This window comes from Hesperophylax consimilis, chromosome 28, assembly GCF_061612785.1.
Source record: "Hesperophylax consimilis isolate HC1 chromosome 28, BYU_Hcon_1.0, whole genome shotgun sequence".
In the NCBI taxonomy this organism is placed as follows: domain Eukaryota; kingdom Metazoa; phylum Arthropoda; class Insecta; order Trichoptera; family Limnephilidae; genus Hesperophylax; species Hesperophylax consimilis.
In genome coordinates this window covers 15,304,467-15,448,645 of record NC_142863.1, presented here as the reverse complement: position 1 = coordinate 15,448,645, position 144,179 = coordinate 15,304,467, and the positions used below count along the sequence as shown (strand labels likewise).

Here is a 144,179-nt window from a genome sequence, read left to right as displayed (position 1 = left end):
TATTAAAAAAACTATAATAATTAAGCCAAAATGGTGAAAATATTTAATAAAACTCAATCGTTTGAAATAGAGCAAATATCTCTCGATAAAAGTTTTAGTTGCATTTAAAAATACAACGATTTTTTTCATGCCTATAACATATTGAATAAAAGAAGAAAACGTGTTTTTAATAATTTTCGGAGCGTACTTTGCGATTTTTTTCTATCGAGCGTTTTCATATAATTAACTTAACTTTTTATTCAAGATTCTAAACTCTAAATTCGACTGTTGCGAACTTCTGCAACTCATAAACTTACGAATATCTACAATAACAACATGACAAAATACACTATTCCACTGCAACACACATAAGCGCAATTACATTGCGAACTCCCCAATACAACGGTTTCACACTATGGGCAATAAAAAAATAAATAAATAGATTAATAAAATAAATAAAATAAATAAAACAAATAAAATAACAGATGTATTGATATTTTCATAAAAAAACATATATTCTTCGGAAACAAAAAACTTAAAGATTTAACGAGATACTTGTTATAAATCGGTAGAAATTGGGTATTCGGGGGCTTACGCAAGGGGCTGTAAGAATTGAGCCGAATATAAATTTTTGTGTTTTTTATTTTAAAAAAAATGATCTAGCTTATAATTGCCGGCAAAATATTGTTGTTGTCTAAATACATTTGGAGTAATTTTCAGAAAGCGGAGCGGAATGTATAAAGTGTTTTTTGGTGTTTTGAGATAAAGGGAGGAATGCTTTTAGGAGTTATTACATGGCAAGCTTCATCACCCGATAATAAACTATTTCGTTTTTAGGTTAGAAGACTACAAATAAAGTTTTAAATCGTTTTCATGCTCACTGAAGACATATGTAATAAATAGAAAAATATTATTTTAAAATAGTACCTACACACAAAAAAAACTAAGAAGTGAAAGCAATACCGTTTTTAACTGGATCAACAATAATTTTAAGATATTTGTAATAAATTAGCAATACTCATTTTTCTCGATATATATATATTTTAGTGATTTTGACCCTGAATTGGATTATCTTCCAAATCCTAATAGAATCTTTCAATTTAAAAAAAGTTTTTTCGATTTTCGTGAAAACATAGAAAATTGCTATTTTAACTTAACCTCTTAAAATTTGTGAAACCGACCATGGTCCTTTTAGAAGGTCATAGAATTAAGAAGATAAAAAATATCGTAATTGTTGAGAAATTTATGATTTGAACGAAGATTTAAGGCCGAGTGTAGTTTTTTATTAATTTAAAATAATGATAATATTATTAAGCAAATCGATAATGATAGTGTTTTCAACAAGTAAATTTTTTTTATACATTTTTTAAATTAACATTGGCTTAGTAATTATCAAAATAAAATCGAAAATATGAAAAAATACTATTAAAGGCTGAATATCGTCTAAAAATACATGAAGGGGTTTTCTTTAAACGTACGAAAAAAAAACTAAAAAATAAATAAAATAGGTTGGTAGTTTAATTTTTTCATAAACACTAATTGTACTTGTTTTTAAAATGCAGATTATAAAACTTTGGATACGTTTATTTAACAAAACTAAACGATAAATTATTGGTATTATATTTTTCCATTTTTAAAGTTAATTTAATATTTTTTATACTACAATTTAAGAAAGAACACTTAGATTTTTAAATAACTATTAAAATAGGCCGTCCGATGGCGCCTATTTGAAATTTTTAATACGGTAGAACATCGAACCAAAAGCTTCTTTTAAATATCCCAACAGATGGCGCTATCATGGTGGGAGTCTTGGTTATTGTTTATTTTTCAAACCGATTATATTATTAAGTTATTATTTATTAAATTATATGATTATTATTATAATTTTTTTTTTAAACTTCCGATTTTGTTGTCCGGGTTAAATCTTCCCCAAAGGAAAAACTTAACCCTTCCACACACTTTTCCACAAATGATCATCTAGTCAATCAACATTATGTAAGTGCATTATATAAGCAAAATAAATACAAAACAATACAAGAATAACACGTCAACTCACCATATTTTCATATCAGAGGGTTCGGCTCGGTAGAACTTCTAACAGGGCCTATAAATCCTACTGATCACTCAACATAAATATTTAAAAAATCTTTTGTTATCCTACATGTATTCAAAATGACCGACTTTTGCATCTTTATATATAAATTTTTTGATAGATCTAATACGCCTAAATTTTTAATTAGAGAGCTAGGTATAATGCCAGTAGCCGAAATAACGAATGGTAATATTTTTATAGTCTGAGAATGCCAAATTCTTTTTATTTCATTTCCTAAATCTGTGTATTTTCTTATTTTTTCACTAACAGATTTTTGAATATTACAGGAATTTGGAATAGCGATATCAATGATATAAGTTATTTTTTTAATTTTGTCATGTAAAACTATATCGGGTCTATTATGACTAATCGCTCGGTCTGTTAGTATAGTTTTATCATAATATATTTTATAAAATTCGTTTTCTAAAAATGAATTTGGTTCGTATTCATAATATGGTACTATATTACGGCAGTCAATCAAGTTATGTTTAATTACCAAATTTTGGTGAATTATTTTTAAAACTTGATTGTTCCTAAATGTATACTCGGACGGTGCTAATATAGAACATCCCGATATAATATGTTCTATAGTTTCCGGAAAAGCCAAACATTTTCTACACAAATCATCAATTTGATTTGTATCTTTGATTATATGCTTTCTATAATTTTTAGTATTAATGACTCTATCCTGAATTGCAAGCATAAATCCTTCTATTTCTGCGCTCAACTCTCCAATACTCAACCATTTGTTTGACGAAAATTTGTCAACATACGTTTGGTTGAGATAATTGAAGTGTTTTGCGTGTAAAATTTTATTTGACCAGGAATCTAATAACTCCTGGTTGGGATTTATAAAAATTTTGGCATTCTCATCGTATAAATTTAAAGGTGTAATATTTCTATCTGCCTTGCAAATTATTTTGTGCATTTCTGAGCTATGAGCTTTCCTATGGAAAAAAAGTTCTTAGCATTTCTACCTGATTATGTTTCAAAGAAGTCTTAGCATTTCTACCTGATTATGTTTCAAAGAAGTAAAATATTATTAAAATATATATATATATATATTTTTTCTTTTAATCTTTTAACTAAAATATGATTATTATTAAAATATTATTATTATTAAATTATATGATATTATACCATATTTAAAAAAATTAAATATTAATAATATGATAATATTTTGTAATCCTACATGTATTTACAATGACTGACTATATTATATATTTTTTCTTTTAATCTTTTAATTAAAATATTATTATTATTAAAATATTATTATTATTAAATTATATGATATTATAGCATATTTAAAAAAATTAAATATGTATTAATAATATGATAATATTTTGTAATCCTACATGTATTTACAATGACTGACTTTTGCATTTTTATATATAAATTTTTTGATATTTTTTGATTACAAATGGTAATATTTTTATAGTGAGAATGCCAAATTCTTTTGAACTCATTTCCTAAATCTGTGTATTTTCTTATTTTTTCAAAAACAGATTTTTCGATATTACAGGATTTTTTTTATATCAAAGTACTTAAATAAGTACAAAAAGAAAAAGAGAAAAAAAATCTAACCTATTAGGTATGTGAGTTTGTGTTAGCATGAGTTCGCTATCGACTCTTCCCATGTCCATAAGCCAATATTTTGGTCGAATACGTAATAACCGCGGTCTAGAGGCAGAGCGTTCGACACTCGTTATGCAGGACCCGGGTTCGAATCCCATATTTTTATAACTTTTAATTTTTTTTTATCACATGCTACTTATAAATTAATATGTGAATTTATAAGTAGCAATTTGGTAGTAATTTATTTTTACTTGTGTCATGACATTGTTTTAGTGACATCTTACGAATTTCAACAGAACTTTTTTAGTACAGAACTGTCTTTAAATGGCTAGTAAAACCTACTTCCTCCGCTGGGGGTTATTGTTGTAGTTTCGTTCTGAACAAGGTACCTATTACACTTGGCCTTAAGGTATGCGAGACTATCACCCTACACAGAGAAAACTTGCAGATATAAAATAATGCTAATTTATAAAAAAATCAAATTATTCATATTCCTGTTAAAGAATTAACAGGAATTATTCCTGTCGGTAAAATACGAACATTTTATTGGGATGTCGGAACACGTGTTCATAACGATTCTAATATTGTTGTATTTCGTCATTATCAATCAGGAAAAGTGCACTTGCTTGAAAACGTATTCCGATATGTTCTGAATGCACTAATATTTTATTAGGAAATGGATTGCAATCACGTTTTCAACAGTTTATTAATAAATCAGCCATGTTCATTTTTCTCCGTGTAACATAAATATATTTTTCTAATGTTTTCTATGTCCTAATTCTAATTGATATTTACTAAAGACCTGACAATTTTGAATTAAAATCTTAATAATTACATAATTTAGTATGCTAAACACCGAATTGTCTGTAATATCAACAATGATTTTATTTATTTTAACTAATTATTCATAAAAATTAAAAGCAATGTCAAGTCTACAGGTTTTGTAATTAGAATATTGAATCATCACCCCCCCCTCCATCGCTCCCCAAACCTCAATTTTTCCAGTGCAATAATATTATTCAATTAATTAATTATTACAAAGTTATCGGGTTTCATTTACTTTATATTCATTACCGAACATTACCGGTACATCAAACACATTACGTAACATTCTTTAGAAGGTCAAGAATATGCTTAATCAATTTCGCGAAACATATTGTGAATAACAAATTATTATTACAAAAGCACTGTGAAAGTTGGCCCGATCGAAGAAAGTTTTCAAAGCGGCAGAAGCAGAAATTAAACAATGCTACCCAATTTGGTGCAGGAAACTTATTCGTTTTCTGCATACAAATTTCGCGTTAATTTCCTGGTTGAGGCGTCGAGATTGTCGTGGAATTCACTCCGTTTTCGGTTGACATAATATATAAAGGACGTTATGTTGCGTAATAATATAATGCCGTTCTTATCGTTCGATCGATAACTTTCCCACTGTTAAATTTAGTTTTATGTAGTGGAATTAATATTATATTTAATGATTAAATTTTATTTTAATATAAGCGAGTCTCGAGCGAAAACAGAAAAATATTCCTTATATTCTAAATATTGCCTTCAATGATTGTATATTATGATTTGAGGTTTAGAGAAAGTCAATAGAAGTCACACATTAAATTGAAGAATTGCAACAAGATACTAACATGATTTCAAATTCATTCATACATAAAGAAAACTATCCGAAAAATTCACGGACAATATTGGCAGCTCTCAGTTGAAGTATGATGCAGTTAAAATATCGTTAAGTATGTGTGGTCGATTTTGTTAATATTTACTTCAATGATTAAAAATGAATTATTTTTTATTGAAGGTAAACATATGTTTATAAGACAAAGTTTTATGCAAAGCACAAAGGATAACAAATTATAATTGGCCTGAAACACAAATATAAATTGAAAAAATAAATTCCGTCGACGCGAATTGAACACACACCCTTCTGATTGGCTTATTTTTATCCGCCAAATATTTTTTTCTCTGAGGATTTTTCAATTTATATTTGTGTTTCAGACTAATAATTATTTATTATAATAATTTGTTATCTTTTGTGCTTTGCGTATAATCTTGTCTTGTAAACATATGTTTATCTTTAATAAAAAATAATAATATTTGACAAGTCAAAATATTTCACCATAAATAAAGACATGAAATATCTTGACGCCACCTAGTGAGAAATTAAGTATTTAACAATATCTTTTCAACAAATACAAAGTTGGTTGTTTTAAGGTGAAAAAAAATCAAAAAGCAATAATTGTTGAATGCTAGTATTTATTGAATTATTTGGCGGTTAAAAATAAGCCGACGTAGCACAGTGGTTCCGTGCATCTGACCAGTAATCAGAAGGTGCGGGTTCAATTCCCGTCAGCTGCATTTATTTTTTGCCGGAAATTTTTTTCAATTCATATTTATGTTTCAAGCTAATAATTGTTACTTCTAATAATTGATTAAAAAATAATTTTAGTATTCAGATATAACTACATGTTTAGTATGATAGTTTTTTTTTTGTTTTTTTCGGTTGATTGATGTAAATGTGCAATAAAAGATATTTATCGAAACGTTTCAGAAATTAAATCATGGAAATGGAAACCAATCTGGGATGCAATTTTGATAAATATTTGGGAATTACAGCTTATTATCATCTGCGATTCAATCTTAGATTGCGCATTGTATGTATTTATTTTATTGGTCATAAAAATACGTATAGCTTAAGTCATTAGTTAAAAGTCTTAGTTGTAAATCACTCGACATCAATCTTAGTTAAAGGCACTAGTTATAAGTCTCTATCTATGAAACTTAGTTATAAGCCAAAAGTAATCAGTTATAAGTCCAATGCATAAATAAAGATGTTAAGCGCCCTTGAGGTGATTTTCTCACGAAAACGGCGCTATATAAATAATCCAATTATTATTATATTGCTTCAGAATTTCAGGAGAATTTGGTCGCCATTGTAAAGTTTTTCTTCACCAACAATTTTTTGATATTTTGAACATTGATTGAAATTTCGTTGTTTTATTTTACAAGTATCTGACTTCCTTTCATTAAAACATTTTTACAATGGCAGGACCTTGCCAACTTCACCTGAATGAATGCCAATAAATCTACAATAGGTGTCACGACAATTGTGGAAATGTCAATTAAACCATTGAGACCAATTATGATCTCAAATTTTAAAATTGCCAACACAAATAACAAATAAATTAAAAACACGTTAAAACCAAAGAAACATCAACAATTTTTTTTCTTTATTCATTTATGTTTTATACAAAGTTTTTTCTATGCTTTTTGACTACCACACTATGCATATTGTACATACCCGTATTATGGTATTCGTAAATGTAATGATTTATCATATTACGGATTATTTCTTTTTGTAATTACATATTTGTAATACCTTACATTGATTTATTTTTGGGGTTATATGCCGTGTTGCGCTACCTCCTTCGTAAGCCAACGTTTCGAACAACATTACAGTGTCCACCACCAGGGCAGTTGTGATTATGATGGACACTGTAATGCTGTCCGAAACGCTGGCTAAAGAAGAGATAGCGTAAAGCGGCATAATACCCCAAAATAAATCAATAAAATTCTTTTGGCAGTGAAAATCTCAAATCATATGTAAAACCTGTTCATTTTTAAATATACAGTTTTGTTAAATACATTGTATTAGTATAATGAAGAAATCTATAATTGGTTTTCCTCACGCAGAAAACATTTGATGTGTTAAAACTCTGGTCAAATAAATCAGTTTCCTGTTAAAAACGAGACTAGAGCATATAAAAAATCATTTTACAAATTTCATAACAAACTATCAGTAAAGTACAAATATGTTACGAGGAAGTGGGAACACGTGTTCTTCAAAATAATAATATTTTCGCATCTCGTCCATTGTATTTATTCGGACAATGCCTCCTGCGTTGAACACGGGTTCAAATATATTCTGAATGTTCTAATTTTTTATTAGGAAATGGTCATGCAGTCACATTTTGAGCAGTATCTAAATAAAAAAAGCGATGCTCATTTTTGACGTAACATTATTTTAAACGGTTGATTTCCCTAAGTTATGATTATATAATCATTGAAGAAATGCATATAATTATTACATTTATTTAGAGGTTTTATGTTCGAGTCTCCGCTAAAATATATATATTTTTTAATTCTGTAGGTTTTTCTAAATTACGTGAAAATGACACTATCTAAGTTACAAACCAATTTCATTAAAAAAACTTGTTTCCGTTTAAAAAGGAAGATGCCAAAAATATGGGAAAAATTTGTTGCAAGATAATATTGTTAATTCTGAATTTGAAAAATGTGATTGACAAATATGACGCTTAATAAATAGGTCCTAATGGTCGAAGTTTAAGGCGAAGCTTAATGCTAAATCAATATTTTGATTAATCTTTTTAACGAATTGGTGTACATTATGAATACCAAAAATTATGCTTTAGATAACTTGAAGGTTTTCCTATCGTTTCCTTTAAGTAGAATACAAATAAAAATTAAATTACTCAATAAAAAATATAAATGTAAAACACTAAAAAATATATTTTTTTAATAAAAATGTATGAACTCGTAAAGGAAACAACTTAAAAAATACAGAATTATAGCTAAGATTATCTGTGACAGTTTCATTTGATTAACTTTTCTTTGCTTTCTTATAAAATTATTTACAAAAAATAAATAAAAACCAGTTTTGTGCTTGAAATCGAACATTTCTAGACTCCGTTTGCCAAGCGATTTTAATGCCTATTACCTACATTCGTGACAATATACCTAAGGCATACCAAGAATATACATATTTTTGGCTTGTAGCTTCCTCGTAAGACGCCTGTCCTGGAAAGACAAGAGATCCTGAGTTCGATTCCTAGTTGTGACCGTTATCTTTTTATTTTTCTGGTTCTTGTTCTGTTTAAATTTTTCTTTTAAATTTACTAGCGTTATCATCTTCTTCAATGATATACGTGAAAATTATTCCGATTCTTTAAACAATTACTGTGTGTGTACTAAAAACATTATATTTTATATGAACACGTGTATACATTATACAGACGTGTACTAACTTCTCGGAGCCAGTGGGGCTATATCCCCAAATATTTGTAGGTAGTGTAGAAAAAGACTGATTGTCCATCGCCGGGGTAAATCGTTATGAGTTGTGCATCTACCACTCGTGAACGATTAAACGAATAACATTCTGTGTAAGTATGGAAAATTAAGATATTATGAGGTTAGGAATACAATAATGTTTGAACAACCATACTTATATACATTAATAAAGTTAGAAATCGCATTGGAAACACTCGATAATTTAATATTAATATTCAGTGAACTGGGGAAATTCAGATTGTAGGGGAAAAACAACTTCGATTAGGCCGACCCGCTATCTGCTGATTATCAGATTGAGATGGAAAAACAAACGTCGATTGGACCGGCCTTGGCTATCCGAAATATTCACAGGAAATTTTTATTTTGTTAATAATAAATAAATTAATTCCTCTCTCGTGAAATGATGAGAGGGTGTTTTAAAATTTCTACTTGATTAAGCACTTACTTCAATTACTAGTTTAAAATAACGTCGAGATGTCGTCCAAATTGACCCTGGTAATAAATTACATCTTTGCGATTCTTTCAAGGATAAAGAAACCATCCTGTCACTTCGAATGCAATCAACAATGTTCTCAAAATTTGTTTTGACAGCATCGCCATTCCATTGTAAGCATATTATGTACTAAATACACAATTTGGCTGTCCTGAAACGGGAATCCTTCCCAGTTGGACAGACAAAGGTTCATTTTGTTTTGTATTGTTTGTAATTTATATATGTACATATAAAATGAAATAAATAAAAAATAAAATAAACTGCTCAAATACGTCTCGAGCCAATGTGACAATGGAATTCCCAAATGTAGTATGTTGTGAGGGTGTATGAAGTAGGGAGGGGAAGGGATAGGGAAGTGGCAGGTGGGAGAGTACCTGCCTATTTATATCTGGTCAAAAAAACACGGCTAAAGCCATTTAAAGCAGCGTTTCAATTCTGAATGGTGGTTTTACACCAGGGCGATACTGAGAGTGTCTTCCTCCCTTGAACGTGCCGTAAGTATACTATATATTATTTTAAATTATTAAATTAAAATTATTTGTTCACACCGGAATTTGAACCCGCGGCCTTCAGATTGCTATTCGATAGCCTTACCCTTCGACCTTGGTAATTTTGTTGTACTTTTCATCTGCTCACAATTTGAACTAAAGTTAAAATGGGTTGAGAAACGGCGTTTAACGGGGACCGTTCAAAAGTAAAATATTAAAAATGGCGCAGATTTTTGAAATGTGACGATGTCAAATGTTAGGGCCAGTAAAACAGGCTTATTTATGTTAAAAAGTAAACCAACGGTGCTGAAATGCGAAAAATGCGACAATATATTTTGTTTGTTGTAATAATAGATAAACATTATCTAAGTATTCTTAGATAAATACAGATTTACTGCTTTGTTTTTTATCAATAGATGTTTTATGTAAATATTTGCCGTCTTCTTTAAACTGACATTCGTCAATATTAGCACATATGTATAGCCTGTGCCCTTAGATAAGATAATGGACACAAGGCAGTTGGGCAATAATGTAGTATTAGTATGAAAACGCACGGTATGGTGTTGCTATGTAGAATAGCATAAGTTCTAACACAGTAGATAAAATATGTTTTTAAGGCCCCGTAGTAAGCGTTCCAAACGGCTTGAAAGGGAAATATGTAAATACGAATGTTAGAGGGAGCGCACTAATATTAAAAAAACGGTAATAATTAAGTGAAAATTGTATAAATATTTAATAAAAAACGACTCAATAGAAATAGAGCAAAAATCTCTCGAAAAATACTTGAGCTGCATTTATCGATCAACTGTGAATTTTTTCATGCCTATAACATATTAAATAACAAAACTAAACGTGTTTTCAATAATTTTCTCAACTTACTTTGTAATTTTTTTCTATTGAGGGAATTTCATATAATTAACGTTTCGACATAATAAACGTATAGATATTATCTAAAAAAATAAGATATATTTTTTGGAACATAAAAACTTAAGGCTTTAACGAAAAACTTGTTATAAATAGGTAGAGATTGAGTATGCGGGGGCTTAATTATTCATAACATTAAAAGATTTTGACATGTTAAGATTTTGAGATGTTAAGATTTTGACAAGTTAAGATTTTGAGATGTTAAGATTTTGAGATGTTAAGATTTTGAGATGTTAACTTTTGAGATGTTAAGATTTTGAGATGTTAAGATTTTGACAATTTAAGATTTTTTGATGTTAAGATTTTTTGATGTTAAGATTTTGACATGTTAAGATTTTGACATGTTAAGATTTTGAGATGTTAAGATTTTGACATGTTTAGATTTTGACATGTTAAGATTTTGACATGTTAAGATTTTGACATGTTAAGATTTTGATTTTGAAATAAGACATCTTATAATACAAATAGATGATTAATCTGTCGTATAATATTTTGAAAAAGTGTGTCAAACTGGAGTTATTACGTAGTTGAAACTAGACTGTAAAGTTCTTACGTCTTCAATTTCATATAACGCAATTACATCTGGTATGTGACTTTACGTGCTAGGAATGCACAATGTCCAATGTCTTCATGCTTTAGACGCAATAACCTAGGATGGTCTTCAACACCTCACAAGTGACAATGGGTCTGCATAAATTACAAGCAGTAATACAATATTTACTTAGTATCGGCGTCCTCACAGTCGTAAAGTAACGACAACATTATTTTACATTAGTTACTACAATGGTGACCACGAAGTGCTAATAAATAATAATAATAGTTTTCCGGGTCATCAATCGCATATCTCTTTTTTACTAACTTGATTCACCAGAATTGGTGCCATCTTAAGTCCCCGTAGTAAGCGTTCAAAGATGATTTTAAGAGGAAGCTACAAGCCAAAAATGTGTACATTCTTGGTATACCTTATACTGTAGATAATAGGCATTAAAATCGCTTAGCAAACGGAGTCTCGAAACGTTCGATTTCAAGCACAAAACTGGTTTTTATTTATTTTGTAAATAATTTTATAAGAAAGCAATAAAGTTAATCAAGTGAAACTATCACAGATAATCTTAGCTATAATACTATATTTTTAAAAAGTTTCTATTGAAAAAATGTTTTTTTTTAGTAGCTTACATTTATATTTTGTAAAAAGTAATTTTTTTAATTTTATTTGTATTCTGCTCAAGGTAAACGATAGAAAAACCTTCAATTTATCTAAAGCATATTTTTTGGTATTCAGAATGTACACCAATTCGTTATAAAGATTAATCAAAATAGTGATTTAGCATTAAGCTTCGCCTTAAAGGGAGATGTGTAAATACAAATGTTTAAGAGATCACGCTAATATTAAAAAAATCGAAAATAATTAAGCGAAATATGTGAAAATATTTCATAAAGCATAACTCTTTTGAAATAAAGCAAAAATATTTCGACGAATTCTTTAGTTGCATTTAAAGATACACTGTAATTTTTTTCATGCCTACAACACATTAAATAACAGAACAAAACGTGTTTTTAATAACTTAAAGAGCTTATTTTGCGATTTTTTTCTACGAGGGAATTTCGTATAATAAACGTTTCGTCATAATAAATTTATGGTTATTAACTTAAAATAAACTTTTTTGGAGCTTAAAAACTTAAAGAGTTAACGAGAAATTTATTATAAATCGGTAGAAATTGGGTATGCGTGGGGTTAACGACCCTAGCGACAAAATTAATGCATACAGTTTTGCGCAATCCAAGCTACAATTCGCAAATATATAACCCATGGTCTACCTAACCTAACCTAATGTAAATGCACTTATCCACCGAGTTTTTTAATGTGAACATGCACTAGAGAACTGCCCTCCTCTGGACTATGGCATCCACAACTATTGGGGTGTGTTGTGAGGTTAAAGCAAATAGGGAAGGGAAAGAGATAGGTCAGAGGAAGGTTGTACGAAGAAAAAAATAGTTTGGGTGATTTTTAAAAATTCTGTTAAAATTTGATGGCAAGCTACTTCCAAATAAAATATAGTACACCCATTTTAATATTAGAACATTCGGTTTAATAAATTTGTGTTATTTCAAAATTTATTCACTAAAATTAATATATTTAGAATATTTGTGGCACGATCCAGAGTGGAAGATACTTTCAGTATCGCGCTGGTGTTTGACGTATGACTACCATTCGGAATTGAAACGTTGCTTGAAATGGCTTTAGCCATGTTTGGTGACCAGATATGACAGAACCTTTAACCTCACAACATACCCCAATTGGGGATGCCATAATCTCACTAGCTCCAGACGGTTGGAAGCAGTTGGAACTCTTTGGCGGTATTCACATAGAAACAAAAAAACATTCAGAATATTTCGGAACACGTGTTAACGCAGCTGCGCTTTTCCTGATAAATATAATGACGAAATGCGACAATATTGGAATTTTTATGAACACGTGTTCTGATGTGGTCATAAAACATTCGTGTTTTACTGATAGTTTGTTAGGAAACCTATCAATTCATTTGTTTTAGGTCTGCAGTCTCGTTTGGAAAAGGAATATGAATAATTTCACCAGATTTTTAATAAATTAGCAATATTTTATCAGTAAGTTTTCTCCGTGTGGAGAGAACCTGGATTTCAGATCTGGTCACCCAACACGAATAAGCATATCCCCAGGGCGATATTGAGAATATTTACTACTCTGCGCCTATACTAATGGTGTTTATCGACTTGTACACAAGCTTATATCAAATGATAGAACAGACTCGATAAACTAACAACATTTTTGTCGACGTCAACTGTCAGATGTTGCGGTCGTGCTGGCAAGTGTCGACAAATTATTTTATTTATTTATTTAGGAAACTAACAGTTCTCTATACATATTTTATATAAAATTACTTGTTAACTGGGTTGCACAAACTAGTGACGTCTCCGCGAAAAATAGTTTAAAAATAGTTTATTGACAAAAAATAAACGTGTTTTTAATATATACCCAAATATATAAGGTACAATTTAACCATATAAAAATAGTACATAGGACACATAGGTACATTGTAAAACAATGTATAATTAGAAATAATACTTTAACATCACACAGGGAGTTCGTAATTAACCCTTTGATTGAAAATATCAGCGCCTGATATTATGTTTCTGTATTTTGTGAATGTTCTTTTGAAATATCAATGTTGTGAGTGTGTAATAATTACAGATGTTGTTGATAAAAACCTTTATCGTGTCAAAGTTGATAAATTTAAGGCATCGTTGCTTGTGCGATTTAGGCTCTACTAAGGATAAGGAATTTTATTTAACCTTAAAATTAAAGACTTAAAAAGAATCACAGTTAACGAAAAAGTAGTTCATTTTAAGGTTAAGGACAATTGTGCTGTCGTCTGAGAGAACTGGAATCGCAGTTACTGTAAAAGTCATTAGTAAATTTAAGGTCAGGGAAAATTCTGCGGAATTCGTTAGTAATTTTAAGGTTAAGGACAATTCTGCTGTCGTCCGGGAGAACTGGAATCGCAGTTACCGTACAAGTCGTTAATAAATTTAAAGTTAGGGACAATGCTGCTGAATTTGTTAGTAATTGGATAATTTATTACCTTTAAGTAGCACACGGAGAAAAAATATCCTGTTAGTGACAGCATGCTAACTTCCTGATAACATATTAGTCATTCAGTATATATCAAGAACACGTGTTCTTTTACTAATAGAAATCATTACGTAATGCTACAATATAAGTATGCCAGTATCAATATCAGTATTTGAATGAACACGTATTCCGCCGTTCTCACATAAGATTTTAACTGATACTGTGTTTGGAACTCTTTCAATTCATTCGTTATAGGCCCGCAGTCCCATTTTTATCGTGAAAACGAATAATTTGAACAGATTTTCAATAAATTAACAGTAATTCTAATCAATAAGTTTTCTCTGTGTAACAGAAATCTCCTCCCAAGTGTGTATGGTAAAATGATTCGACTAGTGTTTGAATTATGGTTGTACAATATTTATTATTGAGCGTTCCTTGATGAGACCTCATTTTGACGACATTAACTTTCACCTAGTACCCGGCCGAAAACCAGCGCCAAGTCTGCTGATACAATAAAATAACGGAAGTGATCTTTCACGGTCGAAATCGCTTTGTTCCGAGTACCATCACCTTCTGTGCATCTCCAAGGAAAAACGTGCTAGACATTGAGGGCATCTCGCAAATTATACGGCTGGTACCGAGAATACGAAGCCATTGCCGTTAACCTAATAAAAAATACATTAGATTGTAATCCATAAGACAATCACGCATTATGCAGACTTAATATTCGACATTTAAACTCAGTTAAGACCCATGGTTCATGGATACTCCTGTACATTAAAAATACAATCGTGTAAATAACTGAACATAATAAAGATAATTTAGTGCTCCTTCGGTTCTTCAAACCTTCACAAGTATTTGGTTCATGATCTTGGATTCTTAGGTAGGTATATTTATTTTTATTTGTAATAAGCATTAACTTTGTGGCTGGCCATAATTTACAATAAAAATAAGGAGTAAGAGAAACCGTTAGAGTGTAAAAAAAGAGTGTAGACTTTTAATATTCTCCTGACGAAGGAAGGTTGCTTGCCAAACCGGTAGAGTGTATTTAAAATTAAAGTGGTCTAAAACAAATTTATATATTTTTATTGTATATTTATTTTTATTTGATTTTTCACCCTGATGGGCTATTACCCAGATTTCAATAACAGAATGTATTGAAATGTTTTTAAAGCTGAATGCTACGTAAAACTGACAAATAAACTTTTTAAAGTAACAGCAACATAATATAAAATGGATACTAAAACATTATTATAGCACAAATCAGTAAAATGACCTAAGATTTTTTTAAATCAATAATATCGGCATTTAGTCGATACGTACCAGCACGATCGATGACATTTGACAGTTGACATCGACTAAAATATTTTTAGTTAATTGATCCCGTTCGTTCCCTTGATAAACTTGTCTATTAATTGATAAACTCTTTTTGAACTCTCGAGCAATCGCCTTGCATCGCAGTTGGAGGGATGCATTCATACGTCCGTCACTCCTGGACACACTTACCCCAGATTCTTACATAACCCTCCATACCTTTTCCCTTCCCAGAACTTTCTCTCCTTCCCTTTCTCTAAGACCCTCCACATAGCACTCCTAAAGATGATATAGGCCTCGAGGGAAATTATTTTATCAGAGCCTCCAGCGTGGAATTAATGTAAAAACAAAAAACATCAGAAAATGCATAAAGCAAATAGTAAATTCAGTTCTGCTAAACAAACTAAAACCAGTTTGAAGTTGACTTTTCAAAACGACAAAGATAATTGACTTCACTAATAAACGTGTTCTAAATTTTACATAACGATTTATATCTAAGCAATTTATAAAGTATGTTAGTGATTACATTGTAGGGCAAGTTTTTCCCCTGTAAATAATTATACATAGATTATTATCGATATATTAAGCAAAGTCGAGCGAAATTGAAAAAAGGAAGTTGTCGATGTTGCTGTACCACTGTTAATTTACATTTTGAAGTTAGTTTAATAAAATACAGTGGTACCTCGACATACGAGTGTAATTCGTTCCGCAACCTTGCTCGTATGTTGAATTACTCGTATATCGATGCAGATTTCCCCATACAAAACAATTAGACTACCTTTAATCCGTTCCAACCCCCAAAATGTCACCCCAGTTATCAGATGCACGACATATTGCAACTTTTTCTGGGTGTTTCTTTTCCACGAACTGTGAAACTCTCTTCCACATTCCTAAGATCTCCTTTATCTCACTTGTAGAAATAACTTCCTCCTCCTCTGACTCCTCGAAACCAATTTCTTGCATAACATCCGTATGCTGCTGTGACTGTAACTCTTGTATCTCCTCAGTCGTCAGTTCCTGGGTGTGCTCCTCAATGAGTTCGTTCACGTCTCTCTCTTCCACCTCTAGACCCATGGATTTCCCCAGAGACACAATCTCCTCCTCTACTGACATACCGGGTTCTAATTCTTCGTAGATCCTTTCAGCTACAGCTTCAGGCCACAGCTTTTTCCATGCAGAGGTCAAGGTCCTCGTTGTAACACCCAGCCAGGCCTGATCGATAATTTTTAGGCAAATCGCGATATTACTGCTAAACCGAACTCGTATCTCGAATTTCGCTCGTAACTCAAAGCAAAAAATCACTCGCTCACCGGCTCGTATCTCGAAAAACTCGTATGTTGGGGCACTCGTATGTGGAGGTACCACTGTATATAGTTTATTTGAATCTTCCCCAGATATCTCGCTTGCCTGTCTGAAGCATGACCTCTGTGGCTTCCCCCCCGGCTATGCCCGTGCCCTGTGAGGGCGAGGTGCGCATGCCCGAGGACCTGAGGGCCGTGGCGCTGGAGGAGCTGCGGGAGGACGACCTGGTGCGGGAGCAGGCTCTGCAACAGTTGAGGGACTGGATCTCCAAGCACCCCGCCATTAAGCGCTGCAGGACTGGTGAGAAAAACACTTTTCACTAAACGAAACCCCAGCAAAGATAGGCTGCATCTAAAACAGCAGTATGCGATAATTCGCTCTAAAGAATGTTACTTAAGAGGTCATTATGGCATAAAGTTTCCGTGGTAGATGGAACCGTGTTATTCAAACGTCTTTTGCCAAATTGGCAAACTGTCTCCACCTTGGAATAACAAGCTCCTCATTGTCATGCGATAGTGAGCTCTAGGAGGTTTTATTTTAAAGGTCATTATCGCATAAAATTGTTGTGGCATGGAACAATGTTTTGCAAACGTCTTTATTCAAACTCGCATACCTCTTAGAATAATAAGCTCCACCTAAAACAGAATTGACATGGGATAATGAGCTCCAGGTAATTTTTGAGGTCATTATTGCATAAAATTGGTGTGGCAGGAAGAACCATGTTATTCAAATGTACGAGTATTTTGTCAAATTGGAAAACTGACCGCCTCTAGGAATAATAAGCTCTATCTAAAACTGCAGCATAGTCATGAAATAATGAGCTTTGGTAAGAGTTATTTTAAAGGTCATTATCGCATGAAACTACTATGGCAGATGGTATTATGTTATTCTAAGGGGTAGATGACGAAGCATCCAAGCTCTTTGCCCTTTTGACCCTTTATGTCAAATTAGACTACCGACTACCCCTAGGAATAACAAGTTCCATCTAACACAGCATTTTTATGCGATAATGAGCTTTGGGGGAATTTATTTTAGAGGTCATTATCGTATAAAATTGGTGTGGCAGGAAGAGCCATGTTATTCAAACGTATTTTGTAAAATTGGAACACTGACCACCCCTAGGAATAATAAGTTCCATCTAAAACAGCATTGTTACGCGATAATCAGCTTTTCGGAGAGTTATTTTAGAGTTCATTATCGTATAAAATTGCTGTTTTGTGCTAGGTGTCGCTGATGAAGTACCAAGCGAAATATACCCCTAACGCTAAATAAAAAATCTCTACAAGTTTTGTGATCTATAGATACCATCGAAAATTGATATTTGACCATTTGATTATCTATCAGAAATATTTTTATTGCTATCATGACGGCCTCCGTTGAAGAGGGGTAAGGCTCTAGACTAGCAAGCCAAAGGTCGCGGGATCAAATCCCGGCGTCCGCAAGTAAATTTTAATTGATCAATTTGTGTTATTTCACATTTTATTTATTTTAAATAATATATAGTATACTTGTGGCATGTTCCAGAGTAAAGGATATTCTCAGTATCGCCCGTGTAAGACCACGGTTCAGAATTGAAAAGTTGTTTGAAATGGCTTTAGCCGTGTTTGGTGACTAGATCTAAATAGCTAGGAACTCTCCCATTTTACTCTTCTCCATCTCCTTCCCTTCCTCACTACCTTCAGCCTCGCAACAAACCCCGACGGTTGGGAGCAGTTGAAACTCTTGTGTGGTATACAAATTAAATACTATATTGATTGCTATTGAGAGGAAGCTACAAGCCAAAAATGTATATATTCTTGGTATACCTTATATTGTAGGTAATAGGCATTAAAATCGCTTGACAAACGGAGTCTAAAAACGTTTGATTTTAAGCAAAAAACAGGTTTTTATTTATTTTGTAAATAATTTTATAAGAAAGCAAAAAAGTTAATCAAGTGAAACTGTCACAGATAATCTTAGCTATAATACTGTATTTTTTAAACGTTGTTTCCTTTACGCGTTCATACATTTCTATTGGAAAAAATTTTTTTTTAGTAGTTTGCATTTATATTTTTTATTGAGTAATTTATTTTTTTATTCATATTCTACTCAAGCGAAGCGATAGGAAAACCTTTAATTTATCTAAAGCATATTTTTTGGTATTCACAATGCACACAAATTCGTTATAAAGATTAATCAAAATAGTGATTTGGCACTAAGCTTCGCCTTAACTAAATTGATCGCTATCAAAAGTGGCATTTCGTAACCAGAAATCACTTTTTCTATAACACCGAGTTACCAATTTCTGCGTACAGTGTACAGTACTGTACAGCGCCTGTCATTTTAATAACGTGGAAACTATAATTGACGCTAACCATGTCAAATTTACATTCTCGTGAACCTATTCGGGAACTATAAAAGGAAAATTTAATTCCATTTCAAGGTGAGTCTTTGTGAGAAATCTAACAAAATTAACGCTGTACATTCTTTGTTTTCGCGACATTGCTTGAACTCTTGACAGGTTTTCTTTAGCGACACAAGTTAAACTAAAAACAGATGCAGAAAGACGTATTCCTTATCATTATCATTTTGTTTTAATGTGCTGTGGAAACAGATCAATTGCTGCGAAGAAAGTACCTACATATTTGTCGAGCCTAATAAATAATCAATTTAACAATGGTAAGCCACAATGTAACTTAATCCATTGACAAGTTCTTCAGTCCCTCGTCATTCGTCTCCAATCCTTCCCGTTTTGCTCCAATCCTCTTCCACGCAGTCTATCCACCTCTTTCTTGGCCTGCCTTTGCGTCACTTCCATTGGGGCACCCACTCGATCATAATTTCTGGTTTCTTATGATCTGGCATTCTTTAAACATGTCCAGCCCATTGCGGTATTTGTGACCTACAGAATCTTACGATGGTCTCATGCTCTATTAGATTAACTGCATCTTACGATTATAAATTACAGTCTTTAAGATTGGTTGTCAATATCATTATCTTCACTTAGATCGTGATCCATCCATTGGATGAAGGCTATATAAACTTCTTTCACTTCTCTCGGTTTGCCCTTTAATTTATTTTTAGTGTTTTATGGTTTGGAAACAAATTAACACAATATAAAACCGGTTGGCTATTTTAATTGTACTATTTTCTTAATTGCATCGAATTGAGTTGTTGACTTGAATGATTCGAAGTTAAAAATCGCATTTCGATCAAAGAACCGAAGCTCACTCACTTTCCTGGCCTCTAAGTCAAAATTACAACATCGAACCCATCGTTTTTGGTAAGATTGATTCCGATTTTCATATTAATAATTGATTCGACCTCGTTGGGTCATGAGCAATTTCATTTAGCTTGTGCTTGCTATGAAATGGGTATATGGATTTAAATTGTTAAATAGGACGTGTTTCTCAATATAAATACTAAGGAACTTGGTTTAATGAACAACGGAACAACGATCTAAAGAAGTAATGGTTCGCATAATGGCCAAAAAACTCTGTTACTGTGTCATAAGTCTATTGTAGTTTTATTTTATTTTTGATTATCAATGTACACAATATAAAGTAATACACAATATAAATATAAGTCACGGGCAAGCCACCCAGTGAGGTCTACATTACTGGAAAACTTAAAATGTAAAAAATATTGTACCAAATAAAAAAATAAAAAAAGAGGGTTAAAAAATTGCAAAGAAACAACAAAGAATAAATACCAACCGTCCAAGAAATGAGATTCAAGAAATTTTGTTAAATTCTGGGGGAAATCGCTAAACATGTCCGGAATCTTGCCACTTGTTACAGTGGTTGTTACAAGGTCAGCACATTCGCACAAGAAATTGGGAGAAGGTTAAGTTGGTTCTTTGAAAAGGAATATGGAAAGTTTCGGGGTTTCTTAGTAGACAGTGGTTGATATTGATGTATATTGTGGCCTAAAGGAAAGATTATGCCTATTTATAAATTTTTAAAAGTAATTTTTAATTTTTTAAATTTTATTTTTTATTATTCTACAACAGAATATTTATTCCAATTACGGTACAATTTTACATAGTCATATCAGCATTAAGCTAGGTGACTCTTCAATAATTGTTTTAAGTCATTTAGAGAACAGTCACTTACATCCAAATTCTTTGCAAATTCGTTTAACAGCACCACTCCCCTCGTCATGCTATGATTTGCCAGGACGTCGGTTTTGCCTTTTGGTACTCTGAATAGGTCATGGTATCGACTTCGGCTGTAGTGGTCTGGTACACATAAATCATGGCATCCCAAGAGGAATGGGCTATCGATAAAATTGTTCCAAATTTTGAAAGACATAACTTGCTTTCCGCCTAGTTTCCAGACTCACAGAAATTTCCTCAAGTAAGTCGATATGGTGCATGCAACTAGGATAGATTATTTGATCTCTTTTTTGTCACAACCTTCATTGAATTTACATTTTAAGGTTGTTGAGTTTTAATAATGCTGGTTATGTGGAAAGAAAGTTAAATAGCGGAATACCTAAAGTCATAAATAAATGGGTAACCCAATTAAAGCGATCCGAAGGCAGAACAAGGAGAGGTGGATAGACTGTGTGGAAGAAGACATGATCAGGACGGGAAGGCCTGACTGGAGACAAATGACTAGGAATAGGATACAACGGATAATGCAATAATGATGTATTGTAGATTTTCTAAAACTGCGATGCAAACAAATAAAATAGCCAACCTACTTAAATTGTATTGATTTTCCTTTCATGTCCAAGAGTTCAAACACAATTTTGCTAACCATATTAGTATTTTACTAATGTTGTTTATGTATCCAGGGAAAGATGTTTTTATGGCTTTGCACCTCTTATGTATGTTAAATTTCCCACGTTGAGACTGAACTTGATAGATATCGTTCATATTTGTTCAACACCAACATCCTCTAGCAACAAACATAACTTATTTGTTTTGAATGTTTAAAAAAAATTAAATGCTTAATGTTTGTGCAAAATTATTTACGTTATTTTTTTTGTCAATGTTTGAAGCGCTGTTTGACCACCTACGTGACCAAGGGTACAGGAAATTCGACAAATAGAAAACAAATTGTTACAAGCAATAATTAGTCGCCTTATTTTAGGCGACTTCAATACAAATTAAAAATATCTCCCGAATAAAAATAAATGCCGCCAACGGGAATTGAACCCGTGCCTTCTGATGTCCCGTCAGGTGCTCTGAAAACACTGAGCTATGTTGGCTTATTTCCAACCAGCCAAATGATTCAATATGTACTAGTGCCTCAATCAACAATTACTGTTATTATATTTTTTCCACCTGTAAACAACCAACTTTATTTTTTGTAGGAAAGGCTTTGTTAGTGCTAAATTTCTCACTAGATAGCGTCGAGACATATAATATATTTTTGATTATTTGTTATCCTTTATGCTATGCATAAAACCTTATCTTATAAACATTAGTTTGTCATTAAAAAATAAAAATACTAATAATGAGGTTCGAATCCTGGCGTACCCATAAAATTTTATTGATGGTGAATTAACTTATTGAATAAAACCTCAAATTGTAATATTAAATCACTGAAGACAATATTAACCACTCTCAAACCAAACAATGTGAAATGTAAAGACGAAATGATTCCGTCTTGCCTTGGCATTACACTGATCAATGAGCAAGATACCACCAAATTTTATTCAGTCTTCTGTTTCAAATTTTTAATTTGAGAGTGTTTAGTATTGTCTTCAATGATTAAATTTTAGTTGATTGATGTGAGTTATTTGGCGAATAGTTATTTAATAAAGAAGGTACATTTCGGCATTTTTCAGAGTGGTAGACACTTTAAAGATTGGTTGTTACACAGAAATGAAACAATTCCTCAAATTTATAAGTTAATATTCCAGTTCCGTGAAAGTAGTAATCTAGTTATGTTATTATCCAAAACTGTGAAACGGTTGACCAATGATGAAATATTAGCAGAACTTTTACAGAATTTGAATTTTAACCTGGAAAATATATGGATATTGTTGAAATTTTGTGAAACAGCTCGTCCTAAGTATCATCCTGATAAAACCTCCATTAAGAACTTTCAAACCTTCCTCTCTAATATCTCCTTCCTCTCTAATATCTCCTTCCTCTCGTCACCCCCTTCAGCCTCACAATATACGACAATAATTAAGTCCACTTATTTTTATTATAAATGTTCACCTTATAACTTAAATACCGTTATTTTATACAATTGTCGATTTCATAGATTTTGAAACACCTGTCGTATCGCTTTGAAAATTATCAATGTTAACCTTTCACTCTTTACAAACGAAACAAAAAATTGACGTACTGTAGATATAAAAGATCGTGAACTGTCTTTTTGATTACATTATTGATTGAACACCTTATTTTACATACAACAATTCAAATCAAAATACGCCCAAAACTTAATTCTTACTCGGACGTATCTGCAAAACTTACAATTCCCTAAAAGAAATATTTTACACTGTACCCTTAATTTAAAAAAATCAAATTAACCTTTTTTCTTAAACCAAAACAATTCTTTTTATATTGTTCGTCTGGGCTTTTCGTAATTTTTTATAACTTTAAATCTTTACTTTCTTCCTTACCATAAAAACCATAAAAAAGGTTGTGAATGGAACGTAACTGGTTTATTTTATACTCAACATCTTAAATGCAAAAAATGTACTCAAATAAAAAAAATATTTGTTTTTAAGACATAATTTTTTTTTTCACTTAAGTCAAAAATAATATACAAGAAAATGTAACATTCGTTATTAAAGTTAAATATGTCAAGCTGCAGAAAAAATGTTGGTGTACTTTTCTAGTTTTCTTGGCTAAACTCTTGTATGCCTTCTCACAGAAGACAACAATATAAGGTACAATTGACACAGATCTTGCAATAGGTTATTGCTTTGCCATTCGTGCCGGCAAGCTAATATATAAAATCATCATTATTACATACTGTATCCATAAGTGGTGAATGATGTTTCCAGCAAATTGTATGCCTGCATGAAAGGATGTAATGTTGTATTTGACCGGAAAATCTTAATTTACTTTGATAGGCGACATAAAACTCTAATAACGGGGATTTGCTCGACGTTCACATTTTAATTATTTTTGATGAACGTATTACTAAAATGTCAAATGTTTCTTGAAGGATGCCTACGGATGTAAGTTATTTATATTTAAAATTAATAAAAACATCACCTTTCCTTTAAAATATTTTATATAAAACGGATTGAAATATTTATAAAACGTTTTTCAATTATAAAACTAGCGGTAAGCAAATGATTTTATTTTTCTAGACGATGAATCAGTAACTTCCCGAGGGATCCTTCTAGAAATATTAGAGATTTTAGTAATACCTACGTTTATCAGAAATAATTAAAATAAACTACACGGAAAGATATATTTTCTAGGCCTGCTAGGGTAAAGTCGACCGTAGGTGCGTCTATTACGCCGAATATTGTTTTATCATGGCTTCATCACTTATGTAGATAAGATTCCCACTTTATTTTAGAGATTTGATGGGGCAAATTCAACGAACGTCTGTCCAAAACACCAGATATCCAATAACTTCTTAACTTATGTCATTATGATTCTGGCTTATTTGAGGCTATTGTCTCGTCTTAATGTCTTGATTTTACGCATTTTGAAATAGTGCGTTCTTTCGTAATAATTGGCTATCAAATTCTGTTCATGCGAGATGAAAAATCCTAAGCCTAATGAGGTCAAATGTCGAACATAAAAAGGTAATAAATGTAAATGCATTTCATGGCTTTGTTTAGATTGTCCTTTTTATAAGTTAGATTAAAGTACAATGTGTAAGGTTAAAGAGATCTATTACGTTGATATTAGATAAGTACCTACCTACCTACAGGGCCGGCCCTGATCTAAACGGCTTGGCATAAGTAACTAACAATTAATAATCCGACGTAGCGCAATTGGTAGAGCACCTGACCAGTAATCAGAAGGCTGCGGGTTCGATTCCCGTCGACGGCAAGTATTTTTTCTCGAAAGATTTTTTCAATTTATATAGGTGTTTCAGGCTAATAATTACTGTTTAAAAATAATAGGTTACCCTTCGCGCCATACATAAAAAACCTTGTCTCTTAAACATTAGTTTTTTATTAAAATAATATTAATTAGTGTGTTTGATATGTCCCAGATGCGCCGTTCCTGCTGCGCTTCCTCCGAACCAAGAAGTTCTCCGTACCACAGGCGTGCGCAATGCTGGAGAAGTACCTGACCGTACGCCAGATGTACCCGCAGTGGTTCCAGAAGCTGGACATCAATGATCCCAGTATGGAGGCAATCATGGACAGCGGATACCTGGTTCCGCTGCTGAAGAGGGACGCCAACAACAGGCAGATCATTCTGTCCTGCGCAGGTAACGTTCAATGAATCCAACCTAACCTTACAAGTGGCAGATCATCCTGTCCTGTGAAGGTAACATTCTTCTAAGTTCCCGTCGTGACCCTCACTCCAATTGACCCGATGAATTAGGCTCTTACACCCTTCACGGCACTGCACCGCATGGAGATCTGTGAATACCGATGTTTCAACGTGCGCCTACCCCACTTGATCCATCAGATTTTATATGAGAAAAGTGAAAATATAGGTTTTTTTATCTCCATTTGATCTCCAACGTTCTAACTAAAACTACCAAATCCGGTCTCCACGCACCGCTTATTGCATTGTAGTAGTGGAATATGTTTTGACCAGATATTAGTACGGCGTACTAAGTACGCAATAGCGCCTCTAATTGTATAGCTCTATGCTCAGTTGGCGAGCAACGTACCCATTTTTTCTTTGGATGCGTTGATGGTCTCCGTGGTTGAGTGATAAGTCTCTCGCCTACCAAGCTGTAGGTCGCCTGTTCAAATCTGTGATAAAAAATTATGTTGTGTTATTTCAGAATTTATCATTTTTTTTTAGATGAACTCCACCCAGGAGGCCCTTAGGAAAATGATTTCCCTCAGGGCCTATGTCATCTCTGAGGATGCTGCGTAGTATGTCTTTTTGAGGAGAGGAAGGAACATGTTGTGGAGGGAGAAAACAGAGAAGACGCCAAATCGTTCCACAACCGAACTGTTGTCGCGTTTTCAAGTGTGGCCTGTAGAAAAGTATTCTGGGAGAACCAAGATATATTTTTGTGGATAATTTCCTAATATCGATATAATTGGGAAACCCCAATCCATTTTGGACATCCGGATCTAACTGATGGCTTTAGGTTGAAATTATTTCAAGGCATTCGGAAACGTGTGATCAGATTTAGAAAAATGTGCTAGCAACAAAGAAAACACCCAACAACTTACAATAGAGTAGCGGAAAACATGCCAGATGCTCTAAAAGACTTCCGAAAACAACGAAATTCACGACACAATCTTTTCATCTTGATTGCTTACTCGTATATCGTTTTGATAACTTCTGAAATTGATTAATGAATGTTATTATTTTGTTTCACAGGTCGTTTCGACCCTTATAAGTTCACCTCAGAGCAGATGGCAAGAGCTCACGGGCTGGTGTGCGAGGCTCTTATGGACGACCAGCTGAATCAGGTGTACGGGTATACCTACATCAACGATGAAAGTGGCCTGCTCATGGGACACGTCAGCCTGTGGTCGCTCACAGACATCAAGGCCATCATGGGATGCATCCAGGTGAGACATCTTTTAACTATTCCCTACCTCGACTTCAGCTTCCACATTAAATAGGTGCTGCTAAACAACACGTCTCTTGATATCTTCAACAAAATCCTTGAAGGATTCAAGGGACATTTGTTACTTATTTATTTAACGCCCAGAGGGATTTTACATATAGGTGGTACAATTTTGATGACAGACAATTTTGAAACATGAGAAAGAATTAATAAAAATAATTTACATAAAAAATAATATATGCAAGAAATAAAATTAAAAAGAACAAAAACATAAATTTAAAAATACAGCGATTTAACTGGTTTACAACAATACAACTTCCATTGAGGAATAGTGTTGAAATAAGTCTTTTACGTGATCCACAAAATTCGCAAAGTTAATATTAAGGCGATGCCATACGTAGTAATGCTAAATCAAGTGTTTTTGGTTTGAAAATTTGGTCACCTAGAAATGTTTCAGATGCTTTAATTAAATACTGAGAGTAGAATACATCTTGGCCTTTGAAACAATCGAGTATTGTTTAGATAAGTCTTTTTATAAGCCCAGAATAAATAATGTATAAGGCCTATGAAAACTGCTTTAAAGTTCAAAACTTCCTACTTACGAACCCATTTTCGGTTATAATTTTATTGTATAATGTGGAAAATTAAGTTATTTATAAAATGATCGAAAAAAAAAAAATTATGCCTGAACATCCACAAAATAAATAAATGCACTTTTTGGCCATTTTTTTTTCTTGCATAAATCAAAACAGGCGGATGGTGTTAAGCGGGAATTTAAACCTTATAGCAATCTACGTAAGGGTTATTATTGATAGTGGCTCAATTTAAAATATTACACGACGTAGTGCATCGCCTTAAATATATCGACATCACCTAAGTACTGGTTTCCCATACTGTGAAACCGATGTATTGGGGAGTTCACAATGTAATTGCGCTTATGTGTGTTGCAATGGAATAGTGTATTTTGTCGTGTCTATTTTTAGAGTATTTAATAAAAAATGATATTGTAAGTCTTCTAGTGGGATATTTAATTTAAAATTTATAAAACGTAGAATTTTTTTTCATGCAAATCAAGTAATTTTGTGTATTAGATAAATGCACGTTGTTATTGAATGTGTTCCGACATCTTCATAATATATTCGTAATTTACTAAAAGTTTTTCAGGAAAATGCATTCGTTGAAGGCCTGCAATCTAGTTTTTAACCAGATGACCAATAATTTGAAGAGATTCTTAATAAATTAGTAATTTTCGTTTTTCTCCGTATATTTTTTTTTTTTTTTTTTTTAAAAAGAAAGACAAACATTCCCAGGTTACGAATAACCCAACAATGTTTGAAAATCTCCTACTACCACCACAGAAAGCCGAAAGTGTTGCTTGTGTTGTGATGGAGGACTTAGCCAGCCGAGGAATCGAACACGCGACAATGTGTTTATTGAATTATCTTCTAGAGATCAATCATGTTCACAGATTCAATCCTTTAGCAAATACAATATTATTTTTTGAATTTGTACTAATTTTATAATTCAGAATTAAAATTACATTTTTCTTTCACTGCCACTGCACGAAATCAAATAATATGATTCCTGTTACATAGCTGCAAATGCGTACTTTATCGTGTCAAAAATACGACTGTCATAAAACGTTTGAATAATCGTAACACCATATTTATTATTAGGTATTTGTGGTTGAGATCGTAAAATTAACAATAAATTTAGTTGAGAAATAATAAATGTCGAAATTTATTGACAAAACCGAAATCGATAAAGGTATGGGTATACTTCAATCAAATTTGATCCATGAGTGAGATTCTGTACGATGTGCTTTGTTTGGTGCCTGTAATAACCGGCATCTCGGAAACAACATCATACCATTCTAAAACTTACACACTTTACGGTGAACAGCCGCTAGGCGGTCAGGCCGCTTTCCCTTTCTGTGTCAGCTGATTTGTGGTGATATAGGTACTTGATTACAAATAATATTGTAAAGCTTGACAAAGTTAACTTTGCAGGCAGCCAAAATAGTAAATAAAGATGTCATGTTTTCTGTTATTCAGTTGTCAAAATATGTTTGGATGGTCTCAGAGTTGTAGAAAGGCTACAATTCAGAAACTGAACGTTGGCGTTGCTTGAAATAGCATTAATCGTGTTTGGTGACAAATAACTGAACAGCCAGATACATCTAAACCTTCATCTTACCCTTCCACTCCCTACAGCATCTCAACATGCCCGCAAACGGAGATGCAATAGTTCCACTTGCTCTCGGCAGTTAGGACAAAATTTAAACAAATTTGGCTGACAAAATAATTAAAATTAACTAACTAACTAACCACCAGGGGAAGGCAGAGAGGAAATATCGCCAAAAAACTCGGTCTTTGTATACATCTCTTTCCTCATTCATATTCATATGCATCGTCTCATACATACTCTTCTGTTATTCTGACTCCTGACTTAGTATCTGGGTTACTTAATAGTACCATATCTTCTTCATTTGCGTCATATATTCTCCTTATACTTCTTCCTTCGTTCAATCGCTCTATAATGTCAATTATGTTTCTGAAAAGTTTTTTTACGCGTAACTATCTTTAATCTTGCGTTTCTTGGGCTTTAAACAGATTTTTTCAGAATCAGATGTAGACACTGACCTTGCTCTTGTTTTGAAGGCTAAGCGTGCAAAATTTCGCCAATCTTGAAATAAAACTGTAGATTTGTAAACAAATCAAATCCGCACAAAAGCCGCTCGCTTACGAAGCTTTATTCTCAAGTGTTCGGCATTCATGAACTCTACAAACTTTTTAAATATTAATTCCACACAGCTAGTTTTAAGTTGCGTTGTCAGCTTCGAATATAATATTTTATTATTAATTGTTCCAAATAATGCAGAAGTTCAAAGATTTATTTAGCACTGATAGGAGTCGTAAATATTGTATGCGAAACAGTTTGTGGTTGTATTGTGGACTGTAATCATAATTGACACAACTATTGAGTAGCTGTGGTTAACAGTTAGAATTAGAAACGGATTCTGACTTACCTCTGGTCTTTTTGATCTATATTATGGCATTGAGAAACAATGCTGGTTATCACATGCTTCCGTAATTTGCCCAAATTAAACGCATTGAAGGCATGTTTATTGCACAGGTTTTCTTAACAGACTGACAATGAATAATAAATTGTTGCAATGTCACTGATATAGGTACTCTACACTGTTAGACAGGGAGAGGTAATTGGGTGGAGGAATGCTGGAACATATAATGTTAAAGGGAGATGCATATAATTGCGTCAACACTGACGTCTCCATAATCTAGAGTGGTTCATCGACTGCAAAGTTAAATGTGTCGATCTGTAAATACAAAGTATTTTTGCCTAGCTGTGTCATGTCATCTTGAATTTTGAGTTAATGTTTCGGTTCAATAATAACATCTGTAAATACAAAAGTGAAAGGAGTGATGACGGATGCGAATCGTAAAAATCGCATGTCATGTTCACTCTCATTATTATAAAACTATCTGACGTGTTATCCTTAGAAGATAAACAAATACCGTCACTAACTTTGCTGTAGGACTTTTTAAGATATACAATTCCGTCGAAAATTATTTTAATGTATCTCATAAGGTTTAGCCAGCGTTAGCAATATAAAACGAAAATAATTTTTTTACGACTTGATTACAAAACATCGTCTTTTTTCTATTTTCTATAGGTATAATATGCATGTATTACATATATAAACCTTCGGGAAGAATTTTTTTAAATGATAATGAAAACCCTATCAAAATCCGTTGTTTAGTTTAGAAGAACTAAGCGCACAAACAGACAGACACGGATATATTATTGTATACTGTTTAGAGATGTCTTACCACAATTTTCCCCGGCTTTACACGTAAATTGGTTTAATTTATTAATGATAAATTTAAATAAATATATTTTCTTAACATTATTTCCACTTAAGGTCCTGAGAACAAATATTGTCCTTTAGAGTTTGTGTCATTTTTGGGGATGCTGTGTGGGGAATATTTTTAAGTAAAGTTTTTGGAAGGATATGAAGTATTAAGGGTGGGTAGGAATTTAGGGTGTCTAGAAGAGACGGGCGTATGAATCCATGCCTCTCACTGCGGTGGGCAGACGCATTCGCCGCCAAGTCCTGGATAAACATCACCCTTGAACCCGGGCACATCTGCTAAGCCACCAAAAGAAGCGAACCACTTGGGATATTAGCTAACTAAATTAATGGTTCCTGGGGAGGCGGTAGTACCCACACGGAGAAATACAAGGTACTGTGACTCCATGACCATTTTCTAATGAAATGTTAGTCATTCATAATATATTTGAACACGTGTTCACATAGGTGGCTTTGTCCGAATATATATAATGGACGAGATTCGAAAATATTATTATTTTTAAGAACACGTGTTCCGACTTCCTCATAATGTTTAAACATCTTCGTGCTTTACTGATGAAATTTGTCAATTCATTCGTTACTGGACTCCAGTCCCGCTTTTAACAGGAGAACGAATAATTTGACCAGATTTTTAATAAATTAACAATATTTCACTACAGTAAATTTTCACCCAGGTCCAAAATTGAAAAATTACTACATTATAATATTTTTCTTCAAAGTGATGTTTTTATTTCAACTGGACCAGTTCGAAGTGTTTTTAGAATCTAAAAAATAATAATAACCTCAGATAAACAACTTTACTATTTAGGTACATAGATCAAATGAGGCGTTATTGTTAACTCATTACAGATGTCGCGAGGTGTGAAAGTTTAGATATAAATTACCTACACACCAAACGCAACGTCCGTGCAGTTTGGTCGTAGATTGGCCTCAGTCGACATGCTTCAATGCCATATCTCCTTGTGAATCTGTTATCCATGTAACTGTATTGTAAGTGTACAGTCGAAAGTCTTCCGGTAACCGGCAGAATTAAACGATGTATAATTAAAATGCGTTTATTTAAGTGTAAAAAATAAACAGATAGCACGATTGTATAATAAACGAGAATATTATATAACCTGTCACGCTATATGTAAGTACATTATAATATGTGCCTACCTATCGTTATGCTATACTAACGAAGGGTTGTTTCTCAGAATTTGAACAATTCATCAGTGAAGGTTCTATCCAAGTTCTGTTACTATTTCAGTTTTGTGAAGCAACTGGTCAGTAATGATAAAATAAGCAGTCACCTAAGAAATAATCCCATTGAAGTTCGTTGTGGGCGTCTCTGTGCCTGGAACAGGCTCAATTTTTAAATACTTCTCGATATCCCATTGAGCTGAAACTAGGCAGAAATACTCGTTGTCGTTGACAATGCATTCTATCAACCTATTCAAAGATTTTACTGATGACAATATTTCATCATTTAGTTTATAATCAAATTTGATCGGGGTTTTGGAACGCGTATACGTAAGAGTGACAATTTTTTTAACATTAAGGCGATGCACTACGTCGTGTAATATTTTGTATCGAGCCGCCATCAATAACACTCCTTACGTAGATGGCGATAAGGCTTAAATTTCCGCTTAATACCATCTAGCTGTTTTGATTTAGGCAAGAAAAAAACATGGCCAAAAGGTATCTTTTATTTTATTTTGTTGATGTTCAGGCATAAATATTAAATTTTTTCCGATCATTTTATAAATAACTTAATTTGCCACATTATACAATAAAATTATAACCGAAAATGGGTTCTTAAGTAGGAGATTTTAAACTTTAAAGCAGTTTTCATAGGCCTTAAACATTATTTTTTCTGGGCTTATAAAAAGACTGATCTAAAAAATACTCGATTATTTCAAAGGCCAAGATGTATTCTACTCGCAGTATTTAATTAAAGCATCTGAAAAATTTCTAGGTGACCAAATTTTCAAACCAAAAACACATGATTTTGCATTACTACGTAGTGCATCGCCTTAAAGGAAATTTTATTCTCATCTGCCTATGAAGATATTGCGTCTAAATCAAATTGTAATTCAAAACAATCTTGAATGTCGCATATCATCCTGAGCAGTTTAAGATCGTCAGCAAAAAGTAACTAGTTATTCTCATATCCCCAGGAATACTTACATATCAACAGTGGCATGCATTGATCTGTGATGGCACAGTGTGGACTGGACACCACTGCCATTTGTAATCGAGACGTTGAATAAAAGAATTTAAAAATATGTGGATAGAATTATATATTTTAACCTTTTCATTGCGACACATTCTTTAAAAATCTTACATCGTCGTAATGTCACACCATTCTGGTCACAAACTGGTTTCCCACTTAATAATGCTTCAGTTTAACATAATATTATGTTAGAGTTGACTTGCTTTACATCTGATTTGCCTATAAAGTATGACAAGTAAAAATAGTTCGAAAGTAAAAGGGTGTAACCTTGGAGGAATAATGGCGTAACTTGCAAAAAAACACTATGGTCTAAGTCCGTATTTTTTTATATAATGTTTGAATGGTGTTAGTGCTACTTTTGGAAAGGAGATGATTGCTAACCTCACAAATCCGAATCTATTTTAATTTTATTATGATTTGAGATTTTCACATCCAAAAGTATTAATTTTTGGGGTATTATGCCGTGTTGAGCTACCTCCTTGTTTACCCAACGTTTTGGGCAGCATTCGTGTCCATTATGAGGCCAGATGTGTAATCGAAAATTGTGCATCAGCACACACCTTACCAAAATCTTTGATTACACATCTTCCCTCATTGTGGATACTGCAATGCTCCTAAATAAACCACGCACTAGATCGATATCTTCGGGCTTGTTGTATGAAACAAATTGGTCCTAAAAAAACATAGATATGCAAATATATAGACAGTAAAATATCATTATACCAAAATCTTTGATTACACATCTTCCCTCATGGTGGATACTGCAATGCTCCTAAATAAACCACTCACTAGATCGATATCTTCGGGCTTGTTGTATGAAACAAATTGGTCCTAAAAAAACATAGATATGCAAATATATAGACAGTAAAATATCATTACACCAAAATCTTTGATTACACATCTTCCCTCATGATGGATACTGCAATGCTCGTAAATAAACCACTCACTAGATCGATATCTTCGGGCTTGTTGTATGAAACAAATTGGTCCTAAAAAAACATAGATATGCCAATATATAGATAGTAAAATATCATTCGGAGCCTACTTATTATACTATACATCAATGAAAATCTCTGAAAGTTTATTCCATAGATTTTCAGAGTTTTTCATTGGTGGATATAGTTAGGCAACAATATGACTTCACAATATTCACGGTTACAATTTTCGATCGGAATTATACCCCCCTGTCCGAAATTTTGGCTAAATAAGGAAGCAATTTGTTCCAAAATCGGTGTTGCCAGTAGAGTAGAGAAAAAATGATCGAATTTATTATATTTCTACATTTATTTTGTCAAACTGTACGACATTTGTATTTAATGTTTCTTAATTATGCAACACGCAGGATCAAATAATAACGGTTATGAATAATTTGTGAAATTGGTTCGTGGCACAATGACATTCATATTGTCAGTTTCCAGTCTTCAGAGAAAGTTATCTGAGAAATTCAAACTCAACGATATACTTCTAATAAATTTATAATGGTAACGAGCACAAATGTTCTTTAAGGTGATGCACTACGTCGTGTAATATTTTAAATTGAGCCGCTATCAATAACAACCCTTACGTAGATGGCGATAAGGTTTAAATTCCCGCTTAACACATCCGCCGGTTTTGATTTATGCAAGAAACATGGCCAAAAAGTACCTTTTATTTAATTTTGTATATGTTCAGGCATAAATATTTATTTTTTTTCCGAGAATTTTATAAATAATAAAATCGTAACCGAAAATGGGTTCGTAAGTAGGAGATTTTGAACTTTAAAGCAATATTTATAGGCCTTACACATTATTTTTTTCTGGGCTTTTAAAAAGACTTATCTAAAAAATACTCGATTATTTCAAAGGCCAAGATGTATTCTACTAGCAGTATTTAATTAAAGCATCTGAAACATTTCTAGGCGACCAAATTTTCAAACCAAAAACACATGATTTTGCATTACTACGTATTGCATCGCCTTAAATTTAAAATAAAACTGCAGTTAGTGAACCTCCAGGCTAATTCCTCTCAGGGGTAAGCAGATAGGATGAAATGCCACACAACTCTGTAATGGTCTTTCACAAACTCTTCTGTTCCAACCGTCTGGAGCCAGTGAGACTATGGCATCCTCAATTAAGATAGTGAAGCTGAAGGTAGGCGGATAGGGAAAAGGAAGGTGGGGAAGTTCCTGGCTATTCAAATATGGTCACCAAACACGGCCAAAGCCATTTCAAGCAACGTTTCAATTCTGAATGGTGGTCTTACACCAGGTCGATACTGAGAGTATCTTCCACTTTGAAGCGTGTCGCAAATATACGATATATTATTTCAAAGGAGTAATTTGTGAAATAACACAACGCGCACGGCGGGATTTGAACCCGCGACATCGACACCATGGAGGCCGTCTAACCAATTGACTCCGATAATTTAATCGACATTATCCGTCTCAATTAATTCATTCTCTCGATTGAAGAATGTGTGCAGTATGTATTCATCCCTCCCACTGCGGTGCAAGGGGATGGGTCGAGTGAGTCCAGCTGGAGAGGTCAAAGGGTCTTCCTCAACCAATCTCACCCGATCTGGTTGCGACGCAGTTCGTGGGCGGAAGCATCCGCCACCAAGATCTGGACAAACCTCACCCCCATGAGCCCGGGCAACCCCGCTAAGTCGCCAAACGTAGCAAACCACCAGCCGTGAACTATGGCAGAGGTGTTGGAAATCTATGAATGATTCCAGGGGCGGCGGTACTAATACCCATTTCGAAAAGTATTGTATTGCACAGCCGCTAGATTAGATGACCGTGCAGTTTGGTCGTAGTTAGAGTAGGCACGCTTTCATGCCGTATCTCCCTTTTTTCAATTGTCTGTGAAAACTGTTCACTATATTAAAAACACGGTTATTGTCATGGACCTAAAAAGCCCTGGACGCATGATTGGCATTGAAGCTTTTATAATTTTATTTTTGTCTTGTCAACGCAGTTATAACGGCTTATAATTTGATTGGGTATTTGATGGGATAAGTCATTAAGTTTTTTTAATAGGTTTTGGCATTTTTTATACATCTCCCCCCTCACCCCGCGGCTTCAAATTGTTCTCGAATTGCTCCGTCCAGGGCTTTTTAGGTTAATGGTTATCGTCACCATAAAGATGTTTTCTATAATTATTCTACGTCGTTATTTTGTTGTTGCAATTCCCAAGGCAAGCTAAATTTTCCTCTCGTAGACTCACCGCTCCACTTTTGAAAGGCTGAATAAACCGCAAATTTCGAAATAAAGATGCCATTATTAAAAATACATTGTTATTTTTTAAAAATAATTATACAGTAAGAGTTTGTTGTAATTTTTAAGGTCTATGGCATAAATAAACCACTCACGTCTATGGGTTTTTCTCATGGTTAAGTTATAATGTGTCTGTTGTGAGTTGAAGTTGAGTGTTGAAATTTCGTTGATGTTTTTTGTCTATGGTGATGCAACGCTGTTTAAATTATTCAAAATTCGAACCAATGTGAATGATAATAATATTTGTTTTGAATAATAATGGAGTTCGGAAAGTATATCATCAAAATAACTAATTTCGGTGTGCGTGTGTAAATAAAGAAATAATGTGAAAATATCACACAAGAGTCCCAACTGTCCGAGGTCAGTGGGACTATGTCATACACATTTTTATTGTGGTACTAGCTGACGTGTATCCAGCGTTGCTGGGGGTTATCCTTATGAGATATACATATACCATATCGGACTTTTCTGTAGGTCTTTTTAATATATAAAATTCTGTAGTACATTATTTTCATGTGTCTCATAAGGTTTAGCCAGTGTTAGCAATGTAGTACCCGAAAAAATATTTTTACGACTTGATTATAAAACATCGACTTTTCTCTACTTTCTATAAATATAATATAAAGGGTGTATCGGCACGTACCCGACAAACTTTAACCAGCTATTCCTTAGCACATTTCGAGTAAAAAATGTTATGGGCACTTTGCTGTCCGGTAACATTTTTTTTAATAAAAAATGTATTATTCATATTTTCACCACATGTCACCAATGTTTTATCCTTTGTCAAAGTTTGAAAACCCGTCTGGCAATATTTTGTTCGAGTTTCGTTGAATAATGTACGTACGTATCTACGTTGGCGCGCTTTTATAATCACAACGAAATGGCACAGCACCATTCGTCTCATTTTTAACTATTATTATTTAGTGTGTACGAAAGAGCGAGGACACTTTGTGACACACTTGCTAATAACAGCTGTTGAACACGAGAAAAAATGCCAATGACAGAGACGTAGTGTAGATTTTTTATTATTTTTTGTTTTTAATGGAAAAAAAATGTTACCGGACAGCAAAGCGCCCATAACATTTTTTACTCCAAATGTGCTAAGGAATAGCTGGTTAAAGTTTGTCGGGTACTTGCCGATACACCCTGTATATGTATCTTATATGTAAACCTTCCGGAAGAAATTCTCTAAATGATAGTGAAAAACCTATCAAAATCCATTGTGTAATTTATAAGAACTAAGCGCACAAACATTCAGACGCAGATACCAACTTTATTTTATGCTATTTAGAGATGTTGTGAGGTTGAAGGTAGTTGGGAGGGGGTGGTTATGAACTCTTATGCTGCGTAGACCGAACAGTAGAGTGTACTGAAGAGCGAGCCGAGCCACGAATTATGGGAAAGGAACGAAGCAACTGTAAGCAGCGTGTCCGCATAGGTGCCGCCATAGAATCAAATAGTCTAAGACCATTCTTCCACGGATATACTTACAAGCAACTAGAGCTTCGTGCGCTTAGCATACGTGCTGGTCATGAGTATCCGCCATACTATTTTGCCAGCGTTCGTATGCTACGCGAGTTGTATTCGCACTTACCACTCGTTTGACAGTAATGACGTCCAAACATTATTTAAATTTGGAAAAACATAAATGTTCAAATAACCACAATTTACCGGAATACTTTAAAAGGATTTAGCAGAAAAGGCATGAATTGAGGTTGGAAACAAAAGTCCATTTGATACCATTCTCATGTACATTGTAGTTACTTGGCGGTGATAAATATATAATACAATTAAAATTTATTTCGTTGCATGAGAGAATCCAAAATCTTCCCTTACATCGTTTTTATGCTTCTAAATATAAAGAAGAACAATATTATTAACTTCGTCGCTAGAGCCACTTGACATTGTAATTATTCCGCGGCTTGCACGTGAAAATGTGATCTTGTGATCGTGAATTCGTACGGAATATAATTTGTGGACGGAAACCACCTTTAAAGAGTAGCATACCGGTAGGCTACTTGTAATTGCGTCACAGTCACATAGCTTGTAAATATCTCTGTGTAGGAAGGGCCTTAGGTTAGCATACAAAGATGTCGTAAAGTTATTAGCATGGATCTCATAAACAGATGATTAATTTATTTAAATAATTTGAAAATACGATAATTTTAAGAGAATATCACATTTGAAAGTGATTTAGCTCAAGGTCTTCAAACCATTCGCGTAGCCCCGTTAATTTTGTTGTTTTTAAAGCATAATAATAATTTTGAATTCGGTTTACGAAATGATTACACAACGCGTTAGAATTTACGTAATACACAATTATGACTGTGGCTAATGTTGGTGCCTGATTTAGTCTGGGTTAATCCAAGTCACCTAACATAATGGAAAATTTAAAATTATTAAGTCTGAGTCATTTTACTTTCCGATTTTATGTCAGGGTTAAATCTTCCCCATAGGAAAAACTAAACCCTTCCACACACTTTTCCACAAATGATCATCTAGTCAATCAACATTATGCAAGTGCATTATATAAGCAAAATAAATACAAAACAATACAAGAACAACACGTCAACTCACCAGAGATCAAATGGGAAAATAATTCACCGACTCCAGATATTTTCATATCAGAGAGTTCGGCTCGGTAGAACTCCTAACAGGGCCTATAAATCCTACTGATCCATCAACATAAATATTTAAAAAATCTTTCGTTATCCTACATGTATTTAAAATTACTGATTTTTGCATTTTTTTTTGATAGATCTAATACGCCTAAATTTTTAATGAGAGAGCTAGGTATAATGCTAGTAGCCGAAATAACGAATGGTTAATATTTTTATAGTCTGAGAATGCCAAAGATATTGTAAGTAATATTACAATAACGTTTTAAAAAAAATATTATTGATAAAAACTATTTTAAAAGACAAGCTCTGTCCCACTGGTTTTGGACAGTTTGAAATCTACAGTTTTATTCCGAGTTTGGTGAAATTTTGCACACAAGAGGAAGATAGCTCTCTACATGAGATTTATAAAAACCACCCCATCCTCTTTATCAATCCTTTAAGGCGATGCACTACGTCGTGTAATATTTTAAATTGAGCCGCTATCAATAACAACCCTTACGTAGATGGCGATAAGGTTTAAAATCCCGCTTAACACCATCCGCCTGTTTTGATTTATGCAAGAAAAAAACATGTCCAAAAAGTGCCTTTTATTTTATGTTGTGGATGTTCAGGCATAAAAATATAATTTTTTTCCGATCATTTTATAAATAACTTAATTTTCCACATTATACAATAAAATCATAACCGAAAATGGGTTCGTAAGGAGGAGATTTTGAATTTTAAAGCAGTTTTCACAGGCCTTATACATTATTTTTTTTCCTGCTTATAAAAAGACTTATCTAAAAAATACTCGATTATTTCAAAGGCCAAGATGTATTCTACTCGCAGTATTTAATTAAAGCATCTGAAACATTTCTAGGCGACCAAATTTTCAAACCAAAAACACATGATTTTGCATTACTACGTATGGCATCGCTTTAAACCAGAATTTTGATGCTTCTTTATGAATGTTCAAAATAAGAGGAATTAACTGTCTACTTCTGATTTGAAAAACTCTGTATAAGGCCCGGTCAACGTCGGGGACTAGTATTCACATGAAAAATAAATGTAACAGGGCATCAGCGAGATCTACTGCCACTTGTGTGCGAAATCAAACATTCTGCTCAATATAATTTTTCTTCTTTTAAATACCTTTAAAACTATGCAGGTGTACCAACGCCATTTTCATTAAGCGATGAATTAATTTATAGATTTTTTTATAACATTATAGATTGGGGTCTAATTCGTTATAATTGTACCGTTTATACAATGTATTTGCAATGCCAAAAACCCTGTAAGTGCGTTGTAGGACATGAAAAACATAGCGATCTTTTGATCAACTACATTTAGGAAGTACCGTGGCTCTCTCCACGGGTGAGTTCATGAACAAATTGGTACGATTAGCTCTACAGTAAAGGAGGTTATCGCGACGTCCTCGAGAGTGAGACTCTGGTACCAAGAAATTTATTTGAGCCAGAATCTCATTGTTAGATATGTAACCGTTAAAAAAATAATAATTAATCAGAATAATACCTCTACGTGTCTCTGAGGAGTGGTAATTGATCATGTCCAAGATATAAAAGATGTGTATAGCCAGAGGTAATAATATCCGTAGAAATAATAATAAAAAATTCTCTTGGACTCTTTCAATGCACAATATGTACGTCAGTTCGTTTGATTTAGGTATTATTATTGCGAGATATTAGAGATTATTATTGTTATTGCGCAAATATTCATCAATTTTAAAATTAAAGATGTATTTACTTCAATGAACAAATGTACCTACTCTTGATTGGATTCATTTTCAAATTGATTAAATGTTGAAATCCGAGCACCTATAGGTAATTCATTCAAACATACTAATTTCAGTTACGGCTCTGTCTGTGAGTGATAGTTTATAAAGTACCTACTTTTAATATGATATTTTAATAGAAAATTATTTTAATGGTAATTTTCAAAAGTGGAACTGATATTACGTCAAATACAGACAAGTGATAAAGTTTCTACCTATAAATTAGTACGTACATTTTTGTGCATATTTTTCATGATCATTTTGCAGCAATGATTGTTCTTGTTCATGTGTTCTATATACAAACTTGCAGCTTTAAAAATCCTGCAATATTATGATATCCCGTGATTTTTCACGGGTCTGCGCTACATAATAATATGATATTTATACAAAGGAATAGCAATATTCTGCGGACGCAAAAAAATCCGTCCATTCGAGAACGCCACCGGAAGATGCTAATGAATTGTAGATATACAGTGTTTTCCAATAAGAGGTGTTATTTTGAATAGCCTGCTATTTCGGTAGATGTTACTTTTGAAGCTGTCATTTTTTGACATTTGACAAGTAGAAACTACGCCATTAATAAAAATGGAACGATACACGCTTCAACAACGCGTTGAAATTATTAAAATTCACTTGAGTGAATCAAATGCAAATCATCTTGAGTGATGAGGCCCATTTCCACCTCGGTGGCTTCGTCAACAAGCAAAATTGTGGCATCTGGGCTCGGAAAACCCAAGAGTTATTGTTGAAAAGCCTCTCTATCCTCAACGTGTGACTGTTTGGTGCGGTTTATGGTCCGGCGGAGTCTTTGGACCTTACTTTTTCGAAAATGAGGCTGGATCAACAGTTACGGTGAATGGATTGCGCTATCGAGAGATGATTAATGATTTTTTTATGGCCGGAATTGGATGGTATTGATCTGGACAACGTTTACTTTCAACAAGACGGCGCTACGTGCCACACAAGCAACGAAACCATGGATCTTTTGCGATTGAATATCAAAATAACACCTCTTATTGGAAAACCCTGTATATCTTTTCCGTTTAGATTTCTTTCTTGTGTTACGTATAACATATAAGCGAGTCAAACTACCAAACTGAACCTTAACTTACGGGAAAGGAATGAAGCAACCGCAAATGGCGCGAAACGCCGCTTGCAGTTGCTTCATTCCTTTCTCGTAATTCGTGGCTCGGTTCGCAAATGTATACTTACCATTATGTTTATTGGTTTGTGAGTATTACGAACAGTTTATATAACACATTAGTTTATTATTATTATGGCAATAAACTCCAAGATTTGCAAACGTAATCCTATCGTAAAATTGAAATCAGAAAGAAATCGAAAGTTTACCGTTTTTTCTATTGATTTTTATTAACTGTTCGTTAGCCCAGAGGTGATTAGACGTTTGCGTAGCGATTTAAACACGTAATCAATCAATCGATTTTATTTTTATTTATTTATTTATTTATTAGATACAAATAATTACATCATATTAAGGAAGCTTTGGCTGTCCAACTAGGAAATTTACCCGTTTTAGGACAGCCAAATTGCCTGGTTTAGTTAACATTTGTACACGCTGCTGTTATGAATTATATTTCCATACTTTACATTAATAGTTAAGCTAGTAATATATAGTCTATATACATATATATTTTTCAAAGTAATCAAAATAAAAACTTTTTCAGACATATTTGTACACCCGAATATTAGTTTTTTTTTATGAAAACACCTGATAAATGTTATCAAGGTACATGTAATAATATGCACAATTAAGGAACACTGTATCAGGGTACATTATAACATATTGGATTAATTCAATTTATAGTTACAATATAAGAAAAATATTAGGTGGGTTTCTTAATTTGTTCGCTGTTACTATGCTGTGTATTAATTTACATAATCAAGGTTAAAACATATTTGTCATCATTTTGAAAAAGCTAGAAATGATTTATTATACACTGCGAATATAATCTGATACCTCGAAGATTAAGGGAAATTTATATTATCAATTTAATATTCACGTAAATTTATCAGCGTTAAAATTTTTTTTCTAGGTCAAAATAATTAAAAAAAAATTATTATAATCAACACCTCTGGGCTGGAAAAGCCAATGTTATTGATTTTCGATATTGGAAAATTTATTATCAAGTACACCTCTGGGTTGTTGGTTTGATGTTGGATTCATGTGAACGGGTCGTTTTTTCAACAGGTTTTTGTGGAAGTCGGCTCGTACGTGGAACGAGCTACCGACGTCTGTTTTTCCTCCTTTATACAAATCGGGAACAATTCTTCAAGACCCGCATTAATAAAATCTCTTCTTCCTACAGACCCCACCTTAACCCACCTCACAACGCTGCCCAACCGGGGAATTGATTATGCAATACGCAGCCAAAAAACAGAAAAAACCCACTTTCAATATTTTTATAGTGAAGACCGCATTTTGTAATATTTAAATATTACTGATTTTTAGATGAAAAAAAACAAAAGTCAGAAAAAATTTCAAGTCGCATCTAGAAATTGAACCCATAACCTCTTCTTTGCCAGGGAAGTGCTCTGAACCCTGAACTAATTTGACAACTTCGACTAAGAACTATCAACATTACCTTAATTTTGAACTTAAGATCTGTAAATCAGCCAGTTATTGGGTTTTGTAAATACACAGTTCAAAAGACTTGACCAACCTTGCAGTTATAAGGCTGCTTTACTTTAGCTTAGTGCGTAGTATTCTCGAGAGTGGATCTCAGGTATGGGGGCCAGAGGACACTGTCTGTGTACTAATGGTCGAGAAGATACTTCTACATGAGAGAGTTTGGTTATTACCCATGGCTGTTTCCAACAGCATTTATCTCGGGAATGCTGGGTGTATGCAGCCTTAGTTCCAGAAGGGATCTTGCATTACTCCTGATGGCGTATAAGCTTCTAAACGGTTAAGTATTAATACCAGACATTCTGGCTAAAATAGGATTATATGTCCCGGATATTTCTGCACGAGGCCGCCAACACAGGCTTTTGATTCTTCCTAGGTGCAGAACTAACTTACCAATGGTGATGCCCTTGGGAAGAATCACTAGGTTAATTAACTGTCTTGCAGGAAATGTGGATATTTTCCACATGTCCTACAATGTATTTAAACGTGAAATATTATTCAACATTGTAAACCTAAATTTGAAACATTTTTTTTTTGTCCCACTTGTAAATGTATTTGTTATTCACTTTTTTGTAATCTTTAATTACAGATATTGCAATGAACTGGTTTATACTGTTTTTGCAAATAAATAAACTCTTTTTTTTTGGCTGCTACCTTTATATACGATCGCAAGATTCTAGCCGATTTAAGACACTATCTATAGTCAGTATAACGGTCCGTATATTAGTGCCCAATAACCCATTGATAATAGAAACAAGGGAGATGGTTCATGAACCATTATTATTAATATGAAACTGGGCATACAACGCGTGTCACCAACAACGTTCACTCATAGTAGTCCAAGTTGCATCAACGCTTCGCTTTTATTTCTTTCTAGACACCAAATGCATAACTTTCATTGCATCGCTGTGTCATTTTGATAGTTCGTGCAGTTTGTTCGTAGCTCGGCGACTGAGCGGACAGTTTTGCATTTGGTCTGTTTGTACGTTCGATTTCCATTTCAAGATGGTGGCTGTTTTAATGGTTCAGTAAAGACTCTTTTTTTTCAAAAGTGAAATCGTTGTATTTTCAATATTACTATGGTACTTACCTGCCCGAAGAAAGTTTGAAAAAGGAATTGCCATTGAGATAGTTACGTTTCTTCGGCCAAATTGTATAATTCATTATTTGAAATAAATTTTTGTAAACTTAAAATATAACATAATATGTGTGGATTGTAGACAGGCATATTTGGGTAAAAGACAGGCATATCTGAGTGAGACAGCATGACCGAGACGTATAAAAAGGCATGTCTGTTGTAACTCCTCCTCTTTTTAATATCAAGCTCTTATATTGTTCACTTGGACTACGTAAATAAAAATGCATTGTAACGGAGTACCCACATTCTTTCATTAAGAAGAAATCTGGATGATCGGCACGGCAAATCACCACAATATGTTTTATAAATAAGTTGGTAGATGGGTCAGAACCTACTTATAAATATATAGTGATACTGATTTATAAATGTGGAAATTCTAACTAAACAATTGTAAATGTTCTCCAAAATGCCCTGGAAAGAATCTCAGACTTGTGATGTCCCGAAAGAAACCATTCATCTGTTCTGAATGCAATTACTAATGTTATTCAAATTTACCCTGGTAATATATTACATTTTTGCGATTCTTTCAAGGATAAAGAAACCATCCTGTCACTTCGAATGCAATCAATAATGTTCTCAAAATTTGTTTTGACAGCATCACCATTCCATTGTAAGCATATAATGTACTAAATACACAATTTGGCTGCCCTGAAACGGGAATACTTCCCAGTTGGACAGACAAAGATAATTTATAATTTCAGAGGAAATTTTGGTATTGATTTATAGACACGAGGTACACTGTGCACAGAATTACACTATCCATGTTATAATTTCTCTAAAATGTGAATAATAAAAAAAAATACAATTGTTTGTTTCAGAACTCCACTCCCATGCGACACAAGGAAACGCATTTTGTGAACATACCCTCCTACGCCAACCAGCTCGTGGTGTTTGCAGTCTCCGTGCTCAGTGACAAGCTCAAGAACAGAATCATGGTAAGCAAATCATATTCATCAACAACAAACCCTATCTGGCATTATAATGGTTTGCTAAATACTAACATGCTTAAAAATAAACATTTCATATTTATTTTACTAAATTCAACAATGTTACTAAATTTCATTTTGGTAATATGTACTTCATGGCCAATCTCCCTTGTTCTTATTTTATATGGTATAAATTCAGCACAATAAATAAATAATCTGATTATTGAATTTTCCAGCTTCACAAGACAGCCGACGAGATGAAGGAGAAGATTGACCCCTCCATCCTGCCCAAGGAGTACGGAGGCGAGGTACCCATGGCTGACATGATCGCCTCCCTGAAGAAGCGGCTCCGAGACTGCCGGGAGTCGGTGCTGGCCCTGGACGACATGTTCATCGACATTGACAGCACCATCAAGCTGGACAGCGACATGAAGGACGAGCTGGGCACCGGTGTCATCGGCAGCTTCAGGAAGCTGCAGGTGGATTAATTCAGATGCTGTTTCGAGGTTATGTTTAGTGGTAATGTTAATTATTTTATAAGAGTGGCCTCGTTTAACTGATTGTCTGCTCATCACCATTATGGCGCTACACATGTTAGAGTGGATTTGGACTCGTACACAAATATTCTATACTGTATGCGGTCAATCACCATTTACCTCCAATCGTTTGTCGTTTCTGTCTTCATCCAATCATCTTCCACATAGTCTATCCATTTCTTCCTCGGTCTGCCTCTGGGTCTCTTCTACTGGGGCATCTACACAGTCATCATTTTCGGCGTCCAAACATATGGCATCTTTTCCACATGTCCAGCCCATCCCAGTCTTTGGGATATACAGAACCTTGTAATGGTCTTATGATCCATTAGATTTTTTAGTTCATGATTCATCTTTATCCTGTAAGATCTTTTTTCTAGCGTAGGTCCAAATATCTTTTGTCTATTTTATGCTCAAAGATTGCTATTTTGGTTTCATCATTTGGTCTGCAATTTGTGACATTATCTTAGCTATCTTATCATCCTTTTATAGGCGTCTCTGTTTTGGGTTGGAAAACTATTGAACGTTGAGAATATGACATGTTTTCAATATTAACTAAAAAGCAGAAATGTTTGTTTTTCTGATGTTTTAAGCAACAAAAACAGTCAAATGGGGTTCTGAAATTTCAAACTGGAATTTCTAGGTAAATGCAATGTTATTTTCATTACAAGCATAACTGACACATGACTGTTGTTAAAAAAAAAACAGAGCGATACAGGGCCGGCAGATACGCTGAGCCAAAGGGCGCCTGGAGCAATTAAAATTTTGGCGCCCCTTGTCAAAACCATTTGACACCTCGGCCCCGTCGTGTAGTGCCATTATTATGGAAAATAATCTCAAGGGCGAAGTCTTTGGTGTTGGTATTATCAGCGCCTTGGCAATTCGCCCCCCGAAGCGGCCTGCTCCACTTGCGCTCGAATAGGGCCGGCCCTGGACCGATACCCGCTACCGATTTGAACTTGGGTTTATCACCATCTTAAATTGTTATGAAGCAAATATCAGAGGCCACTCTTACGTAAAAACTGGAAAATATTATTTAATATTTAAAAATTTAAATAATTATTATATAGCTAAATCTTGAAATATATAAGGAATACAAATTTGAAACATTTTTACTTTATGATTAAATTTCATATAGTGTGTATAAGGTAAAATTTCATAGAACATCTCATTTATTTAAAATTAGTTTTAATCATTACATGTAAATCTTTTTTTATATTGTAAAAGTTTTTATATTTTTATTATTTTAAACAGCACATTTAGTTTAAGAGCTAATCAAACCTAAAAACCAGCAAATGTCTGTTTGGATGTTATATCCTTTGGCCTATCTAAAACTGTAACAGGAATTAATTTTTTTAAATAATCTTTGCCATGAATTAATTCTATTTAATAGTTATCCGAATAAAAACCATTAATCAATTGCTACTAATTAGTATCACAGATCTATTGAATTTTATGTTTGGTACGTTCTAACCATAGATAATAGAGATAAGGGAGAAGGGCAATGCGTGCATCTAACATAGTTTAATACTACTACTTTAAATGGCATCTACACACAGCTTTGCTTCGCCTTTGTTTCTGTTACACACCAGATGCGTAACTTTCATTGTGTAACCGCTTTAATAATCCCTGCAGTTTAGATCAGCGATAGTCAGCACGCTACCATGTCAAATCTTCTTTTGTTTCTATTACCTACAGCACTAACTTATTAGGTCACAAGATTGATTAATTATTTCAGATTTCAAACTCAGGTATTTTACTCATTTGATATTTTATGACGTAAGACCCTGCACTTAGGTCTTGCAGCATTTGGTTTATGTCGATTGCTTTTATCGACCCGTGGTACGACAGACTAATAGAATTTATCCATTGGTGGAAAAGTGTTACCAAAAAACTAACTACATTAGCACTGTCCCATAAAAATCCATTAAAAATGAGGGTGAGCTGGAAAAGCAGAAAACTGCAAAATTTATTTTGTCTGAATTTTTGCAAAACCATTTTTGGATAAAACATCAATGGTTATATTTTTCAATCTTAGCACTCAAGCACACTAAAAAGCTACGAGTCTCCATTGTTGGGTACTAGGATTCAAAAGGTCTTAAATATACTACAAATTATTGACAATCTGTTTCTTTCAAATCAGCATTGATTGCACTTCTGACATTATTAGTTTTTCCTTGGCCATCCACATCATCAAACAAACCAATTACGGTTGTCTGTGCTGTGCGTTAGTCCAGCGTGAAATCTGGATTAATGAACTCAAATTAATTTTAATTTAAGAGTCATTTTCAAAATTGCAAATGATTGTGTGAAAAATAGGTACCTGCCTACAATTTAATATTTTTAGCACATTTTAAAAATTGAAATTGAATTGTCAAGATTTCAGACTCTTCCGTGATTTTTCACTGGTCTGCGCTAGAGCAGCGTTGTAATACAACTTAATTTTATTGCCCGTTTACCCCAGTTACTGCCAATAAAATTAGACCTAAATAAATACTACTATATACCATAGACAACTATATTTACACCAATTAGAGAAACAACTAATGAAATGCACTAATTAGTGCAGTCATTCATATTGACCGGTCTTTGATTTATCCGTAGTAATAATACATTATTTTTTACAATGCTCTCTTTTTTTACTAGGCAAGCTATTATCAGCAAATTTCATATCTGGTGAGAATTTTATTGCCAATATTTGATGCACTTGAATATAAACTATGTTTGCACTGAAGAGATAAGCCAGTAGAAGTGTGTTGAAAGCGTGTTTATGTCCCCGAAATAAGTTAAATTTTTCCTTACTTCTGGTGAAATTGATCGAATATCTTCAAATAACGAAATTTTTCAACTCATCACTGGCTTGTCAGCGACTTGGGAATCGAAAATCGTTATAAATAACACTTTTAAGGTTTATCTGATCAGTGAATGTGTTATGTATGTATACTATGTATTGTATGAGTTAGTTTTAATGATTATTATTTTGAGCCAATTCATAACAGTAATTTCTATGTGTCAAGACAATGTGATAATATGTGGAAGGACGAAGTGTTGTAAAAGGGATTACTTTTAGAATTAATAAAGATAAATATATTTATGAATGTGTTATTATTTCATTGAACCATTTTCACCATTCCCAACTGCTCTAAATACAGGGTTTTCCTATAACAGGTGTAATTTTGATATTCAATTGTAAAAGATCAATGGTTTCGTTGCTTGTGTGGCACGTAGCGCCGTCTTGTTGAAAGTAAACGTTGTCCAGATCAATACCATTCAATTCCGGCCATAAAAAAATCATTAATCATCTCTCGATAGCGCAATCCATTCACCGTAACTGTTGCTCCAGCCTCATTTTCGAAAAAGTAAGGTCCAATGACTCCGCCGGACCATAAAACGCACCAAACAGTCACACGTTGAAGATAGAGAGGCTTTTCAACAATAACTCTTGGGTTTTCCGAGCCCCAGATGCGACAAATTTGCTTGTTGACGAAGCCACCGAGGTGGAAATGGGCCTCATCACTCAAGATGATTTGAATTTGATTCACTCAAGTGAATTTTAATAATTTCAATGAAGACACTGAAGAGTGGACATGGGTCTTGTGATGAGACCTAAGTTGTAGGAGAGGGAAACACAAACGCCGCCAGTTGTTCCATGAAGAATGCATTGTAAAACAATCCAATCCAGTGTGGGAAATGTCAAACAAATAATGTAAGTATTTTGAGCTGTGCACCATGTCAAATGGATATTAATGATTCTAGTGATAATGTTCACATAATCTTCAATATTATGAACGTGTTTGATGTTCGGCAGCTACATATATGCAAAAACTATCCTAAATCATCTGAACACAAATATACATAATTACTACGAACAAAGTTCAAATACACAATGTACTCGAAGCAACAACAAAAACTTACTATGTACAAATACCGATAACGCATACTAGTTTTGGTCAACAAAACTTTAAATACTTTGCGACAAGACTCTACAACATTCTTCCAGACAATACCACGTCTCTGGTTAAGAAGTCAGGTCGAATACAATTCAACCATTTGGTTTCCTCATTTCAACTCTCATTGTTTACAAATTGAAAAAATTCAAAATAGATTTTTACGTTTTATTAATTTCAAAATTGGTATTCCTATTATTGAAATCAATTATGTCAATTTACGCAGTAAACTTAACTTATCGAAATTATCTGAAAGGCGAAATATATTTGATCTCCTTTTATTATATAAAATTGTTCATTCAAGGTTGGACTGCCCTGACACCAGAAATTTGCTATCTTTACATTTACCTTCAAAATATACTAGACGGAATATTTTATTCTACCACAATAACTTCGCTACGAATTCTGTGTTAGAAAGAATACATAGGTTGGGCAATGAACGAAGTGATGTCGCTGACATATTTAATTTAAACTTCAATACATTTAAAGCCAAATTAGTCCACCACTTTTTAAATGAATATAATATATGAGAATTTAATTTAATTTTAAAAAGAAAGACAAACATTCCCGGGTTACGAATAACCTGACAATATTTGAAAATCTCCTACTACCACCACAGTAAGCGGAAAATGTTGCTTGTGTTGTGATGGAGGACTTAGGAGGAATTGAACACACTACGCCTGGGTGGGACCCAATCGCGATGTCAACTCGGCCACCGACCGAAATCATTATATTTAATTTCGATTTTCTATTGTTTGTTTTATACTGTTGTTAAAAATGAAATTTGTAATTGTTATGTACTTAAAAGCCCAATAGGGCGTCAATAAATCAATAAATAAATATAAAACAATGCGATTCACAAAAAAATTTCAAAGATAATGTAACAACTTGGATCAAAAATAAGAATAGGGCCTTTACCGGTGCATTCACCCAAATTCGCAGTTATTGAAATAACCACATTACGAATACATACATCTTAATACAAGTATAGGTTTGTTCAAAGGTATTGGAAGTAACATGAAAAATTCTGCCTCAACACAGGCAGAATTCTGCCTCAACACAGTGAGGCGGTATTTGAGAAACCTCAACTAACTGTACTTTTATCTTCTTTTTTACCTTCATCATATTACTTTTGTATTTTTCTGTTAATTTTATAACCTTAAAAAAAAGTAGTTACAAAGCAATGTACAATATACATCATAATATATATTGGCATAGTCCGGCCGGCATAGTCCAGTGGTAACGCATTGGACTGCCATTCCGAAGGTCGCGGGTTTGCTATTTGATTAAGTTGTGTTATTTCAAAATTAATTAATTAAAATAATATATAGTATATTTGCGGCACGTTCCAGAGTGAAAGATACTACCAGTATCGCCCTGGTGTAAGACCACCATTTAGAATTGAAACGTTGCTCCAAATGGCTTTAACCGTGTTTAGTGACTAGATCTGAATAGCCAGGTACTTCCCCACCTTCCTCTTTCCCTTCCCCACTTACCTTCAGCCTCACAACATCCCCCAATTGGGGATGCCATAGTCTCACTGGCTCCAGACGGGAGTAGTTGGGACTCTTGTGAGGTCACTATAAAAAAAATATGGATTTTTAGTTATAATGTGCAAAACTTTCTTAAATAAAGATATATGTATATTATTATTATTATAACGTATCTTCAAATACAGCTTCCTACCTGACATGTTCCAAAGATTACAATGACTGGGGAATCTATCAAAAAGATTTCTCATTTATGCAGTCAATTGTTTTTCGATTTGAATACCAATAGAACAGTCACACAACTGAAATGATTTGAGATTTTCATGGCCAAAAGTATTATCGTGATATATTTTTGGGTTATTATGTTGCGCTTTCCCTTTCTTTACCCAACATTTTGAACATCGACGTTTATCAGTGTACATCTGCCCTGATGATGGACACCGTAATGCTGTACAAAACTCTGGGTAAAAGAGGAAGCGCAACGCAACAAAATAACCCAAAAAATAATCACAATAAGACTCCCAATTTTCCAGAATCAGTGGTACTATGACATCCCGAATTGGGATATGTTGTGAGACTGAAAAGAGTGAGGTTATGAAATATGTAGCTATACAGATCTGGTCACCAAACACAGCTAATGCTGTATTTAGCAATGTTTCGATTCTTAATGCTGGTCTTTCACCGGGGTAATACTGACAGTATCTACCACTCGGGAACATGCCGTAAATACACTATATATAAAGATGTCACTTTGTAATATCAATATGTAAAATCTCTAAATAGTATAAAATGAAGTCGCTTTCCACGACAGTCTATTTGTGCGCTTAGTTCTTCTAAACTATGCAACGGATAACAAATGATTATAAGCAATAGTTAGTCGCCCGAAATATCAATACAAATTGAAAATATCTCCAATAAGTCAAAAATATTTCACCAATAAATGAAGATATAATATGTCTCGACGCCATCTAGTGAGAAATTTAGCACTAACAAAGCCTTTCCTACAAAAATAAAGTTGGTTGTTTACAGGTGAAACATAATATAATAAGCAGTAATTAATGTTTGAGGTACTAGTACATATTGAATCATTTGGCGGGTTGGAAATAAGCCGACATAGCTCAGTGGTTTCAGAGCACCTGACCGGACATCAGAAGGTACGGGTTCAATTCCCATTGGCGGCATTTATTTTTACTCGGGAGTTATTTTTAATTTGTATTAATATTTTGGGCGACTAATTATTGATTAAATTATTTGTTATCCTTTGTGCTATGCATAAAACCTTGTCTTAACATTAGTTTATCATTAAAAAAATAATATGTAACGGAGTTTGATAGGGTTTTCACTATCATTCAGAGAATTTCTTCCAGAAGGTTTATATACACAGGGTGTATCGGCAAGTACCCGACAAACTTTAACCAGCTATTCCTCAGCACATTTGGAGTAAAAAATGTTATGGGCACTTTGCTGTCCGGTAACATTTTTTTTCCAATAAAAACAAAAAATAAATAAAAAATCCACACTCCGTCACTGTCATTTGCCTTGTTTCTCGCGTTCAACAGCTGTTATTAGCAAGTGCGAATTTAAATTATTTAAAAATCCACGTACGCTAGTAATGCTTTATTCCTCACTAGTCAGAAGTACACTGGAATATGCATCGCCTGTCTGGAATCCCAAATACACTTACTGTGTCAATAATATAGAGCGCATACAAATTAAATTCATTAGGTACCTAGGTTATAAATACAACAATAATTATATCTGCACTCTCCAATCCCTGAAATCCAGGTGAACGGTAGCTGACATGACATTTCTCCATAAAATAATACATAATGAAATAGACTGCTCAGAACTTCTATCCCAAATAAATTTTAACACCCCATCTAAAAGAACTCGACACACCAACATTTTTTACACAACTAGTAATAATATAAACGCTGCAGCCAATTCCCCTATTTCTCGCATCCTTCAAACATTAAACTCAATTCAAACAAGCACAAATACCGATATATTTTTTGATTCTCTCCCTCTATTTAAGAAAAACTTTTTTAGCACACTGAATTCGCCCACATAACACATACAACCACACACATGCACACGTATACACACACAAACACACCCTCACACCTCTCTCCTTCCCCAGCACACTAATTTAACTTAACTTAAAAATGTAACTTAACCGTAAAATGTATAATATACCTCATATGCATATATGTCAGCGACATGTCATTGGTACCAATTATTGTACTAACTTTTGTAACTATTGTCATCTATGTAATTATGTACTGTTTGTTTCTACAATAAACAAAAATAAAATAAAAATAAAATAAAATAAAAGTGCGTCAAAAAGTGTCCTCGCTCTTTCGTACACACTAAATAATAGTAGTTCAAAATGAGACGAATGGTGCCGTGCCATTTCGTTGTGATTGTAAAAGCGCGCCAATGTAGGTACGTACGTACATTATTCAACGAAACTCGAACAAAATATTGTCAGACGGGTTTTCAAACTTTGACAAAGGATAAAACATTGGTGACATGTGGTGTAAATATGAATAATAATTTTTTTATTAAAAAAAAATGTTACCGGACAGCAAAGTGCCCATAACATTTTTTACTCCAAATGTGCTAAGGAATACCTGGTTAAAGTTTGTCGGGTACGTGCCGATACACCCTTTATAATACATGCGTAATATATTTATAGAAAGTAGAGAAAAGTCGATGTTTTGTAATCAAGTCGTATAAAAAAATTTACAGGCACTACATTGCTAATGCTGGCTAAACCTTATGAGATACATCAAAATAATGTACTACGGAATTGTATATCCTAAAAAGGACCATAGAAAAGTCTGCTATGGCATATGTCTAACTCCTAAGGATAACCTCGAGCAATGAAGGGTAGACGTGAGCTAGTAACACAAAAATTAAATAACCGACAATGTTTCAATTGTGACCGGCAGGAAGAGGAGAGGAACATGTTTTGCAAGAGAAAGAAGATTGTTCAGCTAAATAATAAGTTTATTAATAGTATTTTGACAGTCGACATCATTTCTTAATTTATTCATACAATATATAAACACAAAAATAGAACAAAAATAATTTACACATTTGTAAGGCGCTCATTCTGTCACTTTATATTCAGACATGATTGGATTCAGTAATCACTATTTATTGTTATTGATAAATACTATGGAACTGACAAATTAACTGATTTTAATTAATCCACTTCCACAAATATATTTGCAGTATTTAGTTTGTGATAAAAAATAATTTTCACGATAATAACATTTCATCCATAGGCATCAAAATTAATAGACGAGCCAATCAGGGAAAGCAGAACAAACCAACTTGTCTATGACTACATCGGAATAAAACAAGTTTTTATACCATCAACCTAAAAGCACCCCGGAGACGATCGATGTCAATTGAAACACGATCGACGGAACTTCAATCAATCTGTCAAATATTTTCGCTCCAGTTGCTTTGTGGACGTCTGCAGAAACGGTACCTACAGTATGTAAATACAGTGACAAAGTTTTGATTTTCGTTTCAATAAAGCTGGACAATCGATATAATGCAACGGAGATGACTTTTTGAGACACTTTCTTCATTATAATTATTACTAATCTTATATTCCTTAGTTAAGATTAAGAACCGTTCTAATCCCAGGCGAAATTACTGACATTGTGCAGACCTACGCAGTAGGTACTTTAACAATGTATAATTTAATATACCTTATCACTTGTATCGTAATGCACTGCTTACGAACTTAATAAAGAAATTAATCTCGTTACGTGATGAAACTAAATTCCAAAGGGCTCGATAGATAGAGCAATTAAATAAACAATTGCCAATCGCACAGCGAAACAATCACTCCATTGCGTCAATGCGCTCAATCAAATCAAATGTCAATTACATTGATGACATAACTATTGATAATTGATATTGATTGTCCCTGGCGTGCTCAAGATTGTTGACTGAACAAGTCACATATCATAATACAACAGCTAGGTTTGAATGATTGCCAACTCGGTGTATATATATGCTAGGTCAGTTAGGCATATTTTGAGATAAATGAGATTTAACTGTGGGGGTTGCAGTAATTTGTACAATAACTTGAAAATATGCAGCATTAATTTGTTTGCCAATACATATTTCGAGAATAAAAAATCTTCACGAACTAACGGGAGTTCTTTTTTTACAAACAATGTTTAAAATATTTATGTGTATAAAACACATGCACGTGAAAACATTCCATAGTATTTGCATAAAATGAAAAATATTCACTTTTAACTTATAGAATAGAAGACACAACGTATGTATTTGTGATTCAATAAAATTAAATGAAAACAAAGTAATATAGGGGGACAGAAAGGATACTTATAATAGGGATAATAATGAATTTAATCATTATTGAGGAATCACCAAACACTTTTTAATCAGAAAGTCAATATAAGTATACCTTATGTTTATATAAATATTATAAAACGCGCCGCTCATTTGCTCTCACCATTCTCTCAGCCCAAACTCACCACAAGAATGATCACATTTCATAAAACATCCACTTCTGTGCAATGTCGTTGGTACCATTACGTTTCATCATTACCTACTTCAATAAAACACTCATTTTGAAAGGGCGCAAATAATGTCACACGCCCTAAAATCATTGTAACAATACTCGCTATTTGACGGCGGAAGAAAATAAGAATTCTGAACGATTAATGTTTTTTTTATTGAAGAAATTTTGTTTTTTCGGTAACTTGAAAACTGAAATAATTTTAAACTTCCAACCTTCTTTCGTTCCCTCAACACTTCCTCAAAACATGCTCCAAATTGGGGATGCCATAGTCCCATTGGCTTTGGGCATTTGTATCTTTTTGCGTTAAAAAAATAATTTAAAACAAAAGCAGTTTTTTCCTGTTACGTGAAGAGTTTCACAGTATGATCGCAAATTCCACGCAAAGGGACGGTTTCGCATTACCGATATTAATTTGCAAATAAAGATGTGATGAATATAAATCACACAAATGTCGACATTTTGTACATGTTAACGAGGTATTTTTTAACAATGGGATAAAACTAGCTTTTCTTACGTGAACACCGCACAAGAGTCCCAATTGTGAGATTGAAGGGAATGGGTAAGAGGAAGTACCTGACTATTCAGATTGATTGACTTAGGACATTGTTACCGAGATCGATACGCCCGTTTAAAAAATTAATGTTAAATTCAGAGAAAATTCCATTACTGAAGACTGATAAAAAAAATATTAAATTTTTTTAAGTAACAGATGTATGTTTTGTGAAATATAAACATTATTGTTGAACCATTCAGAGCTAGCATAATATGTATAAGTTATTCAACTATCGCAGGGATACTCACCTATCCGTTCCTGATCACTCTAATTCACATCGCCGAGTTCTTTTTATAAATCAAACACAGCGAAAATTTTCATTTTGACAAAAATTATACAGCCATAATTTACGAGTCCACACTAAATAGATTAGCACGGCGTAAACTCGGATATCCACTCATATCGAGATAATATCACCGATGATTGTAGCAATTTTTAAAAATATATATATAAGTACCACGGGACATATCAGAAGTATCAAAAGAAATAGATTTAAATTCGTAAAGTTGGTAAAAACGTTCTCAAATGTTTGATTTACTGACTTGCAAATATGAGAATGTTAACCTGACAAATACTGCCAATTACTTACCAAGTTCTTCGGATGAGAATATCCATTACATTAGCAGAAAAACTAAGAGTAAATTTTATGCGATAATTTTGTACATGTCAGGAGTTTAATATTCAACCATAATTCGATATTTCTACCGATTCGTATCGCATGATTATTAATTTCATGGACTTTGCCCGGTTATCATTCTCAATCTGAAAATCGTGAATTTATAAAATGTTACGTAAAAAAATAATGTGGATATTTTCGAAATCTGAAGAACATTATTCAAACAAATAGAGCATGTGTTGTTTTGGTTTAGTTCGTATTTTTGAAAGCAAAACATGCATCCTTTTAGTATAGTCATAGTTAGCGAGAAACCACAAGGAAAACATGAGTGGGATCATATTATTACGAGAAACCATCAGCAAAACATGATTTGGATCACATTCTCATGAGAAATCACCGGCAAAACACGAGTCAATCATATTATTACGAGAAATCACCAGCAAAACATGAGTTGAATCATATTATTACGAGAAATCATCATCAAAACATGAGTTGGATCATATTATTATGAGAAATCACCAGCAAAACATGAGTTAGATCATATTACTACGAGAAATCACCAGCAAAACATGAATTAGATCTTTCGTGAAAAACCACTGGCAAAAATGGGAGTCATTAAGAAAAATTCCTCGTCGGTTATCGGCGACACTGACTAGTAGTCCTAAAACAACCGAAAAATGTTACCATTAACTTTTTACTACTTCAATGCACTTTCCTTCCGTATGTAGCGTTGAAACGAGTCAAACGGAAAAATAACTAAACAACGTCATAACAGATCTTGAACTGGCGATTGTTCCCTTCAGATTGAGACAAATACTGGACTTTTCTTTCAACGTTTTTTGAAAAAAATTATTCCTTGTTTGGTGACAGCACCGTGTGATGACTGCGGAGTGGGAGTCATTACTCCTCGATATCCACCATCTGTCGTTTGCTGGGGGGGCCGCTTTCGAGGGCCTCTGACTCCGTTGAGTCCGTGAGACCGGGGAGCTGGATCTGTGTCTCGGAAGCTTCGGACGGCTGAAAATCAAACAATGTTATGTGTTAACGGGGTTTTGTAGTTTCAACAAATTCAATACAAATTCTACTAAATTTAATTTTTTAAAAATCCATAGTTTATAGGAAAAAAAACATAAAATATTTGGGGAGTTCAATACCATTTTATGGAAAATGGAGATAAACATGGCCAAACACCCAACGACAATTCTGGCGAATCTTAATACATAAAGGGACTGGATTGCTGTCTAGGAAAAATATGGGAGATATAGTACAGGCCTATATCCCGAGTGCTTATACATACTGTCTGCGTACCGTCTACACATACAATAAAAAAATTCACAGAAAGACTGCTGAATTAAAGGAATTTGCAGATAAATATGATTAGTTTAATTACTACATTCAAAACATTGCACAAATTTTAATTTCTATCTTTTATCACAAACATAATTTCATAAACATGTTTCCATGTTTGAATTGGTTTTAACGGACTATAGAATACTCTGCCGTTCATTCGATATTACCGTCAAATCGCCGCGAAAGATCAAACAATGTACACAGAATGATAAACAATACTGACCCAAAGCAACCAAATAATGTATAAAAATTGCAAGATAATTTATCATAATATGGTATTTAATTATTTCGTTATGTTGGCGGTATTGTTTATTCGTAGACGGGACATACACGACAGCTTAAAACAAAAATAAAAGAAAGAGATATATACACTCAATACCTGGGCGTCAATACTTCGTGACCTTTCCAAATGATGCTTGCAAGAGAACACACATACAAATTAATCACATTGTTACATACATGAAAAGTGGAACCATACAAGGAAATGAATGGTGTTTGGTGGACTAGGTTCAACCTGTACCAACTGTTTGAAGAGTCGTCAATAGTAATAGAAAATCTGGGACGGCTTCGTTGAGCAGGACGTGTGACTATGGTGGAAGATAGTCAAATACGTACGAAGATTCTTTATAATGAGCCTGCAAGAGTCCTCGGTCAATTGTGAACCACCTAAATATTTTAACTTGATCACTAACAATTGGGTTGCTTTGTTAAAAATATTCGATCGTCAGCACCCATGTCGCGTGATGGGTGCCGCTGTGGCAAGTGACAATAGACGTATGAATTTTTTAGACAGAGCATCTCGAATCTAACTCTCACGACAGACAAAGAGATGGTAGATATATAAAATAGGCTATCATTTTGGGTCTCGGGTAGGACAGGTACTTTCGACTTGAGGCAGGATCAAATCTGATTTATTTCGTAGAATCTACGAAATAGATGAGTGAGAACAGGCTTTTCTATGGAATAAAAACCTAAAGTTGAATCGGCTTCAAATTGAATTCTATAAATTGACCATAGATTGTCATAGAATAGATCAGGTGGAAACACAGCATTATAGCGGCTGGTAGTGCATCAATCTCTCTAATCTATGGCATTTTTTCCATGTTTGATTGACCCAGCTCTAACGCAGGATGAAGGAGTATTGGGAGACCCGAATGGAGTGAAGGTGAACACCGCATCGTTAAGAGGGATACAGCAGGAGACTGGCAGAGGTGAGGAGGTCAGAACCCTCTGAGGATTGCAGCACTGATCAACATTTGTTTCTTTCAAGGCAAAAATATCTATTAGGGTAGGTAGAGGTGGACTATGTTCTGGTACTAACTCCTTGCTCCACTTACATTTACGCATCATATATTTACTTACCAACAGTTGGACGGATGGAATTTAAATCTATGTACAAATACTAGTTTTGGCAAAAATAAACATTGTCCTGTGTCCACAATATTAATTAATTTAACCTCTGGGTTAAAAATCAAGGAGCTTACTGTTTTGTCATTCCCAAATTGGGGTATGTTGAGAGGCTGAAGCAGACGAAAGAAAATGTCATTTCAAGCAATATTGTCTAACCCTTGACCATTGGGGCCTGAGCCAGTCGTCAATTAGAGCAGTTTCTCGGTAATGAAAAGGAATAATAATTTGGTTATGGCATTACCATGACGTCAGTTCCATGGGGCCCCGTGCCCTCGGGCTTCTGTTTGGCTTTCCTCTTCCCTCGTGTGCTTTCTGACGCTTGCATCATGGCGTATGTGATGCCACTCTTCTTTGTCGCCTGGTACTGTGAAAATTACACACACAAACTGAATGTAGCAACATATATAAATAGTCGTCATCAGAAACAATCATTTATCATTTTCAATTTTCTGTGGAAATTTTCATTTAAGTCCGGAAACATCTAGTACTGGCGCTGCCAGTGGTAAAAGGGTGTAACTCTAAAGCACTACGGTTCAGGTGCATATTTTTCATGGGTACTATGTGTCTAAATTCAGAAATAAACAGTAGGTACCTACTTTCCGGAATAATATTATCACAGAAAAAGAGTTTTCTGTACTTATGAAATGTACATATCAAACAAGTTATTTATCAGGTGTCTAATTAAAATCTTAAGAGGAAGCTACAAGCCAAAAATATTTATATTCTTGGTATACCTTATATTGTAGGTAATAGGCATTAAAATCGCTTTACAAACGGAGTCTAGAAATGTTCGATTTCAAACACAAAACTGGTTTTTATTTATTTTGTAAATAATTTTACAAGACGGCAAAAAAGTTAATCGAGTGAAACTGTCACAGATTATCTTAGCTATAATACTGTATTTTTTAAAAGTTGTTCACATTTATATTTTTTATTGAGTAATTTATTTTTTTATTTGTATTCTACTCAAGCGAAATGATAGGAAAACCTTCAATTTATCTAAAGCATATTTTTTGGTATTCATAAATGTACACCAATTCGTTATAAAGATTAATCAAAATAGTGATTTAGCAAAGCTTAGCCTTAAGATGTTTAGTGAGAAGGAACATAACCAAAAAAACCATTATGAATTACGTATGGTATCATTCACAAAGTGTTAACATTTACGCTGATGGCGAGGTTGTGTATCTACAAGGCTACAAGACTAGATTAGACTACAGCAGATAGAATGAATGGAGGGAACGGACATTGACCTGCAGCTCGGGTGGCAGGAAGACACGCGTGTTGACAAAGTGCTCGGGCTGCTGGGAGAAGTACATGGAGGGGATCCGTGTCTCCGTCGGGAACTCCTTCATCTCGTAGTTGGTGGTCTTGGACCAGATGATGCTCATGGCCAGGTCGCATATCGCCCACATTTTCTGCAATCAAACAAACAAACAACCCAATTAGTTTAACATTATATTATATTCTGAAGAATGCCAAGCATTTTTATGAACATCCTAGGGTAGGATTTGGCTTCCTCACAAATGTTCTCCACTGACTGCGATCGGTCACCATTTGCCTCCCGTCTTCTCCAATTTGAGGTGATATTTGATATACAGGGTGTATCGGCACTAACCCGACAAACTTTAACCAGCTATTCCTTAGCACATTTGGAGTAAAAAATGTTATGGGCACTTTGCTGTCCGGTAGCATTTTTTTTTCAATTAAAAACAAAAAAATTTAAAATTTCCACACTACATCACTGTCATTGGCATTGCGTTTCGTGTTAAACAGCTGTTATAAGCAAGTATGTCAAAAAGCGTCTTCGCTCTTTCGCACACACTAAATAATAATAGTTAAAAATGAGACGAATGGTGCCGTGCTATTTCGATGTGACCATAAACGTGCGCCAATATAGGTACACACGTGCATTATTCAACGGAATTCGAATAAAATATTTGCCAGATGGGTTTTCAAACTTTGTCAAAGGATAAAACAGTGGTGACATGTGGTGAAAATATGAATAATAAATTTTTTATTAAAAAAAAACGTTACCGGACAGCAAAGTGCACATAAGATTTTTTACTCCAAATTTGCCAAGGAATAGCTGGTTAAAGTTTGTCGGGTACGTGCCGATACACCCTGTATATAAAATATTTTGACTGCTTTTTATTAAAACCTTCAGAAAAAATGTTGGGAGACATAAATCTAGGTGACTCAATGTCGTGGAGCCAAACGTGGAAGTAATAGGTAGTGATGGGTAGAATTTATTTTTTTTGGGAATGTTCCTGAATGACAAGGAAGGATAAAATTTGATCATTTGTGGGCCTCTGGATTATGAGCAAACTACAATATAATCTACTTACATAATTAGTAGAATCGTCATCTTCGCTGATTGCGTCCTTGTGATTTTTCATTCTGTCAATGAGATTTTTGTAGAAGCCGTAACAGTAGAAGTCGTTGCGCATTATAAGGGGCTCCAGCACAAACCATAAGCACTGCTTTACAATCTGCAATAAACAAACAACCATAAATTATGTAGTTTCTATATTGCCCTGAAGGGAACAACTTCTGAGAGAGTACAGTAGAACCTCGTTAATTCGAAATCCACGGGACATCAAAAATCAAATTTCGAATTAACGAATTCCCACGTAATTCGAAATTTTATGACGAAAAAAAAAAAAAAAAAAATGCCGAAAATCGATTTTCTCGGCCGCCTCTTCAAATCCAGGTGGAATTTTAGTTGTAAATTCGTATTAATACCAAATATTTCTTTATTTACGCGGCCGATTACCGTAGCGGCGGGCCCTTTAAATTCAGATATTCGCAATAAATTCGTAGAAATGCTATATATTTACACGAAAATCGAGATTTCGCTGCCGATTTCGGTCGCGGCCTACCCTTTAAATTGAGATATTCGTAAAAATACGATATATTTCCGCGTAAATCTAGATTTCGCGGTAATTTTCCGTCGCGGCCGGCCCTTTATTTCAAATATCCGCATTTAAATTGGTAAAAATACGACATATTTCCGCGTAAAACGAGAATTCGCGGCCATATTCCGTCGCGGCCGGCTCTTTAAATTCAGATATTCGAAATAAATTCGCAATAATACGATATATTTCCGTGTAAATCGAAAATGCGCGGCCGATTTCTGTCGCGGCCGACTTTTTAAATTCAGATATTTGATGTCAATTCGTAAAAATATGATATATTTCCGCGTAAATCCAATTTTATTGGCAGTTTTTCGTCGCGGCCGGCCTTTCAAGTTCAGATATTTGAAGTAAATTCGTAAAAATATGTCATATTTCGGCGTGAATCGAATTTTTTTGGCCGATTTCCGTCGCGCCGTATTTTTTAACTCGGATATTCGAAGTAAAGTTAGTAAAAATACGATATATTTCCGCGTAAATTGAAATTTCGCATCCGATTTCCGTCGCAACGGGTCCTTTAAAATTCAGATATTCGAAATAAATTCGTAAAAATACGATATATTTACGCGTAAATCGAGATTTCGCGGCCGATTTCCGTCGCAGCGGGCTATTTAAATTCAAATATTCGAAATAAATTAGTAAATATACGATACATTTACGCGTAAATCGAAATTTCGCGGCCGAGTTTCGTCGCAGCCGACCCTTTAAATTCAGATATTTGGTGTAAACTCGTAAAACTACGACATGTTTCCGCGTAAAACGTATTTTCTCGGCCCTTCAAACTCGGATATTCGAAATAAATTTGAAAAAGTATGACATTCCAGTGTAAATCGATTCAGATTTACAAGATAATAATACTAATTAGGACGATGTATAACCTCGTAAAAATACATTTTTCGGCGTTTTACCGCCACGGCTGACTTTTAGATTCAGATTTACGAAATATTATGATTTATTTTCGCAAAAATCAAATTTTTTCGAATTACACGAACAAATTTTCGTGCGCGGACAAAAACAAATTTCGAATTACGAATTAACGAATTTCGAATTAAAAAAATTTTTGTATGAAAAAATTTTTCTGCGGAAATTTTTTTGGCGAAAATTTCGAATTACGCGTTTTTTCGAATTATCGGGGTTCGAATTAACGGGGTTCTACTGTATTGTATTAACCCGTGACGCCGTCCAGAAAATACCCGTTGAGTGCGTCCAGTTTTCGACCAATCAAAGATATGTGTCAGTACTTACCTCCTACTCGGATTCGAGGGGCACACTTGCCACGGGTTAATATTGTAAACGGTAGCTTTGCGATGAAACTTTGTGTCGCCAATTAATTAACACGCTGTGATTTCGTAAATTTGTTTTACTGTCCCGCTGATGAAAGTGATTGTTCAATTTAACAATAATAATGACCAATTAATGAAAATACAATATGATTTTCATCAGTCCCAGCTGAAGGAAACATGTCAAAAGAGATCGGAAAATTTGACACTTCAGATATGTTTCCTACAAAAATTCGAATTGGATTTCAAATCAATTCAAGTACAATCATCCATTTATAGGGCCCAAATCCAATGCTATAATAAGGTAAAATTAATTTAGCGAAGTTAGGATACTTCAGCGGCCTCCATCTATTGGAGGCCCAACTTTGTCTTGGGTGTAATAAATGTAATGAATGAAGATTGAAGTTTGTTGGCACTTACTTTCAATTGATCTAAGTTGTCGAACCTCTCAAACAGCGGGTCGTGTGTGAGCACAGGTACTGAGAACACAAGCATGTAGTCGGGCAGGATGTGAGACAATTGGCTCATGGCTTTTTCCACTGAAAAATTATAATCACACATTACACATAACCACTGGGTAAGTAACAATCTTTTTGGCACCAGGCAGGTTCGAGCATGTCTTAAATAAACTACAACATCATTTGTACATTGATCGCCGGCAAGTGCACATCGATATAACCAGACCCTACACAGAAAAGTAAGGTAACGGTTTTAGCGAGGTCCATTGTGGGGCTTTTCTATGCAAGACCTGAATGTTTGTTTCTAAGCAGAACGTCAGGCATTCACTCAACTGTCATGTGTTAGTTAACTGCGTTGAGCAAATTATAAAATATAACACTAAATACTGTAGCAAAATTTCGATTTTGGAAACAAAGCTAATTTTTTTTCGCCTGATTTGGGATTCACAATTACGTTTATTAGGCCTCAGCAATTCGCACGCCTTTGAAAAAGAACTTGGATATGCCCATGTCACTTCCACTGCTCCGCGGAAGTTGGTATGTTCCCTCGCCCTTATGGGCAGCTCTTTCTCTGATTACCCCTATGGATACCACCAACCCTTCCCCTATTCGAGTACCCATTGCTCGGGCTGTCAGCGGTCTCCGTTCATAGCAGGCCCAGCTCATGGGGCAGCTCTCCACTCTTAAAGTCGGTCTTCTGGCACACTTGCTGCAGGTCCTAGCCACCTAATTTATGACTTTTCTGTGAAGAGAAGCAATGGTTGAACGCTAGGTATGAATATACATTGTTACCTTGCGTTCCCACGGTGATGGTCTTGATGTAGTCCCTCCTGCGGGTGACGTCGGCGATCATGAACTGGCGGATGATGTTGCGCAGCCGCTTGTCGGGCTCCTTGCCGGCCAGCGCGTACACGCCCATGAAGTCCAGCGGCAGGCACTTGTTGGGGATGCCCTTGGACAGGCCCTTGTGCAGCTTCGTGGCAAACACCTCACGTACCTGTGGCACTTCGTCCTAAACAACAAATAACATGCCATTAAACAACACAATAGCCAACTTACAGGTAACATCACAACGGTACAACCAAACTTAGTAGAAACAAGAGGGAGATATGCAGTGGATGCGTGGCGACTGTCACCAGACTATGACAAACTGCACAAACTATCATAGCGGCTGTGCAATGAAAGTTATGTGTTTTGTGCATAGGTAGACACAAAAGTAATTTGCAGTGGTGTGGGACAACGATGTTGGGGACTCAGGGGAGAGATGTAGCTACTTAAAGGGCCTAAGACTGACAGATTTCCCGGCCAAGGGCAATCATTAAATATCGGGGAACAATTAAAAATTATGTTCCTCAAAAAAAAAAAAGAAACTTCTAGATAAAAAGTGGAATTATTGTTAAGAATGCAATCAATGAGAATCAAATACTTAATGCCAAGACAGAGTTGTGGGGAGTTCCATTTAAACGACCTCTACTATAATTATGAGAACTTACCACCATGAGCTGTGACAGGTTATAGAACTGGTCAGCGGTGAACTGGTCTCCGACTCCCTTCTGTTCGCAGATCTTCAGCATGGCCACTCCGGCCGCTAACCGCAGGTGTGACATCTCTGCCCGGGACAGTTGGCCTTGCTGGAAACACACAATAACAAACTATATTGATTGAATCTTAACTATTAGACACCATGTTAACGGCCTGTGATACAAACGATTCGGTCAGTCTTTAGAAATGGGCAATGGAAGGCTGTGCCTTACAGACGATCGGTCTAATTTTACTATATGGAATATTATCTTCTATCATATATAATATTCTATTTTTTTTTTATTTTTTTTTTATTTTTTTTTTTTTTATTAACGACAAATATAATTACAAAGTTAAGTATATTATTCGCAGTCCTCCTCACTAGGTATTCCTGTTCCGAGGCGGACTGTAGGTTTTTGTATAGGTGTAGATCGTGATTTCCTTGTTAATTTCTACAAAAAAAATTTAAAAAATTGTCTTCACATTTGTTCAGTTCATAATTTTATTGAATTCCTCATCTTCATGTTTACTTAGCCATAATTTGATGTCGTTTTTAAATTTTTGTGTCTTCGTTGTGTTTTTGAGTTCAATTGGGAGGGCATTATATAGTTTTGTAGCATGGAAATGATGATTTTTCTGGCCAAAAGACGTATTTGATTTTGGGATGTTCAATAGTTTTGAGGATTTCTTCCTTGTAATATAGTTGTGTTGGTCAGCAGGGTACTCATATTTTTCTGTAAATTTGATTAGAGCATTTTTTGAGTATAGTTTTATTATACTGAACACTTTAAAAATTTTAAAAATATCTTTTGATGGAGTTCTTATGGGTACTTTAAGGATTATTTTTATTATTGCTTTTTGAGTTTAAATAAGCTGCTTCATGTGGATGTTTGAGGCAGATCCCCATCCAATAATCCCATATTCTATGCGTGATTGACAGAGAGCGTAGTATACCTTATATAAATCATTTATACTTAGTATATTGCGTATATTTCTAAAGTAGTATATAAGCTTTGTGAGTTTCTTTGTAATACTATTTATGTGGGAGTCCCATCAAAGATTTTCATCAATTTCAATGCCGAGATATTTTATACTTCTAGAGTGTATTATGGTGGGGCAGTGGCATGATTGCGTCAAGTTTTTTCCTTGACAATCATGTAATTTGAGAGCATAATCCTCAGCTGGTTGTCCTCTAGCCGTTATAGAAAACGTTAAATACAGTAGAACCCCGTTAATTCGAACCCCGATAATTCGAAAAAACGCGTAATTCGAAATTTTCGCCAAAAAAATTTCCGCAGAAAATTTTTTTCATACAAATTTTTTTTTAATTCGAAATTCGTTAATTCGTAATTCGAAATTTATATTTGTCCGCGCACGAAAATTTGTTCGTGTAATTCGAAAAAATTTGATTTTTGCGAAAATAAATCATAATATTTCGTAAATCTGAATCTAAAAGTCAGCCGTGGCGGTAAAACGCCGAAAAATGTATTTTTACGTGGCTATACATCGACCTAGATAGTATTATTATCTTGTAAATCTGAATCGATTTACACTGGAATGTCATACTTTTTCAAATTTATTTCGAATATCCGAGTTTGAAGGGCCGAGAAAATACGTTTTACGCGGAAACATGTCGTAGTTTTACGAGTTTACACCAAATATCTTAATTTAAAGGGTCGGCTGCGACGAAACTCGGCCGCGAAATTTCGATATACGCGTAAATGTATCGTATATTTACGAATTTATTTCGAATATTTGAATTTAAATAGCCCGCTGCGACGGAAATCGGCCGCGAAATCTCGATTTACGCGTAAATATATCGTATTTTTACGAATTTATTTCGAATATCTGAATTTTAAAGGACCCGCCGCGACGGAAATCGGACGCGAAATTTCAATTTACGCAATATATCGAAATATATCGTATTTTTACTAACTTTACTTCGAATATCCGAGTTAAAAAATACGGCGCGACGGAAATCGGCCGAAAAAATTCGATTCACGCCGAAATATGACATATTTTTACGAATTTACTTCAAATATCTGAACTTGAAAGGCCGGCCGCGACGAAAAACTGCCAATAAAATTGGATTTACGCGGAAATATATCATATTTTTACGAATTGACATCAAATATCTGAATTTAAAGGGTCGGCCGCGACAGAAATCGGCCGCGCATTTTCGATTTACACGGAAATATATCGTATTATTGCGAATTTATTTCGAATATCTGAATTTAAAGAGCCGGCCGCGACGGAATATGGCCGCGAATTCTCGTTTTACGCGGAAATATGTCGTATTTTTACCAATTTAAATGCGGATATTTGAAATAAAGGGCCGGCCGCGACGGAAAATTACCGCAAAATCTAGATTTACGCGGAAATATATCGTATTTTTACGAATATCTCAATTTAAAGGGTAGGCCGCGACCGAAATCGGCAGCGAAATCTCGATTTTCGCGTAAATATATAGCATTTCTACGAATTTATTGCGAATATCTGAATTTAAAGGGCCCGCCGCTACGGTAATCGGCCGCGAAAATAAAGAAATAATTGGTATTAATACGAATTTACAACTAAAATTCCACCTGGATTTGAAGAGGCGGCCGAGAAAATCGATTTTCGGCGTTTTTTTTTTTTTTTTTTCTTCATAAAATTTCGAATTACGTGGGAATTCGTTAATTCGAAATTTGATTTTTGATGTCCGGTGGATTTCGAATTAACGAGGTTCTACTGTATTTAGTTTTGTTAACATTAAGTGTGAGTGAGTTTTGCATAAGCCATTTTTGCAGAAGGATAAGCCCGTTTTCAGCTTCTTTGTAGGTGGTTATCCAATCACTTTCATTAAATAAAATGACAGTGTCGTCGGCAAAACTAATGATTTTTCCGTTGGTGTGTAAGTTGCAGATATCATTTATATATATCAGAAATAATAAAGGTCCTAGGACACTTCCTTGCGGTACACCGTAATTGATTGGGAGAGGTTTACTTTTACACTTATCAATTTTAACACACTGTGAACGTTCTGACATGTAACTTATCAGTAGATTTAGAGTTGTGTTTGACATCCCAATTGTTTTAAGTTTCTTGAAAAGGATTTTATGGTCTATCGTGTCAAAGGCCTTTTGAAGGTCTATAAAAATTGCCAAAGATTTATTTCCCTGGTCTAAGCTTTTCGTGATCGTATTTATGATATCGTCTATGGCGTCGGCAGTACTCAAGTTTTTTCTAAAACCGTACTGAGATTTCGATATTAGGTTATTATCTTCTAGGTACATCATAGTTTTTTTAGTACTTTTTCCAATATTTTAGAAAAGGTACTGAGAAGGCTTATTGGTCGATAGTTAGTGATATCATTTTTACATCCTTGTTTATAAATAGGTATAACAGTAGCTTCTTTAAGGGATGTGGGAAATACGCTTTTAGCTATAGATAGATTGATAAGGTGTGTCAGCGGGAAGGTAATTTCTTCACTGAGATGTTTTATTGCATTGGTTGAGATTACATCATCCCCTGATGACACATTTGGTTTTAGGGAAGTAATTATGTTTTTGATTTCGTCAGCGGTTATTTGTTTGAAATTAAGTTCTCTTTCCAGATTTCGAGCTTTATTTGGTTTGTCTGCATCATTTTACGCAATTGCTTGAGACAATCCAAATTTTTATGAACGAGTTCACCAAAACCCTTTCACATTTTTCATGTGAATACCGCACAAGAGGACCTAACTGCTCCCAACCGTCTAGGAGCCAGTGAGACTATGGCATCCCCAATTGGGGTATGTTGTGAGACTGAAGGGTAGTGGTGAAGGGAAGGAGATGGGGAAGAGGAAAGTGGTGAAGTACCGTCCTATTCAGATCTGGCAACAAAACACAGCTAAAGCCATTTCAAGCAACGATTCTATTCTGAAGGCTGGTCTTCCACCAGGACAATACTGAGAGTATCTTCCATTCTGGGAAGTGCCGCAAATATGGTACATATATATTATTTTAAATGATTAAATTGTGGAAAACCACAAATTTATCACATAAAATTTACATGTGCATGCCGGGATTTGAACCCGTGACCTCCAGATTGCTAGTGGAGAGCTTTACTCTTCGACCACGGAGGACATCAATTTCGTCATATTTGTTCTGATAGAGCCATGTAATTGAAAGGTCAAAGCCAAAGATATTAGAAGAACGAGATGTGCTATGCGCAGTTCGTACTGAGTGGAATTGTTTTGCCGAGTGTCGCCGGTTTTGTTCACCAATACTACTGCACACCTTCGCTTGCGCTAAGGTATCCGCACTAATACATAGAACAGATTTCTGTGCGTACACGTCCCGATACCGTTCAAAGTACCCTAATTAGGTAGTACTCCGGCTACGGTCCGGCGGCCAACATAGCATATCTCGTTCTTCTAATATCTTTGGTCAAAGCTGTAAATGATTACTCTAAGGCTATGAACAACTGGTCTAAGGCTATGAACTAATCGACAACACATATGGATACAATGATAAAGGTTGTGACTATGTATCTGTGTTAGAAGAAATCTTGAGCAAGTATGACAACTTATATACAGTAAACTCTTTCTGTCTCACTCCAACACTGCGCTCAAGTCAAATTAGCACTTTAATAATCCCACAGACCTGTAACAAGTCCCCCTTGTGAAGTATGAAAGCGTTGAGCATTCGGAAGGTCTTCTGTGCAGAGAGTTCGTCCCTCTTGAGCCCCAGCAGCCAGCGGGCCATGGTTTTCAATCCTTCCACCTTGCAGCGAGTCTCGAGGGGCAGCTCCGACTCGGGGCACCACTCTCCTTCCACATACTCCCGCGCCTCTGAAGACTCTTTTACCAGTAGTTCTTTCACTATCTGTAAGAGGGACAAATAACAATATTACATTCATGTATTTTTTATAGCTAGCCACGGATAAAAATGTTCAACAACCAATGGTGTAAAGTCCATAAAGGTCATTCTGTGAGCATAAATAAACCACTGACTAGATCAGGGGTTCCCAACCCCGTGCCCGCGGGCGCCATGGTGCCGATTGAACGATTCGTATGTGCCCGCCACTATTCGAAAGAGAAATAATTTTTTTTAATAAACATTAATTAAAAATGTGAATTATTTTTATTTATTTGTTAGAGTTTTAATTTTTTTGAGTGCCTAGGTTTATTAAATACGTTTGTATGTTTGCGATATTGTATGTATGAGTGGTTCCTTTGCTGACAGTACTTGTCGCAACCTGTCTAGCGGCGAGCCAGACTGCACTCCTCACGCTAGCCTGGAACGGAGAGTTCTATTTGCACATATGTAACTCCTTGTACACGCAGAAAACGCGAAGTGAACGAACGCCACGAACTGAGCCGATGAACGCCGAAGGCGCCAAAACACATGGCACATAACTCTGCCAGCTCTGTCTATCAGTGAAAGCAATAAGCATGGCCCCGACAGGAAACTGACAGTAGTCACATGCTCGTACCGTCCCGATCGGTTCGGCGATCATCGGCTCACTTCGGGTTTTCGGCGTGTACAAGGAGTGATGTGCAAATAGCATTCCCCGCCTGGAATCGCGTTTGTTGTCATTTTGATTGCGATTACTGCCCCGAGTTTGTCGATTAAAAATAGGTGGTGCCCGCCACCCTACCGATATAAAAAGGTTGGGAACCCCTGGACTAGATCGATATCTTCGGGCTTTTTGTATGAAACAAAATGGTCCTAAAAAACCAAAGATTTGCCAATACATAGACAGTACAATTCTCATTCTACACCTACTTATTATATTATACACCAATGAAAAACTCTGAAAGTTTATTCTATAGATTTTCATTGGTGGATATAGTTAGGCAATCATATGACGTCACAATATTTCGGTTCCAATTTTCGATCGAAGTTATGCCCCTTCTTGTCTGTGAGTGATTGTAACTCTGGTTCAATGAACTCAAACTTGTTTTTAAATTAAGTGTCATTTTCGAAATTGGAAATGATTGTGTTAAGAATTCAGACAAGCGATAAAGTACCTACTTATAATATAACATTTTAAATAAAATAATTTTAATTGTCATAATTAAAATTGGTACTGATGTCTCAAGAATTCAGACTAACCTGTGATTTTCCATGGGAATATTATTTATATTTACAAATGGTAAGGCACTTATTCAGTACTTATTATTAATTTATTCAGTTAATTTCTTTTGTTAAAATTTTTGACAGATGTCATAATTTTTCATGTTTACAAAAGTTGTTAATTCGAAAGGTAAATTTCTGATTTTCTTAAAAGGAAATGATATATATTTCCCGCGGCAAATATATTTTTTAAAAATACTTTCAGCTTCAGAAATACTACAATTTTATCACTCCATGGTTTTTCACAAGTCTGCGCTAGTACCTAATATTAAGTGAATATAATATGAAGTTATTTTTCAATAATAAAGAGGTGTGCATACCTTTCTGGAGACAATGTTCTTGATCTGTACAGGGTACTTGTCGGGTAGGTTGAAGGCGATGTGTCCAAGCGTGACGATGGCCGTACGGTAGTGCTCCGATGAGGGGGTCAGTGTGGACTTGAGCGTGTCCAGGATCTCCATGAAGATGGTCTCGTGCTGGTCGGCCATGTTCACGAAGATGCAGCGGACGGCGTTCTTGGCCTGCTTGGGGGTGCCCACCTCGGCGTAGGCTTTGCACAGCATGGTCAGACGGGGGAACAGGGCCGGGCAGGCTTCATCTAAAAATATCAATGAATACAGTGCTCCCTCATAAATCGGCCACCTCAAAAACCAGGGAATTGTCTAATTAGTGAAAGCGGCAGATTGTAATACGTATTATCATTACATTGTGCTTTTATCTTTCCTGCAAAGTCTTACCTACTACTAGAAAGAAGAATAAAAAAATAACATACTACCTACTCGGCTAGTGAGATGTAAAGGTATTTTCAATATTCATAATATTGTCTTTATCAATGGCAGTTCATTTTATCTTGTTACCTATAATCGGATCATTACTTTCGAAAATCGCCATTCGCTAAATTGACAGGTGAATTTTTTTTTAATTGCCGGCAACCCGGGCGTTTATTGCAATAACATAATCAAAATTACAAACATGAAAGTAACCCGCCTCACTAGAAGATTTCTGTTCTGAGGCGGGTAAATGCAAGTTTTATTGTGCTGATTGCCGTCCGCTGCCGAATTTGGAGATTAGCCTTGAGAATAAGGAATCGCTGCCAATCTCAATGTGAGTGATATATTTGGTGAGTTCTCTGTTTTTTTGTATTTGGTGGCTGGATGATAATTTGTTACGTTTCCTGCAGAGTGAATTTTGTAATCAACCCATTTTTTTCATAGGGAATTAATTATTCGCTGATGGTCTGTGTGGCTTACAATCCAGACCATCACCATAATTTTGGTAATTATATCCAGAAATTAAATGTTATTGTGTGGTGGAATTAAAAACTAAATTAAGAACATGTGGCGTGATCTTCACAAGAAATGAGCATCAATTAAAGATTTGGCTTTATTCTTTCTTTCCTCTCTAAATGCCTTTTTAACTCTAGGGGTGGGTTTTTTCATTTACCGTTACTTTTAGCTGTACAGTTTGCAGTTACTTTAGCAGTGCAGTTGACATTTACGGCAAAATGAGTTTTTTCACGACGCCAACTGCGAAAGTAAAGGTAAACAGGGATGACAGCATGATAACTAATCTAATTCCCACATTTTCGTATTGGGAACTGTTCATATATTTTTTCATGTGGCAACACACACACAACAAATGTCAACATTCCGTGAATTGCATTGTCTGTAGCCGCGTCGCTTGTGTTTTGTTTGTAAATTTTGCGATAATAATGAGTGTGGTTAGCGAAAAGTAAGTAAAAATTCAATTATATCAGTATTAATAGTTATTTTTCAATACATAACTAATGTATACATCTTTGCAGCGAACGTGGAAACAATTTTTCGGCGAGGGAGATAGACTTGCTAAAAAACTTAATTCAAAAATATGGATCCGTAATTTTGTGTAAAAGGACTGACGCATTGGGCTCACATGACAAGGAAAAAGCCTGGATCACGTTGACAAGTGAGTTTAATGCGTCAACAAACATATTACGGACAACAAAACAGTTGAAATATAAGTGGGAGTATATAAAGCGTGTTGCTAGAAAGGTATTACAATCACTAATCATTTGATATTATCACTCATTTATTCATGATGATTTCACTTGTTTATTATTGAAAAAATGTATGTTTTGTATATTTTAGGAAGCTGGAAAGCAAAGGCAGTCTCGGCAACAAACAGGCGGTGGACCTCCCCTTCCGCCAATGTCGGACACTTCGGAGTGGGTGTCTAGCATTATGAAGGAATCCATTGTGGGGATTTCTTCAAAATACGATGGAGATTGTAAGTTGTTATATTCCAAATGTATAGGTTGATGAAGTGGTGTGGGTACACTCATGTGTCAATTATCTCTTGCCACGGTGCGGTGGTGGTGATGAATACTGTTGTCTCATTATGTCATATATTGTTATACGGTTATTTTTATATAAAGTTTAACTTTCAACAAAAGTTATGTCTGAAAAAAATAAGCCGGTATGGTTTTTATATAAATATTAATTATCTTTTCAGCCACATCAAAGAACGTCAATACATTAAATCCAGAAAAGTTATTAATAGTACAGGAGCTCATGGGTTCAGGTAATACATTTTCTCATTTAGCCAGTAACAACTGTTCAGATGGTTTGACAGTATTATTCCTAAGGAGAGAAAGAAAGTCATTATCATTCTATTTACGTGATGTAATTTGAATAAATTGTTGTAAAAATGTTTGTAATTTCATTTTATTAACCATTACTTACATATCGGTGGGAGTACATATCATATCTGCGATTAATGTAGTTAAAAGTCGAGCAGTTTCCTTATTGACACGAAATCGGCAAATAAAATCATGATCTTCCATTAGATACATGTTCCGACGTATATTATGTCGCTTAACACGTCGCGTCATATTCATTACAACTTCATCATCAGAACTTGAAGAATTGTCACTTGTTGCAAACATTTTGTTAAGTAATATTGGTAATATATAATAGCAAATACCGCCAAATAGCTACAACAAAAAATAACCTCTAAACTCTTGAACTGTCACTTCGGCAATGGCAGCCATTTTTTACTTTACAATTAGCATTTACAGCACGGTTGCCTAGCTGTAAGATTGTAGGTAAAAGTAAACGGTAAATGTCAAATGAAAAAACTCATTTCTATGACTTTTACTGTTTACTTTTACAATTAGCATTGCATTTAGCATTCTCGGTAAATGAAAAAACCCACCCTAGATAACTAATCGCTCGTCGAGGCGACGACGCGGTACTCGGCGAAATTTGAAATCACCTACTTCTCCCCGCTCCCCGACCTTGACTCTTTCATTACCTTCCTAATTTGAGTAATCAGTGCAGGACGTGACGTGATTGCGGCCACACGCATACTAGGACGTGCCCTATGACCATCTCGTCGTCTGCTGGACGAAAGTTTAGTTATAACAACAATTTTTATTTTTAAGGTACGTACATTCATATATTTATTGTTAATGTTGGCGAATCTTCTACAATAGAAGCTCCGGTTCCATCTACGTCAAACGTGCCTAAAATTTGCTACCGGTGTCCATCCAAGGCCCGGAGATGACCAAACACCGTTGCACCAGATGTAGAAAGGCTATTTGTGGTCCACATAATGTTGACATGTGTGATCACTGTGTAGACTGATATTTTGATATCAATTTGTTCATTATAAACCTTACTTTTGTGTCATGTAACAAGTTGCTATCTTAATTAAATATTTTTGATTTATTTATAGTGTTTTATTGCGTAGTCCACTCGACGAAAGTGTAGTTACAGTGAAACAATGAAAACAGTTTAGTTATCTAGGGTTAATGTGATTGAATAAGTTTCAACAGTTGATTACAATTTACAGTCCATTTAGATACATTGTTTTTAAACTGCCACTCCTATGTGAACACTGCCATTATATTGATGTAATCAATCACAAGGATTCCTTCCGAATCCCTAGACCACAATATTCATGATCTTTCCAGCTAATTTAGCATAGCATTGTTGCAAGCAAACAAGGTGGTACTCACTGAGCGGCTTGTATTTCCCGAGGAAGGTAAGGACGGCCAGTATCTGCGGAGCCACATTCTCCTCCTCCATTTCCAGCATGGCCAGCAGCTGTAGCAGGATGTCCTCGTGCAGGAAGTGTGACGGGAATACAAACGAGAGCATCTGGCGGCACACAAAAACATAAAACACCGGATTAAGATTGCAATTTTGATTTAAATAAGAGCAATCGTCTTTAACTTCTTCAACATGATCTATTCCATCACGTGGCATGTGTTTTAGTGAAACTTCATGGATCACATATGCCTCAGCCGCACAGATAAGGTTAAGGTTTTCCTGATCGAGGAGAAGAATTGGATTGGCCGTATTTAGCAAACTTAGTCGTATCCCAAAAAACAAAGTTACCAGTTCGGAAAAAAGTCCGGAGCGTAAGCATGGACTCTAACCAAGAATGTTGTGCTGAAATTTGCTACCACAAATAAACATGTTATATTTGTCTTTATGGGCCTGGACATGTGACATAATTATCATTAAATTGTGTCCTTGATTGGGTTAAGGCGATAATATCAGTAATGCAAAATCATGTGTTTTTGGTTTGAAAATTTGGTCGCCTAGAAATGTTTCAGATGCTTTAATTGACCTTTGAAATAATCGAGTATTTTTTGTATAAGTAAGCCCAGAAAAAAATAATGTATAGGCCTATGAAAACTGAGTTCAAAATCTCCTACTTACCAACCCATTTTCGGTTATGATTTTATTGTATAATGTGGCAAATTAAGTTATTTATAAAATGATCGGAAAGAAATTAAATATTTATGCCTGAACATCCACAAAATAAAATAAAAGGAACTTTTTGGCCACGTTTTTTTCTTGCATAAATCAAAACAGACGGATGGTGTTAAGCGGGAATTTAAACCTTATCGCCATCTACGTAAGGGTTGTTACTGATAGCGGCTCAACTTAAAATATTTCACGACGTAATGCATCGCCATAAGTTAGGAGAGACAAACAGAGGTCGCCCACAGATGAAATGGACTGATGATTTGAAGACAACTGCAGATTTCAGATGAGTGAGAGTCACCAATAATAGACAAAACTCAAAATATTTTAGGAAGCTCTTTGTCCAAAGCTGGAAGCCACAAGGCTCATTAAACAGAAGATTGTCTTATTGTGATTAATTTTTGGGTTATTTGGGAGTGCTGTGCTTCCTCCTTCTTTAGCCGATGTGATGCCCTGATGATGAACACCGTAACGCCGTCTGAAACGATGGCTAAAGAAGGAGGTAGTGCAACACGGCATAATACCCCAACAATTAATCACAATAACACATTTGGCCGTGAAAATCTCAAATCATATCCAAGATGATTATCTCTTCAACAAAAATATTTTGCCATATTGTCCCAACAACTTCCAACCACCTGGAGCGAGTGGGACTATGGCAACCCCATTTAGGGTATATTGCAAGGCTGAAGATAATGGGGAGAAGGATAAGGAAAGAGGAAGGTGAGCACATGACTATTCAGATCTGAATAAGTTTCAATTCCAAATGGTGATCTTTCACCTGGGTGATACCGGGAGTATCTTCCAGAGTAGGATGGTTGTAGTTTACTCACCACCAGCAAGCGGAGTCCCCTCTCCCCGGCCGTGCTGGGGTTGAGCGACGCCTCGTCTATAATGTTGCCACCGCGAAGGCAGTCCTCCACGTAGGCGATGAGGATCTTTAGGGCCTCGTGGTCTATCATCACGGAGCTGACGCGCTCCAGGAGCATCTTCACCGTGTTGTAATACAGGTTGGTCATGATAGGCTGGCCCAGCTTCTTCAGAACGGACGCCTGGGGACACATATAAATATTTATATTATCAATAAATTCCATACATGACAGCAACAAATGGATGCGGATATGACTGTCGCTTAGCAGCTACCATACGGACAACCAAAGCGGCTATGCAATGAAAGTTTGCAGTAGTATGGGTGAACGCTGTTGGCGACACATGTTGTGCATGCAGTTTCATAGCAATAATAATGATTCGTGAAAAATCTCAGTTGTTCCTATTATCCAGGTAAATTTGCTCAGTACAAAGTGCGGGCCATAGAATCTGAGTAACATTTGGATGGGCTGGAGGGGAATTACGTGATCATATTTTTGGCACCACGAGGGTTCGCGAATTCTTTGAATAAACTACGACATCAGTTGTATGTTAACCACCGAAGAGTGCACATTGAAATAACCAGACCCTACGCAGAAAAGTAGAGTAAGGCAAAGGTTTGCAGTGTAGTAATTGTTAGACTTTTCTACGCAGGATCCGAATGTTCATTTTTAAACAAACCGCCTAGCGTAGCGACGCTAAAAATGAATGAGGAGGATGAATTATAATACAAGTGTCTTAACTAAATAGTGTAAGTAAATATTCAATTTTGGAAACAAGCCTGAACTTTTGTTTACCCGATATGGGATTTGTTGTTTTTTACGCAGCCAGCAATTTGTGCACCACTGTAAAAAGGACTAATAATTTATTGGCAGATTTTATTTTCGAGGACTGAATAGTGATATTAGAAGTTAGTTAGTATCGCAAGTAGCCTGATACTGTCAGATTGATCTTAAAATAGTATAAAAAAAAGTTGCTATTGGCGTCTGTCTGTTGGTGCACTTTGTTTTTTTAAACTACGCAACGGATTTTCACAATTTCAAAAGAGAATTTCTTCCGGAAGGTTTATATATATAAAACATGCATATTATATTATTAGCTAGTTTATTAATAAATCACAGAAAGAGAGACAGTCACCGATTGGCTTGTCTATCAATTTGAATGTCTATGGATATCTGATATATGATCTGCTGATCACAATTTGTTTAAAAGCTGAAACGGACTTAGAATCGGCATTTACAAAAAAATTACGGCAAATACTGTCCAAAAAACAAAATGGTGCCGAATGGCATATTTGATGGTAATGTTATATTTGAATTTCTGTGAAACAACCCGTTCTATGTAATAACCAGTGGAAGCAACCAAGAGGCAGATTAAGGAAGAAGTGGACAGAAAGCGTAGAGGAGGATTGAAACAGGACGGATGGCATTGATGGAGAAACTTTGACATTCGACTTTTCATTTATCGCTAACAGTATATTAAATAACTGAGAGGGTGGGTTTACCGTGGTCCTGACGCAGGTCTCGCAGCTTACGTCGGGGCTGACGATGGCCTCCATGCCGCGCAGCAGCTGCGAGTCGTGGCGCATGTGCGCGCTGAACTTGGTTAGGAACTCCTGCGCCTTGACGGGCTCTGGCAGGAACTTACTGCTGATCTGGTGCACGCGCGCTTGGATCTCCTTGAGCGTACCCGCCGTATTGGGGCGCTTGTGCAGCTCGATCCATTCCGCCACGCTGCGGCGGACACTGAACACAAACGTGAATAGGTCAAATTTAAAATCATTACTATTTAGAACATGAGGGAAAACTGTTAGTTCATTGATGGTGCTAATTAAATTAATTTAGGAAAAAACACTTTTTGTAGGTTAACCTTAATAATATTGTAAATATTCAATACATATATATATATATTTTTTTATTGTACGACAGACAGGTAAGTCCAATTATGGTACAATTTTATTAAAACTAACAATACATGTACATATTTTTTTTAAAACATGGTATAGTGATATTAAACACATCTATATCCGCTGGTAGGACATTTAGCAAGGTCATACCTCTTGTCATGCTATGTTGGGCAATGACATCTGTCCGACCCTGCGGTATACAGAATAGGTCGTGGCTACGATTTCGACAGTATTTATCAGGAACGAATAAGCCACAGCATGACAGGAGATATGGGCAATCGATAAGGTTTTTTAGTAACTTTAATTCAAATATCATGAGTCCGGCATTACGCTTAGTCTCCAGGCTTTGGTAATTTGTCTCCTTTAGCAGTTCCACGTGATGCATGAATTTCGGATATATTCCGTATGATCGCATGTAAACATACCTTAGGAATTTTTTTTGAATTTGTTCAATCATATTTATGTATTTAAGTTGATAAGGTATCCAGACAGTACTGGCGTACTCCAGCTTGCTTCTGACCACTCCGTTGAACATGGCGGTCATTGCTTCCATGTTATTGAATTGTTTGCAAGTTCTAATTACAAAACCAAGAGTTTTGGAGCAAGCCGAGGTAAGCTGGACTATGTGGTTTGAAAATGTCAGCTTGGGATCAAAGATCACCCCAAGGTCCTTGATGATGTTTACCCGTGTAAGTACTTCACCATAAGTCATAACAACGCATTTTTTAATATTGAAGTTAAGTTTATTTTCTACCGACCATATCATGATTGAATCGAGGTCGGCCCGCAGTTTCGAATAATCATAATCTGATTCGATTTCCTTCATCAGTTTCATGTCATCCGCGAATAGTAGATATGAGCTGTGACGTATGCAATCCTGAATGTCATCTATCAGAATACGGAATAACATGGGACCGAGATTCGATCCTTGAGGAATTCCTGACAGAGCTGCGAACTTATGGGAGTCGTATCCATTTATATTTACATACTGACTTCTATCTTTTAAATATGACGCAAAAAATGTCAGTAAGGGTTGATTAAAACCTATTTTATGCATCTTTTTTATTAGAATATCGTGATCTACTCGGTCAAATGCCTTTGCGAAGTCCGTGTAGATAACGTCCGTCTGATGCCTACAGTCTAGGCCTTGTGCTACCCGTCGAGAGAAAGAGAGTAAGTTGGTTACCGTTGATTTCTTCGGTAAGAAGCCATGTTGATTACCTCTTAAGAAAGGCGTGATTTGTGGACTGATTTTATCACAGATAATCATTTCAAAAATTTTAGGAATTGTTGACAGTACTGCAACTGGTCTATAATTTCTGACGTCAGTCTTTTCATCAGCTTTGTGAATGGGGCTGACCCTCGTTAGTTTCCAACACTGTGGAAATGTGGAAGACATGATGCAGAGATTAAATATGTACGCAAGGGGAACACAGATATTTGGAGATTTTTATAATTATTGAAGGAGGAATACCGTCCGGACCAGTAGCCTTATCAGGTCGGAGATTCCGGATACATTTTCTATTTTGTGTTTCTATTTCCTGGATGTTGGTCAACCCGAGTGAGATATCTCCAACGTTCCAGGGTGATTGATGAGTTTAGTTAGTCATACGCTACAGAAATATGAATAAATACTTTTGTCGGCATAAAAACTCAATTCTTTCAAGAGAGGCATAAAAATATAATATTGCATTGATGATTCAATCAAATACTGTATTTGTATGCATGTATAAAATTTTGTTTGCAAAAATGGTCGGTCATACGAAGTGTAATGGAACGAGTATAATAAATAAAATAATTACACCTCAGAGATTTAATTTCAACAGCATTCAATCTATTTTCATCCTTCCTCTGGTCATCTCCCCTGTTTCCAATAATAATAATGTTTGTTTATTTCAGCTGAACAGAGCGGTGAGTGTAATACTGTCTGCCATATAAATAAATTACATGATATTGATTTAGCACTTGTACTACAAATATTATGCCTGCGAAGGTAGGCATTTATAATGTAGAGTAAGACTTGCGGACGGGTTTACTCACGCAAGCTGATGTTTCTGCAGCTCAACGAAAGCCTTGGTGGCGTTCTCGTCAATGTTTCCAAGCAGGTAATATAGCTTCTTCATGCGGTCGGCTGGGGACAGCGTGTAGGGGACCAGCGAGGTGTTGAGGAGTCGCTCCACCAGCAAACGGTCCTCCATTGTGGTCATGTAGTATCCTGGAATGGACATCTTTGTTTCATTTGCATTGAAATAAAACAAACACCGTAATATGGGGAGACTTTTAAATCGGGGATCGCTTTGATCATTGCAGATATTCTCGCTACCACTCGTCATAATTTCTCTTACCGTGTAAAATCTTATCTTTAATCCACATGACGGCCTTCTTGGTGGCCTGGGGCACGTTGGGGTCCATCAGGTGCTTCTTGTAGATCATGGCCAGCCCCGCCATGGCCTCCTTGCGGATCTTAAACTTCTTGTCGAGTGTTCGCTCCTTCACAAAGTCCAGGAGATCGTCTGATTGCGAGACCACCTCAAAGTCGCGCTGGGCCGTTGTTACTATAGCCATCACTACCTCATATCTGGAATTAAAAAGTTAAGATATAACTATTTTTTTCTATGAAATTTATAGATGGCAGCACTTCCATTTGTAGCTAGCATGTGAAGCGAGTGGGTACAGTAAATGTGAGTGTATGAAAAGTATAGATGAAAAGGTGGTTAGTATTCTGACCTGACTTGCTCCTCCCCATCGTGCTGGCGCATCTTGAGAGTGTCAGTGATGTCCTTGCGCAGGTCAGGGTGGTGCACGAGGAAGTGCATGCAGTACTGCACGCACTTAATGCGGATCTGCACTGAGATGTCGTTGAAGCGGCCAAGGAAGGCGCGCCACAGGGCGGGGTACATGCGTGCCAGGTTAGAGTCCTTCTCCGAGAACATGCGCGCCAGCAGAGCCACCGCACCTATACAAATACCAGACATTAGCACTTCAAGAGACATAAAAATAAATACATTAATTCCTTACAGGAGGCCCTGAGGAAAATCATTTCCCTCAGAGCCTATATCATCTTCTGTAGAGGGTCTTTAGTGGAGGAAATGAAGGATTCAACCTTGGTCTTGAAGAGATCTGTTGAAAGAGGGAGGAAACACAGTGGCACAGCAGAGCTGTTGAACACAAGAGTGAATCATTTGTATGATTCATTCTAATGTGTACAAACGTTTGGCATGTATCCTAGCTATGCACCGGTGCCACAGGGATCAATGACGCTAGTTCTACAGAGCATCTTACATTGAAATACCAGAAGAGCAAGGACATCTGTTTGGTTTTGAAATGAGAATATGCTTAGTTCCTACTGGAATTTCATTTATCCAGTTCCTACCTATCCCTGACCATCACCTTGTTGGAATAGTATTTAAAATTGGGAACAATGGCAAGAAACACAGTGCAAATTCGAGTGCATTTGTTTTGAAAAAGGATTGAACTACTGGAAGCAAGCTGTTGGTGTTTTCGTGCACATAACCTCGTTAAAAAGTGAAAAGAAGGAAATTGACTAACTTGGAAGAGCTAAATATCGTTTAAGTGCTCATTCGTTTTGCTGTGACGATAACTACCTCGAGGTATCGCGGTGGAACTCAATATATTGTGTTTTGTGCTACGTCACAGAGATAGGAGTGAATGGGTCTTCATTTTTTCCTTCTTTCCATACATTGTTTATTCCTATACATACTATCACCCATTCATTTTGTCTCGTTTTAAATTATTTACTACTATTGTATAACGATATGGGGAAGGGAAGGAAGAATATGGTCACCAAACATGACAAAAAGCCAATGCTTCGATTCTGAACGGTGGACTTTCTTTCAGGGCGTTACTGAATTGTATTGACTAGATTGCCACGGTGCAGGCGGTACATAGGCAGAGGAAGGTACTCACAGAACCTCTCCACCTCGTGGGCGCTCTTCAGCTTGCACTCCAGCTGCGGCAGGACGGCCAGGAGGACGGAGGGGCTGCAGAGGTTCAGCTCGTAGATCAGTTCGTACACCTTGGCGCAAATAGGGAGTCCCATCTCCTCCTTGCCCAAGATTAGTACATGGTTGAAGAACTACAAACAGACAAATCAACAATAAAATTTTATATTAAAGTATTTTTATTAGCCAGTACATCAATAGACGGATTCATAAAAGTCATTCTATCTCATTTTGTATTACGTTGAGATATATGATTTAAACATCATTAGAAAGAGAGAAAACCACACTTTCTATTTGAATTCAAGAGTTAACTATACATGCTATCGAACAAATTGAAATAATTCTATGAAAAATTTTTTAGCATTTGAAAAATATTTTTTAGTTTTGCCAATTTTTTATTATAAAACAAATGAAGTGACAAATTTTAATACTCCTTTGTCTACTTAAAGATGTTTTTAGTTTTGTGGTAATTATTACAGTTTACTTGATAAAAACCAAAAGTACCACTGGAAAGCGACTAAATAGTTTACATATGTTTGCGTTAAAAATTTTAATATTTTTTATATGTTATCTTAAAATTACGTTTTACCATTTGATTTCAATTATGTAATTATAAATGGTGAAATCTAGGTGGATTCATTGGCTTTAAACCGCAGTAAAACAGTTCATAAATTTCTACATTAATATTTTGAGGAATGATTTTATCGCTATGCACTAACAAAGCCTTTCCTACAGAATAAAGTTGGTTGTTTACAGGTGAAATAATATAATAAGCAGTAATTGTTGATTGAAGTACTATAGTACATGTTGAATTATTTGGCGTGTTGGAAATAAGCCGACGTAGCTCAGTGGTCCAGAGCCCCTGACCGGACATCAGAAAGTGCGGGTTCAATTCCCGTCGGCGGAATTTATTTTTGCTCGGGAGATATTCTCAATTTGTATGGATATTTCAGGCGACTAATTATTGCTTATAATAATTTGTTATCCTTTGTGCTATGCATACAAAACTTTGTCTTATAAACATTAGTTTATCATTCAAAAAATGATTTTATTTAAATCGCAAAATTGTAAACCCATCACTCCAGCATACTAGTGATATTTTATGTACGTACAAGAACACAAAGAAAAGGTAGAATGCAAGTATACAGGGTGTATCGGCACTAACCCGACAAACTTTAACCAGCTATTCCTTAGCACATTTGGAGTAAAAAATGTTATGGGCACTTTGCTGTCCGGTAGCATTTTTTTTTTCAATTAAAAACAAAAAAAAATAAATTTCCACACTACATCACTGTCATTGGCATTGCGTTTCGTGTTCAACAGCTGTTATAAGCAAGTATGTCAAAAAGCGTATTCGCTCTTTCGCACACACTAAATAATAATAGTTAAAAATGAAACGAATGGTGCCGTGCTATTTCGTTGTGACTGTAAACGTGCGCCAATATAGGTACACACGTGCATTATTCAACGGAATTCGAATAAAATATTTGCCAGATGGGTTTTCAAACTTTGTCAAAGGGTAAAACAGTGGTGACATGTGGTGAAAATATGAATAATAATTTTTTTATTAAAAAAAAACGTTACCGGACAGCAAAGTGCACATAAGATTTTTTACTCCAAATATGCTAAGGAATAGCTGGTTAAAGTTTGTCGGGTACGTGCCGATACACCCTGTATACAGGGAAAAGGTTAACATAGACTCACAGTCTGTATGTACGGCTCCAGCGTGTCGCTGGTCTTGACCACCAGCTCCTTGGCCAGGATGTACGCGTTCTTCTTCTCCTTCTTATTGGGCTCCACCAGGTTGATGAGGACTATGTTCAACAGCTCGTTGGACACCACATCGCTCTCCGTGATGAGGGGGCACAGCACGTCCAGCATGAAGGATTTCACCTTGCTGGAGTGTTCATCACTGTGGGGAATATAAGATTGTCACAATTATAAAACAATATAACCAGTTCCTAGACAACAGCATCCGTGGTGGAGGGGTAAGGCTCTCGACTTCCATCCAGAATTGAAATGCTGCAAGAGTCTCAACTGCTCCCAAGAGTCTGGAGAGCCAGTGGGACTATGGCATCCCCTAGTGTAGTGTGTTGAGGCTAAAGGTAACAGGGAGGTGAAGGAAATGGGGAGTAGAGAGATGGAAAAGTACCTGGCTATTCAGATCTGATCACCAAACATGCATAAAGCCATTTCAATTTAATTATGAAAGGTGGTCTTTCAGCGGGGTGATACTGAGAGTATCCACCTCTCGTGAAACTGATAAAACATTTTAAAATCTTGAAATTCTTTCTTGAACACAAACCCAATTTCATTGGCCTGTCTGGGGCCTAGGAGTTAGGTGAAGGTTAGTGGGTTCGAAATATTGACAAATTTTACCAGTATGCTTTTAAATTTTTTCTTCTACAAAATCTGTATACCTTATTATTATTATTATTTCGTTAATGTCCCTTAAAATTATTATTACACTAGCTGCACCCAACCAAGCATTGCTGTGGTTCAGTCTGTCTGTTCAGATAGAGAAACAATATTTTGATAAAAAACAGCGCCATCTGTTGGACGTAAAAGCAACACGCTCTATCGTTTTTCTCTTAGACTCGCAATGCATGGCGGGGTACAGTAAGTGAATAAAAAAATAAAAAGACTTGATCAATGGAAGGATGATTATGTAAACTCACTTGACAATCTTGAACATGAGGGAGAAGAGGGCGCAGAAGATCTCCTGGCAGTCCTCCAGCTCGAAGCACATGTTGAAGGACTTGACGTAGGCCAGGTTCTCCAGCAGGTAGAAGTAGCGCTTGAAGGCAGGGTCCTTGGGGTCGCGCAGCCCCGACAGCTGCTTGATCAGGAACATGAAGATCATCTGCAAACAACACAATGCAACAAGGACATTAAACGAAGAACTGGTGTTCGCCTATCTAAAAGGAATTCTCGTGGTTAGCGGTTGGTTCCTCACTAACTAACTTGTTGTCATTCTGACCCTTAACATGGCCCGCCTCAAATATTTTATTGAGTTGATCGTTCCATGTCTTCCTTGGGCATTCACGACATCTTCCACCATTTGCTTTCGTGTAATGCACCATAATTCTCCTTGAACTTCTTTCTTGTATCATCTACCTTACATCCACTCTAACCATATAAACGTCTCTTTCTAAATCTTAACCCAAATCAGCCATTGAAGCGAATTGACGCATTGCTTGAAATGGCTTCAGTACTTCCCCACCCTACCACAATTCTATTGTTACTCCGCATTTAAATTATTGTTCTAGTGTTTTATTCTTATGTAACGAAGCCTAAAATAATAAACTACAGGTTATACAAAATAGGGGGATGAGGATGATTGTAAAATGCAACATTTTTACTAGAGTTAAAATTATGTTACAAAATTTAAATATGATGACAACCAAACAACATATAATGCGTTAACAATGATGTATAAGCTTCAAAATAATATGCTCCCAAATTATCTGCAAAGAAATATTATGTATCATGAAAATGTTCACAATTATCCTACGAGAAGACGCAGAGATTTTAGGCTTCCCAAAACTAAACTTTCATGCACACAAAACAGCGCGTTTCATAAAGGGCAAAAACTTTATAATAACCTACCAAATGTCATAAAGGAAGCCCCAAGCCTTAGCACTTTTCGTAGGACATGCGCTTTATATGTAAAAAATAATTTTTGATTGTTGAACATACTCACCAATATTATTTTAGTCACCTAGATATCTTATATAATATAATTTTGTGTATTTATCTTTTTCTCTTAAAATGTAATTGTTATTTTGTTATATTTTCCTACTAGATGTATGAAAAATTTGCGTACATCTAAATAAAGATTCAAAAACAAACAAACCCTCCTCTTCCCCTTCCCACTACCTTCATCCTCACAACATACCCCAATTGGGAATGCCATAGGCCCACTGACTCCAGACGGTTGGGAGCAGTTGGGACTCTTGTGCGGTATTCATATAAAAAAGGGTTGCATTCTTTCTGAATGCCACATTCACAATATGGTTTTAGCATACATACGCTTTAGGAGTCTCATTTGTACAGCATTCATTTAACTTTCATCCTTTTTCTGCCAGTTACATGCTTCACTGCTAACGCCAGGGTTGGTGTTAGCACTCCATTGTGGACTGCTAGACTCGTTCGTTTGGATAACTTTTTATTAGTCCATCTTATTTAATAAATTTAAAAAATTCCTCCGAAATCATAAGTTTTGTGAGTAGGTACTTAAATACCTACCTACTTAATTATAAACTATAAAATATTTTGTGCAACATTTTCAAAAAAGGAATTACAATACAATTTGTCCAAAGAAATGTCACTATCTTAATGAAAATTCTTTTTTTAAACTTTATTCAGTCAGGTAGGTACCATTCTACTGAAAAGCTCCGTCAAAGTCAGCCATCTAGTTTAAATATATCCATCTAAAATCCCAAACAGTTGAGTTAAGACAGAACTTGGCTATGATCAGGCAATAACATTGCTTAAGTGAGATACTGTGGAAGGCGGGAGAAGCAGCGGAATATGGCCAATGCGTTGGAACAATTAAAGGACTGCAAGGAATGGAGGAGCCTTGTCCACCACAGAAACTGGGTCCTCAGCAATGAGGGAGCGATTAAAGAAGAACAGTAAGATACTGACCTTGACTTGGTCTTGCTCCTTGTAGGGTGCTTCGGGAGCGTAGACTCTCAGCACGTCGGCGATGCAGCATGCGATGAGCAGCTGCACATCGCGGGAGGCGTGGCCCAGAAAGTGCTCCTCGGCCAGGTGCAGCGCCAGCGGGATGTACTGCTGGTACATCCCCTCATCCTGGCCCAGACCCTGCAGGGTGTGGGCTAGGGTCTGCAGAAACAAAACAAACGAGGTTATATACACATCATTATCAATGGCGCTACATTCCAGGGTGGGATTTGGTCTCCTTCATTAGTTATAAAATTTTATTTATTAATTTTCGGGAAATCAACAGTTTTTATTTATTTCAGTTTGTACATAAGTGTTATATAGCTAAAATAAAACCAATTATGGATTTCCTCCTTGTGACTTTACCTCTACTGAGACTGCATAATAAGGAATACGTAAATTAAATTTGTAAGAAAGGAATATTATACAAAAAATTCAATAGAACCTTCACAGAACTTGAAAATCAAGTTTGAAATTTGACAAATTGTTCAAATTCTGTGAAATAACCCGTCCCTAGTTAATTTATTTCTAAACACCACCGACGCAGCATGTTCGTAGCCTGCTCGCTATATCCGAGACCTGAATCTTTACATTTGTTTCCCAACGCCCTTCAGTGTTTGGTAGAGGCTTTACTGTTGATGAAGAGTTTTATAGTTCCTTGAATAAATCACATCGTCTCACCAACAAATAAAAAAATATGTATTGAATGAGATATATATACCTTAAGTCTTCGCACCAGTTCATCAGGACCAAGATCATCTGTCACAGGGCGACAGCCCTGTGGGTAAACTATGTCCGACATTCTGACAACCTGCAAAACAAAAATTAGCCATGATTAGTGATGGGTAAATTCCGGGGAATTTGTTTTTGGGGAATATTTATGGTGAAATCCCGAGGAATAACTGATGAGGTTGTATGTATTGTTTTTTACAATTGATTTGAGCATGCAGTGACAGAACTTTATGAATGTTTGAAAAATACCGAATAGTAACGAAGATACAAGCTGTCAAAATGTTGATATTTGCGACCGGCCGATAATAAGGAAGTCGAGTAAAAAATATTTTGACTTATAAAAAATATGTTCATGTAGATCAAAAAATATCGATTCTAAATATATAAATATATTTCTATATTATTATTCTTAGAATTAGTTAAACGTTCTTGAAAAAGCATTCAATAGCAATAGACTGTATACGCTCCACGATTGGTCGAAAGAATTCTGACGTCACATGTGTCGTGATTGTACGTACAACAGATCACCTATGGTGCATCTCTTTCTATTACATGAGAGATGGTCGGTTTAGATGAGAGAGGTGTATAGGCCAAAGGTTTATTTGGGTTTGTCAAATATATGTACGTATTTGTTGTTATTATTATATGAAATGGATTTCTAAAGATACATATTCGTATAGTGCTTTATAATAATATGTTGTTTATTGCATAACTTAGAAGTTTTTATTATTATACATGTCACATAGCATGTGATACACTTCAGGCCGCCGGCCGCCCAGAAAAGTCAAACAGTGAACTGGGCTGTAAACCGTTATTTTACTATTGGTCTTTACTTTTCTGCGCGGTGGTCCTGAATTCGCGCGGGAAAACGTCAACAAGTAGCGACGGCAATACCGTACAAGTACCGTACCGGGCGAGAAAAGCAAATATTCTAACTTAAAATATTAATTTAACTATGAAATCTTAATCAATTTTCTTTTTTTTTTTAATAACATCAATTCTAATAGACGGTTAACATTGGTAAAAAAATTACTGGAATTCCTTGTTGAAGAATTACAAATTTTTCGATACAAAATGCTTATGCGACGTGGTTTTCACAGTTCGAATGACGTCACACCACACCCCGCCTCTTACCGCTCGGATTCCGCTCGTTTTGGCGGGCTTAATAAAATTTAAACTTTGAGAATTAATTTAATTATGAAAACAAACTTTAAAAAAAAAAAAAAAAATACCAGTATTTAAGTTTGAATGCGAACATTGATAAAAAAAAATGGACTCAACTTCCTTATTATGTGATGTTACGGTACATACGAAGGCTGGTGCGGCAGTACTGCCATTTGAATTATGAATTGAATCTCGGGTGACGTCACGAGACGTGATTCATTACAACTGAGATGATGCGAGGATGAGTTTTGTTTAAACGGAACCGGTGTTGGTCGAACATGCGGGAGTTGCGTTTTTAGGGTTAAGGTACACACACGTGTTTCAACCAGTAAATGGCACGGGCCTAGGGGATTCCAACTAAGAGCTTTACTAGTGTGGTCCATTGCAATTTGGAAGTTTTTTAACAGTTACAGAGGGGTATGCATTTTACCCAAATTCACTTAGAAAGCTCATGACTTCATCAATTTTTTAAATATTAAAAAACTTATTTTACTAACTAACCATCGCACCGTTTCCGCAGGGGTAGGCAGAGAGCACGGACCGCAAAACAATGCGGTCTAGGAATACACTCCTCGCCTCATTCGCATTCATACATACTCTTCTATTATTCTGACATATTCACTTGGTCGTGCCATGTCTTCCTCGGGCATCCCCGACTTCTGATACCATTCACACTGTATACCTTACACTCCTTTCTTAGATCATTCGCTCTACATGCCCAAATCATCTAAGCGTCCTTTTCTTGATCTTATTCATTACACTAACATCAGCCTTACGCTCTTTACGGATCTCCACATTTTTCACAGGATCATGCATCATACATTACCACACTTACGCCTCAGAGATCTCATTTCTACAGCATTCAGTCTACTTCCATCCTTTCTCTGAAAGTTCCATGCCTCATTTCCGTACATCAGGGTAGGCACCAACACTCCATTGTGGACTGCTAGCTTCGCTTCTTTGGACAATTTTTTGTTAGCGTCAACTGCATTCAGTCCTCCATTAACGGAACTAATTTTACAGTCATTATTAACCCTTTAAATATAAAATACTCTCATAAAAAAACATTAGAAGACAACTTCTAATAAAAAAATAAAAATCCCGACTTTGACGAATTTTTGTTAGCTCGGGGAATATTCCTGGGTGCACATCACTAGCAATGACCATACTAAACGCATCTTAAATCTTATGCCTACCTCAATCCTAATTTGAGTAGGTACCTGCATTATGTGTTCTGTTTTCAAAAGAATGGCTGCACATGAACACCAAACAAATACAAGGTTAGGATATTTATAATTTCAACACGTAAACAAACTTGCATTCCTTGTACTTACAAAAGAGATTAAAAAGAAAGACATACATTTCGAGGTTACAAACAAACTGACAACACGAGTATTCCTCTCACAACCATAATGAAAGGTGAAAATTGTTGCTTGTGCAATGATGGGGGACTAACCTGACAGAGGATTAAACCTGCAACGCCTGGCTATGGATCAGTCAGTCACTATTCGGTTGATAGTAATACTGGCAAGAAAATTGCTACAAATTGTAAAATCATTACAATATTCGGTAAAGTTTCCATACTCCATTTACATCTTAATGTGCACAAATCATTTAAATAACACAACATTTCAAAAATTACTCCGAGAAACAACTGTTTTCATCGGGGGGGGGTGGTAAAAGATGCATTAACCTCTTGAACGCCAGAATATCCTTATGGAGACATTTAAAAAAATATAATTTGTCTGAATATAAATAGCTATTCTGGGGAAACAAAATATGGTAAATTACAAACTATTTCAATCATGGTAACTCCATTAATGGAGGACTGAACGCAATTGGCGCTAACAAAAAATTGTCCAAAGAAGCGAAGCTAGCTGTCCACAATGGAGTGTTGGTACCTACCCTGATGTACGGAAGTGAGGCATGGAACTGGCAGAGAAAGGATGAAAGTAGACTGAATGCTGTAGAAATGAGATCCCTGAGGCATTTGTGTGGTAAAACCATATATGATTGTGTGAGAAATGTGGAGATCCGCAAAGAGTGCAAGGCTGATGTAAGCGTAATGAGTAAGATCAAGAAAAGGACGCTTAGATGGTTTGAGCATGTAGAGCGAATAAAGGAGTGTAAGGAGAAAATGCAAATGTGAATGGTAGCATAAGTCGGGGACGCCCGAGGAAGATATGGCACAACCAAGTGAATCAGATACTTGAGTCGGGCCATGTCAAGAGTCAGAATAATAGAAGAGAATGCATATGACAATGTATGTATGTGAATGAGGTATGAAGTGTGTTCCAAGACCGAGTTGTTTGGCGGTCCGTCCTCTCTGCCTACCCCCGCGGCAACGGCGTGATAGTCAGTTTAGTTAACGAAATTATTTTAAGCGGTAAGATGGTATTTTTTATTTTTATATTAACTCCACACAGGAGGCCCTGAAGAAAATAATTTCCCTCAGGGCCTATGTCATCTTTGGGGATGCTGTGTGGAGGGTCTTTTTGTGGAGAGGAAGGAGTGAACATGGGTCTTGAAGAGTCCCATGTTGTAGGAGGGAGGAAACACAGAGGCCGGCAGCTCGTTCCACAGCCGAGCTGTTGAACTTAAGAACGAATCGTAGAAGCGACCCGTTCTCATGTGACAAATGTCAACCGTGTACAAATGTTGGGCGCGCGTTTGGCGTGTATCCCGACTACGCACCGGTGCCGAAGGGATCAATGACGCTAGTTCCTCAGAGCATCTTCCATTGTAATACCGATAGAACAAGGACAGCATACCTACCTGACGCCTGTGCTCTAAAGATTGCAGTCCGTTTGTTAAGATTGGGGAATCTATCAAACGGACCGCCCGTTTCTGCACACAGTCAAGGGTTTTTTTCAGGTATTTAGGGATAATTTATAATAACATCATTTTGCAAAAAAACAACTTAAGTTATGGTGAAAATAGAATCAGATGACACGGCGAAAATTGCATCGGCACACCAAGAGTTATGTTTCAAACTTTTAAATTTCCAGTGTCAAATATGTTTTGTCGCTATTTTGGATTTTGTTGGTGTGAACTGACGTTTGTTCAAAGGTTTCGCTTCAATTTAAACACACACAAATGATTTAAATAACCCAAACTAAGAACCTAACAACCACTTGAGCAATTGGTGTCATGTATATACATTTACTGTAATATTTAATTAATACCATTCCTCAAAATATTAATACGGAAACATATGAATCTACTTAGATATCACCGTTTATCCCATATTTTTAGGTTCTATAAAATTGGCACATTATGCAACTGATCGCTCAAAACGTTTTTGCAAACTAGGCGTAGTATGCCAAAAATCGTTCCGAGTGGATCCTATTTTGTCTGTGTTTTTACATCTCTCCCGACGTATATATGTAGTTGTTTCTTGCAAAAGTTAAGTTGAAACAAAGTTTTACTTCAATAATTAAATCAAATACCGGATTAGACATATGAAAATATGATTTTAAATGATAATGTAATAGCATTTTAAAATTAGGGGTAGCACTAAAAATCTGCATAAACATAGTCCATTTCACCAAATTTTGTTAGTAAGGATATTATATTTAATGAGCACACCTGTCCACACAATAACCTAATGAGGCATTTACTAAAATGTACAGTTTCGAGACATTAACTTCAAAAATAAATATTATGTATATATGACAAGAGTTTTCAAAAGCCACAAAGCCATTATTTTCACTAGTGATTTAACAGAGTAATTTTCACGGGGCAATATTGATCCAGGTTTAATTATACTGTCAAGTGGTCTAATAAGGAAAGGATACTTTTATTTTAAATGTACATTTCAAATTCAAACATTGGTTGAAGAAAAATCGAAACAATGATTAACCTCAAAGTACCGTATCAGCGTTCTGTCAACAAAGCAAGATGGATTTATGATGGACGCGAAATTATTGAACCGTAATATTTATAAAAACCGTCCATTGACAACTTATTGTACCTCCAAGATTATCAGATCTTTGATTATCGTGGTAAATAACAAACGCTCCAGTGAGCCCGCTCGACAGAATCTTTTGCTTTTAAAATGGTCGTGTACAAATCACGGCCTATCTGACACGAATTTCATGGTAAACAAATGGAAATTTTGACATTTCCCTACCGAAAATAAACTCACGTACACATTAAAACATTTGCCAAGGAAGATATTCGAGGTACACTGATGATTAAATACCGAAAAACACATGTGTAAATGGAATATTACCTATTAAAAATCATAGACCCAAAAGTGTGTTGGCTTTCGTAAGTCGATGTTTACGCCTCGATTTCGAAGATTCAAATCACATTCAAAGTCCAATGCTGGTATTATATTTCCACATAACACTGAAATAACGACAAACCAAGCTTAGCGCCCGACTCAATTGGTGAAATTCACTATTTTAACACAGAAAATGTTCAATAAATGAATCCGAAAACAGAAACGCCGTGCAGACGCCGAAACTGCGGGAAACATTAGTGTGAAATTAGAAATGAGTCGTGTATTGTCATTTCAGGGTCATCGGTAATGCCATTTTAGGTGAAATTTACTATTATACAAACAAATAAGCTAAAATGGTCATGTTCGATTAATATTTAATACAATGTCATGTAAATACAAGTAAAAATATTTTTTTTACCTTTCAAACCACATGAAAAACAAAATTTCTAATCAAGATTACGGTTTCATGAAGTTGGTAGCGTGTGCGGCCTTATTCACTCGGAGCGGCCATCTTGAATTGTCGGTAAAACAGATTTCATCATTATCATCATCTTTATTATTGGAAAATCTGACAGCCGGCAACGATATAACAATATTTATTCTGCATTTTTATCAAAAGCTTACTTTTACATTCTCTGAATTATGTGCGCTATGCTATTATCATTTCAAAAGTTTTATTGAGATATATTTTGTGTTTGTTTTTTCGAATATCCAATAAATGGGGCTGTTATCAGATCCCGAGATAGGGCACAGCAAATGGGGCCACTTTTTAATCAGATATCACAGGCCGTTGTGTTTCCTCATGTGCATATCGGCCTACGTCTGGTTTTGCTTGCTAGCCCATAATTCATTCAACAATGGAAACTCTTATTCAGAAAATGCTCTTCTACCAGGTAAGATAATAAAAAAAAACAATTGTTCAGACAATTTTTTTAATTGACCAAGATGCATTCTTGAATTCATTCGTGCTTTTTAGCATACAATCCTGATTTTAAAAGACCAAGCTAATGTAAATGCTACGGGAAACCTTATAAAATCATCCCGAATAATTTGATAAATAATAACATTCTACAGCGACCATAGTCTTGAGGGGAATATTTTCTTCTACGTACGTAAACACTAACATCTATACATTTTCTCTGATGATGGACACTGTGGCGCTGTCCGAAACGTTTGCTAAAGAAGGAGAAAGCGTAACATGGCAAAATATCCCAAAAATAAATCACAATAATTGACAAGCTTGTATTTTTTTCAGGGTTGGTGCGATCTGAGTTTGTGGATGATGGTACAACAAAGCGATTATTTAATGAACTCAATGAAGAAGTAAAGGTTGGTTTTTCTTTTCCCTTTATCCTACATTGTTTTTTCTTGAGATAATGTCGCTCTAGTTCGTTTTTATCCAACAGACCAAAACGCTAAAGCAAGGCGCTCGATGAAGTCAACATCCAGTATCAGTAACTATTAGAGTCAACATTCAAATTACCGGGGTTGCAAGTATAACTGCCACAAGTTGTCCAAATAAGCAATTCAAGCAGTCTACAATTAAGTGCTGATACCAACCCTGATGTATAGCAGTGGGGCATGGAACTGGCAGACGAAGGATAAAAGTAGACTGAATGCTGTTGAAATTATATCCTTGAAGATGAGTTGTGTAAAACCATGTGTGACCGTATTTCAAATGTGAGCATCCAAAAAGAATGCGAAGGCTAATGAATGCATAAAGAACAAGATTAAGAAAGGAACTCTTAGATGGTTTGAACATGTATAGTGAATGAGAGTGCACCAGGAGAATTATGTATATACATACGACAACTCCACCTAAAATTTTCGCTAATACATTTCCTGTTCAAATATAAAAACAAAACTCTTTTACAACACAACTACACCACCAGAACAATAACCAACGGTCACTACAAAGTACCTTCACTACATACCACGTCATCTCAAAGACAATTTTTCTTCCTAGCTCCTAAAATCTTTAACCTTATCCCTGAAAACCTAAAAACCTTGAGTCAACCCCATTCCTTTAAAAAACAAATTACGAAATCGATCCTTACACACCGAATACATTACAACTATAATACCCATTCATTCTACACTCTATCAATTTAATCACGTTTCAGACAAAACATAATATATCCTTATTCCCTAACTTAGCGATATTGTATGTACATAATTAATTAGTGTGATTTATTTACTAATAATTTCCCAAATTTTTATTTTTCTTATAATTCTCTAACTTCTCCATTCTCTTCTTGCAACCCAAACTAGCTTTACATCATTTTTATTATTTTTCTTTTTCATATTATAGTAATATATAGATTCTGTACAAACTGTAAAATTCACCCGCCATAGCACAGGGTCATCCCTAGCATGGAGGGTGAAATATCACAAAAAACATATGTACCCTCTAAGTCTTGTATTAATAAAATAAATAAACTGTGAGAGTGAATGATATGGCATGACCCAGTAAATTGAATACTTGAGTCAGGTCATATGAGGAGTCAAAATAACAGAAGAGAATGTATGAGATGATTCATGAATATGAATGAAGCGAGGAGCATGCCAAGACAGCTATGTGGCGGTCTATACTCTCTGCCTACACCTCTGGAGAAACGGCGTGATGGTTAGTTAGTATGGTTAAAAGGCGTAAGGCCGTACTTCCACAGGGGTATGAAAGTGTCTGATACTTATGTCGCAAATAACTTGTTGCGCAAAACGAATCATTGTTGAATTCTCGAAGTCAAAACTAGAATGCTTTATAATCTCACTCAAAACCAAACAGTTGCTGTAGCTGTCATTTTTATATCCTGTAAATCTTTGTTCGGGGTTTGTTCTTGGCATTGGCTTTGTTACAAAATGTCTGACACAAGTGACGTAGCAGGCCAAGCGGGGGCTTGGGAGGGGTCCCAAAGCTTCAGGAGTTGTTATCCCAACTTTGCCTAGGACGACACTGTGCAAGTCTTCCCTCTGGAATCGCACTCAGTATTTTAAGTGGAATTCGGTTTTTTGACATTCTTAACGAGGTTATCTCTCTATTTTTTTTAAAATAAAAATGTATTATATGTGTTTAACCTGTTGAAGGCCAGATCAGAGCCAAACGAAGCTGATTTTGTTTTTCATACATTTTTTTTCAAAGCATTAAGGTGAAAATCGCATCGCAAATTATTCTAATAAGATCATATTAAATATTCGCATGCTCTCCAGAGACCCACCGGCGATCCACTGGTTAAAGAGTTAATAACGACGATAAATTAGTTTTACAATGTCTCCAAAATGACAAAGTTATGAGCTATCAAAGAGAACTTGGGTAAAAAGTATGTAATGGTGTCTTGCAATGTCACACGAGACACCACTCGGTACAATTCATAATTCGTACGGCGATTCTGCAATACTGCCGCGCATCCGGCGACCGGTCGGTGGCGTAGTGTGTTCAATTCCTCGGCTGGCTAAGTCCTCCATCACAACACAAGCAACATTTTCCGCTTTCTGTGGTGGTAGTAGGAGATTTTCAAATATTGTCAGGTTATTCATAACCCGGGAATGTTTGTCTTTCTTTTTAAAAAAAAAAAAATGTACCGTGATGTCACATAATTTTTGATATCAATATAAAAATTTTGACGCCTTATAATATTTTCTGGCCTCAGCATGCTCTAATTGATACAATATGTTTAAAAAATATATGATTCGTTGTAGGAGACAACGTCATTGCGAGTTTGATATGAATTTGTATAATCTTTTGTTTTTATCTGTTTTAGGAAAACTATGAGACCAGAGATGCTTTACCCATTCCGTGGCTGGCTGCCAAAATGCGGCAGATGAACTTGGATGTGTACACGCACAACTTCACGCTCAAATTCCCACTCGGCACCAAAGAGGTAGGCTACTTACAAAATCCACATAAACAAAATCGAAGCAATTCAAAACAAATTCCTAAAATATCTTTGTTACAAGTCATTTGTAAGATTTAATAATTATGCAGAGGCAGCTTCATACTTTAAAATTGTTTCACTGAGTGTACGGAGGCATCATAAAGATGGACTATTCCTGTATAAAGTAGTTAACAATAATATTCAATGCCCAGAGTTGCTAAACGAGATTCCATTGAATGTACCTGCGCGTTCAACACGCTCTTGTGTCCTGTTCATGGTTGATCAAAGCAAAACGAACTCTAAGCAGAATTCTTGGCTGAACAGACTATGCAATAATTACAATAGCGTATTATCCAAGGTTGATATTTTCAGTTGCCAACTTACCAAATACAAGAGGTCCATAAAAGAATATTTCTCTGATGGTTTGTGAATAATGTTTATGTCTTTATTGTTTATATCTCTATCATGATTTAATTTATATCTACAACCTCTCTCCATGGCTATAAATGTATTGATAAATGTTTTGTTTTGTTAATTTTTCGTTTTATACAGGGTGTCCGGAAACTCGTAGTACAAGCGGGAAACTGGTGAATCTACATCACATTTGGAGTCGATTTTGTAATATATTTTTTTTTTATTTGAGCTTTCGTTATCGAGTAAATCGAGTTTGAAGTTGATTTTTTTTTTTTTTTTTTTTAATCAAATTCTTATAAATTATTACTGAAGATCAAAGTACCCAACTAATTAAAACTATTTGAAAGTAAAACAAATGAAGAAACTCGGATTTGAAGCATTATTTTGAAATCACCCTTCATTTAACCCGGTGTAATCATAAAATATTTCTGCTCTGCAGGGTTAAAACATCTGTTATTCAACCCTAAACATAAGAAAAAACTTTAACCCTAAAATAGCCGAAAAATATATTTTTTTGGTTTTTTTTTTTTTTGAAAATGCTCAAATCAAAAAACTTTATGTTTTTTTGGGTTCCCCATGTGGTGTAGATTCTCCAGTTTCCCGCTTGTACTACGAGTTTCCGGACACCGTGTATAATATTTTGTTTTGTATAAATTTTTTAATTCATATTCCTTTCTCACAAATTTAAATAAATTATTACATATTATGCTGTCTCAGTTAAAGTCACAAGTAGGAAATCCATAATTGGTTTTATTTTACTATATAATACTTATGTACAAACTGAAATATATGTAAACTGTCGATTTCCCAAAAAAAATGAATAAATAAATAAATACAGGGTTTTCCAATAAGAGGTGTTATTTTGAATAGCCCGCTATTTCGGTAGATGTTACTTTTGAAGCTGTCATTTTTTGACATTTGACAAGTAGAAACTACGCCATTAATAAAAATGGAACGATACACGCTTCAACAACGCATTGAAATTATTAAAATTCACTTGAGTGAATCAAATGCAAATCATCTTTTGAGTGATGAGGCCCATTTCCACCTCAGTGGCTTTGTCAACAAGCAAAATTGTCGCATCTGGGGCTCGGAAAACCCAAGAGTTATTGTTGAAAAGTCTCTCTATCCTCAACGTGTGACTGTTTGGTGCGGTTTATGGTCCGGCGGAGTCATTGGACCTTACTTTTTCGAAAATGAGGCTGCAGCAACAGTTACGGTGAATGGATTGCGCTATCGAGAGATGATTAATGATTTTTTATGGCCAGAATTGGATGGTATTGATCTGGACAACGTTTACTTTCAACAAGACTAGTGCCACACAAGCAACGAAACCATTGATCTTTTACTATTCAATATCAAAATAACACCTCTTATTGGAAAACCCTGTACAAACAAGGGAGATGGGCCATCAACCATTATTTGTGCCGTTCATCCCGTCATTTCTGCAGTTAATCTAGCAAATGTATTTCTTCTTAAAAAGGTTATTTTTGAAAATATTATTCATCAATGCAGATCTGTGAAAAATCTTAAAAAATATAAAAAAGATTCAAAATTATTATAGGTGGGTAGGTAGGCACTTTATTTTCTGAATTTTTCATGCAATTTCGAAAATGACACTTAAATTCAAAGTAAATGCGAGTTCAAGAGTTCATTAAACCAGAATTAGACACACGACCGAAATTAAAAATTTATTAATTAGATTAGTTAATTTTTTTATTTTATTTGTCAAAAAAATGTTAAATTTAAAATCAAAACTTGGCTCCAAACTAAAATGCAGCGTTTTTGTCGATTTCAGAAATTCCAGGGCGAGAACGTGTACGGCATCCTGAGGGCGGGGCGCTCCGCCTCCACGGAGGCCATAGTCATCAGCGCCCCCTACCGCCCGCTGTCCTCGCACGACAAGCCTACCAATGCCGGCATCGCCCTCATGCTCGCCATGGCCAAGTTCGCCCGCTGTAAGTCTCACCCTACCTACTGCTTCATCCGTCATCAACGGACATTGTCTTATTATGCTACGGCTGTTGAAGGATCACCCAATTCTTTGACCTCTTTATACCTTATTTCCCCCAAAACTTGAATTCTAGGAAACTATTAACATTTACAGCCATTGATGTATTATACTAGATTAGCCCTGTCTAGTTAAATTCATTTTTTAAATAACGCCACGTAGCGTACGTCACAAATATGGAGATGAACTTAACAACCCAACTCTGTTTAAACTCCTTGTACAAGCGTTCAAACTCGTAAGCGAAACCATGGGGAATTTGTTGTCAGAGGTGTTGTAAAATGGACATAATTCAAATTTAAATATTTGGAACTGGGTTATTTTTGTGATTGAAAAAATGAACCTGCCCAGCATAGCTGAGAAGCAAAATAGCTTACTCTAGACCAGGGGTCTCCAAACTACGGCCCGCGGGCCGTATCCGGCCCGCCAGTGTCTTCCATCCGGCCCGCGACATCTTATGACCAGTGTCATCAAGGACCCGCGACAGCTAATGGCTAAGACCTTGCTCAGAAGGGGCGAAAACTCCGCGAATTTTTTCGTGCGAATAAATAAATATGCTCGTTGGCAAGGTACTTGGCACCAATACATTGCGTCCACAAGCATCGCGCGAATATATCGAGAGGATTTTTTTGAAAAATCTTTATTTGATTCGCAATGATAACAAGGTCTGAGAAACGAATATCAAAAATTATCTTCAAAGCTACGTTATCTAAAGCTATATTTTCATCCCTGAAAATTCTATTGTCTACCCCCCCCCTCCCTAGGACAGAAAATATGGGTGTCTAGAAATTAAAACGGTTTTGGCCCTCTGAACTCACTGGAGTAGTCAATGTGGCCCTCCGGCTGAAATGTTTGGAGACCCCTGCTCTAGACCAACAAAAGGTAAAACGCAATGCACAGTGACCATTTCGCATTGCGACACAGTGCGTGGGCCTTTTCATAAATGTGCACGTGAACCAAACCAAAATTGTGTTGGGGTTATTTTTAAATGAATATGCCGTGTCTAGTCTAATTTAGTCTATGTTTACAGCTAATAAAGTGTACAATATGTTTCAAATTTTACACATTTTAAAATTTGAGAGCGCCCCTGTTTGTACAGTGTAAAGGCAGGAGAGCTATGTCGCCCCCGGTTGGGCAGCATTGCGAGGCGGTTAAGGTAGGGGCTGTAGGAAAGGATTTGTTAATGTGGGTCTTGAAGAGGCCCGTATTATATGAAAGAAGAAAAACAGATACCGGTAGCTTGTTCCACATACGAGCCGTATTACACAAAAACGAGTCGAAGAAGCGGCCCGTTCTCATGAAGCCAACATTAAATGTGAACGGGTGTTAAATGTCAATGCTGGTGGATCAATGGATCAAATCTGTGGCGACATCTTTAAAATACCTGTTGAACAGATTCAGCCTGCCTTAGAGGTGGCAATCAGTCTGTTAACAATGTATTGTTAATCAGACAGACCGCCCTCCTTTGAACAGAATCACTTAGGTTTATTGAGTTTTGTACAACTTATAAACAACCATTTGTGTATTGTAATATTGTAACCTTGTCATGATATTTCCAGCTCGTAAGTACTGGTCCAAAGACCTGATCTTCCTGGTGACTGCGCACGAACAGCTGGGCGCGCAGGCCTGGCTGCAGGCGTACCATCATACACACTCGGACTGGCTGGATGCGGGGGATCTCAAGGGGCGGGCGGGGGCCATACAGGCCGCCATCAACCTGGAAATGTCTTCCCTTTCTCTCAGTAAGCAACAATACATCTATGGGTCAAAATAGGTGAACACATTGCAACCCATTTCTTCAACTCGGCTATCACGGAGAGCATTCATTTCTATGTTTCCAATAGTCCTGGGTCAATCGTGAGTGGGTTTTCGTCGGGTCTCGCGACTATCTTTCGTGATCCAGGTGTCCGATATCGGAGTGGTGAGGTGAGCGCTCATAGACTGTCAGCACCCGAGTATTACGACCCATTCTCGTGACCTGGGTGCCGGTGTGGCGAGGTAAACGCCCATAGTTTGTCAGCACCCGATTTCACTTTTGAACGACTTTTGTTCTAAAAACTATTCCATAAGATGACCACTACTGACATCTCTTGGAACTAGATAGAAGCTTAACCAAGCTAGCGATTTTACGTGTTAACTGATAGCGGGAACTAAATTTTAATTCCCGATTTGAAACCACCTACCTAAATTTAGGTATTAATTTCTCAAGGATCATAGTGATGTGACCTAAATTTAGGTAGGCTTCGTTGGAGTGGTTAAGTGCATCTTTGTAATACTTTCTCTCACCCTAATTTACACATTTATCTCCTGCAAGAATTCTGTGAATTGTGATTGATCCCTCTGTAATGTTTCCTCTCCGATTTTCAGAGTACATGGAGGTGAAAGTGGAAGGACTAAATGGACAACTGCCTAACTTAGATTTGGTCACGCTGGTTCACAAGATGTGTGTTCAGTCTAGCGTGTTTCATTCGTACAAAAATAGGTATGTTTCAATCATGGTTTTTTAGTAAATTTACTAACGCAGATAATTTTTGGATTTGTATCCGAATGCATGTATTCAAAAATAAGATATTTGCCTCACTATCAATGTCTTTCAAAAGAAGAAATTTAAATATCGAATGTCAGCAAACTTGAGAAATTACGACATTTATCCAATGATATTACAAAAATACAAGACACGTTATATTCACACTAATCGAACAAAAAAAATTGGCACTGCTTATGAAGAGCTATTAAAATAATATGTACATTAATGGGCCCCTAAAGTGTGTCCACTGGACTTAGTGCTTTGTCTCACTAACTTATCTTCACTCTGTAGTTCATCTTAGCATCTGTCAAGCATTTGAACAAAACACATACTCATTTCGAATAAAAAATTATTAATTTTTCGAATTTAACCCCTCCGAAAATCGCCATGTAAGCACTTTAACTGTCTTTAACGAAATGACATTTTACGAAAACTTTTTGTTATTACCGCTTCACAATTAAAGCTCTATAAATGAAACATTTCTGAACGTAGCCGAATAGTAAAAACTGTTTTAGAAAAGTTACAAAATAAGCTTTCAAATTATTATATTACAAATAAATATTAGCATTTTTAAATATTAAAATTTAGAACGCAAACATTAAAAATAGGTTAAAAATGACTCACGTCATGTTTTTAGGTGAAAATGGTACTAAAATCACATATTATGTAAACAAAAATATTTATTCTATTGTATATATGTGTAATAAACACTTTTATCACCTCATTTTTTTATCATTTCATATAAAAATATTTTATAAAAATTTAATATGTGAAGCGCGCGGCGCTACCGGCAGACATTTTGCGCGGGTAAAAATGTTGTGTCAATTATGCGACTGTCAGCAGATTCCTGTTTTGTATTTCCATAGACAACTTGGTAGTGATGTGTAGCTTGATCTATAATCGACCTTTTAGTTTTTGTTTGAGGGATGTAACTAAAATAATAACGGAGTAAGAACGATTTCTATGGAGAGACACGCGTTGACGTGTAAACACGCTTATTGTACTTGACTGCTGTCGTATTTTTAACGCATATATCTACTTACGTTGCTGAGGGGTTAAAATATAAAATAATTTTGGTATGTACCTACTTTATCGAGTGGTTGCCATTTTTGAAAGTTAAAAGTTCATTGAACTTGAATAATATTACGCATTTTGCAGGAATATTTCACATTACTTACCCATGGACCAAAAAACCAAAATTAGTATGTCTAATAATGATATACAGTTATTTTCATTCTCTTTTATATTTTTTAGCTTTTCCTGGACACCTAAATCTACTCCATGGGTGAATTGGCTCAATTCCTTCAATACTCTCATCTCTATGGTCACAACTCAAGTCACAGGGGTGAGTTATTATTATTACACATTTAAATTATAGCTGTCGAGAGTTAAAACACACTGAATATAACACTGAAGCAAACAGTTCTAATATTAAATTAATATGTATAAATATTTATACTGTTGCGTGCCAGTGTATCCGTAGCAGATATGCCGGTAGTTAACCACACTTATCGATTTTATAGTATTTTGAACCTTAAAAATGCTCCTAGCATATTAAAATGTATTTTATTTGCTTGGTAAGGAAATAATGTATGACAATATTATTCTAGCTTGTCGTTTCGTCACTTGCAAACATATTTATTTTATCTGTGAAAAAGTGCATCACAAATTCCGTGTCGAATGTCATAATTCTGATTTACAATAGTCATAGTGCCATATTTATTTACAGGAAAGCCTTATATATGACTTTTTTATTTTGAAAAACGCTTATTTGGCTGGAAAACATAATAAAACTCGTGAATATTTTACTATAGCATTAGAGAAAAAAAAACATTTTGCTGAATATAAGTAGCTCGTAGTAGTAGTAGAATAAGTTGCTCCTGAGCAACCTGCGTGTGGTGGATAATATATACAATTTTTATAAATATATAAACACACATAATGATTAAAGGGTATGATTTACAAAAACATCATTTTGCCAAAAGAACAAGTAAGTTATTACGAAAATAGTGGCAGCCTGCGCCACCGCGGGTTGCGGGAGCTGTTGGGAAGTAGGAGCTTCACAGATGCACTCATAGAGGGCAGTGCATAGAGCTTGCATGGAAGTCCGCTAGATGGCAGCTAGTTGGCAGTAGTCGCCAGGGCCAGTTAGAATGCTCCCAGACAAACTTAATGTTTTCAGATCTCATTTAGCCAGCTCCTAGTTAGGTCGACTATCGAGTCACCATTGTAATACGCGAAGTATTAATAAATTCCTGATTTAACACAAAAAACCTATTATTTAAAATCTCCTTCCACGACGAGTTGGAGAACTGTTTGTGGGTACACAACAGTATTCCAAGGGTTAAAGTTATACTCTTTTACCTTTGAAACATCTTGATTATACCAATTAAAGCAAATTAAACAATTGCAATGCCTTCAATTTATTTGTCATTTTTTTTGTAACATTTCCGGGTTACGAATAACCTAACAATATTTAAAAATCTCCTACTACCACCATAGTAAGCGGAAAATGTTGCGTGTGTTGTGATGGAGGACTTAGCCAGTTGTGGAATTGAACACACTTTGCCTGGATGAAACCCAAATGCGATGCTCACTCAGCCACTCACCGGTCAAATTCGTTTCCTCATACATATAAATATGGTTAGCTTTGTTGTTTGTTATTTTTCTTCAATGTTCTGTTTTGTTATGGAACCAATTCAAACATAATAATAATAAATAAATATTATAATGACTGTGTTCAGGTGCCAACCGGAAACCACGGTTTGTTCCACCGCTACGGCATTGAGGCCGTGACGCTGATGTCGGTGGGGCAGGGTGGAATCGGTGGTCGGCCGGCGCACGCCCTCGAGGCCTCGCTCCGTAGCCTCAACAACCTGCTGGAGAGGTTCCACCAGAGCTACTTCTTCTATCTGCGCACCAGCACCGACCGCTTCCTCAGCATCAGTATGTATAATAACTCTAACCAACAATATCTTAGAAATTTCCCGTGAATGTCAAATTACAAAAAAATGCACTGATTTTTTACCCTTGTTACTATTCAGTCCTCCGTTTTTAGGTGCATAGTTATTTTTATGTACTGTACTTGTACGAGATGAGTGGGGGTGTCTGCACAGATACCTTATTTCAAAAAGGATGCCGGACACAATGTCACTCCAAGAGCCTCGGAGAGTTCACCAATCGCAGACAGGAACCGAATTCGAGATCTGGATTGAAATTGAATTTACTACTGGGCAAGGAATAGAATGTACACTTGTAAATATTTCAACTTAAATACTTTGGTTATTTTCAGGTGAACTGTTACTTGTTTGGTGGTTGGTTTGAACTGCCTTAACATCGATTCTGGCTTTGTATTTTTAGGGCCAATGCGGGCCGGGCGTTCATCGATGTGAAACTCCCCATTTGTTGAGGATGAGTTTGGTTAGGTTTTTGGCTGCTATGTATTGCAGTCAGGGGTGCAAAAATTTTATGCAAGTGACTTTCTGTTTAGCCCCTCAGCTGTGTGGTATATTTTGTCAGATGGTCAGGTTATTTCCGCTTTGCAATAAAATCCAAATAAATTAAATATTTCTGAACGTATCTGAAAACTAAAAACTATTTTTTAAAGGTGATGAAATACATTTTCAAATTTTATTATTAGAAATAGAAATAGAGATTTTTTTTACATTAACTCTATACAGGAAGCCCTGAGAAAAGTAGTTTCCCTCAGGGCTTGTGTCATCTTTGGAGATGCTGTGTGGAGGGAACATAAAAAAAGTTAAACTAAAATTACTGATTGAAAATAAATAAAAACACACACATTTTATTAGACATAAACATATTATAAACACTATTGCTAACTAACTTTTTTGTTGTTTCATGTAAAAATTAATAAAAAGTTTCATAACATTTTTTTCTAATTGCGGTCGGAAATGTTGGTTTCATAGATGTTATTGTTCATTAAAATTTATCTGTGGTTAACTTTTAGATTTGAATATAAAGCTTAATATTCTCTCTTTCTAACACCTTTTAGATAATATTTCTCACCATGATAAGGGACTTACAAGGATTGCTATGAGACCTATATGAGTTGTTCCCAAAAGCGAACAAATTTATTTAGGTATTTCAATGAAGTCTGCTCAAAGGAGCTAGCAGCATTGATTCCCTTGTGCACCGGTGCACTTATGCGAAACTCGATGAACATGCAGAACACCCGTTCACAGTTGATGTTGGCTTCATGAGAACAGGTTGTTTTTTCATTTTTGGGCATCACTGGCATCTGTTTTTCCTCCTTCATATAATCCGGGCCTCTTCAAGACCTAAATTAATAATAATCCCTTTCTACAGCCCCTACCCTAATCTGCTTCATAACGTTGCCTAACTGGGTGGCGATGTAGTTTCTTTTCGCTGTACCGACTCTACTGTGCTCTTGTGAGATGAAACATAAAAATAATTAAAGTTTTTTTGTTATCTTGTTTGTAGGTCAGTACATGCCGCCTCTCGGTCTACTAGTTGCCGCACTGTTCATCAGGGCGTTTGCCCTCTGGCTCACGTCGCAGAAACAAGAAAACGTCAAAATATGCGATAACAAGGAGTCCAAAGACTGCAGCGAGGGAGACACGATGGCCACCAATCAGGAAATATCGGACATCGACGAGGATTCAGCCGACGAAAGTGGAGATAAGCTGGTGGAGAAGGAATGCTGCGATGGTCTAGGCTGTGATGACCACGATGCTGATTCGACGCCGAACCAACTGAATCTGATGAATTTGCTGATTACATTCCTGGTTATTCATACAATTGGTTATACCGTAATGTTGTCACCGCCTTTTATAAGTGTCTTGGGTAAATATATTTTAATTTTAAACTAGCTGAAGTCCCCAGTGTTGCACGGACAGTAATCTTCCTCTTATCTTGAACGTCAACTATGCAAAATAATTCCGATTTAAGGGATGGGAAAAGGGGATAGGGATGGTTTTTTGATATCTCACATAGACAGTGACCTTTTCTCGTTTTGAAGGTCAAGTGTGTAATTTGATTTTCATTTCCAGGTGTGAAAAAATTCGCCCTTCGCACCGAAGAAGCCCTTTTCTACGGCCTTGTGGCCTTCTCCGTCATATCCGTTGTCGTGCTGCCTCGCCTGTTCAACAGTCTGATGTCTGGGGGGGAGCAGGGGGCAGGGAGGGAGAGAGGGGTGCAGCACCGCTCCCTACTGATAGTGGCGCTGCTGGAGCTGGGCACGCTCGTGCTGGCCGTGGGCATGCACAACTTCTCGCTGGGGTTCTGCCTGGCCTCCGTGTACGCACCCGTGGGGCTCTTGGTTACTGTCGGAGGCGCTAGATCTCAGTAAGTCAACTGTGCTTCGTCTACTTTTTCATGAGTCTTCTGGTATCCAGGTCAAATTTCTGTTTTCTTTCTGGGTGGCTCTCACCCGTCAAAAGCGTGCAGTTCCATTTAAATCAACATAGATAATAGAAATGAAGGGAGATATGGGATGGGGGTGTTACGACTGTTACCGAGCTATGACCAAACTATACGGGCTATCAAAGCTGTCATGTTCATCTGTATATCTTGTGACGCTATGCTTTTCAGGTTCGGTATTGGCCAATAAATTAACAAATATCACATCATGGTATTTGAGCGATAACTTTATGCTGTTTAATATTGTAGAGAACTTGCGTAGTGTTGCATTAAGAAATTACTCTTAGGCAGTGTTATTTTTAGATTGAAATTATGTATTACGAGAGATGGAAAGGCTGTTAAACGGTTGGCGCTAACAAAACATTGTCCAAAGAAGCGAAGCTAGTAGGCCATTATGGAGTGCTGGTACCTACCCTGATGTAGAGGAAGTAAGAAAAAGAGGAAGAGTAGTGATGGCAGAGGAAGGATGAAAGTAGACTGAATGCTCTAGAAATTAGATCCCTGAGGCATGTGTTTAGTAAATCCATGTATGATCGTGTGAGAAGTGTGGAGATTTGCAAAGAATGCAAGGCTGATGTAAACGTAATGAGTAAGATTTTTTTTTATTTTTATAGTGAATACCTCACAAGAGTCCCAACTGCTCCCGTCTGGAGCCAGTGAGACTATGGCATCCCCAATTGGGGGATGTTGTGAGGCTGAAGGTAAGTGGGGAAGGGAAAGAGGAAGGTGGGGAAGTACCTGGCTATTCAGATCTAGTCACTAAACACGGCTAAAGCCATTTGGAGCAACGTTTCAATTCTGAATGGTGGTCTTACACCAGGGCGATACTGGTAGTATCTTCCACTCTGGAACGTGCCGCAAATATACTATATATTATTTTAATTAATTAATTGTGAAATAACACAAATTAATCAAATAAAATTTATTGGCGCACGCCGGGTTCGAACCCGCGACCTTCGGAATGGCAGTCCAATGCGTTACCACTGGACTATGCCGGCCGTCATAAGATTAAGAAAGGGACGCGATGGTTTGGGCATGTAGAGAAAATGAGCGAAGAAAGGAGTGTAAGGAGAATATATGAGGCAAATGTAAATGGTAGCAGAAGTCTGGGACGCCTGAGGAAGACATGGCACTATCAAGTGAATCAGATACTTGAGTCGGGCCATCTTGAGAGTCAGAATAATAGTATGTATGAGATGATGTGTGAATGTGAGGGAGTCAAGGAGTGTGTGCCAAGAGTTGTTTGGCAGTCCGTCCTCTCTGCCTACCCCTTTGGGGAAACGGCGTGATGGTTAGTAAGTTAGACTATGCAGAACTTCACTTATACTGCCAAGATGGAATGTTTGACCAAAGTTTAATGAATGCAAAATTTTTATCATTTTATCAAACCCCATTTTACCTGTAGTACACATTATTTTGTTCATCAGCACTAATATAGCAATTTCCATGTTTTCAGGTTAGGGCGACACGTGACCAAGTTCCTGTGGCTGCTGCTGCATCCGCTGGTGCTGTCCATGCTGGTGGTGTTCTGCTATACGGGGCTATCCTTCCCGGAGGAAGGGTTCCGGGGATTGATGGGACGCGGCCTGGATGCTTCCAAGCAGGCCATCATCTTCTCCGTGGTTGACGGAATGGTACTTTATCATCAAACTACATATTTTTTCTTTATTTACATATACTGTACTCAGTTATATGCCACTCAATTATCCGACAATTACCGTAATCCGCAGTTATTTTGACTAGTTGAAAGCACAAAATCAAGCTCAATAATTTGCCCGTATTCGTATGTCAAATTCAGTAGTCCGCCTCGTGTCTAGACAGACTCAAGCGCCAAGCTTTGTACACCGACAGATTGGGTTATCTATTTATATTGCGCAGTTTAGTGTCATTTCACTCCAAATGCGCTTCACTATAAGGGGCCGTTCAAGTATTATGTAAGCACTATAGGGGGGCAGGGGGGTCTTTGCTTTGCTTACTTTTGATGACATGGGGGGGTGGGGGGGGTCGAGATAGTGATTACGTCAGCACTGCTCAGCAGTACTTATTTTTTTTTTACACATTGGCAACCCACACATTGTCTATGTTTGAAAACCGAATACATATTCGGGGATTCCCACAAATAATTAATACATTTAGGAACTCACTTAAAAAACAGAATACATTAACAGAAAAATGCATATAGGTACCAATTTTTACGTAAGCATGGGAGGGGGGGGGGGGTAAGAGCTTTGCTTACCTTTGGTGACAAGGGGGAAGAGGGGGTAAATAATTGTAATAAATCTGCTTACGTAATACTTGAACGGCCCCTAACTAACTTAAAAACAGTAATTTAGTATTAATGGTCATGTTCTCAAAATTATTTCTACAGTGTGCTTTACCCAATACAGATTTAATAATATAACACTAAATATACATTTCATACAAAGCGATGACAAAACAAAGAATAACAATAACAGCAGGACAGGACAAAACAAGAACATTAAAACTAAAACATAATATAAAACGGGAGGCAGTTTGGGCTCAGAAATGTGAATCTTCTGAGCAGACATTTTAAAAAGGTACAATAAGGAGGCAACCGAAACCAAACAATTACCGGATGTTTTATGTTTTTATTATAAAATATTGAAAAGAAGTTAAGATTTATGAATGGTATAATTTTTCAAATAATTTTGTTTTTAAAGCCCGTTTAAATTCAGCCGAATTCTGGAGATTAGTAAGAGCTGAGGGAAGTCTATTCCAGATGAACGGTCCTGTTACACTAAAAGAGCGATCATAGTAAACGGCTCGATTTGACCTAGAAAGTTCAATTAGACGATTACTAATATCTAGATCTGCTGACCTTAGAGTAAGCTGTCTATCGCTCAAGTTTTGTCGGACACATAATTCCGATATATAGGCTGGTGCCATTCCTCGCAATGCTTTGAAGGTCATTAAGCAGATCTTAAACTGTATTCTTTCAGGGCATCGAAGCCAGTGAAGGCGATCCCTTAAAAGTGGGGTTATACGACATACTTACTTACGATTTTACTCTTACATGTCAATAGCGGTGTTTGTTTGTACCAAATACCCCTTTTAATTATTATTATTTAATGAGCAGTCAGCATTCTACTGATGTACTCATGTCTGATTTAGTTTAACAGTAATTGAGCTGTTTTAAATCTTAGAGCGGGAGCACACAGAGAGCGGTCAGAGTTCTGCGTTCTAGTGACCGTTGACCGCTCAAGAGTTCCAAAGCACACAAGCGGCGTTCAAATTCTCGCGTTCCAGTTTCGTTTGGGTCTTTGCATATGCAACATGTCACTAGAAAGTTCATCGTCCGATGAAGAATTATTGCTCTTGTGGAGCTTACAAAAAGAAAAGGAAGTATTGGGTGCACCCAATCAACACAAGGCGAGAAGAACAAGGCGAATTTATTAGTATTTTTCAGGATTTACTTAAAGATGAACAACGATTCTATATTTTTATAATTTACATCACTTAAATCGTATAATAAACTCCTTTCCCTAACCAATTCAATGAACTTTTCCGTGTTTGTAACCTCAGACATCGCGGCGTTCTGGCGTTCTCTGCCTCGGCGGGAAAAGAACTCTTAGAACGCGACGTTCCGTTTTGCCGCGGTCTGACTGCCCGCTGTGTGCGTTGTTGTTATAGTATCAGTACATTCTAATGAACGCCGAACGCGGAACTCGGAACTCCTGACCGCTCTCTGTGTGCTCCCACTCTAAACATAAGTTAATCCTTTCTTCTCTCCAAATAAGAATCCAATCGAGCTTTAAAATGGTTTATATTAGTAGCATCGATGACATTGAGGTTTGTTCGATGTATCCACTACTCTATTTGCAAGGAAATGTTTTCTAGAATTGGATGAAAAAGATGTTTTGTTAATTTTTTAAAGTGTCCACGGAGATGTAAATTTTTGTTGGTGGTGAAGATTTCAAATTTTTAGCATTTATGTATATATGCACCAGAGGCGGTTCCTTGGCGTGTGCATTTGTGCATTGCACTGCTTGTCTTCAGTCTTCACATGACTTACTACGGCGTTTGTGCCCCAGTCATCGATATACGAAAGTACCCTCTAGTCATAATTCCTGCCAGGTCATTATTTGAGCTATCTTCTTGTACAAGACTCCTGCGCAAGCGCAAACGAGTTGTGCACATTCCGATGTGCACCAAACTTTGTTTTACCATACTATACGGAGACAGCATCGGGCGGTATCGAGACAGTTTAGTCCGCCAAAACAGTGACATGAGCGAGACAGATTAGGCTCATAATGGCAAATTAAGTGTTGGAGCAGTGCAAATATATAACTCATCCCATTCACTATCGACACATATGTGAAGAATCTTTCAATTATACATAAAGAAGCAGCCAATAATAATATGCATTAAGAAAATGAATATGATGGTGGTTCTTAGTTTAAGTATGATACAGTTAAATATGACCGAAGCTGAGATCCTATATTGTCTTACCCTTGTACTGTACCCTTTCAATTGATGTTCTACCGTATAGCTTTCTGTTGTGTTCGTACAAACAGGTCTCCAACTCGTCTTGGAAGGAGTTAATAAATAAATGGTTCTTTTAGATTAATCAGGGATTTCTTAATACTCCGCGTATTATAAAGGTGACTCGATAGTCGACCTAACTAGAAGCTGGCTAATTGGAATCTGAAACAGTAAGTTTCTCTGGGAGCCTTCCCACTGGCCCTGGCGACTACTGGCCACTGGCTCCATCTTGCGGACTTCCACGCAAGCTCTATGCACTGCCATCTGTGCGTGCAACTACAAAGCTCTTACTTCTCAACACTTTCCAACTGAACTAAAAAGGCTAATAGCCCTACAATGTTTGTTTGTAAAATATTTAATGTGTTGTTTGTTTCAGATCTACGGGAATTGGCTGTTCAACATAGTCACATTAATTCTTCTGCCGATATGGATAATGTTCTGGCAGATATTGAATTTCAAAGGATAAAATAGGACGCCAAAACATCATAGAATACTTAAATTTATTGTAAACCTATACTTATTAGTAATTATTTTATACAAGTATTAAATTACAACTCCAGTGTAATAATAATGAATTTAAAATGCACAATTTCAAACAAAATCTTTTCTAGTCTTGGTAGTTTTACAGTTTGTTAAATTAATCTTATGTTATGCCATTCCATCTCTATAGTTATAAGTAAATAAATATATCCCCTCGGGTTTTAGAGTTTTTGGATTTATTTAAAAATATTCCCAGTTGACATTAATTTCAAATAGCTGTTTTTTAATGTATACCAAAATGAAATACCAGTTTTTGAAAGCAGATTAACACGTTGACCGCCAATATCGTTTTATTTAATAGAAAATATATAAATAGCATTTTGTACAGAGCGCACTGCCGACAGTGCAAAACGGCAAGTAGAAGTGAGGTGTGATTGTAATGACTCAGTGTCGACCACGGATGGCTGACATGGCGGTTAACGTGTTAAAGACTCTTTTAGATTTTAGTGTTACAAATCAACATATCATGCATTTAAAAATATTACAATTTTGAATGCAAACATAGATAAAGTTTGTGAAGTTGCTTACTGACGAAATTATCACTTCACACGAAACATAAAAATATTTGTTGAAAAAGTTTGCAAATCTTGACAAATATTTTTCAAATGCTAAAGACGGGTTGTTTCGGAGAATTTCAAAATTAATTTTCAAGTTCTGTGAAAGTACTTTTCAAGTTCTGTTATTATATCAGTTCTGCCAAGTAACTGTCCTATAATGATATACAGGGTGCGCCAGAGAAACTTACTTATTTGAAAGTTCAATAAAAACAAAAGCACTGTAGTTATTGTTGTAATTCTTTTTTATTTGAAAATGCAATGTACCAAGTTTTTTTTCAAACTGTCTTAAAAATTACATCTTTTAAATGGCGACCCTCATCGCGCATACACTGGTTAAGTCGTTTTTTGAAGTTTTCGTCCACTCTTCTCAGCATATCAATCGGAATATTGGCAATAGCATCAGGAATGTTGTTCTTCAGGTGATCTATGGTCCGTGGTCGATCGACATAAACAAGGGATTTCAAATAACCCCATAAAAAAAATCACATGGAGTCAAATCCGGAGAGCGCGCCGGCCATGGGAGATCGTCTCGGAGAGAGATGAGGCGGTTGGGGAAATGTTGTCGCAGCAAATTCATGCCCGCTGCTCTCTAGACCACAGCATAATGGCAACTGACGAGAATGGGAAACAAACTTGGGGACGTCTTCCTCCAGATGCGCCCCCTCCCGCCCCTCTACTTGCCCAACTCAACGGTCGGGAATTTTTTCAAATAAGTAAGCTTCTCTGGCGCACCCTGTAATAACAGAAATTGAATAGGACAGAACTCGCAAATTAACGTTGAAATTTGATGAATTGTTCAAATTCTATGAAACAACCCTTCCTGAATGTTGTTTCATAGAATTATTTCAAATTTTTAGGAGGGTCTATGGTAAACTTTTAAATGAAAATACAAATCATGGTGCTCTCTCTTTCTAACACTGATTACATCATGTATCTCACTGTAATACAAAATGAGTTAGAACGAATTTTATGAGTCTCAGTTTGTGCTGTAAAGTACTCAAAAATACCCGAGGGGTTTAATGCATTTCTGATTATTTTTGGTAATTGTTAAATTACTTTAATGTAATGTGTCTGAAATTATTTGAAACAATAAAAAACCTAAAAGAAAAAAATTGTGCATTAAATTGAAAAAGAAATTCTTTAACATATATTATGTTTTCTCATTTTCAGTTTTACAATTGCACCGAGGATCTAAACGTTATAGATTCTCCTTACACTCCTTTCTCATCATCATCCGGTCTAAACCATCTTTCTGAGGATGGGTCGTTTCACGGAATTTGAACAATTCATTAAATTTAAAAGTTGATTTTCAAGTTCTATTATCATATCATTATTGAACAGTTGCTTCTCAAAACTGAAATAACAACAGAATTTGAATGGAACCTTCACAGAACTTGAAAATCAACTTTGAAATTCAATGAATTGTTCAAATTCTGTGAAACAACCCCTCCTAGGCATCCCTTCCCTATATATATTTATTATGCACACCATCAGCCTTGCATTCTTATTGAATCTCCATATTTTTAATACTGTTGTAGTCTACTTTCATCTTTTCTCTCGTCAGTTCCTAGCCTCAATGCCGTACATCAGCACTATACGCACCAGTAAACATATTATTATTTACCATCGCTAAAATTCCCATAAAATCAACACAACTCCTATAAATAACTACGTAGACCACGAGCAAAATAAGTTGCGCAGACACACGCCTCTTACCATGTGCAGAAAGGGTGTTATTTATTTGTAGTTTGCTAGAGTTCATTGATGGCTTTCGATAACTCCGGATGACGCTTAGGTCTTAAAATCAACACAACTTCCATAGCTAAACCGCAAGCAAAATAAGCTGCGCAAACACTGTCTCTTGTCATGCACAGAAATGGCGTGATTTATTAGTAGTTTGCTAGCATTCATTGGTGGCTTTTGTTTTTGGTTGAACTATATCAAGTTATAGTATCGGACACAATCCTATGAGTATCCATATGCCTTTTAACGTGCGCCTTCCGCCCAAACACCTTTTCGCAGCCGCGCTTGAGACAGGGGAACTTCTTGGCGGCCGGCACCCTTTCGCTCGGGGCGGCACGATCAAGCCCGCTGAGGTGAGTGCGGCGGTGGCTGGCCAGGGTGCTGCGCTGGGCGAAGGAGGCGCCGCATGTTGGGCAGTGGTAAGGGCGCTCGCCCGAGTGCGTGCGCTGGTGGGAGCGGAGAGATGAAGGCTGACGGAAACCTGACAAGAAAAATACTCAAAAATTAAAAATCTCTTTTAATTTTTGTAAGTTCCAGTTTAAAAAACTTTGTTATTGACTGAGTGTAGCGATGTCCAGTTTTAACTCGAATGTTTTGCATTTCGTCTGTGTGTAAATTTTTTTGAAAGTCTGCTGCATATACTTTATTATTCACGCAAGCTTTACCTTTGACTAGATGTCTAACTTTGACTGTGGTTAGTTGTTTATTTAGACTTTCTCATTTGCATTTTTTCAATATGAAAATGAAGAAATTGCTTATACCTAGATTGCATGCAGTTGGCAATGTTTTCTCAGAAGTAGTAGATGTATTCAAATACACGGAATATAGTTATGAGAAGGCTATAATAACATACCTCTAACACAATAATCAATGCCAGAAATGATAATATTCTTCATAGTGATAGCTAACATATGTATTATTTTATTAAAAATTATTATTTCTCATTCATAAGTATCAATGAATCGCTGACAGCCCTGAATTGTTAATGCCAAGTTGCGATGCCTATTCAGCTATTCCAAGTACAATTAATTTAGTGGGTAACAATAAACTCACTACTGACTTTTATCATAGACACCTCATACTTAGACTTATGACAGGTCTTATACAAACCTAGTACAAAGTAGTTCAACTATTGTTACACTGGTATATATTTCTTTTGAATTATGCACTGTGTTACTGCACTTATATTAATAACTGCATCACTTGCAATAGTGTTTTTGTTTACACATTAATTGCTATTATTATCCTGTTTACCACTGTACACTTGTAATTCGATTAGCACTGTATTGTAAAAGCCATTATATGGCGTTTGAATAAATAAACATTATGGTACCACCTACCTTGAAAAAAGGATTGGCATTAAGATTGTGACATTTCAAAAGTAAGGTCCAATGATTCCGCTGGACCATAAACCGTACCAAACAGTCACAAGTTGAGGATAGAGAGGCTTTTCAACAATAATTCTTGGGTTTTCCGAGCCCCAGATGCGACAATTTAGCTTGTTGACGAAGCCACCGAGGTGGAAATGGGCCTCATCACTCAAGATGATTTGCATTTGATTCACTCAAGTGAATTTTAATAATTTCAATGCGTTGTTGAAGCGTGTATCGTTCCATTTTTAATAATGACGTAGTTTCTACTTGTCAAATGTCAAAAAATGACAGCTTCAAAAGTAACATCTACCGAAATAGCGGGCTATTCAAAATAACACCTCTTATTGGAAAACCCAGTATAAAAATTAATATTTCTTTGTTTGTCCCGTTGCAATTCATCCAATTTGGCTAAAAATTTCTTATTAGTACCAGGAGTGTTTAGAGAGTTGTTTGAATGGTAGAAGAAGTGGGGGACGCCCGAGGAATACTTAATACATTATGTCTGTCTGGAATGAGATACGGAGTCGAATACAAGTCGGGATTTCATGATACTACATTAAGAAAATGTGGATTTCATGATACTAAATTAAGAAAATGTGGATTTCATGATACTAAATTAAGAAAATTTGGTTTTCATGATACTAAATTAAGAAAATGTGGATTTCATGATACTAAATTAAGAAAATGTGGATTTCATGATACTAAATTAAGAAAATGTGGATTTCATGATACTAAATTAAGAAAATGTGGATTTCATGATGCTACATTAAGAAAATGGTAGAAAAGGTCGGGGATGTCCGAAGAAGACATGAATCATCTTTATTATTTGTGGTAAAATGAGACGTATTTGATGAATGAAGAAAGAGATGTAAGGAGAATGTGTGACTTGGAAGTGAATGGTTGAAGAGATCAAGGATGCCAGAAGAAGATATGGCACGATGGAGTGAAACAAATTAAACCTAGTTGTCAGGTACTATAGAATTCACAACCTCAAAACTTTACCCCTAACTATTTATAAGTCCCCGAGCAATGCCTGTTTTACAAAAAAGCATGTTTTTACCTGTCACAGGTGACATCTATATAATATAGGTATATAAAAACACACGTGTATTCAACTGTCTGCCTACAATGTACCCCAAAACACTACGAACACGTTCACCAAACTGTTAACTCCAATCTGGAAAAGCTCATTCTGGCAAAGTGGAAGGTAGGTGAAACAGAGATAGATCATTGGCATTCAGAACGTCGGTGTCCTTGGCTCTCCATGAGCAGTGGAGGAACCGGGAGTTTGAAGAACATTGGAGTGGGAGTCATAATCATAAGCAATATAGAACAAGTATCAGTAACCTTTTCCGCAGATCTCGCACTTGTAAGGGGTGTCTCCTGTGTGGATATTCTGGTGCAGCTTCCAGCCGACCCGGTGAGCGAACTTCTTGTGGCAAATCTCACAACAGTAGGGCTGCTCTCCCGAGTGGGTTTTCATGTGCGACCTTCAAACAAATTATTTATTATTTTTAATAAGATTTATATGTATATTTTTTAATGTATATTTTATTTAGTTATAAAATTTTACATCTTATACCCAATATATTATTTTCTAGGACTACTGTAATATTATTTACTACTTACATACTAAAATTTGGACTTCACAACATTGAGACATAATCCACGAAAAACTGCAAGACTTTTAGCTTCCTTAACAATTACCGGGAGTTCATTGAACATTTAAAAATATTTATAATAAATATTGTTTTGTATTCCCGATAAATTTGTTTAAGGAAGCCTAAAATCGTTGCAGTTTCTCGTAGGATATAAATGAACTGTACTATTAATTCTAACATTATTTGACATATAGTCAGGTAACATTTTATTTTTTAACTTATAAATAAACACTAAGGTATTATAAACACTTAAAAGATTGAGTTGACGTTGCATGGTTTTTATCCTGGTGTACCTGCTACAACACAGTATTGACCTCATGCCTCTGTTCTGGATTATTTACACTCTCTTCATTAGGGTTTTGTTACTCAGAAAGATTACACTTGTGCAGTAATTCAGATGGGATGCTACAGTGGTATTGTAGACCAATATCCTTGTTTTAATGTCCAATTTTCCCTTTATCTTTCTTTATTTTTTATTTAAAATTTCAAAGTTAGAGTTAAATTTTAACTTGTTATTGATTATGATTCCCAAGTATTTAATTTCTTTTACATTTTCAATATTTTGATTGTCTATATTTAGGACAGTATGTACGTTTAGTTTTTTCCCTAATATCATGAATTTACTTTTACATAGTAACATTTAATTTCAATTTATTTATGTTTAACCACTTAGATAATTCATTAAGTTCATTTTGTATTTTTGACAATGCATTTTCAATATTATTTGCTATAATATATAAAGTGTGTCATCCGCAAAAAGTTTGATGGAACAGTACTTTAAGCACTTCACTATATCATTAATTTATAAAATAAATAGGAGCGGTCCCAAAACAGATATATATATACAGATAGATATTTATATTTACGGTGAAACTCTCTTAGAAGGTTTTCTAACGAACCAAAAAAATAAATAAAATTACAAACACGTGTTTCTTATCAATTTGCCCTTCTTCTGAAACATTGATTTGGTTTAAGGCAATAATAATTGTACATGGTCAAGATAATCTTTGGAAAGGATTGAAAATTGAACGAGGCGGCTGTTAACGGGACTGCCGCTCTACGGGTTATAGCCCCTCATTATATTCTACCATTTTCACCAATCTCATACTTCCATTATTTCCAATATTTTGGGTGCTCTCTTTTTTGGTGTGATTGCTGTTGTGACTCCGGGTTTGTCTCACAATTCTTTAAATAAAACTCCGTGGTCAACAAAACAGTTTGGATTTTGACTTGCGATAGTTCTGATAGATAGGTAGGAATTATTCTGGACCTCGACCTTAAGTAATAGTATTTATAATGGCCCAATTCTTGTATTATCGACAACTATGTGCCATCTATGGGCAACTTCTTAAACTACTAACAGGTACCATGTACATATGAGTATCTTCTTAAGCTACTATCAAGTCCCATCTATGGGTAACTTCTTAAACCACTCATTGCAAAGTTCTACCTATATAGTTTTACAATCTAGATCAGAGGTTCCCAAACTTTTTTGCCCCGTAGACCACTTGCCAAAATTTTTTTTTTTTCCATTGCCCCTGCCTGCCGAATATTGAATTTTCCTAAAACTATTAACGTCCCATGTGATAATCATTTATTTTTTTCATAAAAAGATTCCCTTCCCTTGCCTGCCCAACAACCGGGTGGCGGTAAAGTTCCTCTGTCTTTACACTGTGCAGACAGGGGCCCCCTTGTGAGGTATTACACCAAATGAAAATGAAGCAGGATAAAGCAATGGGAATCTCTTTCTGTAGCTGGCCCTACAGAACTGTCCCTTAAGTTCAGTGCTTATTTTGGTCAGTTCTTCTTGTCACATGATATCCGATTCTTCAACGTTCCATTTCCATAGTCAAAATGTCCTAAAACTTAGTTATGAAGTCTGTGTGAAGTGCATTCAAATGTTGAACGTCATTATCACCCTGGACATTTCTCAAAAACAAGTTGGGGAACTAAGAAAATTCGCAGCTTCCAATGTGCAATGTTTTGCTTGAATATATTAATTCTGACGAGAAAAGGAACGTAGACTCTATTTATATACCTCAATTAACAACTTTACGAAATATAAAAATATCAAATAAGTAATTTCTCAGTCTATTATATTTGTGTTAGGTCTATTGTGTCATTTACGGAACTCCTAAATGTTGACTTGAGGTAAATGGGGGTTGGCTCTTATGTACCCCCATTTGAATCTCGTGGACCCCCAAATTTTTTTCTCGCTGACATAGACCCCCAGCAAGCCGATATCGACCCCTGGGGGTCGATAGGCCAATTTATGTATCGCAGTTTTCGCAAAAAATCACCTCAAGGGCGCTGTACAAATATATTTTTTAAGTAATAAATGCAGCTGGCTTACAACTAGGATTCATACTAACTAGTTACTTACATCTAAGACTTATTTCTAGTGACTTACGACTAAGACTTATTTATAGGTACGACTAAGGCCTATAACTACTGTCTTAATGACATTTATATTTACATATGCAGAGACTTACAACTAACATACTTGCATTTAAAAATACATAAATAAATAGTCTTTATGATTTTAATATCGCCAGAAGAAGAAGGAAGTTCTAAAATATATATTATGTATGTACTGTTACTTTTCTGTAACTCTTATATTTATAATTTGGTGTTATGTTGTTACGTAACAGATCTTTCAAACACATTTCAAAACCCCGCAAAATAATATTCAACGCAGAACTAGGCGGCGCAGAACGGTGCGCATGCATTCCTGCGCACCGCGCCAGTAACCCCAACGGTTTCAGCGCGCGTCGGCCATCTTCACTTAGACTCTAGACTCGGCCTCGACATTACGCTCTCCACGCTCGCACAGCAACGCCCAACCTAAAACGCGCCCGATGGCACGTTTGGATGAGCAACACCTTGTTTTCCACTCTATAATGTTCTGGAAGTAAGTCCTCGCTGGCCCTAGCAACCCAGCATTCATGAAACATCTCATGTAAGCGTACACCAAACCTTTGCACATTATGTGCCTATTTAAAAGCCTGTCACAGACGTCTGCCAGACGAAAGCAAAATGAGAGATAGATTTGTTAAATTCAATCAGTCAGGATTTATTTTGGATGTATATTATGTGCCCCTTTTGTGTTATACTATGTGTGTGCTTGTTTAACTGTAAATACACTCATGAATCATTCCATTAGCGTTTCATTTGACGAGAGAGTGGAGTTGAATTGTTGAATCTGTTCCCCGTGTAAAGGCGTGATTGCCGACCCCAACTGAGCTAAACCATGAGTCTCCTGATTCTACCACTGGAGATGACTGCCGGCAACTCAACTTTGGGCCCCCTATGTGGCCCTCGAAACCCAACAATGTATAAATGTTTTGTATAACTGGACAATAGTCCGTTAGTATAAAATAAATAAACTACTCACTTCAGATGTGTGGAGTTGATGAAAGCCTTCCCGCAGTGCTGGCACTGGAAGCGGCGCTCCCCGGCGTGGGTGCGCGTGTGCTCGCGCAGCTGCCCAGCCTGCGTGAAGGTCTTGGGGCACTCGGAGCAGGCAAAGGGGCGCTGGCCCGTGTGCAGGCGGAAATGCACCTTCAGGGCGTGGGAGTACCTGCAACATTAACTTCTTTAGATTTATAATACTAATAATAAATGTATTATTTTCTTCCTTTTTTTGTCAAAGTAGAGATACTCACTGGGATCTCCAGAGCTGAAGTACATTTAAAAGTAGAGATAATGATATAGTCACTGGGATCTCCAGAGCTGAAGTACATTTAAAAGTAGAGATAATGATATACTCACTGGGATCTCCAGAGCTGAAGTACATTTAAAAGTAGAGATAATGATATCCTTACTGGGATCTCCAGTGCTGAAGTACATTTAAAAGTAGGGATAATGATATCCTCACTGGGATCTCCAGTGCTGAAGTACATTTGTTTCAGTACATTTTAAACGTCGTTTACTCATTGCTGAGGGTCGTGACTCCTACTGTAATTTCCCTGGTCGTAATATTGGTAGCCGAGTGAACTTACCATTAAGACATGGCAATACGTCGACAAGAATAGACAATACACAACAATCTTGTGTATTGCCTTGTATCTTGACCGATAATACGGAAAATCTTGACAGAAATACTTAGCCGGCATGAATCCTGCAATGCCCTACCATGTAGGGGAGACAAGAAACTTCAATAAATAAAAAGATGTTTTTGTTAAAGTCGATATGTAGACAATACCCTACTTGATAAAGTGACATTTTTATTTTGGTTATTAACAAGTAATTTCTGAAGGCAAAAAGTACAAGGTCTACACTGTAATTGGAGTGCTTCGTACGGTGCAAATTATTATTTTACCTTCATAGTTGTTCCCAATCCTACTGATCAACTGTTGAACTGAAATTTTGGCTCAACATTCCTCAAATGCACAATTGCGCTCTTCCCAATGCAACTCTCCTATCAAGCTAGAGAAGCCAAACAGCTGGATTAACCTCTGGCTCAGTAAAAGGGTTAGTTATAAAAAGTCTCAACAGAGTGAAAAATGACAGGGAAATGTCAAACGTCATTTGGTTCTCGCATTCTTTCTCGTATTTAGAGAGTATGAGAGTCTAAAAGGTATAATAATAATAATATTTGGATGATTTATATAGCGCCGTTTTTGTGCAAAATCACCTCAAGGGCACAAAATTACAAAATAATGTTTTTACTTTTGTAATTTGTAAACTTACCTAAAGACTTTCTCACACTCTGTACACGGATATTCTTTCAATTCCTTAGTAGGCTTTATTCCTTCTGTCAACACAACAGGACAACCATTAATTTCTTCGACTCCATTGGAGACGTTGGAGACAACTTTAGAATCTGACTCTTGATGTGTTTTTGATTTACTAATTTCCCTTTTCTTCTGTGATTGAATTACAATTTGAGATTGATCTTCAGGTTTGATTGTCTGAGTTATTTCTTTGGTGTCGGCAAAACTCAGAACCTGTAAAAAGTACATTGAGATAGTTTAAAAATAAATACATAATAAAAACAATTCCACTATCATTCAACGGCCTTCGTGGTCGATGGGTAAGGCTCTCGACTATGAATCCGGAGCGTGCGGCTTCAAATCCCAGCTTATTTAACTAATTTTTGTTGTTTAGCAAATAATTAATTCATAAATAATAAATTTTTCTTATCTCGGGTATGTGATGCGTTTAAACAAATTAATTGGGTTTTAAATACAATGAATATTACAAAGTAATTGGGATTTAAATTCAATGAATATTACAAAGACAATCGATAAAAAGTTTAAAAGAAAAAATAAATACCGTATGGGGATCAGTAGAGTCTTCATTATCATCAAGTATAAGAGTTTCAATATCTGAACTGTCTTCATCCAAACGATCAAAAGTTTCATGCATGCTGACTATGGACTCCTTTTCAACATCGATCTCTATAATAGAATTATCAACATTTTCAAATTCATGCGTTTCTGAAATAGTAGCGCCAGCATCAAAATTTAATTTAGTTTCCAATTCAAATTCTCTTTCATTCGATTCGGTTATATTGCCAGTCATAAAATTGAATGCAGTCCCTAACTTGAGTTCACTTTCATTATTTGACTGTGAAAATTTGAATTTTTCTTCTTCCGTGATTTTTATATTTACTTCTTTTTTTTTTTTTGGAAATATATTTCTACTGGTAAAATGATTGTTTATGAACGGCTGTAGCAGTTCTTTAGGAACTAATTTTAATTTTTCTCTAGGAATTATTTCTTTTTCTTCTAAAATTCCGGACTTCGGATTGGTTACCTGCAAAGAAAAAATAGATTAAAGGGGTACAAATAGCAATATAAATTAACTTCTTCTTTAGCTTTGCCCCTTTCCAGTCTGTACAATACAGTACTTTCTGAGTAATCTGCCGCTCGATTATTCGACAACTACTATAATCTGCCGTTATTTTTACTATATTATTTGATGAGCAGGCCTTTAGGGAACCAAGGAGGAGTGGAGAGGAGAGACGAAGGCCTCTTCTCTCGTGAGGCCTTCAGGGAACTAAGGAGGAGTGGAGAGGAGAGATGAGACCCTCTTCCCTCGTGGGACCTTTAGGGAACCAAAGAAGAGTGGAGAGGAGAGATGAGGCCACCTCCGTGAACTCTTTTCTTATGGGGCCTTCAGGGAACCAAAGGGGAGTGGAGAGGAGAGATGAGACCCTCTTCCCTCGTGGGACCATTAGGGAACCAAGGAGGAGTGGAGAGGAGAGATGAGGCCACCTCCGTGAACTCTTCTCTTGTGGGGCCTTCAGGGAACCAAAGGGGAGTGGAGAGTAGAGATGAGGCTCTCTTCCCTTGTGGGGCCTTCAGGGAACCAAGGGGGATTGGAGAGGAGAGATGAGACCTGGAAAGACACATTGTGGAACCAGAAGACATAGCCACATATCCAATGCCAACCCTGGTGATCTTTATAAAAGGGACCGGGTGACTGTTAAAGGAATGAGGTAAAATGGGCACATATAGGCCTATATGGGCCTATGTCCTAAGTCCTCACGGGAACTATATGTAAACCGTCTCCGCTCTATAAATAAATAATGAGCAGGCAGCATTCTGGCATGATGGCTTAATAGCCATCCCTATGCTTAGAACGACCACGGCTCAGCACCACTATTTATATTTAGGTGTGAGATGGTAAAATATATTGTTGTCCAAAAATAAAATTAGTGTCACCGAAACTTTGAATTATGAACAATTTAAAAAGTTAATTAAGTCTTGTTTTTCCAGTTTTTATGGTTATCATATATGTACATACTCAATTAATATACCAACATATAGCTTGCTTTTGCTGACCATCAGTCACCAGGGTTCATTAGTGTTGTTTTAAGACGTTTCGGTTACTCCTTTGTATATTCTAGCGCCTGTCGCATTTGTTTTTGTTTGTTTCATTCAGCAACATTTTATAAATGATCGATAGTGGTGTTTGTTTGTTTGTACGAAATATCTGTTTTAAATTTTAGCATACATATTTAGTATGTACACTAAAGTCCACCGCTTTCACTAATTAGACACTTGCCTGGTTTTTGGGGTGGCGGATTAGTAGATTACCGTATAGTGAGAGAGTTAATATTTCTTATTTTGGCCCACGGTCCGTCATTTTCTTAATTGTACTCTTCACACGTTTTTCTTTCTAGTCTCCAATTCAGCAACGGTGATGCACCAACAATCTGTTTTCCTTGCAGCCTGACAATTTCCATTTTCGTTAAAAATTCAAATTAAATAGACTATGACAATTCTACTTCGAAAATCTTTGCACCAAGGCTAGAAAATTGTAGAATGAACTCGAACACCTGATTGAGCATGAGATAATTGTAAAATTTTGTATGTCCTAAAGACTGGACATTGATAGAATGCCACATGACAGGACACCAACAAATTTGACTGCATGGTGTCACAGTGGAAGTGATACAGACGCATGACCGAGGAAGAGAAGGATAGACTTTGTGGAACTGAGGACTGGAGATGAATGACGAAGGACCGCAGCCGGTGGATAACATTTGTGAAGAATATCAAATCTTATACTGGGGTGATGCTGACAATTCATGTTTTATAATTATTTAGTTTAATATAAACTTACCAGTTTTGTATATTTAACACGTGGCATGGAACTTTTATGCTCATTGACATGTTCCATCAATTCTTTTTGCTGTGAAAATCCCGTATCACATATTCCACACTGCCACGGCTTACAATTGTCCGCCATCTTGAGATCGTCCTCTTTACAACTGTTCTTCAAATGAATTCCAGTATTAGGGTAGCGCCATTTGCAACTACTTTTCTCTTTTATGTCAAAAGATATCTCTGGTAATTTTTCCGCTCTATAAATGTTTTCTAACCGCGGATAAATCCCTTGGGCATGATCATAAACATTTCTTAAAATATGCTCGTCTGTATTTTTATATGCCGCATAATTTATGCACTCGTTTCTTTCTTCAAAATGATTTCTATGTTCGGCATTAAGATTGCTCTGTTTACAAAATTCGTAAGCTTCAGATTGATACTTTAAAAATTCACTAGTGAATCTATTATTGTGTTCGTAAATTAAGTTATTCGTCGCTATATTGTTCAATCTTTGTTTATTATAATCGTGTTGTAATTGTAAGTCAGCAGCTCCGTCAGAAATTATATATCCATCAAGTGCGGACGTATTTCCGATATTATTAAATCTATTATGTAAATTGGGAAAATGTTGAAAATCTGCCGGAGCATTTTGACAGCTGAGCAATGGCCGACAATTTATAACGTTTGTTCCATTTTCAAAGTAATTGTTGAAAGCGTTTATCCGTGAAAATGAAGGTGCATCTTCTATGGGTTTACTGGCTACATGACTGCCATCATTGATAGAATTATCATATTTGCATTCTCGATTGTTTAAAGTGTTTGTATCTTGTGTTTTCTTGCTGCGGAAGTGGATCTTCATGTGTCTGGTGAGATGGTTGCTGCGTCCGAAGCAAGAGTTGCAGAATTCACATTTGTACGGCTTCTCGCCCGTGTGGATTCTGCGATGCTTGACCAGGTCCGATTGACTGATGAACTTCTTGGTGCAGATGTCGCAGACGTAGCGCTTGTCTCCCGCGTGCATTCTCAGATGACAAGCCAACACGGACCTGGAAATAAACAAAGAGGGTAATTACCCAACACTCCTATCAAATGTCTGCAACATATCCTTAGATACTTTGGACGACAAACTGAGAACTTGACCCTGGAGAAACTCATGATCATTGACAAAGTGGAAGGCACGAGAAACACAGAAAGATTAAGGACGGGTTGTTTCGGAGTATTTGAACAATTCATCAAATTTCAACGTTCATTTTCAAGTTCTGTGAAAGATTTTTTCAAGTTCTGTTTTTATTTCAGTTTTGTCAAGCAACTAGCCTATAATGATATAATAACAGAACTTGAATTCGACTTTCACAGATCCCAGAAATGAACGTTGAAATTTGATGAATTGTTCAAATACTCCGAAACAACCCGTCCCAAGTTTAATGACTCAGATACAATATAGCCATGTTCAATGGCATTATAAGAAGTAAGCTAGTGGTGTCTGGACTCTGCACCAAATTAAATACATAAATATGCTGGAATAAATCCAGAAAAAAAGGTATGTCTATTTGCGGACGCATGGAACTTATCTGAGGTTCATGCAACATATAGACCTTAAAGACCATAGATTTAGTCTAGAAACCGGATGTTCTGCAAATATTGGAATTCATACTTAGTTTTAACCCTTTTAGTGCCATAAATATTTTGTCAAAATAAGTTGAAAATGCCAGTAAAAAAGTGCATTTTTATAGATAATTTATATAACAAAGAAAAACACTTGCATTTATATTACAATACAATATGCATTTTTCACACACCTACCTATGAGCGCCACGGCGCTTTTCGGCACTGTAAGGGTTAATATAATGTATGGCTCTATTACTCTTGCTTATACGTGCTTGAAAAATTAAGCCGTGGTCGTTGCCAAGGTCAAGATACCACACCGCAGAACAGATGTTATAGCACGGCTTATCATGACTAGAGGAATGGTAATATTGAATGAAATTTCTAAAACAGTAGATAATTTTAATTATTCTTTAAATAACTGTAAAAATTTTTTGTATACCTTTCTTTCCACATGTTACGGATGTTAAAATAAGAAATCTTGTAAGTACCGTCACTGGATAAATAATCTGTCGTAGACTAAATAAATAAATGATAGATAAATTACGCAATGTTTAATTAAACGGTTGGCAATATTAGTGAATTGCCTTTAGGGAACATTTCACACGACTTTGCAGTGACATCTGCGCTGATGCAGGACACTGCAGGGCTGTCTGAAATATTTGAAGGAAGAGCCACATGGCGTAATACCCCAAAACATTAATCTCAACACAATAAATCACTTTGAAAACAGAGGGAAAGGTTTTACGTAAATTAGCAACATCAGTTTCCTTTCAAATAGTTATAAATGTGACTTGTTAGGATTATCTATTGTTATCATGTTGTTTACCTCTGAGCGAAGCACTTGGAGCATACTTCACACTGGAAGGGCTTCTCGCCGCTGTGGGTCCTCATGTGGGAGACCAGCAGCGCGGGCAGACTGAAGCTGCGGCTGCACACTCCGCACTTATAGGCCTTCTCTCCTGGAACACACAGTTTAGTCAGTTTATTAATGTGATACTAAATAAGAGTCCCAGCTACCCCGAATCCTTGGGAAATGAGAAAGAGAAATGGAAAGTTCGTAAAAACAAACGATTTATAATAATAATAATTTTTATTCCAGGATGTGGAGAGGTTAGTGCAATCCCACACGTCCCATATATATATACATATTTTGTACAGTAGGTATGTGAAAAATGAAAAAAATATATGAAGAAGAATAAAGTCCAACTATGCAGGGCGTGGTCTTGAGTGAGCTTGAGCCCAGCGCTCACTCAGGAGTGGCGTTTGGTGCTGGTAGGCTGCGGTCACCAACGTGTTGGCGCAGGCCATTAGCCGCATCCTGGCTCCAGTGACCCGGTGTCTCATCAGGCCGGCAAATCCATTTAGTCCTAATTCCGTGAACATTGTCGATGCGCTGCTGTATTTTCGGTATCCAAATATGATTCTACAGGCGTCATTATATTGAATTCGGAGTCGTTCCATCGAGCAAGTTCGGTAGTGCCACCATGTCTCACACGTATACAGGCCAGTAGAGAATGCGTTGAACAGTATTTTTTTACGGTATTGCTGCATTTGCAAAATCTGCTGGCAATCATATTAGACACTATGCTTAGGCTTCTCCTTTGTCATTCGATATCGCCATCGTCCGATAGGTCTTGATTAATAATGTGCCCCAAGTATTTTACCTTCGAACATGTATTTATTTTTGCCTCACACCCTCCTTGCCTTACTCCTGACCGAAAATATATCGGTTGTATATACAGTAGCAGTTAAAACTAATTATAATATTTGGGAAACATTGAACAGTAAGCCCAGCATTGAGTCTGAACTGCCTGGAGCCAGTGGGACTAAGGCATTCCTAATCGGAATATGTTGTGAGGCTAAAGGGAGGAGAAGGGGATAAGGAAAACGAAAAGGAAAGTACCTAAATATTCAGACCTGATCACCAAACATAGCGAAAATCATTTCAAGCAACACTATGATTCTGGATGGTAGCTTTTCATTACGCATCTCGTAAGTTACACTTCTTGCCTTAGGAATATGAATGGGTACCCCTCTTCCCTAGTGGCCTTGTATTTCTCTTTTTCAAAAGAAAGACAAATATTCCCGTTTCTTCTTCTTTAGTCATGGCACGTAGCTGAGGATCGTGGCCAACGGCGGCTAGCACTAAGGAGTATGGGAGCAACCATGGAACTAGGATTCAATGGAAGCGGCATAATTTGTCGAGATGTATTAAAGAATACGCAAAACCAATGAAGCCCATAATTGTCCTTGTGGGAGGGGATAGAGACGGGGAAGAGCGGTAAGCGAGCGCGGAGGGGGCCATGGGTCAGAGTTAAGGGCCGAACTGTGAACAGGCTGCACATTATTTTATTTATTTTTTATTAAAAAAACATCCGTAATTTTTTACCACATTTTGGGCATACAGCGCATTACGCATTATTTGCCAAACAAAGAATGGTGGTAAAAATATAAAATTAACTAGTGCGGAAAGGGAAGTAATTAAAAGACATACATATTGTTTATTTATTGTACCATACATGTTATTGTAAATTACCTAAATCTGATTTCACGTAACTCTTTTTTTGCCAAATCAAGATTATGATCGAATCGTGTAGTGCGCGTCCAAATAAATCGGTATCAATCTCCAGGGAATGTATCTAACAAGTACAATTGGGTAAAAAACTAATGTTATGAACTTGCTGAAACTCGCACCGCCATTCTTTGGTGCTAATATTGCGTAATTCATCAGTTTGAATAGATTTTTTTTCTTTATCAGGTAGAATTATTTTAAATAATCAACAGATTTGCAGAGTAAAATTTTGTGCATTATTATAATGTTCTTTCTTAATATTTTATTTAATATTCTTTCCTAATGTAAGCTGGTGCTTGACTTTTAGGAAAGGAGTTGTCGTTAATAATATAAGAAAAAACTTAAAACTTATCCATCACACTAGACGAATCAAAAAGACAAAACATTGCAAGTTATAAACCCATATTGCGATGAAGAAACTTAATTTATTTTGTAACAAAACTTGACAACATCCTTCCTCCAGATAAAAAAAATAATGGAAAAGTTTCATGAATACAAATCAAAAATAAAAATCTGGCTGAAAGAGTTCGATGAAAAAACTCTAATAAAAACTCTAAAAACGACATAAAAGTCAAATTAAATAACTTTACAGTTTTACAGTGTATCAACTATATATATACTAGCTGACCCGGAAACGTTGTTCTGCCATATAAATTATTTTTAGATAGGGACACCCTATTTTTTCTGAATAGGGAAACATAATCACCTATTGGTAAGAAATATACTTTACGACCTATTCTCATACCTAAAAAATATACATACAAAATTTTATGAAAAAACGGTCGAGCGGTTTCGGAGGAGTGCGACCACAAACACCGTGACACGAGATTTCTTATATATACATATATAAAGATTTATTTTCAAAGAAAGAAAAAAATTCCCGGACTACGAATAACCTGATAATATAGAGTTAGGTAGTATTATTTTATTTAATCAACAGATTTGCATAGTACAATTTGGTGCATTATTACATTATTTCCCTATGGAAGCTGGTGCTTGACTTTAAGGAAAGGAGTGGTCGTAAATAATATAAGAAAAAAAACCCTACAGTTTTACAGTGTAACAAAAAAACGAAAAAAAAAAAATCAAATAAAAGATAAGTACAGGAGACATGAATAATAATTTTAAATAATTAATAAAATATTATGTTATAAACACAATTTATAGGCATGATACGAATAAATATAAATATCAAGCCATGATTTCAAAAATACGATAAAAAACATGGAATATCTTAGAATATTTACCTACACCGGAAAAAAAATAAAATGTGATGCAAGTGACTTATTGGAGATTCGCTTAGGGATAAAAAGTTGAAGTTATTGATTGAAAATATAAAATAATCTAAAAAATTGCACATGAATCGTATTGGTAATCATATTTAACGGGGTGTCAGATGAGCAGCGAGCTAATTTAGTGAAGCGTGCATGAATTGGTGAATTGGTGAATTGGTGAATTGAGCGTGAATTGGTCAATACAAAAATACAAAAACCTAAAATAGTGACACACATCTCGTCGTACCGACGCGCGCACATGCGCAATTGTTCACAAAACTAGGATTTAAAGTACGACCTAGGTATATATACAGACGGTTCCCTGATAAATCAACACATCGACAATTCAACACATATTTTAAAAGTACATTATAAAGTCATTAAAAACGAAGGAAAAAAACCTAACCTAACCTACTTAACCCAGTTAATAAAGTTTTTGTTTCATCACTTTCCATGACTTTATACCACTTTTAAAATTCGCGTTGAATCGTCGATGTGTTGATTTATCAGGTCACCATACAAGACAATTCATTATAAACGTGTGTTATAATTAATAAAAAATAAAGGTTTGTTGGTAATTTTTAATTATTATAAAATAAGTTGACTGATTTGGCCCATTGACATTCGTCAGTCGCGTGATTCCGAGATGGCCGTGCGGCGTGATGGCGGTTGAAATGAACTCGTCAAAAAATTAACTATAAAATGTCTAATTGAGCGGTGTTTAAATACTTACATGTGAAAGGTAAGACCGTCTTTCTTCTTAATTTTCTTCACAGAATTGCTTTTACACAATTTTACTGCGCAGTTGACCATTTTTTAATGTTTTATCAACGTTTTACTAGGAGCTCAATACGCGACCGAGGTGTAAAAGCTAATGTCAGCCGTCTCCGTAAAATTCCCCAAAATTCACACTTGGAGCGCGCGGGCACACTTCACATGCTGTCTCTCTAGTATCCATACTCTTTGGGAGCAACGTACTCCCGAAATTTCCGTCAATCTAAAAATTAATTATACTGAACTGATAATAATACAACCAAAAATCAAATCAAATAACAGTAATACTATTAAAGTATTAACTTAAATAAAACTGGCTTGATTTTTCATTCTTTGTATCATTTGTCATAAGAAACGCGGTGCGAGCGAATTCCATATTGATCATCGAGAAATGTCACCTGGGTCACATCAATTATCAATACACGCAGGGCGGGGATGTTGACCACAGAATAGAAATTTCTCCAAAATATGAACGGAGCTCACCAATGCCTCTAAAACTCTTGGGTGAGATGGCGCCACTTAAGTTCACAGTTAATAATTCCAGCAGGTCGGTATAAGCTTCAAAATTGTTAGTTTCTAGTATCCTTTACCCTTTACCTGACCAGACATATGGACTAGGGATAGACTGGCAATACTTTTAGCGCACCACACATTTTTATGAGTACAAGTCGCCACTGATTGTGACGCCACTCCAATGAAGTTGTCTCCTACATTTATCACTGTATCATACTAATTAGACCATACTGAGGACAGAACCTTTAGAATTTTTGGGAAATATTGAATAGTACCAAAGATATAAGCTGTCAAAATGTTGATATTTGCGGCCGGCCAAAAAGCATGTGGCATCACAGTATACGCGCGGCACTTCCATTTGAATTATGAATTGTACTACGTGTGATGTCACAAGACACAATTACATATGAATTGTTCTGTGTGTGATGTCACAAGACACAATTACATATGAATTGTTCTGTGTGTGATGTCACAAGATACAATTACATATGAATTGTTCTGTGTGTGATGTCACAAGACACAATTACATATGAATTATTCTGTGTGTGATGTCACAAGACACAATTACATATGAATTGTTCTGTGTGTGATGTCACAAGACACAATTACATATGAATTGTTCTGTGTGTGATATCACAAGACACAATTACATATGAATTGTTCTGTGTGTGATGTCACAAGATACAATTACATATGAATTGTTCTGTGTGTGATGTCACAAGACACAATTACATATGAATTGTTCTGTGTGTGATATCACAAGACACAATTACATACCATAGTCTACTTTGAAAACTAATAACTTAGTCATTTTTGAAGATATTGAAAAACTAAGTAATTTTTTTTTAACATTAGCTCCACACAGGATAATAATTCCTCTCAGAGCCTATATCATCTTTAGGGATGCTGTGTGGAGGGTCATTTTAGGGAAAGAAGGAGAGGAAGTTCTGGGAAGGAAAAAAGGCATGAGAGGTGGGAAAGAATCTGGGGGTCTGTGTTCAGGAGTGACGTATGAATCCTTCCCTCCCACTGCTGTGCAAGGTGATGTTCCGAGAGAGTCTTGCTGGAGAAGTCAAAAGGTCCCACTCAACCAGTCTCTCCCAATCTGACCTGCCATGCAGTTGGTGGGTTGACGCATCGGACACAAAGACCGGACTATGTACTGTCATTATTAGTACTTTAAACGTAATACATTTTCATAAAAGCAAAATAAAAAATTAGGAAACAACCTCATTATCCTGCACTACAGGAGTGGCGCGGATACAGACGTTCCAAACGCAAAATGGAATATGTCCATCTCTTTATTATTATTAAAGGATTTATTATTATTTAATTCATGGAGTGATTGTTGAATTATATTTAACCTGTATGCCTTCGTGCATGTGTCTTCAGCCTGGCCAGCTTCTGGAAGCTCTCTCCGCAGGCGCTGCAACGGTAGGTACGATGGTGAGGTGCGTGGGAGCGTGCGTGGCGCCGAGCCAGCAGCGCACTGCCGCACCGACGCCCACACACGGAGCATGCGTGCGTGCCTGAGCTGGAGTGCGTGGACTGGTGGGACTGCAGGTGGGATGCCTGGGTAAATGCTGGAAGCAGATGGAAATAATAATTTTAATATAAGTCATATCATATTATATACGATATAACATTTAGGTTGGGGTGTTTCGCATAAATTCAAATGTCAAATGGCCAATCACCGCCATTTTGTTTTTTTTACATTTAAAAGGTTCCTGTCAAACGCCGATTCTAGGTCCATTACAGCTGTGATATCAAATTGTGATTAGCTGAAATGATTGATGACATGATGGCTGTGATTTTCTGCTAATCAAAAATTGTTCAAAAGCTGAAACAGACCCGGGTTCAACATTTAACGGGGAACTTTCAAATGTCAAAAAACAAAATGACACTTCATGTTACATTTGATTTCTGTGAAATACCCCAGCCTTACCTTTAGCGCAGAGTTCACACTTGTAAGGCCTGTCTCCGGAGTGACTTCTCAGATGGACCTTGAGGGAGTGGCTAAGACGGAAAGCGGTGCCACAAACCCCACAGACAAACCTCTTCACGCCGTTCTTGCGGTCTGGAGGGACCTGAAAATATTTATTTAAAAGCATATCTTTAAATATATAAACACATAACATACACAGGTACTGCAGAGGGTACTATCATTTATGTAGTCTACACTTAATTCTGCTTAGTGATATGTTCAACAGGATATTGAATCAAATAAAAAAAAATCTATTTAAAAAAAGTATTAAAAATACACTAGGTATTATGTACCGAAAAAGGGAAATAAGTTCTATTGTATAAATACCACTCCCCGATATAAAAACATAAAATATATTTTCGTATTCCTGCACTTTTATTCAGTAGTTTATAAATGAGGGTTCTAAGATTCTAATAAAACGCATATTACCTTTACGCTTTGTTTAGTGTGATAATAAAGAATTGGATGAGTGATGAGACACGTAGCAAGTTTAAAGCTTGTCATACACGATTCAGACATTTGGCCCGGGGCCATTTGAACTGAGTCCATTTAGACTAAGTCCGTTTGGACTCATGATGGAAGCGATTTCGGCCAGTTTGATCACACTGCTTAATTTTTAATTAATTTATAAATTGATTCCAGTTCTGAATCCATACTGAGCATATTTTGGGGATCGCCACGGCCCACGGTAACGCCAAGCCAAGGCTCAGTGGCCCGGCATCGTGGATTTTGGACTCTTCGAAAACAAGCTGATCAATGCCGATTCATCTGCGTTTCTGCACACACAAAGACTTTTGGTTCGGCGCGGCATCATTTGGCTCGTTGGCTCGCTTGTTTGTGTCAAGCTTAATGTTGCCTACATTACCATCACAATCTGATTCAATCAATTCAAGTGGAACTATGCTAGACACGTTGCACAACTAACGACACGTTTGTAACAAACTTCTATCGGTTTATCATTCAGTGTGTATAAACTAACTTTCACCGAATAAATTTATTCCAATACTTGCTAGTTTTATATGTATTAGAAAAGACTTACATAGGATCGGTATGCAGGCCTCCCATGTTTCGTGGCGAGGTGCCCCTTAAGGGCGTGCAGATGTGCGAAGGTGGCGGGACACTGGGGGCACGAGTGGGGGCGCTCCCGGCTGTGGGAGCGTGCGTGGGCACGCAGGTGCGACCCATTCACGTAGGAGTTTCCACACTCGGCACATTGATAAGGCTTCTCGCCTGCAAAATGTTATTTTAGTAATTTAAAATTGAGCATCAGTTCGATGACAAAACAAAACCTTGAAAAAGTACAAACAAATAACAAAACTATAACTAACTAATCAACATGCCGTTTCTCCGGAGGTGTTGGCAGAGAGGACAAATCGTTACACAACTTGTCTTGACACACACTCCTCGCTTTATTCACATTCATGCAAGGTCTCGCACAGTTCCATGACAAAACACAACATTGACAAAATAGGGAAGAGGAGGAAGTGGTACACAAAAACCAGTCGCCGCTCAACCCTGCCCGCATTAGTATCTACTTGCTTGTAGTCAGCACAGCTGCGGAAGATGTTTGATAGTTCATTCCATTATAGATTTTGAAAGAACGTTGGGACAGAGGGTTCGACAACGGGGACAGTCCTGAATCGGGATATATGGTAACCCTATATCAGCGGTCGGGGAACCGAGGTAAATTACCCCAAATGGGGTAAAAATGTTTTTTTTGGGATAATAAGGAACTTTTTCTAGTTTGCTATTTTGGAAGACTATGAAAATATTACTTTTGATGACATTAAGGATACAGTTATAAAACATCTTACCAAACTCAGAGAGCGGTTCTCTGACTACTTTCCAGATCTTGGTATATAAACTTTCAATTGGGTTGTAGATCCTTTTAAATGTGAAATTGCTAAAATACCAGAAGAACCTCCGGGTTTGGTAGAAACAATACTTGAACTTCGATCTAATACTGAAGCACGTATTCAATTTGAGAGCAAAGCCAATCTGTCGTTTTTTTGGATGTCAAAAGCTACGAAGGCTTTCAAAATTGCACATGAGGAGGCGGTAAAAAAGTTGCTGCCATTTGCAACAACCTATCTTTGTGAACAAGGCTTTTCCACTATAATGAACATAAAAACGAAGAACAGAAATCGATTAAAAAGTATTCTAATTGTTCTTACACCAAAAAGTCCCAATTTCGAAGTAATTGAATCAAACATGAAGCAACAACATTTCTCCAAAAATTGAAAGGGAAACCTGAAAATCTCAATTTTTGTTTAATCCAATTTGAGAATTTTATTTTTTTGTTTGTCTATTACGTAATTACTATTTTCATGTAACCTTTTTTTTTATTTTCCGTGTAAATTAATTCAATAAATAATGTTTATTTAAATTTACATTGATTGTCTTCTTTTCAAAATGGGGGGAAGGGGTAATATTGACTTACGCAAAAATATTTTGGGGTAATGGTTAAAAAAGTTCCCCGACCGCTGCCCTATATGAAGCAAAATCAAAGTGTTAATATAGGCGGCCATCAGACAGAGATATCCAGTCGGTAAAACAGACATCTTTCAACTCCATAACCGTCTGCATCTGACAGTTTACATAAAGCGAATTACTGATATGTATCGTCTCCTACGCTCAATAAAATTTGCATTCTCTTATACACTACGAAAGCTCCTAAACTTGTAGGCCTCTTGTGTAGAGAATGTACTTTAATAGTAAAATAAATCCCACCTGTATGAGTTCTGGCATGTTCCTTCAGGTGCCCCGACTGTGTGAACTTCTTGTGGCAGACATCGCACTGGAAGGGTTTCTCTCCCGTGTGCGTTCGGAGGTGTGTCTTCAGAGTGCAGTTTAACTTAAAACTCTTGGGACAGAACTCGCACTTAAATGGCTTAGTAATCAGGTCATCCATTTCAGGAATCACTTGGAAGTTACGGCTAGAAAGAGACGATAACTCATAATATGATGAAATTGAACAAGCTTCAAAAAGTTTTCTTTAGAAAAATGTAGGAAAGAATTTGATCTACATATTTGCATTTTCAAAATTATTGATTGAACTATTGACTCACCTTCTTTGTTGCAACTCATCCAGTTCAATTTCCCTTCTCGAAGACTCGAGTAAAAATGAATTGCGGTTCCTCAATCATCACTCTACTGACTATGGATACTCCATTATTGCCCAGAATGCCGAGACTAAATTTGTCAAGGCAATTGGTTTTTCGATGGAAATCTAATTGATTTTTGTTGACAATAACAAAAATCAATTAGACTTCTTTGCATAAGCAAAGAAACTTGGTAATAATTTTTATTAATGCAACTAAGGCGATGTACAGCAGTATGGAATATTCTGAATTGGGAGAAATCACAAAGTCCTTATGCAGATGGCGATAAGGTTTAAATTCCCGCTTAACACCTGCTTTGATTTATGCCAAAAACCATGTTTTAATTTATTTTGTGAAGTTCAGGCCTTTTTTCTATTTGTCATTGTTATTCATGTGTATGTACCATCCTTTCTCTGTCAATTCCATTTTTTATTTTCTTGTGATGTTATGTTATTAATTTACAGCAATCCATAAAAAAATACTAAAACAAACAAAGAAATTAATTTAACCACCAAACTTTGTAAACTAGCCACCTCCAAAGAATATTGTAGCCATCTCCAATCCTGAAATTGTGCGAATTCAAGGACAGCTAAACTTATAAACAAACCTCTCAGGCTAAACTGTTGGAGAAGAACACGCACTTGAATGCCTTATTTATAATGCCACCAATTTTAAGGTCATCTTTCGGCAAGACTAAGGTGACAGACATGACCATCACAATCTCCAACCTCAAGTGGAACTATGCTGGGCATGTGGCTCGACTTACAGAAGACCGTTGGAATAACAGCATCATGAGATGGCCTCCGTGGTTGAGAAAAACAAAGATAAACTTCCTCTACATGCTTAATACGAAAAAATAGATACATTGCACATGGTTTCAACATAATTACTACAAGAAATGACTATTTATGTGGTGGGATATCGTAAAAGATGCATTAAATTTCATTTTTTTCTCAATCAAAGTTAGGTTTGAAGGTTAGAAAATATGCATAAATTATTAAACGAACCCAAACTAAACCCTAAAAACCTATTTTGTGCATGTTTACTTAGGCCCCCGAATACCCAATTTCTATCGATTTATAACAAGTTTCTAGTTAACTCTTTAAGTTTCGAAGTTCCAAAAAAATATATGTTATTTTTCAAGATAATATCCAGACATTTGTTATGCAGAAACGTTAATTATATGAAATTCCCTAGATAGAAAAAAATCGGAAAGTAAGCTCCAAAAATTATTAAAAACATGTTTTGTTCTGTTATTTAATATGTTATAGGCATGAAAAAATTCGAGTGTATCTTTAAATGCAACTAAAGCATTTGTCGAGAGGTTTTTTTTCTCTATTTCAAACGAGTCGTGTTTTATTAAATATTTTCGCTTAATTATTAACTTTTTTAATATTAGCGCGCTCCCTCTAACATTCATATTTACATATCTCCCTTTCAAACCATCTTTGAACGCTTACTACGGGGCCTTAAACCCCCAACATAAATAGTTGTCTCCATTAGATATTTATTAAAATCAAGTGTTGTTTTTTTAAACAGCCTTTGCATACAGGGGAATTCGACCAGTTTAGCAAAAGAAGTAGCGGAAGTTGTCAACAGGTGAGATGAGTTGACGATTTGAAGAGAACTGTAGGATTAAATTGTGAATGAGAAGAAGTCGTCTATGACTAAATTGTTGTATTGAGTTATTTGATTTTGGTAGACATGTACAAAGCGTATCATTAAAAATGTGATGAAGTGTAAGCCTTAAGCCATAGATACAGCGACTCATATTAAATTTAGAAAAATTGTCTAGTTTTTAATTTTTTTTCCGAGTTATTTGAAGTCATGGTCTCAAAAACATTATTATTAACATACATACGAATAACATTAAATAAACTATTATATTATGAAAATACCACGTCAGTTATAATATTCTATGCTACATGTTATTATTTTATTATCAGTATTGTTTACTTCTTGGCAAATGTCAGACGTCAAATACAACCACAGATAAATGTATTAATCTATGTATTTTTAGGGATGGCCATATTAAACGATTCGTTGTCGGACTTTCGCATCTTTCGGAACTAGCAATTTGGTTTGGAACATCTAATTTTTAAGGATTTTTTAAATTGAATCGTCTTCGTACCATAACATTAAGTACAAAAAGCCAGCTAAAAAGCCCTGGATGCGATTTTGTTTCAATTGAAATCTAAGGTGAGGGGAAATTGCCTGGCAGACTTGTCTTGTACAACTAATTTTTGAACTGATTTGTATGTAAAATGGTGAATAATGAACTATTATTATTTTATGTTTGTGTTGTTAATGGTAATTGATGAGACGAGGAATAGCATTTGTCATTAAAATTTTAAGTAGGTTTTCGCATTTTCCATACATCTTCTTCAATAGCGTGAAGGTTTTTGTTTGTGGGGTTTGTGGCTCCGCCTCTCCCGCTTCAAATTATTCTCGAATTGCTTCGTCCAGGACTTATTAGGTCCATTATTTAAAACAGTCGCACGACAGATTGATATTTTGGAAAAGTAGGTAGGTACTGCCATGACCGGCCTTGTGAAGGCGCAAGCATCTATGTAGAAGCAAAAGCGCTGATATTACCCGACACCTGATACAGTGCTAGGCGCCGTTTGGCTCAGAGCCAGCCTAAAACCTTCTTCAAGGGAGTAACAGAATAAAGATTAAAATTAATCAAGCGTTAATTTAATTTATTTGAAATCTCTCAAATATTAATTTATAAACGAAATCAAAATGTGTACATAATAAATAAATAATTAAAATAAAAACAATTAATATTTCACCAATCACTTGTATGATGTATGCTAGTATAATGACAAGTAACAATATAATAATTATTATCACCGAGATATCTCTCAGCTTGTTGTTTGTGAAGAATTCATCCAAATTATTGATGGTATTATCGTCGTAAAAAATTGTTTCTCCGATTAATGGGTTAAATTCTACGACGATAGTTTGGCCGATATGGGTGCCCTGGTAGCCATTGTCGCGGCGACTCCCCTCTTTGCGAAAGATGCACATAGTAGTGTGGGTTTCGAAGATCTGTAAAGATAGAGAATACATATTTTAACAGCAGTTTATGGATGAGAAAGAGGTGGATAAACTGTGTGGAAGAAGATTTGAGCAGAACGAGAAGAGCTGAGGACTAGAGGTGAATGACGAGGAACCGTAGCCAACAGAGAGCAATCATTTCAAAAGGCAATATGCTGTATCTGTAGTACATGTGCATCCCAGAGTAGGATTTGATCTTCCGCAGCCCTTGTTATGGCAATATGCTGTATCTCCAAAAAATAGTTTTCAGATAAATGAGTAGCCGACAATTTCAAATTTTGTGAATGGTTAGATTAACCCTTCTTTTATAATATTGTTGAAAATATATAATCAAATAATAATAATACTTTGATGATTTGTACAGCGCCGTTTTTGTGCAAAATCACCTCAAGGGCGCTGTAATCACGTATTAGGTTTTTCAAAAAAATTTCAAGTTAATTCTCAATTAAACCTTTTACAAAATTTTAAATTATTATTATTATATTGACACATTGAGGGAAATACGTTGTAACTCAAACGCGCACGCACGGTAAAGGCATTGTAATGAAACATTGTGATGAGTATAATGGGATTGCTGGCAAAATGCTACATTTTGAGTCGCAATGTTCTGTCATTACAAAAGTGCTCTTTTACAGTTACAGTATTGTGCCATCGTCAATTCCTTGATAAGTAACGACAATAAACAAATAAAAGTAAGTTTATAAGGTTTAAATCGACAAATGGAAGTGATTGAGAGTTGTAAGACCAAAATGCTGAATTATATTTACTATAACACGGACGCATAGTGATAATAAGTTGGTTAATTTACGAAAGAAATTAAATTTTTCATCTGCTAAAGACAGAATGTATTTGAAAATTCTTGATTAATTTGACCAGAGATAAGAAAAAAATGAGCTAAATTCGTGCATATGAACACACCCATAATACACATATATCGATGTTTGTCTTCAATGGTTAATGTAAGGACAGAAAAAAAACCATTTGTTCTAAATAAGAATAATTGGTTACACACTTGAGCGATTGGTGTAGTATATATTCATTACCATATTATTTAAGTAATACGATTCCTCAAAATATTAATATGGAAACATATGAAACTACTTACTGCTGTTTCAAGCCAATGATTCATCGTTTATTCCGTATTTTAAGGTTCTGTAAAATTGGCACATTTTGGCAAGCGATCGCTCAAAACGTTTTGCAAACATGGCATAATATTCCAACAATCGCTCGAGTGGAGAACAGAAACAATATTATTATTAAATAATATTTACTTACCAAACACTTCGAGGATGGCGTCTTGAAGTAATCACAGGGAAGAAATTATGGGCAAATCAAATGAAATTGTATTTTTTAATTGATATTTCACACACGTATAAAAACACGAAACAAGATGTCAAGAGTGGTAAAGCTTCTTGATGACTTGTGTCTAGGTCTGTGACTTGAGAAACACTGGAGAAAGTGGGGAGGCTAATTTTACCTGCAAGTCGTTAATGATCGGGGAGGGGCTTATGCCTGCAGTCAGCTGGGACACAGTTTGGGAGACGCTGATAAACTATTTGTAATTGTTTAGATTTTATAAGAATATAATATATAATTATTTTATTTATTCAATATTGTTGTGTTAACTTATAATCCCAATTGGTTCGTATGAAATAGGGTTAAAACTTACAGACACTGAATTTATATTATTGGTAAAACACTTCAAGTCATTTTTTTTACAGACTAGTCAATATTACTTGAATCGGATATTATCATTGCTAAAACTTGCTGTATTTGTATTATATTGTAATAAAAATGTAACCTAAAATAATGTATTGATGTATAGGAACCAGAGATGTGCTTTATTTCAAATAAATCCATTTCAAATGGAAATGCAAAATGGGTATTTTACATTTTGCATTTTAAATGCTTTTCTAAAATCAATTTTTGCATTTTGCATTTTAAATGCCTTTCTCAATTCATTTTCCATTTTAAATGCTTTTTTGCAACATTCTTCGTACTATCTCCACTCATCTTTTTTTCATAAGCCCCAAATATCAGTCGGTACTCAACCTCGCTATTAGAGATAATTTCCATTTGTCAAGTAGCTCCCTGGTAGGAGCCCTGGCAATTGAGTGATACCATTACAAAAAATACTGATTCAAATACTGAACATGGGGCCATGACGCTGTAATATTAAATGTTAGATAGCAGTTTCTATGTTTTTACGTTGGCAACATTAGTCCCGCGCAAATTTTTTGTGGTTTCATAATCTGTAGTGGTGTTTTTGGATTTACCATCATGTATAATGTTTGTTCTACATTGATGTCCATTATTAAATGACAAAATTGTTTAAAAATTCTATAATTATTTTAATTGTTTGTCCTGAGAAACCATTTTGCATTTTCAATGCATTTTGAAAATAGGTATTTTGCATTTTGCATTTGAAATGCTTTTCTAAAAACCATTTTGCATTTTGCATTTTCAAATGGAAAAGTTTTGACCCATTTCCATTTTGCATTTCAAATGGTTTTGGGTACCCATTTTGCACATCTCTGATAGGAACCTATATTAAACATTTATAAGTAAACCATAGACAAAATGCGAAAAATAATTAACTAAAAAATCTGCCTCAACACAGGTTCGCCCAGTGAGGCAGGTTATGCACAACTTAAAATATTGTATATTACGCCATATCTATATAACACTCTCATATACATATTTACTTTTTCTATTATTGTAAAATTAGTTTTTCAACAAGTTTTTCATTGTTAATAACTTGCATATAGGTATTTTACTTACTCATGAAATATTATAATATATCCTGTAATTGTTTTGATGAAATAAATAAATTTAAATCATAAGTCATAGTAGCAGAAGAATTAGTATGTAATTATTTTGTGTGACGGTTTATCCTCTCTGCCTATCTCTGCGTGGAAATGTGAAGGTTGGTTAGTTACTTAAATAATCTCGATAGTACTGGGTTATTTCACACATTATTAGTACGAGAATAATAGACATTTATTTTATTTTAAGGAAATCAACAGTTTACAGTGTGGTTGGTTTATGCATGTGCAGTGTAAGTACATTAAATATTCGAGGCATCAATTACTTCCTAATTATACTATTAAATTATATATTTAACAATCAA

At 35.8% G+C, this 144,179-nt stretch overlaps 4 protein-coding genes and 1 long non-coding RNA gene across 9 annotated transcripts in view; 3 read left to right on the top strand and 2 right to left on the bottom strand.

Annotated features, from left to right (window-relative positions):
* LOC149410242 (clavesin-1) overlaps positions 1-45,638 on the top strand; it is a 70,469-nt gene extending 24,831 nt beyond the window's left edge. Inside the window, exons 2-6 of the mRNA XM_089648520.1 lie at positions 16,961-17,168; positions 24,998-25,219; positions 26,299-26,492; positions 44,847-44,963; positions 45,191-45,638. Of these exons, the coding sequence (XP_089504646.1) occupies positions 16,985-17,168; positions 24,998-25,219; positions 26,299-26,492; positions 44,847-44,963; positions 45,191-45,442 (969 nt within the window). The 5' untranslated portion in view covers positions 16,961-16,984 and the 3' untranslated portion in view covers positions 45,443-45,638. The remainder of the gene's footprint in view (positions 1-16,960; positions 17,169-24,997; positions 25,220-26,298; positions 26,493-44,846; positions 44,964-45,190) is intronic.
* An 8,288-nt stretch (positions 45,639-53,926) lies between these two features.
* On the bottom strand, positions 53,927-94,512 carry pds5 (cohesin associated factor B pds5). Of its 5 annotated transcripts, none has more exons than XM_089648491.1 (22): positions 94,422-94,512; positions 88,601-88,690; positions 87,841-88,041; positions 85,869-86,053; positions 84,895-85,102; positions 83,156-83,324; positions 81,956-82,184; positions 81,574-81,806; positions 81,269-81,443; positions 78,827-79,067; positions 77,289-77,507; positions 75,699-75,840; positions 72,022-72,299; positions 70,226-70,447; positions 65,573-65,710; positions 64,872-65,091; positions 64,042-64,160; positions 61,775-61,918; positions 60,674-60,844; positions 59,668-59,790; positions 58,396-58,431; positions 53,927-57,683 (listed from the first exon to the last, which is right to left on the bottom strand). In XM_089648491.1, exons 2-22 carry the CDS (start codon positions 88,679-88,681, stop codon positions 57,567-57,569), a joined length of 3,651 nt encoding a protein of 1,216 aa, XP_089504617.1. In that variant the 5' UTR covers positions 88,682-88,690; positions 94,422-94,512; the 3' UTR covers positions 53,927-57,566. The 5 variants fall into 5 exon arrangements, with proteins under 5 accessions (XP_089504617.1, XP_089504616.1, XP_089504618.1 ...); XM_089648490.1 differs by lacking the exon at positions 94,422-94,512 and adding an exon at positions 94,010-94,326; XM_089648492.1 differs by lacking the exon at positions 94,422-94,512 and adding an exon at positions 94,010-94,326 and having other exon boundaries at positions 60,680-60,844.
* On the top strand, positions 73,158-74,249 carry LOC149410241 (uncharacterized). Its single transcript, XR_016305051.1, has 3 exons — positions 73,158-73,432; positions 73,506-73,966; positions 74,192-74,249. It is a non-coding gene; the product is annotated as an uncharacterized LOC149410241 (long non-coding RNA).
* Positions 94,513-94,570: 58 nt separating the features above from the next.
* Positions 94,571-114,939, top strand: GAA1 (glycosylphosphatidylinositol anchor attachment 1). Its single transcript, XM_089649011.1, has 12 exons — positions 94,571-94,896; positions 95,259-95,332; positions 97,762-97,881; positions 100,088-100,247; positions 101,857-102,039; positions 102,665-102,779; positions 104,079-104,169; positions 105,569-105,770; positions 107,286-107,648; positions 107,855-108,149; positions 109,681-109,858; positions 113,104-114,939. Exons 1-12 carry the CDS (start codon positions 94,722-94,724, stop codon positions 113,191-113,193), a joined length of 2,046 nt encoding a protein of 681 aa, XP_089505137.1. The 5' UTR covers positions 94,571-94,721; the 3' UTR covers positions 113,194-114,939.
* Positions 114,940-115,105: 166 nt separating this feature from the next.
* LOC149410238 (uncharacterized) lies at positions 115,106-138,091 on the bottom strand. Its single transcript, XM_089649010.1, has 12 exons — positions 137,954-138,091; positions 137,616-137,821; positions 135,925-136,115; positions 134,847-134,988; positions 134,266-134,484; positions 128,595-128,727; positions 126,177-127,206; positions 123,879-124,361; positions 123,294-123,550; positions 121,996-122,181; positions 118,288-118,430; positions 115,106-116,048 (listed from the first exon to the last, which is right to left on the bottom strand). Exons 2-12 carry the CDS (start codon positions 137,794-137,796, stop codon positions 115,765-115,767), a joined length of 3,249 nt encoding a protein of 1,082 aa, XP_089505136.1. The 5' UTR covers positions 137,797-137,821; positions 137,954-138,091; the 3' UTR covers positions 115,106-115,764.
* Between the last annotated feature and the right edge of the window lie 6,088 nt (positions 138,092-144,179).

Excerpts from the sequence above, each read along its gene's own strand:
- LOC149410238 (XM_089649010.1), bottom strand. The coding sequence starts at position 137,796 with ATGGATGACCTGATTACTAAGCCATTTAAGTGCGAGTTCTGTCCCAAG. Across the intron at positions 124,362-126,176 it reads GTGTTAAATATACAAAACTG|GTAACCAATCCGAAGTCCGG; the intron begins GTAAGTTTATAT and ends TTTTCTTTGCAG. Across the intron at positions 118,431-121,995 it reads ATCAACTCCACACATCTGAA|GTCGCACATGAAAACCCACT; the intron begins GTGAGTAGTTTA and ends ATTTGTTTGAAG.
- GAA1 (XM_089649011.1), top strand. The coding sequence starts at position 94,722 with ATGGGGCTGTTATCAGATCCCGAGATAGGGCACAGCAAATGGGGCCAC. Across the intron at positions 100,248-101,856 it reads CATGGCCAAGTTCGCCCGCT|CTCGTAAGTACTGGTCCAAA; the intron begins GTAAGTCTCACC and ends TGATATTTCCAG. Across the intron at positions 107,649-107,854 it reads GCCTTTTATAAGTGTCTTGG|GTGTGAAAAAATTCGCCCTT; the intron begins GTAAATATATTT and ends TTTCATTTCCAG.
- pds5 (XM_089648491.1), bottom strand. The coding sequence starts at position 88,681 with ATGTCGGACATAGTTTACCCACAGGGCTGTCGCCCTGTGACAGATGAT. Across the intron at positions 77,508-78,826 it reads AGACCTGCGTCAGGACCACG|GCGTCCGTTCTGAAGAAGCT; the intron begins GTAAACCCACCC and ends ATGTGTCCCCAG. Across the intron at positions 57,684-58,395 it reads CACGAAGTATTGACGCCCAG|CCGTCCGAAGCTTCCGAGAC; the intron begins GTATTGAGTGTA and ends TTTGATTTTCAG.